Source organism: Megascapheus bottae, chromosome 1 (genome assembly GCF_031878675.1).
Source record: "Megascapheus bottae isolate mThoBot1 chromosome 1, mThoBot2.hap1, whole genome shotgun sequence".
Lineage (NCBI taxonomy): Eukaryota > Metazoa > Chordata > Mammalia > Rodentia > Geomyidae > Megascapheus > Megascapheus bottae.
In genome coordinates, this window is record NC_143509.1 from 7,163,421 (window position 1) to 7,307,599 (window position 144,179).

The following is a 144,179-nucleotide window of genomic DNA, read 5'->3' on the forward strand; positions in this document are numbered from 1 at the left end:
CTGACCCACAGCAGAGCAGTGTGATCCTTGTTTGGAGAGATAAGGAAGGGCACACTGGTCATTTTCAGCCATTTGTCTTGGATCATCTGCCAATTAATTTATGGGGTGGTGATACCATGGAAAAAATGGGAGTGTATATGTTTAGTCCTAGTGCTGCGGTCACTAAGCAGTTACTTGATCAAGGCCTCCTCCCCTTTAGGGGACTAGGCCGAGCAGCACAGGGGGAGCTAGAGCCACTCCAACCCCAGTCTCACCCTACGAGACAAGGATTAGGGTATTCCTTAACGGGGGCTGTAGTTTGTCCTGCCCCTCATGCTGATCCCATAAATTGGCTCTCTGAAGAACCGGTGTGGGTCGAACAGTGGCCTCTTTCTCTAGAAAAGATCATTGCAGTTCAGCAGTTGGTACAGGAACAGCTGGACTTGGGACATGTGGCCCCTTCTAACTCTCCATGGAATTCTCCAATTTTTGTTATAAAGAAAAAGTCAGGTAAATGGAGGGTGTTACAGGATTTGAGAAAAGTGAACGCCACAATGGAACTGATGGGGGCCCTACAGCCTGGCTTGCCTTCACCCATGGCAATCCCAAAGGATACTTACAAGATTATTATAGATTTGAAGGATTGTTTCTATACTATACCTCTGGCGCCTCAAGACTGTAAGCGCTTTGCCTTCAGCGTCCCCTCTGTTAATTTTAAAGAACCCATGAAACGATATCACTGGCTTGTGCTTCCACAGGGCATGGCAAATAGCCCAACTTTATGTCAAAGTTTTGTAGCTAGAGCCATTTCTTCCACTCGTGAAAAATTTTCTTCTGTTTATATTGTTCATTATATGGATGACATCTTGTTGGCTTGTTCTGACCCTATCGTCATACGACAAGCCTATGGACAACTAAAGCAAGATCTGAGCCTCTTTGGCCTTATAATAGCAGCTGAAAATGTTCAGGAACACCCCCCTTCTACATATCTAGGCCATATATTAGGCCCAAAGTATTTTAAAAGCCAAAAAATACAATTAAAAACTTCACACTTAAGAACTCTTCATGATTTTCAGCAATTCTTAGGAGATATAAATTAGCTTCTGCCTTATCTAAAGCTCTCCACAGGAGAGTTAAAACCCCTCTTTGATCTCTTAAAAGGAGATACCAACCCTACATCCTTGCGCGAATTAAATCCTGTCGCCAGGAGGGCCATCCAAATTGTAGAAAAGGCAATTTCCCAGCAACAAGTGACCTATTGTGACTATTCTAAACCATGGGGAGTTTACATTTTAGCTACTTCTCACTCCCCAACTGCTGTATTGTGGCAGGATGGCCCACTTTTATGGCTTTATCTACCATCAACACCCGGCAAAGTGCTGACCCCCTACTACGAATTGGTAGCTAATCTGATACATATGTGCCGAGTGGATTCCCGTAAATATTTAGGTCAGGAACCTCATTTTATATGTGTCACATATAATCTACAACAACAAGATTGGCTATTCGCCCATTGCGATCCTTGGGCCATTGCTTGGGCCAATTATGTGGGAAAAATTTTGCATCACTACCCGTCTAACAAACTTCTCCAATTTGCTGCGTGTCATACGTTTCTATTTCCTTCCATAGTACAGGCCTCGCCTTTATCTTCTGCCGCTTTGGTATTTACAGATGGATCCTCTAATGGAACGGCTGCTTTGACCATTAATGGGAAAACTCAATCTTGGGTTACAGGTTTTTCCTCCGCCCAAGAGGTGGAATTAGAGGCTGTTTTACAAGCACTCATCCTGTTACAAGACGAGCCCTTTAACTTACACTCAGACAGTCAATATGTAATTCGTGCTCTTCAAGTCATAGAAACTGTTCCCTTTATTGGAACTACTAACTCCAATATTCAGATCCAATTTCACCAAGTACAAACTTTGCTTTGTTCTCGCAACCACCCTTGTTTTTTTGGCTTTGTTCGAGCTCACACTAATCTTCCTGGCCATTTAAGTGAGGGCAATGCAGTTACTGACTCTGCCACCAGAGTTTACTTAACTCAGGTTGAACTTGCTAAGCAGTCACATGCCATCCACCATCAAAACAGTCGAGCCTTGCGCCGACAGTTTAAATTATCTAGAGAAGCAGCACGACAAATAGTTAAGAATTGCTCCAACTGTGTCCCTTTTTCACCAGTCCCCCATTTAGGTGAAAATCCACGAGGACTGCTTTCTAATCACATTTGGCAGATGGATGTCACACATGTTTCATCATTTGGCCGATTAAAATATGTTCATGTTACTGTAGATACTTATTCTAATTTTATCTTGGCCACCCCCCTTGCTGGGGAAGCCACTAAACATTGTATTTCTCACTGCATTCGATGCTTTGCTGTGATGGGGATTCCCTCACAAATAAAAACAGATAATGGCCTTGGCTATGCAGGCCGAACATTTCAATCCTTCTGCCATTCCTATAATATCACTCATATTACAGGCATTCCTTACAATCCTCAAGGTCAAGGCATCGTGGAGAGAGCTAATGGATTATTAAAACATCAAGTTGCTAAAATACAGAGAGGGGAGTCATATACCGCTACCCCTGTGAATATACTTAATCATGCTTTATTTGTTTTAAATTTTTTGAATTTGGATTCAAATAATTTATCTGCTGCTCAGCGATTCTGGGAAAAAAGAGAGCAGCGTGCTTTTGCCTTAGTAAAGTGGAAGGATCCCCTAACTGGTGCTTGGCATGGACCCGATCCTGTTCTAACCTGGGGTCGAGGGCATGTATGTGTTTTTTCACAAGGAGAAAATGACGCCCGCTGGCTGCCTGAACGCTGCGTTCGGATTGTGGAGAGTGACAGTGGCCATCCAAGCAGCGACTCACTGGGCCTACACCCCCAACCCTCCAGTGGTGCATCCTGCGACGTGCGAAGGACCTGAGTTATTTGTGCATGTCAATTGGGACTGCTACTGATCCACTTCTTCCACACATTCATATGAGCTGTGTTTCTCCTCCTTTTACTATTATGTAGGGACCTTTTAACATATTCATTGACTCTACACAATTTAATATGTGACATTATTTTGTCTTTACTATCCCTCTTCTTAATACCCTTTTTTGTAAAAGATTCCCAGGTGAAAAGCAAAGGCCTCCAGAGGTAAGTAGAAGTCGGCCGACCCCCTGTATGTCTGCGTTTTATTTTATTTTATTTTATTTTTGTTTGTTTGCTTGAAAAGGTGCACTGTGGGCCTAAAACAGAGGCCTGGGTGGTCAAGGGACGCCTTGACCCCCCCTCCCCTTCTGAGTTTCTTGTCGATAACAAGGCATACCTGAGAGTCCCACCAGCAAGACATGTCTAAATCTAAAAATAACTGGTGAAAACATTCATTTGAGCTCATGTTTTTTTGTGTTAAGTGTATCTGATTGAGTCCAATTTTCTTGTTATATGTCAATGTCTGATTATTCAAAAGTCTCCGTTTCTCTGTCTTGTTCGTGTTACATATTTTTCCTTGTCCAGTTTTGTCTTTAAAATTGGTACCATTTCTAAGTATGGATCCTTATGGTTTTTCTGTGTGTACTCAAGCACACATCCTTGTTATTTATTTGAACATTTCTGGGCCTAGCATGGCCACTCCCCCATGTCTGCAGTTGTAACAAGCCCTGGAAAAAATAAATTCCAGCTAAGTTGCCTTGCAAAAAGTTTTGTTTTGAACCTAGTTCTCACCTGTAAGAGTAAAATTGGCAAAGCTCTCTTGAAACAAACTTCCGGAAATTGAACGGCCGATATTAATTTTGCGCGCTTTATGATCTTTGAGTATGAATGTGTGTGAATGAGTGAGTGAACATGTTCAAGGTTAAATTGTCAGCATGCTGTATAAAACAATGGATAAATTTATACTTAAACACAAAGACAATTGGGTAAATCTAAGCTTAAAACTTCAACAAAAATATTAGGTTTGAATGTTTTACAATGTCTCAAAAAATTATTGTGTTGTCTTAAAGAAAAACTGGTAAATATTTTTCTAGATCCTGAAATCTGCATTTTATTGCAGGGCATACAGCTGTTTATATTGTAAACATTGTATCCTGTTCAGCACAGAGGTGTTAGGGAATTTGGGATTTATTACTTTAAGTTAAAGTTTGGAAACATGTATTAGAGATTTAAATGTAAAATTGTTCATTAACGTCAGAAACTTTGCCTGTCCTTTCTTGCAAACTGACACTAGAAATCTGATGGTAAAATGTGGATAATGTGATTAGTATTTTAAGGGAATGTTTAAAGGTTTATCTCCATGCTATTGGATGTATTTTAAAAAGGAGAGGAAACTAAGTCCAGACTTAGGCTTTTGGTGCACTGATGTCTATAGTTCTTGAATTAGGGAAAAACTGTTATTTGAGTTTAAACTGTTGCTGGAGTTCTAGACAGTAATCTAAACTGCAAAAGAGCCCTTTTTTCTAAAAGGCAAGCGGAGTGCCTTGGGCCTTAGGGGGCCTGAAGGCAGAAGGAGTTCTTTGTGCCCTTAAAGGTTTTTCAATTGCAAATAAAGGCTAAGGTGTTAATTGTTTAAGCCAGTATCAGTAAAAGTTATTAAGAACATTGGAAATGGGTTTCTAAACAATATTTGAAAGTGAAGTTGTCTTAAATGTTTAAAGAAAGAGAAAAAAGGAAAATTAGGACTACCAAAGTAATTGCTTAATTGCTATTTCAGCTTGCTCTTGTAAGTTACCTTATAGCAACTTCCAGCTAGCCCATGGAGAAGGACAGCAATCCTTATTCAGATGTAACTTTGGCTTTTACCAGGTTCTAGGTAAGCTCATGCTTAGAGACTATTTCTGTGTTGACCACCTTGTTGCTTTAATTGGAGTAACGTGGCCTTTTGTAGGACTCATTGATCTGAAAGCCACAGCTTTGAGCCTGCCCGGGCAAAGCAAAGTCCCTGTGAGACTATGGTGTCTAATCTGCCAGCAGGATGCTGGGACAGAGTTGCTTTGGAGCTTGAAGTGGCAGAATGCTAGCTTTGAGCTGAAAAGCTGGGGGGAAGCACTCAAGCACCAAGCTCGGGACTCATAGTGATAGGGTGCTAGCCTTGAGCTGGAGAGCTGAGAGACAGTACCCAGGCCCCGAGTTCAAGTACAGCAACCAATAAAGTGAAATGCCAATGGCATGTTTATCCCTGTGTGGAGAGACACTACTGGGACACGAAAGCCTCTGCTTGGATGGCAGAGATGGTGTCAGATCTTAGTCACTTGTGCTTGGCCACGCAAATTAATCAGAGCCGGGAGGTCATAGAATAGTTTGTAAGCATGCCTTACTAATGCCCGTGCCTTTCATAACTGGGCAGGAACTTGTCAATCTTCTGTGATAGTGAGTAGTTTAAAGTCCTAATTGAGCGAAATTTTTATTTATTTATTTATTTATTTATTTTTGACACCAGCCACAAATTCAGGTAAAGTTTGTGGATCTGAGGCTTGTGTCTCTATTAATCTGTTTAGATCTGACAACTGAAGCATTGTTAAGGTTGCAGAAATTTAGTTCCCCAGACAATCAAGAGAAAGCCTTTGCAAATGGGTGCTATGTAAGCTACACTATTGTAGCCAAAGATGGTTTGTGCAGTTGTTAAATGTCAAATATGATCTCTAGTTTGGAGTAAATTATTGTTCCTAATATCTAATCCTTGCAACCCCTTGATAAAACAGGCTAGGCTTCTTAAGGTCCCTGGTCAAGCACAGAGAGAACACCCCTGAGTCAGCTTGAAGAAGTCACAGAAGTTGAATCTCCGCCCATCAATCCCCGTTAGACCAAGGGACCAAAGTCATTTTTGGAAAATGTGACAGGATAAATTAGGGGTATAGAAAAGAGTAAAAATTGCACTTGTGTTTCTTTTAAAATAAAAAACGGGGGATATGTTGGAGCCAGAGTGGAATCAAACTGTACCTTGACTTGCATCAGACAATGGCTTTATTGTCTTATTGTTTTCTGGCCCTATTCTATGTAAATGACCTGAGATTTACCATATGAATGTAACACATGGAGGTTCCCTGGGTCTGGAGGAGGGAAGAAGCGGGAGTGAAAAATAAACGCGGCAGGCTTTACCTGGACTGCGGACATCCCGGACCCGGTGTGTCTGTCTCTCTTCTATTTCTTCCTAGTCCTTGCCCCCTATTTCAGGAACCCCAATCTGCGAACCCTGGTTTGCTGCCGGTTGGGCCCAACATGTAGGAAAGGCTGAAGAGAATGAGAGAAGTGTGTTGGGTATTCACTTACAAAGAGCCCCTGTCCCAGGAGGTAGAAGGAAAGCCTCTCAGATACTCAACACCAAAAATTAATTGTCCACAATTAAGTTGATTTCACAATGAGGAAAAATATTGACAAAATAATGTTGATTTATTTACACATTCATTTTTTTTGGTTACTGATAGGGCTTCATCTCTGGGCCTGGTTGCTGTTCTTGAGCTCTTCAGTTCAAGGCTACTGCTCTATCCCTTGAGTCACAGAACCACTTCTGGATTTCTAGCAGTCAATTGTAGATAAATGCCCAGGCTGGCTTTCCATTGTGATCCTCAAATTTGAAGCTCCTGAGTAGCTAGGATTATAGATTTGAGCCACTGGTACCAGCCAAGGCAATCTTTAAGAGAGATAAAATGGCCATAAAGAAATCCACAGATAAATATTCAACCTTTTCACTACATAGGACATGCAAATCAATAAAACACTGTGATTCTGTATTATGTCAATCGTGAAGAAAATCTACAACAACAATTCTGCTGAGTATGAGAAGAAACAGGCATCCTCAGACTCTTGTCTGTTGTCTGAGGATGTCTCTTAGTATAGCTATCATGGATACACGTTCATATCTGAGTGGGAAAGAGAAATTAGTAAAGAAAAAAAAGAATTGCCCTCAAATTTAAAACAAAATCTCGCATGTAAGGACACAATTGCTGTTCTGAATGTGTTGGGATTTCATTTGGATTCTTCGAGGAGGAGGTGGAGGAGGAAGAAGGGGAGGAGGTAAAGAAGGATGAGAAGGAGGAGAAGAAGAAGTAGTTTTGTGTTTGAGGAGGAATAATTAATATAGAAGAGGATAACTTACAGGGATACTGTGTAAACTTGGATTGTGATAGGTTCTTTCTATGTTCAATTGGAAATGCCCATGAAAGTTGTGCAACAGTAACCCAAATAGGACTATTAAGAAAAATTCACACTGAAAACAGAAGTTGTTCTTCTGATGGATAGCAAGTAAATTTCCTTGAAAGATAGATGTCTAAACATGGACAGACAAAGCCATAGGGGCTTTGGTGGCACATGTGAATAAGTACGTCTTTTCTAGATGGAAGAGTCTATATATACATATACACTGAATCCTATAATGGAGGAAAAGTATCACTGATCTGATATTTAACCAATTTGTCTTCCCACTTCCAATGGACTACTTTGTTCTGTGCTTCACAATCCATCAAGACAGGAGACCACTCTGCCTGGCAGTCTCTCCAGGGCCCCCATCACGTCCTGGTTCCTCAGGCTGTAGATGAAGGGGTTCAGCATGGGAGTGACCACTGTGTACATCACCGAGGCCACCTTGCTTCTGTGGGCAGAGGAGGACACTGCAGAGCTGAGGTACACCCCAAGTCCTGTCCCGTAGAACAAGGAGACCACGAAGAGGTGAGAGCCACAGGTGGAGAAGGCTTTGTGCATGGTAGCTGTGTTGGGCATCTTCATTAAATAGGAGAGTATCTGATGGTAAGAGAAGAAGATTCCTAAGGCAGGAAACACACCGAAGAGCACAATAGCCAGGTACATCCAGATGTCATTGATGAGGGTGTCAGAGCTGGCCACCTGGAGAACCTGAGCTAGATCACAGAAGAAATGGGGGATGGTGGTTCCTGGGGAGAAGGTTAATTTCCTCATCAGTACAACATGGCTTAGTGAAATGCAGAAAATGAGAAGCCAAGACACGAGCACCAGGAGGCCACAGAAGTGAGGGTTCATGATTAGTGGGTAGTTCAGTGGGTGACAGATGGCCACAAAGCGATCATAAGCCATCACGGTCAATAGGAAATTGTCCATTCCAACAAAAATCATGAAGAAATACACCTGAGTGAGGCACTCTGGGTAGGAGATGTCTTTCCTCTGGGTCTGGATGTTCACCAGCATCTTGGGGATTGTGGTGGAGGTGAAGCAGATGTCCACAAAGGACAGGTTGGAGAGGAAGAAGAACATGGGCGTGTGGAGGTGGGGGTCAGAGGTGACTGCCAGGATGATGAGCAGATTTCCGAGTATGGTGATCAGGTACAAGGACAGGAAGAGCCCAAAGAGGATGGGCTGGAGTTGAGGGTCATCTGAGAGGCCCAGCAGGAGGAATGGTGATTCCCCTGTGTGGTTTTGTGCTGTCATAGCCCTAGGTGTTTTCCTTGGGGCAAGTAAGGAAAAGTTCAATCAATGCCCACTGCCAGCTCAAGTGGTCATGCCCTTCCCCTGCCAGCTGCCTTTTTTGTTTCCTAATGGCTCCCCGGGGTTTACCTGCACAGCCAAATTTGCCTCCACTCACTTTCGTATTGTAATATGTGGGTAAATATCCCTGGCTTGTATTCATTTACTCAGAGATTTTGTGTTTTGCGGCTTGATCCCAAGGCCTGGGCACTGTCCATGGGCCTGTCAAAGTTAGAGCACTAGTACTTGAGCCACGGCACCACTTCAGCTTTTTCTATATATGTGGTACTGAGGAATCAAACTCGGTTATTCTTGCATGCTAGACAAGCACTCTACCACTAGGCTTTGCTCTAGCCCCTATTAAATGTATTTTCCTAAATCTTGCTTTTAAGCAGTGGCACTATGGGGCTATAATTCAATGATCAGTTTGTGAGTACAAGGCCATTTCATCCATGTCACTCCTTCCATGCTCTCCCCGACCCCTCCCAGACAAACCCCTCCCTCAGTTCTCCCAGTTCCAGCTTCACATTTGTACACTGAATATTACGAATGATTTTGCCCACCTTTCCTCTCTCCATTTCTCTGTCCACCTTCTCCACTGCCTTCACCTTTCAGGAAGCGCTTTCAACTCTCAGGCACAGTTAATTCTTTTACCTATTTTCCTGGTGGAGGTAATGTTCACCATATAATAGGATCGAGTTGTCCTCCCGTTTTGTGAAGTCCATGGCGCGAGTATGTATCTCAGGAATGGGAGTATTTGTGGGGAATTTCTCAGTACATGGAGTTCCTGGATGTGGATGGAATATAGCATGGCTGGTCAACATGGCTGTGGATGCCTCCCGACAGAGAATTCCTTCTATGTGATTTCTTCTAAAATATGAGAGAGGGTAAAAATGAGACTACCAGCTACATAGAATTGAGGAGAAAGGAACACAGTATCATTAAAATAACATAATGTGCTTAGCGCATTTAGTTCATGCCTGTAATCCCAGCTACTCAGGAAGTGCAGAGCTAAGGCTTGGGGTTCTAAGTCATTCTGGGCAAGTAAATTTGGTCAGACTCTTATCTATAATTTTAGCACTAAAAAGATGACAGTGGGTCTAGCAATGGCCTTGAGTAAGAAGTCTCAGAAACTCTGAGTTTAAACCTGAGGACTGGCACGCACACACACTCACACACAATGTACAATCCATGTGTGAGATTTCATGCTCTGGAGCAGGAACCTATTGTATGGAAATCAGCAGAATTAATGGATCATGCAATAATAAACTGAATGAATTTGATTCATATGCTCAGTGCTCTATCTATCTATCTATCTATCTATCTATCTATCTATCTCTCAATATATATATATATATATATATAATGAATGTAAATGGTTATGGGGACAAGCCTGAAGGACAGGGAAGGAATGGTGGGGTTGAATAATGCAGAATATATGTGAAGATGAAGATGAAAATCCACTAAACCTTGAAATCGGGCAGGACTATGTGCCAAAGAAGAGTTACAGAGGAGTTTATTTTGATCAAACCACAATATATGCCCGTGTGGAAATACCACAGCAAAACCCCTTTTTCCAGTTGGTATACAGAGAAATCCATTCTGTGCACACAGAAGCCAGTGTGCACGTGCAAAACTAAATTTGGGAAGGTGGCCTACAGCTGGCATTCTAGCTACTAAGAGGCTGCAATTGACTTATCATGGTGTGAAGCCAGGTCATGCAGGGAAATCCGTGACATTTCATTCCTGATTAATTACTAAAAACCCACATGTGAGCTCTAGTTCAGTTGGTATGGCTCAGAAACTCAGGGACAGTGCCCAGGTGCACAGTTCAAGACCCATGACTGGCACATGTACATGCTGGCACACACATGCAGACACAGACACACAAACACACACCCACACACAGCCACACATGCACACACAGACACACACGCACACACAGACACACACACGAAGGGGAATTCTTCCTTACTAATAATTCTTTTGTTGGCTAGATTTTGTTATGGACACTAATGGGAAACAAACCATACATTGTCAGTCAAATATGCCAGCAAAATATTGGAGAGGATAAGAAAAAAATTCCAATCAAAGCTGGCACTGGTGTTTCATCTCTGTAATCATCATTGCTCAGGAGTCTTAGATCTGACAATGGCAGTTCAAAGCCAGCCTCGGCAGGAAAGTCTATGAGACCCTTATTTCCAAATAATGACAGAAAAAGCTGGAAGTGAAGTTGCAACTCCAATAGTGGAGTGCTAGCCTTGAGCAAAAGGAGCTGAGGGACAGTGCCATGGTTAGAGTTCAAGGCCCAGGTCTAGACACACACACACACACACACACACACACACACACACACACACACACACACATGTCCCTGGCCTGGAACCCAAAAGACAATACCTGGTGCACATTGGAGCTTTAGCGGGTGATAAACAAATACATATTTGGATGTAGCAAAGCTGACAGATGACGCTGATTATTGGGAAAGAGTGAAGAAAAGCGAGAGACCTTTCAGAAGGGAGCTTCATGAAGAATGCGCTCTAGGTTGCAGAAAGTGAGAGAAAGAAGGGAAATCAGAGTTCACAAAGCCTGAACTCCAAGTGCCTTAGAGTTCTGGGACCACATCTGCAGATGACGAGCTCCCTTCGGGCCCTTCCCAGCCTCACTATTCCAGAGGATTGCCTGCTACACACACCATTTTCTTTTTCTCTTGTTTTCCCTCACTGATCATAAATTTACATTTCCTGGCTTTACCAGGCTAACATGGTTCTGTATTGGTTATCACTGAAGATTTCTTATTTCCCCAACTCCTCCTTAGAAGTTTGTTGGCTGGGGTTTTGATGGAGACTGGATTCAGAGAAGGGAGTCAGAAGCTTGTGCAGTTTCTTGCAACTCAATCGATGTATCTACTAAGAACTCTTCAGGAAATGAACTGCCTTTCATGAAATAATTGTCTTTATGAAAGGAAATGTCTTTCCTGTCTCCAAACCATTTTGTTCCCATGAGTTAAAGTGAAGGTGATATCATGGATAAACAAATTTAGGTTAATTTCTTGCATTATTGTAGACTGTAAAAGGGTGAGAGGAATTAATTTATTCCAAGGGGAACACAGTTTCTTTTGTTTTGATAAAAAGGATACCAATGAATTCTCAAAGGACCTATTAATTTCTATAGGCACGAAATCTCTGGAACCATGTCGATTTGGCATCTGCCTTGGAGAATCTTTGGACATGTAATAGATCACTTGATCTCTAGAGGGAAAAACAATTTCTTGATTTTTTTCACTGTTAAAGGTTTATTTGGTGTTTTCCTATGACATTTGGATAGTTTTTGCACTGTTCATCTGTAGCTTTTTACATAACATGCAATGCACACTATTGATATATACCACATAAAACATCTTTTAAAACAGTGATGCATGTGACATGCAAAAATGGATTTATACAACCCATCCCAGGAAGTGTGATAGGGAAAAGAAGTTGGAACTAGGTGTTTTGTTGATTTACAAAGCACACAGTAACATATCTGGTTCGAAGTGTAATTAGGGACTATGCACCATTCATTGGCAGTGGTGTCTCAGAGAGGGTAAAATTGTTTACACTTACCAGTTTTTACAGTTACACAGGACCCATCCACCATCAGAATACAGCTGCATGTTTTCCTGAACCAGTCCTAGTCCTAATTTCAGGAAATGGATATTTTTCCCAGGTCTTTTTATAATGCTACTGCTTTAGTCACAGATCAGTATGGGACAACATGCATAATCCCCAACTAAAATTCTCTTATAGCCTCGACAGTGAAGTGGTACATAGAAGACTTCAAAACTGTAGCTCCTTTGGGATTCCCCAAAGCGTATCTGCACTTTTCCTCAAGTGAGCCTCTTCCTCGGGAGTCAGAGTGACCTTCACCACATGTGAAATTCCATTCTGTCCCAGAATGCAAAGAACACTAAGGAAGACATCTTCCTTTATTCCATAGATACCTATAATCATGGTTGAAATTGGATGAACTCTTCGAAGATTCTTCATAATACTTTCTGCTAAATCTGCCACAGACAGTCCAATGGCCTAGGATGTATAGCCTTTCAGTTTGATCACCTCATAGGCACTGTAAACAACTTGTTTATGAACCTCTTTCCACTGTTCCTTGTCTGCATCAGTGCCTAAATCAGGATTCAGATTCCTGAAGGAGACACCAGCAACATGCACTCCACTCCACACTGGCACACTAGAGTCTCCATGAGAACCCATCCATGACAGCTTAAGGGGTGAATTCCCAGTCTCTCTCCCATCAGGTAATGGAACCGAGCTGAATCCAGATTGCAGCCACTTCCAATGACAAAGTTTTTGGGGAAGCCACTTATCTTCCAAACCACCTAGGTCAGAATATCCACTGGATTGGAAATAGTAAGCAACTTGCAGTTTGGGCTGTCCATCACTACATTAGGAATGATGAACTTAAAGATGTTTACATTGAGCTGGACCAAATTAAGATGGCTTTCACACTCTTGCTGATGGGCCCCAGCTGTGACAATAACCAGGTTGGAATTTGCAGTCACAGAGTAGTCTTTTCCAGAGACAATTTTTGGTACTTTGCGGAAAAGGCTGCTGAGCTGGAGGTCCATCTTTTCTCCCTTCAGTTTGTCTTCCATGACATCAACATGAGCAAGCTCGTCTGCCAAGTCCTGATGGCACAGGCCATGCCAACAGCACCAACCGCAACAACTGTAATCTTGTTCTGGTGGACATGATCCTCCTTAAGAAGATTCACAATAAGCTGATCCTTGAGACCTTCCATTCTGTTCTTGGAAGGACTGGAACTCCAGGGTGCATGATGGGCAGGAGTCGGAGGTGCACGGCAGGCAGGTCTGGACTCAGCAAGAGTCGCTCCATCCAATTTCTTGATTTTCATTCACTATTTAATAGTGTCTTATACTTGGAAGTTATAGATAAAAATACCATGTTTTATTTGGTCAGCAGTACACTGAGACACCCAGAACCCTATAAAATTATATTTGGTACCTCATATATGTTACCCTTACTATCCATTCAGAATATCACAAGAATAGCTCAGTGCCCTGTTCAGTAGATTTAATCAATCTATGATCATTTAATTATTATTTAATGCATGTATCCTCCCTGGTTAACTGGACATTTGTATTTTCTGATCTTCATTTCTCTCATATCAGCCCCTAATTCCTTACCTTCTGTTACTGCTCCCCTTGGCCCAATTGCTGGATTTCGATGAAGTCAGCTTAGAAAACACCCACCAGGCATGGTGGCTCACTCCTGTCATGCTAGCTACTCAGGAGGCTGAGATCTGAGGATCTTGGTTCAAAACCAGCCCAGGCATTAAAATCCATGAGACTCTTATCTCCGGTTAACCACCAGAAAAGCAGAAGTGTGGCGGTGGCTCAAGGAGTAGGGAGGTAGTGTTGAGCTGAAGAGCTCAGGGACAGCATCCAGGCTCAGAGTTCAAGTCCAAGAACGGACAAAAAAAACTAAAGAAAGAGAAAAAGGAAAAAGAAAACAATCTCAGCTAGGTGCTGCTGGCTCAGGCCTGTAATTTGAAATACTTAGGAGGCTGAGATGTGAGGATTTACAGTTAGAGGCCAGTGGGGCAGAAAATTCTGTAGAGTCTTCTCTTCAATGACCACTAAAAAGGCAGAATGGAGCTGTGGCTCAAGCAGAAGAGCAGAATCCTTGAGCAAAAAGAGTCATGGACAATGCCCAGGCTCTGAGTTCAAGCTCCAAGAGCAACACAGACACAGACACAGACACACAGACACACAGACACACACACACACACACACACACACACACACACAGGAAAGAAATGAAACCCCCTAAATAAAAGCAGGAATATATGATCACATCCTGATCCTATTGAAAGATGGATTGTGTGTGTGTGTGTGGTAGTGGTGAGCTGAAGATCTCAGGGACAGCACCCACACTCAGAGTTCAAGTCCAAGAATGAACCAAAAAAAAAAACTAAAGAAAGAGAAAAGGGAAAGAAAACAATCTCAGCTAGGTGCTGCTGGCTGAGGTCTGTAATTTGAAATACTTAGGAGGCTGAGATGTGAGGATTTAGAGTTAGAAGCCAGTGGGGCAGAAAAGTCCGTAGTCTCCTCTTCAATGAACCACTAAAAAAGCAGAATGGAGCTGTGGCTCAAGCAGAAGAGCAGACTCCTTGAGCAAAAAGAGTCATGGACAATGCCCAGGCTCTGAGTTCAAGCTCCAAGAGCAACACACACACACATATCTACACACACACACACACACACACACACAGACAGACACACAGGAAAAGAAATGACACCCCCTAAATAAAACTGGAAACATATGATTTCCTCCTGATCCTGTTGAAAGATGGATGGTGTGTGTGTGTGTGTGTGTGTGTGTGTGTGTGTGTGTGTGTGTGTGTCTTTGTGTGTGTGTTTGTGTTGATTCTCGGCCCGGTGTTCTGGATTGGAGAATTCTCCCTAACCTTTTGTGCTGAAGGGTGGTGCTCTATCACTTCTGCCACAACTGCACTTCTGTCTTGTTCCTACTGAACTGGAAAAAAGGTCCTGGAGGACTTCAGGCCTATTATGACTGTGAGTTTCCATCCTCAGATCTCAGCCTGTGCAGTAGCTGGGGGTTTGGGCATGAGCGACCTGCACCAGAACTGATTTTTGGAGTTACTTTAGTGGAGGTCATATCTTGTACACACAGTGACACTCTGGGATGTATTATGTTTTCAAATGTGAGTGCATGTTTTTCTTTCTCTTGATGGATTGCTCTGGCTGGACACAGTGCTGAGTGATAGGGGGGAATGCAGGCTCCTGTGTAACCTAGATCTTTGAGAGAACCTTCCAGGATTCTCCATTCAATACATTGTGTGTTGTTCCCTTACCAGAGAGAGAGAGAGCTCACCCCTCTCTCCTCCACCCCACTGCCTCTCTCTCTCTCTCTCTCTCTCTCTGTCTCTCTGTCTCTCTCTCTCTCTCTCTCTCTCTCTCTCTCTCTCTCTCTCTCTCTCTCTGTCTCTCTCTCTCTCTTCCTCTCTGTCTCTCTTTGTTGTGGGGCTTGAACTGTAGGCCTGGGCACTATCTCTGAGCTCTCAAGGCTAACACTCTCCTTGTTTGAGCCACAGCACCACTTTCAGTTTTCTGGTGGTTAATTGGAGGTAAGAGTCTGATGGACTTTCATGTCCAGGCTGGGTTTGATCTGTGATCCTCAGATCTCAGGCTCCCGAATAGCTAGGATCCAGGTGTGAGCACAGGCTGCCCCGTTTACTTCCAGCAGTTTTGTGGGTAGAGATAAGAGTGTCACAGACTTTCCTCTCCAACCTGGCTTGGAGGCACCATCCTACATCTCAGCCTGTAAGACCTGAAGCTGAAATTACAACAGGAAACTATAGAGAACATAACTGGAGATATAGCGAAGACTAGTACTTTCTGGAAAGTTCTGTAGTATTTCATTAAATAGGAGGAAAAATTGATAAAAGAGATTGCAGAAATCAAATCTTTATTCAGAGCATGGGAAAGGCTGATAAGAATGAGAGATGTGTGTGGGGTATTCACTTATAAAGAGTCCCAGTCCCAGGAGTTAGAAGGAAAGCCTCTCAGATACTCAACACCAAAAATTAAGGATTTACAATTAAGTTGACTTCACAATGAGGAAAAAGATGGATAAGATAATGTTTATTTCTATATTTATTCATGTATTTTTTTTGTTTGGTCATGGGGCTTGATCTTAGGGCTTGATTGCTATTCTTGAGCTCTTCAGCTCAAGGCTACTGCCCTATCCCTTGAGTCACAGCACCACTTTTGGTATTCTAGTGGTTAATTGCCGATAAGAGTCTCACAGACTTTAGTGCCTAAGCTGACTTTGAACTATGATCCTCAGATCTCATCTTCCTGAGTAGCTAGGATTACAGGTGTGAGCCAATGCTCACAACCAAGACAATCATTAAAGGAGGTAAAAATGGCCATGAGGAAACCCACAAAGAAATATTCAACCTGTTAACTGCATAGGATATGCAATTGAATAAAACAGTGTGATTCTGTATTATGTCAATGCTGAAGAAAATCTACAACACCAATTCTGGTGAGGTTGAGAAGAAACAGGAGTGTTCAGACACTGTTGTCTGAGGATGCCACTTAATATAGCTATCATGGAAACAAGTTCATACGTGAGTGGAAAGAGAAATTAGTAAAAAAATATTCCCTCAAACTTAAACAAAATCTCACATGTAAGGCCATAACTGCTGTTCTGAAAGTGTTGAGATTTTATTTGGATTCTTGTATGTGTTTATTCTGTTTCTGCTAAGTAAAAAATGAAGTTATTTTGTCTTGCCAAATGGCGGAGACTGACATCTGTTATCCCAGCTACACAAGAGACTGGGATCTGAGGATTGGCGTTTAAAGCCAGCACAGGCAAAAGTCTATGAGGGTCTTATCTTTGAATAGCTCCCTGATATGGGGATTGTGTAGATGTGTCTCAAATAGCAGAGGAATAACCCTGATCAAAAATGCTCACAAACAGCACCAGACACTGAATTCAGTCCCAGGGATGTAGAAGAGGAAGAGGAAGAAGAAGAAGCAGCAGCAGAAGTAGCAGCAGAAGCAGAAGGAGAAGTACAAGAGGAGCAGGAGGAGGAGGAGGAAAAAGGCGGAGGAAGAAGCAGTTTTTGGTTTAGGAGGAAGATTTAATATAGAAGGGGATAACTTAAGGGGATACTGTGTAACCTCGGACTGTGATAAGTGGTTTCTATGCTCAATTAGAAATGACCAGAAGAATTTGTATAACACCTCGCCAAATGGGAATATTAAGGAAAATTCACACTGACAAGAAAGTTGTTTTTCTGAAGTATAGCAAGTAAATTTCTTTCAAAGGCAAATGTCCACATATAGACAGACAAAGCCATAGGGGCTTTGCAGGGTATTCTTGAATTCATATGTGTTTTCTAGATGGATATATATATATATATATATATATAAATACCGAGTCCTATAATGAAGAAAAAAAATCAGTGATGCTGATATTCAGCCAATTAGTCTTCCCTCTTGCAGTGGACTACTTTGTTCTGTGCTTCACAATCCATCAAGACAGGAGACCACTCTGCCAGGCAGTCTCCCCAGAGCCCCCATCACGTCCTGGTTCCTCAGGCTGTAGATGAAGGGGTTCAGCATGGGAGTGACCACTGTGTACATCACCGAGGCCACCTTGCTTCTGTGGGCAGAGGCAGACACCGCAGAGCTGAGGTACACCCCAAGTCCTGTCCCGTAGAACAAGGAGACCACGCAGAGGTGAGAGCCACAGGTGGAGAAGACTTTGTGCTTGCTAGCCGTGTTGGGCAGCTTCATTAAAGAGGAGAGTATCTGATGGTAAGAGAAGAAGATTCCTAAGGCAGGAAACACACAGAACAGTACAAAATCCAGGTACATCCAGATGTCATTGATGAGGGTGTCAGAACTGGCCACCTGGAGAACCTGAGCTAGTTCACAGAAGAAATGGGGGATGGTGGTTCCCGGGGAGAAGGTTAATTTCCTCATCAGTAGAATATGATGTAGTGAGATGCAGAATATGAGAAACCAAGAGACGAGGAGAAGGAGGCCACAGAAGTGAGGGTTCATGATAAGTGGGTAGTTCAGTGGGTGACAGATGGCCACAAAGCGGTCATAAGCCATCACGGTCAATAGGAAATTTTCCATTCCAACAAAAATCATGAAGAAATACACTTGAGTGAGGCACTCTGGGTAGGAGATGTCTTTCCTCTGGGTCTGAATGGCCCCCAGCATCTTGGGGACTGTGGTGGAGGTGAAGCAGATGTCTACAAAGGACAGGTTGGAGAGGAAGAAGTACATAGGGCTGTGGAGGTGGGGGTCAGAGGTGACTGCCAGGATGATGAGCAGATTTCCGAGTACGGTGATCAGGTACATGGACAGGAAGATCCCAAAGAGCAGGGGCTGGAGTTGAGGGTCATCTGAGAGGCCCAGGAGGAGGAATTGTGATTCTCCTGTGTGATTGTGTGCTGCCATAACCCTGGCTGTTTTCCTTGGGACAAGTAAGGAAAAATTCAATCAATGCCCACTGCCAACTGAAGTGGTCATGCCCTTCCCGTGCCAGATGCCTTTTTTGCTTCCGAATGGCTTCCCGGGGTTGACCTGCACAGCCAAGTTTGCCTCCAGTTAATTTCATATTGTAATGTGTGTGTAAATATCCCTGTCTTGTATTCATTTACTCAGAGATTTTGTGTTTCGCTCGTCCTGAGGCTTGAACTCAAGGCTTGGGCACTGTCCATGGGCCTGTCAAAGTTAGAGCACTAGTACTTGAGCCACGGCACCACTTCGGCTTTTTCTATATATGTGGTACTGCGGAATCAAACTAGGGTATTCTTGCTTGCTAGGCAAGCACTCTACCACTAGGCTTTGCTCTACTCCCTATTAAATGTATTTTTCTAAACCTTGCTTTTAAGTAGTGGCATATGGGGCTATAATTCAATGATCAATTTGTGAGTACAAGGCCATTTCATCCATGTCACTCTTCCATGATCTCCCCGACCCCTCCCAGTTCAACCCCTCCCACAGTTCTCCCAGTTCCAGCTTCACATTTGTACACTGAATATTACGAATGATTTTGCCCACCTTTCCTCTCTCCATTTCTCTGTCCACCTTTTCCACTGCCTTAACATTTTAGGAAGCGCTTTCAACTCTCAGGCACAATTAATTCTTTTACCTATTTTCCTGGTGCAGGGAATGTTCACCATGTAATAGGATCGAGTTGTCCTCCTGTTGTGTGCAGTCCACGGAGTGAGCATCTATCTCAGGAATGGGAGCATTTATGGGGAAGATCTCAGTACATGGAGTTCCTGGATGTGGATGGAATATAGCATGGCTGGTCAACATGGCTGTGGATGCCTCCCGACAGAGAATTCCTTCTATGTGATTTCTTCTAAAATATGAGAGAGGGTAAAAAAGAGACTACCAGCTACATAGAATTGAGAAGAAAGGAACACAATATCATTAAAATAACAGTGTGCTTAGTGCATTTACTTCATGCTTATAATCCCAGCTACTCAAGAAATGCAGAGTTAAGATTTGGGGTTCTAAGTCATTCTGGGCAAGAAAAGTCTGTCAGATTCTTATCTGTATTTTTAGCACTAAAAAGATGACAGTGGGTCTAGCAATGGCCTTGAGTAAGAAGTCTCAGAAACTCTGAGTTTAAATCTGAGGACTGGCACACACACACACACACTTACACACACACACTCACACACACACACACACACAATATACAACACATGTGTGAAATTTCATGCTCTGGAGCAGGAACATATTGTATGGAAATCAGCAGAATTAATGGATCATGCAATAATAAACTGAATGAATTTGATTCATATGCTCAATGCTCTGTCTGTCTGTCTATCTATCTATCTATCTATCTATCTATCTATCTATCTATCTATCTATCTCTATATAGAATGAATGTAAATGTTTATGGGGACAAGCCTGAGGGACAGGGAAGAAATGGTGGGGTTGAATAATGTAGAATATATGTGAAGATGAAGATGAAAATCCACTAAACCTTGAAATCGGGGCTAGACTATGTGCCAAAAAGAGTTACATAGGGGTTTATTTTGATTAAACCACAATATATGCCCGTGATGAAATACCACAGGAAAACCCCTTTTCCAGTTGGTATACATAGAAATCCATTCTGTGCACACAGAAGCCAGTGTACATGTGCAAAACTAAGGAAGGGAAGGTGGTCACAGCTGGCATTCTAGCTACTAAGAGGCTGCAATTGACATATCAGGGTGTGAAGCCAGCTCACGCAGGGAAATCCATGACATTCTCATTCCTGATTAATTACTAAAAAGCCACATGTGAGCTCTAGTTCACTTGGTATGGCTCAGAAGCTCAGGGACAGTGCCCAGGTGCACAGTTCAAGACCCATGACTGGCACATGTACATGCAGGCACACACACACAGACACAGACACACAAACACACACCCACACACAGACACACACAGACACACACGCACACACAGACACACACACGAAGGGGAATTCTTCCTTATTAATAATTCTTTTGTTGGCTAGATTTTGTTATGGACACTAATGGGAAACAAACCATACATTGTCAGTCAAATATGCAAGCAAAATATTGGAGACGATAAGAAAAAAATTCCAATCAAAGCTGGCACTGGTGTTTCATCTCTGTAATCATCATTGCTCAGGAGTCTTAGATCTGACAAGGGCAGTTCAAAGCCAGCCTTGGCAGGAAAGTCTATGAGACCCTTATTTCCAAATAATGACAGAAAAATCTGGAAGTGGAGATGCAGCTCCAATAGTGGAGTGCTAGCCTTGAGCAAAAGGAGCTGAGGGACAGTGCCATGGTTAGAGTTCAAGGCCCAGGTCTAGGCACACACACACACACACACACACACACACACACACACACACATGTCCCTGGCCTGGAACCCAAGGACAATACCTGGTGCACATTGGAGCGTTAGCGGGTGATTAACAAATACATAGCTGGATGTAGCAAAGCTGACAGATGACGCTGATTATTGGGAAAGAGTGAAGAAAAGCGAGAGACCTTTCAGAAGGGAACTTCATGAAGAATGCGCTCTAGGTTGCAGAAAGTGAGAGAAAGAAGGGAAATCAGAGTTCACAAAGCCTGAACTCCAAGTGCCTTAGAGTTTTGGGACCTCATCTGCAGATGACGAGCTCCCTTCTGGCCCTTCCCAGCCTCACTATTCCAGAGGATTGCCTGCTACACACACCATTTTCTTTTTCTCTTGTTTTCCCTCACTGATCATAAATTTATATTTCCCATCTTTACCAAGCTAACATGGTTCTGTATTTTGCTTATCACTGAAGATTTCTTATTTCCCCAACTCCTCCTTAGAAGTTTGTTGGCTGGGGTTTTGATGGAGACTGGATTCAGAGAAGGGAGTCAGAAGCTTGTGCAGTTTCTTGCAACTCAATCGATGTATCTACTAAGATCTCTTCAGGAAATGAACTGCCTTTCATGAAATAATTGTCTTTATGAAATTAAATGAGTTTCCTGTCTCCAAACCATTTTGTTCCCATGAGTTAAAGTGAAGATGACATCATGGATAAACAGATTTAGGTTAATTTCTTGCATTATTGTAGACTGTAAAAGGGTGAGAGGAATTAATATATTCCAAGGGGAACACAGTTTCTTTTGTTTTGAAAAAAAGGATACCAATGGATTCTCAAAGGACCTATTAATTTCTATGGGCATGAAATCTCTGGAGCCATGTCAATTTGGCATCTGCCTTGGAGAATCTTTGGACATGTAATAGATCACTTGATGTCTAGAGGAAAGAACAATTTCTTGATTTTTTTCACTGTTCAAGGTTTATTTGGTGTTTTCCTATGACATTTGGATAGTTTTTGCACTGTTCATCTGTAGATTTTTACATAACATGCAATGCACACTATTGATATATAATATATAAAATATCCTTTAAAACAGTGATGCATGTGACATGCGAAAATGGACTTATACAACCCATCCCAGGAAGTGTGATTGGGAAAAGAATTTGGAACTAGGTATTTTGGTGATTTACAAAGCACACAGTAACATATCTGGTTCGAGTGTAATTAGGGGCTATGTACCATGCATTGGCAGTGGTGTCTCAGAGAGAGTGAAATTGTTTACACTTACCAGTTTTTACAGTTACACAGGACCCATCCACCATCCGAATACAGCTGCATGTTTTCCTGAACCAGTCCTAGTCCTAATTTCAGGAAATGGATATTTTTCCCAGGTCTTTTTTGTAATGCTACTGCTTTAGTCACAGATCATTATGGGACAACATGCATAATCCCCGACTAAAATTCTCTTATAGCCTCGACAGTGAAGTGGTACATAGAAGACTTCAAAACTGCAGCTCCTTTTGGATTCCCCAAAGCGTATCTGCACTTTTCTTCAAGTGAGCCTCTTCCTCGGGAGTCAGAGTGACCTTCACCACATCTGAAATTCCATTCTGTCCCAGAATGCAAAGAACACTAAGGAAGACATCTTCCTTTATTCCATAGATACCTATAATCATGGTTGAAATTGGATGAACTCTTCGAAGATTCTTCATAATACTTTCTGCTAAATCTGCCACAGACAGTCCAATGGCCTAGGATGTATAGCCTTCAGTTTGATCACCTCATAGTCACTGTCAACAACTTGTTTATGAACCTCTTTCCACTGTTCCTTGTCTGCATCAGTGCCTAAATCAGGATTCAGATTCTTGAAGGAGACACCAGCAACATTTACTCCACTCCACACTGGCACACTAGAGTCTCCATGAGAACCCATCCATGACAGCTTAAGGGGTGAATTCCCAGCCTCTCTCCCATCAGGTAATGGAACCGGGCTGAACCCAGCTTACAGCCACTTCCAATTACACAGTTTTTGGGGAAGCCATTTATCTTCCAAGGGACCTAGGTCAGAATATCCACTGAATTGGAAACAGTAAGCAACTTGCAATTTAGGCTGTACTTTACTACATTTGGAATGATGAACTTAAAGATGTTTACATTAAGCTGGACAAAATTAAGACAGTTTTCACCCTCTTGCTGACGGGCCCCAGCTGTGACAATAACCAGGTTGGAATTTGCAGTCACAGAGTAATCTTTTCCAGAGACAATTTTTGATGTTTTTCGGAAAAGGCTGCTGAGCTGGAGGTCCATCATTTCTCCCTTCAGTTTGTCTTCCATGACATCAACACGAGCAGGCTCATCTGCCAATTCCTGATGGCACAGACCATGCCAACAGCACCATCCCCAACAACTGTAAACTGTGCTGGGGGACATGATCCTCCTTAACAGATTCACAATCAGCTGATCCTTGAGACCTTCCCTTCTGGACTGGGAAGGACTGGAACTCCAGGGTGCACGATGGGCGGGAGTCAGAGGTGCAAGGTGGGCAGATCTGGCAGTGTCTTATACTTTGAAGTTATAGATAAAAATACCACGTTTTATTTGGCCAGCAGCACACTGAGACACCCAGAACCCTATAAAATTATATTTGGTACCTCATATATGTTACCCTTAGTATCCATTCAGAATATCACAAGAATAGCTCAGTGCCCCGTTCAGTGGATTTAATCAATGTATGATCATTTAATTATTATTTAATGAATGTATCCTCCTTGGTTAACTGGACATTTGATTTTCTGATCTTCATATCTCTCATATCAGCCCCTAATTCCTTACCTTCTGTTACTGCTCCCCTTGGCCCAATTGCTGGATTTCGATGAAGTCAGCTTAGAAAACACCCACCAGGCATGGTGGCTCACTCCTGTCATGCTAGCTACTCAGGAGGCTGAGATCTGAGGATCTTGGTTCAAAACCAGCCCAGGCATTAAAATCCATGAGACTCTTATCTCCAGGTAACCACCAGAAAAGCAGAAGTGTGGCGGTAGCTCAAGGAGTAGGGAGGTAGTGTTGAGCTGAAGAGCTCAGGGACAGCATCCAGGCTCAGAGTTCAAGTCCAAGAACGGACAAAAAAAAACTAAAGAAAGAGAAAAAGGAAAAAGAAAACAATCTCAGCTAGGTGCTGCTGGCTCAGACCTGTAATTTGAAATACTTAGGAGGCTGAGATGTGAGGATTTAGAGTTAGAATCCAGTGGGGCAGAAAAGTCTGTAGAATCTTCTCTTCAATGAACCACTAAAAAGGCAGAATGGAGCTGTGGCTCAAGCAGAAGAGCAGAATCCTTGAGCAAAAAGAGTCATGGACAATGCCCAGGCTCTGAGTTCAAGCTCCAAGAGCAACACACGCACACACATATGCACACACACACACATACAGACACACAGGAAAAGAAACGACACCCCCTAAATAAAACTGGAAACATATGATTTCCTCCTGATCCTGTTGAAAGATGGATGGTGTGTGTGTGTGTGTGTGTGTGTGTGTGTGTGTGTGTGTGTGTGTGTGTGTGTGTGTGTGTTTGTTCTACGCCTGGAGTTCTGGATTGGAGAATTCTCCCTAACCTTTTGTGCTGAAGGTTGGTGCTCTATCACTTCTGCCACAACTGCACTTCTGTCTTGTTCCTACTGAACTGGATAAAAGGTCCTGGAGGACTTCAGGCCTATTATGACTGTGAGTTTCCATCCTCAGATCTCAGCCTGTGCAGTAGCTGGGGGTTCAGGCATGAGCGACCAGCACCAGAACTGATTTTTGGAGTTTCTTTAGTGGAGGTCATATCTTGTACACACAGTGACACTCTGGGCTGTATTATTTTTTCAAATTTGAGTGCATGTTTTTCTTTCTCTTGAAGGGTTGCTCTGGCTGGGACATAGTGCTGAGTGACAGGGGTGAATGCAGGCTCCTGTGTAATTTAGATCTGTGAGAGAACCTCCCAGGTTTCTCCATTCAGTACATTGTGCGTTGTTCTCTTACCAGAGAGAGAGAGCGATCTCACTCCTCTCTCTCCCCCACCCCCCCCCGCCTCTCTCTCTCTCCCTCTCTCTCTCTCTCTCTCTCTCTCTCTCTCTCTCTCTCTCTCTCTCTCTCTCTCTTTCTTGTGGGGCTTGAACTGTAGGCCTGGGCACTATCTCTGACCTCTCAAGGCTAACACTCTCCTTGTTTGAGCCACAGCACCACTTTCAGTTTTCTGGTGGTTAATTGGAGGTAAGAGTCTGATGGACTTTCATGTCCAGGCTGGGTTTGATCTGTGATCCTCAGATCTCAGGCTCCCGAATAGCTAGGATTCAGGTGTGAGCACCGGTTGCCCCGTTTACTTCCAGCAGTTTTATGGGTAGAGATGATTGTCACAGACTTTCCTGCCCAACCTGGCTTGGAGGCACCATCCTACATCTCAGCCTGTAAGACCTGAAGCTGAAATTACAACAGGAAACCATAGAGAACATAACTGGGGATACAGCCTAGACAAGTACTTTCTGGAAAGTTCTGTAGTATTTCATTAAATAGGAGGAAAAATTGACAAAAGGGATTGCAGAAAACAAATCTTTATTCATAGCATGGGAAAGGCTGATAAGAATGAGAGATGTGTGTGGGGTATTCACTTATAAAGAGCCCCAGTCCCAGGAGATAGAAGGAAAGCCTCTCAGCTACTCAACACCAAATATTAAGGGTTTACAATTACGTTGACTTCACAATGAGGAAAAAGATGGATAAGATAATGTTTATTTCTTTATTTATTCATGTATTTTTTTGTTTGGTCATGGGCTTGCTCTCAGGGCTTGATTGCTGTTCTTGAGCTCTTCAGCTCAAGGCTACTGCCCTATCCCTTGAGTCACAGCACCACTTTTGGTATTCTAGTGGTTAATTGCCGATAAGAGTCTCACAGACTTTAGTGCCTAAGCTGACTTTGAACTATGATCCTCAGATCTCATCTTCCTGAGTAGCTAGGATTACAGGTGTGAGCCAATGCTCACAACCAAGACAATCATTAAAGGAGGTAAAAATGGCCATGAAGAAATCCACAAAGAAATATTCAACCTCTTGAGTACATAGGATATGCAAATCAAGAAAACAGTGTGATTCTGTATTATGTCAATGCTGAAGGAAATCTACAACACCAATTCTGGTGAGATTGAGAAGAAACAGGCGTGCTCAGACACTGTTGTCTGAGGATGCCACTTAATATAGCTATCATGGAAACAAGTTCATACGTGAGTGGAAAGAGAAATTAGTAAAAAAATATTCCCTCAAAATTAAACAAAATCTCACATGTAAGGCCATAACTGCTGTTCTGAAAGTGTTGAGATTTTATTTGGATTCTTGTATGTGTTTATTCTGTTTCTGCTAAGTAAAAAATGAAGTTATTTTGTCTTGCCAAATGGCGGAGACTGACATCTGTTATCCCAGCTACACAAGAGACTGGGATCTGAGGATTGGCGTTTAAAGCCAGCACAGGCAAAAGTCTATGAGGGTCTTATCTTTGAATAGCTCCCTGATATGGGGATTGTGTAGATGTGTCTCAAATAGCAGAGGAATAACCCTGATCAAAAATGCTCACAAACAGCACCAGACACTGAATTCAGTCCCAGGGATGTAGAAGAGGAAGAGGAAGAGGAAGAAGCAGCAGCAGAAGTAGCAGCAGAAGCAGAAGCAGAAGTACAAGAGGAGCAGGAGGAGGAGGAGGAAAAAGGGGGCGGAGGAGGAATAAGAAGATTTTTTTTTTAGGAGGAAGATTTAATATAGAAGGGGATAACTTAAGGGGATGCTCTGTAACCTCAGACTGTGATAGGTGGTTTCTATGCTCAATTAGAAATGACCAGAAGAATTTGTAAAACACCTCGCCAAATGGGAATATTAAGGAAAATTCACACTGACAAGAAAGTTGTTTTTCTGAAGTATAGCAGGTAAATTTCTTTCAAAGACAGATGTCCACATATAGACAGACAAAGCCATAGGGGCTTTGCAGGGTATTCTTGAATTCATATATATTTTCTAGATGGATATATATATATAAATACTGAGTCCTATAATGAAGAAAAAGAATCAATGATGCTGATATTCAGCCAATTAGTCTTCCCTCTTGCAGTGGACTACTTTGTTCTGTGCGTCACAATCCATCAAGACAGGAGACCACTCTGCCTGGCAGTCTCCCCAGAGCCCCCATCACGTCCTGGTTCCTCAGGCTGTAGATGAAGGGGTTCAGCATGGGAGTGACCACTGTGTACATCACCGAGGCCACCTTGCTTCTGTGGGCGGAGGAGGACACCGCAGAGCTGAGGTACACCCCAAGTCCTGTCCCGTAGAACAAGGAGACCACGCAGAGGTGAGAGCCAAAGTTGGAGAAGACTTTGTGCTTGCTAGCCTTGTTGGGAAGCTTCATTAAAGAGGAGAGGATCTGAGAGTAAGAGAAGAAGATTCCTAAGGCAGCAAACAAACCAAACAACACAAAAGCCAGGTACACACAGATGTCATTGATGAGGGTGTCAGATATGGCCACTTTGAGAATTTGAGCTAGTTCACAGAAGAAATGGGGGATTGTGGATCCTGGGGAGAAGGTTAATTTCCTCATTAGTAGAACATGGAGTAGTGAGATGCAGAAAATGAGAAACCAGGACACCAGAACCAGCAGACTACAGAAGTGAGGGTCCATGATAACTGGGTAGTTCAGTGGGTGATAGATGGCCACAAAGCGGTCATAAGCCATCACAGTCAATAGGAAATTTCCCATTCCACCAAAAATCATGAAGAAATACACTTGAGTGAGGCACTCTGGGTAGGAGATGTCTTTCCTCTGGGTCTGGATGTTCACCAGCATCTTGGGGATGGTAGTAGTAGTAAAACAGATGTCCACAAAAGACAGGTTGGAGAGGAAGAAGTACATGGGCGTGTGGAGGTGGGGGTCAGAGATGACTGCCAGGATGATGAGCAGATTTCCAAGCACGGTGATCAGGCACATGGACAGGAAGAGCCCTAAGAGGATGGGCTGGAGTTGAGGGTCATCTGGGAGGCCCAGCAGGAGGAATGGTGATTCCCCTGTGTGGTTTTGTGCTGTTATCTCCCTGGCTGCTTTCCTCGGGGCAAGTAAGGAAAAGTTCAATCAGTGCCCACTGCCAGCTCAGATGGTCATGCCCTTCCCCTGCCAGATGCCTTTTTTGTTTCCTAGGTTGACCTGCACAGCCAAGATGGCTCCACTCACTTTCATATTGTAATATGTGGGTAAATATCCCTGTCTTGTATTCACTGACTGTGAAGTTTTGTGTTTTGCTAGTCCTGAGGCTTGAACTCAAGGCCTGGGCACTGTCCTTGGCTTTGTCTAAGTTAGAGTACTATTAAGTGAGCCACAGAAGCACTTCCAGTTTTTTCTATGTGTGTGGTACTGAGGATTCAACCTCGGGTGTTCTTGCATGCTAGGCAAGCACTCTATCAGTAGCCCGTGCTGCAATCCCTATGAAATGTATTTTTCTAAACCTTATTCTTACCTACTTGTACAATGGGGCTGCAATTCAATGATCAGTTTTTGAGTAAAAGACCATTTCATCCATGTCACCCAACTCCCCCCACTCCAACTCCTCCCTCAGTTCACTCAGTTCCAGCTTCACATTTGTATACTGAATATTACGAATGATTTTGCCCACCTTTCTTCTCTCCATTTCTCTGTCCACCTTTTCCACTGCCTTCACCTTTCAGGAAGCGCTTTCAACTCTCAGGTACAATTAACTCTTTTACCTATTTTCCGGGTGGAGGGAATGTTCACCATGTAATAGGATTGAGTTGTCCTCCCGTTGTGTGCAGGCCATGGAGCAAGCATCAATCACAGGAATGGGAGCATTTGTGGGGAAGATCTCAGTACATGGAATTCCCGGATGTCATTCAGCCTCATTGCCTGGAGTCCAGGCCGCGTTCGTGGGCTGAGCTGTTCTCAACACAACACATCTGTTACCTGTGTGGATGGAATATACCATGGCTGGTCAACATGGCTGTGGATGCCTCCCGACAGAGAATTCCTTCTAGGTGATTTATTCCAAAATATGAGAGAGGGTAAAAAAGAGACTACCAGCTGCACAGAAATGAGGACAAAGGAGCACGACATCGTTAAAATAACCTACGATATGCTTAGTACATTTAATTCATGCCTGTAATCCTAGCTACTCAGGAAGTGGAGAGCTAAGGCTTGGGGTTGTAAGTCAGTCTGGGTAAGAACAGTCTGTCAGAGTATTATATCCTTTTTGTAGCACTAAAAGGATGACAGTGGATCTCGTAGTAGCCTTGAGTAAGTAGTCTCACACACACACCATCCATCACTTGCATGGGATTTCATGCTCTGGAGCAGGAACATATTGTGTGGAAATCAGCAGAATTAATGGATCATGCAATAGTAAACTGGATGAAGATGATTCATATGCTGAAGGCTCTGAAAGAGCAGTTTGTCTGGAATATTTACAAAGAAATCTTAAGGTTTGAACACTAGTGTTTGTCTTCTCCAGAACAATTACAAGTGTCAACATCTCTTATGCTCATGCAATGGAAGCTGTGTAAATCAGAATGACAGCATTCGGGAGGAAAATCTTCTTGGAAATGGAAATCATTTGTGCTGGGGGAAAGATGGAGTAGGAAAGGAAGGCACAGGCCTTTTAGGCTGAGACAACGAATGAAATCAGCCCCGCTGTCCTGTGGATGAAAGGAGAACAGAAACAGACATATAATGGAATAGTATTCAGCCATTAAGAACACTGGATTCCATCCTGTGGAGGAAAATGACTGGAAGCAAAATAATCCAGGTTCAGAAAGACAAATGGTACATGTGTTCTCTTCTTCACAGTTTTGTATCTTTGTATCTATTTGTCTGCCTACTCAGCTAGCTATCTTCTTACCCACCTTCCAACCCACTGTATGTCTATTATTTATGTATGTATGTGTCTGTCTATCATGTACGTACCAGGCTACTGTGATATCTCATTTTCTGTGTATGTGTGTACTGTTATCTATGTATGTATGCCTGTGTATATCTATCTGTGTAGTATCTATCTACCTTTGTACTTACCTGTCTGTCTCTTGGTTAGTTATGTATCTATCTGTGTGTTTTGTATTACCTTCTGATATATCTATGTAATTGCCCATCTATTATCTGTGTATCTATCTGTCTGTCTGTTGGTCCATTACCTACTGAACTGTATCTTTGTTAGTTTTTATCTTTGTTTTTTTCTTTTTCATTTATCTTTAATGCTATCTTCTCTTACAAAGTTTTATGAATTACAATGAAATCTTAAATTTTATGTCTAACTCAATGGGCATACTGACAGTTAACTGTGAAATATGTGTAGTTTTAAGTTGTCGTTTCCTACCTAGACACTTGATATTTATACAGTGAGATGTAAAAATAAATAGGGAAGGGGGGATAACAAGATGAGGGGCAGGGGTGAGGCAAATGTAATGGGGATCAAAACATGAGAAAGGGTATTAGTGTTTGTGAAGTAATGCACCTTCTATCTGGTGAATATAATGTAACCCTTCTAGTAATTAGAATGAAATATCAAAAAAGATAATAAATAGGCTTATCTCAATCTTGTTTACCCATTAAAGAAATCTAATCTTTTCAGGACTCTATACAGGGAGACAATTGTTACTCTATTGGAATCATTAAAGTTAAGGAAAATGTCACTCTTAGAATTATAATTTTTCTTAGCATCTAATTTCTATTATCTATGATCAATCTACATATTATCTATCTATCTGTAAATATATCAGGAATGTAGTTGTTTGTGGGGACAAGCCAGAGAGAGAGGGAAGTAATGGTGGGATTAATACAGAATATGTGTGAAGATGAAGATAAAATCCACTAAACCGTGTTGAAATCAGAAGAAGGGACTATGGACCAAAGAAAGAGCTACAGAGGGGTTTAGTGTGATCAAAACATAATATATGCCTTTGTGGAAATACCCCCTTTTCCAGTTGGAATACATAGAAAACCATTCTGTGCACACTGAAGCCAGTGTGCATGTGCAAAACTAAGTGAGGGAAGTTAGGTGCCAGTGGCTCAAGCTGGCATTCTAGCTACTATGAGGCTGCACTTGAAGGATCAGGGTGTGAAGCCAGCTCAGACAGGGAAATCATGAGATTATCATTCCTGATTAATTACCAAAAAGCCACAAGTGAGCTGTAGTTCACTTGGTATGGCTCAGGGACAGTGCCAAGACCCACAGTTCAAGCCCCATGGCTGGCAATGCACATGCAAGCACACACACACACACAACACATACACATACAACACACACACAGACACACATGAAAGGGAATTCTTCTTTATCAATAATTCCATTGTTGGCTAGATTTTGTTATGGACACTAGTGGGAGAGGAAAGTCCATGAGACCCTTATTTCCAAATAATGACAGAAAAAGCTGGAAGTGGACCTGTAGCTCAAGTACTAGAGTGCTAGCCTTGAGTAAAAGGAGATTAGGACAGTGCCAAGTTCAAGGCTCAGGCCTAGAGAACAAAGAAGCCCAGTGGCATGGAACCCAACAGACAATACCTGGTGCACATGGGTCTTTAAGCAGGTGATTAATAAATACATAATTGGATAAAGCAAAGCTGACAGATAACTCTGATTCTTGGAGAAGAGCAAGAGACTTTCCAGAAAGGAACTTCATGAGAAAGGTGCTGTAGGCTGGAGAAAGAAGGGAAATCAGAGTTTCCAAAGCATGAGCTCCATGAGGATGATAAGTTACCTGGAGATCTGGGACCTCACCTGCAGACGTGAGCCCACTTCTGGTCCTTTTTCTCTGGTTTCTCCTTACTGGACATAAATTTACATTTCGCCTATCTTTATCAGGCTACCGTGGCTCTGTCTTCTTCTTTTTTTTTACCACTGAAGATTTCTTATTCCCCAACTCCTTCTTAGAACTTTTTCAGCTAGAGTTTTCACGGAGACTGGATTCAGAGAAGGGCATCAGAAGCTTGTGCAGTTTCTTGCAAGACAATCGAGGAATCTACTAAGATCTCATCAAATGAATTGTATTTCATGAAATAATTTTCTTCATGGAATAAAATATCTTTCTAGTCTCCAAACCATTTTGTTCCCATGAGTTAAATTGAAGATGACATCATAGATAAACAGATTTAGGTTAATTTCTTGCAATATTGTAGCTGTTACAGGGAGAGAGGAATTAATTTATTCCAAGGGGAACATAGTTCTTTTTGTTTTTTTCCCTTTTGTTTTGATTAAAGAAAATAAGAAGGAATCCTTAAAGGAACTGTTAATTTAAATAGGGACTAAATCTCTGGAGACAGGTCTCTTCACTGTCTTGAAGAATATTTGGACATGTAATAGATCACTTGATCTCTACAGGGAAAAACAATTTCTTGGTTTTTATTCATTATTTTAAAAGTATGTCATGTTTTAAAGTTATAGAAATCACATGTTTAATATGGACACAGCGAAACTGAGCACACTACCAAATGTTTCCATCTATAAAATTATATTTGTTACCTCATATGTGTTACCCTTAGTATCCATTCAGAATATCACAAGAATAGCTCAGTGCCCCGTTCAGTGCATTTCATAAATGTATGATCATTTAATTATTATTTTTAATGAATGTATCCTCCCTGGCTAACTGGAAATTTGTATTTTCTGATCCTCATTTTTCCCATATCAGCCCCAAGTTCCTTACCTTCTGTTATCATCCCGCTCAGCCCAATTGATGGATTTCTTTTTTTATATTTTTTATTGTAATTAATAAAAGGGTTACATGATATTTGCCAGATAGAAGGTGCATTAATTCACATATATTGATACCCTTTCACATGTCTTGGTACCCATTACCCTCCCCCCCACCGCCCCGTCTTGGTTTTCCCCCCTTCCCTATCAAATTTCAAATAACCCAATACAAATAAATTCAATATATCAGATAACAAAGTGAGATACTGTAACAATATGAGATAACCAAGGGACAGCAAAGGAGATGAGAGATAACATAGTATATTGAGGACAACAATCATTCGTTATATGGCTTTTGTTTCAATATCGTGGTGGTCCTTTCAATTAGCTTCATACTATATGGCCTTATGTATCAAGTTTTTGCTCTATCGCAGATCTCTGCTAGTATTATTCGTTTTCCTGATCCTGGCCATTGTAACTAGAGTGAGTTGGAATCTTAGAGTTGTTTTGATTTGCATTTCTTTTATGACCAGAGATGTTGAGCATTTCTTCATGTGTCTATAGGCCATTTTTGTTTCTTCTTCAGAAAAGATTCTCTTTAAGTTTTTCGCCCATTTTTAATGGGATGGTTGTTACTGTGGAGATTGGTTTTGGAGTGATTCAATTTTTTGAGTTGTTGATATATTTTAGATATGAGGCCTTTGTCCGTTGTTTGGTTGGTGAAGATCTTCTCCCACTCTGTAGGCTTCCTGATTAGTTGTATGTCCTTTGCCATACAAAAGCTCTGCAGTTTAATGCAGTCCCACTTATCTAGCCTTTGTCTGATTTGTTGTGATTCTTGGTCCTTATTAAGAAAGTTTCGACCTGTGCCAAGGAGGCCTAGTGTATCTCCTATTCCTTCTTGTAAAGTTTTCAGTGTGTCAGCTTTTACCTCCAGGTCTTTGATCCATTTGGAGTTAATCGTAGTGCAGGGTGACAAAGAAGGATCCAACTTAATTTTCTGCAGGTGCTTAACCAGTTCTGCCAGCACAACTTGTTGAAGAGGCTGTCTTACTTCCATTCTATTTTTTTGTCCCCCTTGTCAAAGATTAGGTGGCCATAAGTCTGTGGTTTAATATCTGGGTCCTCAGTTCTATTCCATTGGTCTTCAGGCCTGTTCTTGTGCTAACCAACCTGTTTTGATAATTATAGTTCTGTAATAGAGTCTAAAGTTTGGAATTGAAATTCCTCCAGCGCTGTTCTTTCTGCTAAGAAGTGTTTTTGCTATACGGGGGTCTTTTATTATTCCATATGAAATTTTGGATTGCCTCTTCTATTTCTTTAAAGAATGCCATTGGGATATTTATGGGTATTGCATTGAATTTGTAGATAGCCCTTGACAAGATTGTCATTTTCACAATGTTGATTCTTCCAATCCAGGAGCATGGGAGGTTTTTCCATTTCCTTAGTTCTGCTTTAATTTTCTTTTTCAGGGTTTTAAAGTTTTCATCAAAAGCAAACCAGAAGATCAGTGGAACAGAATAGAAGACCCAGAAATAGAACCATATACCTATAGGCAACTTGTATTTGACAAAGGAGCAAAAGATGTACAATGGAACAAACACAGTCTATTCAATTATTGGTGCTGGCAAAACTGGGCAGCCACATGTAGAAAACTGAAAATTGACACTAGCCTTTCGCCACGCCCAAGCATTAACTCAAAGTGGATCAAAGACCTCAACGTCAGACCGGAAACCGTGAAATTACTACATGATAATGTAGGAGAGACACTGGAACTCATAGGCACAGGCAACAGATTCCTGAACAGAATCCCAGGGTCACAACTGATCGGAGAGAGACTCGATAAATGGGACTACCTAAAAGTAAAAAGTTTCTGTACAGATAAAAACATAGTTGCAAAAGTAGAGAGACAGCCATCCAACTGGGAAAAGATATTCACCAACAACACATCTGACATATGCTTAATATCCAGTATCTACAGGGAACTCAAGAAACCAATCCCCCCAAAAACCCAATAAACCGTTCACTAAATGGGCAAGGGAACTAAAGAGAGACCTATCAGAAGAAGAGATTAAAATGGCAGAAAAACATATGAGAAAATGTTCATCATCTATGGTCATAAAGGAAATGCAAATAAGAACAACCTTAAGATACCACCTTACCCCAACAAGAATGGCCAACATTTCGAACTCAGACAATGACAGTTGCTGGCGGGGTTGTGGAGAAAAAGGAACCCTACTGCACTGCTGGTGGGATTGTAAACTAGTTCAGCCACTCGGGAAAGCAGTGTGGAGTTTCCTTAAAGAACTGAAAATAGACCTTCCCTATGATCCCGCCATACCACTTCTGGGCATCTATCCTGAACAGCATGACCCAGGATATTATAATGACACCTGCTCAGCTATGTGCCGGGGCCTCCCGGCAGCAAATTGGGGTTCCTGAAATAAGGGGCAGGGACTGGAAAAATTAGAAGAGAGACAAACACATCGGGTCCAGGAGGTCTGCAGCCCAAGCAAAAACTGCCGCGCCATTTATTCTTAACTCAAAGTTTTTTCCCTTCTCGAGACCAGGGCACTGCCAGGTGTTACATCCAGATGGTTAATCAGGGAAATGTTGGGGGTTACATTCATATGGTAAATCTCAGATCAATTGAACAGGAGAAGGCCAAAAAGCAATAAGACAATCAAGCAATTATCTGATGCAAATCAAAGTACAGTTTGATTCCACTCTTGCTCCCGACATATCCCCCATCTTTATTTTAAAAGAAACACAAGTGTAATTTCTATTCTTTCCACTATCTCTAATTATCTCATTATCGTGTCTCACTTTCCAAAAATGACTGGTCCCTTCATCTAAAGGGGATAGATGGGCGGAGATTCAGCTTCTGTGACTTCTTCAAGCTGACTCAGGGGCGTTGTCTCTGTGCTTGACCAGGGACCTTAAGAAGTCTAGCCTGTTTTATTAGGGATTGCAAGGATTAGATATCAGGAATGATAATTTGCTCCAAACTGGAGATCATATTTTAACATTTAACAACTGCACGAACCATTTTTGCCTGCAATAGTGTAGTTACATAGCACCCATTTGCAAAGGCCTTTTCTTGATTGTCTGGGGAACTAAATTTCTGCAACCTTAACAATGCTTCAGTTGTCAGATCTAAACAGATTAATAGAGACACAAGTCTCAGATCCACAAACTTTTCCCGAATTTGTGGCTGGTGTCAAAAATAAATAAATAAATAAATAAATAAATAAATAAATAAAAATTTCGCTCAATTAGGGCTTTAAACTACCCACTATCACAGAAGATTGACAAGTTCCTGCCCAGTTATGAAAGGCACGGGCATTAGTAAGGCATGCTTACAAACTATTCTATGACCTCCCGGCTCTGATTAATTTGATCGGCCAAGCACAAGTGACTAAGATCTGACACCATCTCTGCCATCCAAGCAGAGGCTTTCTGCATCGTGTCCCAGTAGAGTTTCTCCACACAGGGATAAATGTCCCATTGGCAATTCACTTGTTTAGTTGCTGGACTTGAACTCAGGGCCTGGGCACTGTCCCTCAGCTCTCCAGCTCAAGGCTAGCACCCTGCCACTTTTGAGTCCCAAACTCAGGGCCTGAGTGCCGCACCTCAGCTCTGCAGCTCAAGGCTTGCACTCTGCGGCTTCGAGCTCCAAAGCAACTCTGCTGCCAGATTAGACACCACAAACTCACAGGGACTTTGCTTCGCCCGGGGTTGGCTCAAAACTGCAGTTTTCAGATCAGTGAGTCCTACAAAAGGCCACGTTTCTCAAATTAGAGCAACAAGGTGGTCGACACAGAAATAGTCTCTAAGCATGAGCTTACCTAGAACCTGGAAAAGGCCAAAGTTACATCTGAATAAGGATTGCTGTTCTTCTCCAATGGGCTAGCTGGAAGTTACAAGAGCAAGCTGAAATAGTAATTAAGCAATTACTTTGGTAGTCCTGATTTTCCTTTTCTCTCTTTCTTTAAACATTTAAGACAACTTCACTTTCAAATATTGTTTAGAAACCCATTTCCAATGTTCTTAATAACTTTTACTGATACTGGCTTAAGCAATTAACACCTTAGCCTTTATTTGCAATTGAAAAACCTTTAAGGGTACAAAGAACTCCTGCCCTCAGGCCCCCTAGGGCCCAAGGCACTCCTCTTGCCTTTTAGAAAAAAGGGGGTCTTATGCAGTTTAGATTACTGTCTAAAACTCCAACAACAGTTTAAACTCAAATAACAGTTTTTCCCTAATGCAAGAACTATAGACATCAGTGCACCAAAAGTCTAAGTCTGGACTTAGTTTCCTTCCCTTTTTTTAAACATTCCTTTAAAATACTAATCACATTGTCCACATTTTACCATCAGATTTCTAGTATCAGTTTGCAAGAAAGGACAGGCAAAGTTTCTGACGTTAATGAACAATTTTACATTTAAATCTCTAATACATGTTTCCAAACTTTAACTTAAAGTAATAAATCCCAAATTCCCTAACACCTCTGTGCTGAACAGGATACATTGTTTACAATGTAAACAGCTGTATGCCCTGCAATAAAATGCAGATTTCAGGATCTAGAAAAATATTTACCAGTTTTTCTTTAAGACAACACAATAATTCTATGAGACATTGTAAAACATTCAAACCTAATATTTTTCTTGAAGTTTTAAGCTTAGATTTACCCAATTGTCTTTGTGTTTAAGTATAAATTTATCCATTGTTTTATACAGCATGCTGACAATTTAACCTTGAACATGTTCACTCACTCATTCACACACATTCATACTCAAAGATCATAAAGCGCGCAAAATTAATATCGGCCGTTCAATTTCCGGAAGTTTGTGTCAAGAGAGTTTTGCCAATTTTACTCTTACAGGTGAGAACCAGGTTCGAAACAAAACTTTTTGCAAGGCAACTTAGCTGGAATTTATTTTTCCAGGGCTTGTTACAACTGCAGACATGGGGGAGCGGCCATGCTAGGCCCAGAAATGTTCAAATAAATAACAAGGATGTGTGCTTGAGTACGCACAGAAAAACCATAAGGATCCATACTTGGAAATGGTACCAATTTTAAAGACAAAAACTGGACAAAGAAAAATATGTAACACGAACAAGACAGAGAAGCGGAGACTTTTAAATAATCAGACATTGACATATAACAAGAAAATTGGACTCAATCAGATACACTTAACAGCTATTTTTAGATTTAGACATGTCTTGCTGGTGGGACTCTCAGGTATGCCTTGATATTGACAAGAAACTCAGAAGGGGAGGGGGGTCAAGGCGTCCCTTGACCACCCAGGCCTCTATTTTAGGCCCACAGTGCATCCCTTTTTTTTTTCAAAAAAATAAAAATAAAATAAAATAAAATAAAAAAAATAAAACAAAACACAGACATACAGGGGGTCGGCCGACTTCTACTTACCTCTGGAGGCCTTTGCTTTTCACCTTGGCATCTTTTACAAAAAAGGTTATTAAGAAGAGGGATGGTAAAGACAAAATAATGTCACATATTAAATTGTGTAGAGTCAATGAATATGTTAAAAGGTCCCTACATAATAGTAAAAGGAGGAGAAACACAGCTCATATGAATGTGTGGAACAAGTGGATCAGTAGCAGTCCCAATTGACATGCACAAATAACTCAGGTCCTTCCCACGTCGCAGGATGCACCACTGGAGGGTTGGGGGTGTAGGCCCAGTGAGTCGCTGCTTGGATGGCCACTGTCACTCTCCACGATCCGAACGCAGCGTTCAGGCAGCCAGCGGGCGTCATTTTCTCCTTGTGAAAAAACACATACATGCCCTCGACCCCAGGTTAGAACAGGATCGGGTCCATGCCAAGTACCAGTTAGGGGATCCTTCCACTTCACTAAGGCAAAAGCACACTGCTCTCTTTTTTCCCAGAATCGCTGAGCAGCAGATAAATTATTTGAATCCAAATTCAAAAAATTTAAAACAAATAAAGCATGATTAAGTATATTCACAGGGGTAGCGGGATACGACTCTCCTTTCTGTATTTTAGCAATTTGATGTTTTAATAATCCATTAGCCCTCTCCACGATGCCTTGAGCTTGAGGATTGTAAGGAATGCCTGTAATATGAGTGATATTATAGGAACGGCAGAAGGATTGAAATGCTCGGCTTGCATAGCCAGGGCTATGCAAGCTGGAAGTAGAGCTGTGGCTCAAGTAGTAGAGTACTAGCCTTGGGGAGTGGGGAAGACAACCCTCTGAGACAGTGTCCAGGCCCTGAAATACCTTCCCTCTCTCTAGCAGCCTGAGTCAGGTTTAATTGCGATGCACTGTGCCTGGTTGTAGTGCCTGTTAAAAGGGACTTGTTGCTAGGGCCTTTAGGCTTGCCTAAAGGTTGAGAAAGGGATTGAGGCCGTAAGGCTGCAGCCGGAGGCGGTGGGTGTGAGGGGTAAGGTTTAGAATCAGACACCATAGTGGCCTGAGGGTCATCTTTCTTTCCTACTTCTGGGGGGGCTCTCTGCTCTGTCCCCATTTTCGATAGAAGATGTAGCATTTCTTCTAACTTCTTCTCTATCGTAGCCACCCGGCCCTCCAATGACTCACCATAACTTTCCTCCTTGGTATTCAAACCTGAATTCTGATACTCAATATCTACTGGTTGTTGTTCCCTTTTCAAGATCTCACTTGGACTCTCTTGGGCTGCGGCATATGGCTCAGCCTCAGGTTCTTCAGAAGGGTCCTTTAACTCATAAAGTTCCCTTAATTCAAGATTAAGTTCAGCATCTTCATGTAGAGGATCTATGTATTCACTTACTAAATTCCATACAGTAGCAGCCTCTACTGGGGTCTTTTCGGGGCCATATACATCATAATAATCTAGAATTCTTTTTCCTATCCGCTGCCAGGCTTTTTGGAATTCCTCCTCTATAGACCTCGGGTATGCCTCCTCGAGAAACTGTAGGAAGCTCTGAAGCACCCCTTTTTCCACCCACGTTCCGTGGGCTTCAAATAGGCCTGTTAAGATCGGTAGAAATAACCCATGGCTATTAGCTTGACCCATAATTTTTACTCCTGACTATACTCTCTTAATAGTCCTACGATGTGTTACTCACCACAGGGAGGGGTCCTTCACCTTCGTCCCAGATTTTCAAGTCCCTGTTCGGGCGCCAGATGCCGGGGCCTCCCGGCAGCAAATTGGGGTTCCTGAAATAAGGGGCAGGGACTGGAAAAATTAGAAGAGAGACAAACACATCGGGTCCAGGAGGTCTGCAGCCCAAGCAAAAACTGCCGCGCCATTTATTCTTAACTCAAAGTTTTTTCCCTTCTCGAGACCAGGGCACTGCCAGGTGTTACATCCAGATGGTTAATCAGGGAACTGTTGGGGGTTACATTCATATGGTAAATCTCAGATCAATTGAACAGGAGAAGGCCAAAAAGCAATAAGACAATCAAGCAATTATCTGATGCAAATCAAAGTACAGTTTGATTCCACTCTTGCTCCCGACAGCTATGTTCATCTCTGCACTATTCACAATAGCCAGGCGATGAAAACAACCCAGATGCCCTACTGCAGATGAATGGATACAGAAAATGTGGTATATATACACAATGGAATTCTACATAGCCAACAGACAAGATAAAATAATGGCATTCACAGGGAAGTGGATGAACCTAGAGTGAATCATGCTGAGTGAGACAAGTCAAGACCTAAGGAACAAAAGGTGCATGGTATCCTTAATATGCAGTTATTAAATCCAAAGTGTACAAGAAAGAGGACTCAATAACTGCATACACAAAGCAATGGACATGGTAATGGAAATACAAACACAACTATATAGACAAAAAACCTATGACTCTATAATTAATATTTTATTTCATAAACTGATATGTTCCTATGACATACAAACCGTTAGCCTAATTTGGATTAAGTTCTAAAGACTAAGTCCCAGAGAATGTAATTAGAGATTTCCTCCTTGAACATTGTTTGTTAAAATTGTCATTTAAAATATGATGTAAACATAAGCCATATAATTTATCATTGTTGTTCTTAAGGTACTATGTTATCTCTCATCACTTCTACTGTCCCTTGGTTATCTCATATTGTTACATTATCTCACTTTGTTATCTGATATATTGGATATATTTGTATTTGGTTATTTGAAATTGGATAGGGAATGGGGGAAAACAAGATGAGGGGTGGAGGAGGGAGGAAGGGAAATGGGGACCATGACGTGTGAAAGGGTTTCAATGTGTGGGAATTAAGGCACCATTTATCTGGCAAATATCGTGTAACCCTTCTATTAATTACAATATATATATATATATATTAAAAAAAGGTCCTTTACATTCTTAGTTAAGCTAATTCCTAGTTACTTTATTTTCTTTGAGGCTATTGTGAAAGGAGTTGCTTTCCGGATTATTTTTTTATTGTAATTAGTAAAAGGGTTACATGATATTTGCCAGATAGAAGGTGCATTAATTCACATAAATTGATACCCTTTCACATGTCTTGGTACCCATTTCCCTCCCCCCCACACCCCCCACCCGTCTTGGTTTTCCCCCCTTCCCTACTAAATGTCTTTTTTTTCTGTTTAGTGTATTTTTTATTGTAATTAGTAAAAGGGTTACATGATATTTGCCAGATAGAAGGTGCATTAATTCACATACATTGATACCCTTTCACATGTCTTGGTACCCGTTTCCCTCCCCCCCACACCCCCCACCCGTCTTGGTTTTCCCCCCTTCCCTATTAAATTTCAACTGTCCAAATACAAATAAATTCAATATATCAGATAACAAAGTGAGATACTATACCAATATGAGATAACCAAGGGACAGCAAAGGAGATGAGAGACAAAAGTACATTAAGGACAACAATCATTCATTATATGGCTTTTTTTTCACTATCCTGGAGGTCCTTTCAATTAGCTTCACATTATATGTCCTTATGTATCAAGATTTTGCTCTATTGCAGATCTATGCTAGTAGAGCCCAAGGTTTCTACTGATTATGTAAAATGAGGGAAACCATTGTGCCTAAGTTCCTTTGAGTCTGGTATACTTCACTTAATATGATTTTTTCTAAGTCTTTCCATTTCCTAACAAATGGGGTGATGTCATTCTTTCTCACAGCAGCATAGAATTTCATTGTGTACAAATACCACAACTTGTTGATCCACTCATCAACTGAGGGACATCTAGGTTGGATCCATATCTTTGCTATGGTGAATAGTGCTGCAATGAATATTGTTGTGGTAGTGGATTTAGTATGTTCTTGTTTCTGGGTGGTTGGGTAAATGCCAAGTAGTAGAATTGCTGGGTCATAGGGGAGTTCTGTGTTTAGCCTTTTGAGGCACTGCCACACTGCTTTCATAGTGGTTGAACGAGTTTGCACTCCCACCAACAGTGTAGAAAAAAATCATATTAAGTAAAGTAAGCCAGACTCAAAGGAAATTAGGCTCAATGGTTTCCCTCATTCGTCATAATCAGTAGAAACCTTGGGCTCTACTAGCAGAGATTTGCAATAGAGCAAAATCTTGATACATAAGGACATATAATGTGAAGCTAATTGAAAGGACCTCCAGCATAGTGAAACAAAAGCCATACAATGAATGACTGTTGTCCTTAATGTACTATGTTGTCTCTCATCTCCTTTGCTGTCCCTTGGTTATCTCATATTGGTATAGTATCTCACTTTGTTATCTGATATATTGAATTTATTTGTATTTGGATATTTGAAATTTGATAGGGAAGGGGGGAAAACCAAGACGGGTGGGGGGTGTGGGGGGGGGAGGGAAACGGGTACCAAGACATGTGAAAGGGTATCAATGTATGTGAATTAATGCACCTTCTATCTGGCAAATATCATGTAACCCTTTTACTAATTACAATAAAAAAACTCTTTATGTAACAAAAAAAAGACAGGTTGGAGAGGAAGAAGTACATGGGGGTGTGGAGGTGGGGGTCAGAGGTGACTGCCAGGATGATGAGCAGATTTCCGAGCATGGTGATCAGGTACATGGACAGGAAGATCCCAAAGAGGATGGGCTGGAGTTGAGGGTCGTCTGAGAGGCCCAAGAGGAGGAATCGTGATTCCCCTGTGTGGTTTTGTGCAGTCATAGCCCTGGCTGTTCACCTTGGGGCAAGAAAGCAAAAGTTCAATCAATACCCACTGCTAGCTCAGGTGCTCATGCCCACCCAGGGATGCCTTTTTCTTTCTCTGATTGCTTCGCACGGGAGTGCTGTGCAAATCCAATCACTTTAACATTATAGTATTTGGGTAAATATCCTTTGTTTTATATTCCCTGAGTTTGTGATGTCTTTATTTCCTGGTGGTATTCCTGAGGCTTTTAACTCAGGGCCTGGCTTCTGCCCATAAGTTTTTTTTGCTTAAGGCATTTTGCTAATTCAGATCCACTTCCAGCTCCTTGGTGGCTCATGGAAGATAAGAATCTCACAGTCTTCTCTTGACCGGGGTGGCTTTGAACCATGGTCTTCAGTTTTCAGTCTGTTGAGTAGCTTGGATGACATGTGTATCACCAGTATTTTCTTTGATTTCCCTTTTGAAATTTAAAGATATTGATTTTGTTACAACCTTGTAGAATATTGGAAAGTGATTTCATGTGCCCCTTTTGATAACCTCCATATTTTTTAATCCTATCAACTGTGTAATAGTGATGTATTATTTATTTACAATGGCAACAATATTTATTTTCTGATATGACACTTGTCATGGAAGTATTTTTTTAATATAAATACAGTTCTTGTAGAAGCCACTTTTAGATTTCAAATCATCCCTATCTATCTGTCTATTTGTTTGCCTATATAGCTATCTCCTAAGTGACATAAAGGACATTGATTTATTCGGCTGTATTAATTAGTAGCCCTCAGAAAGTTATTCTTTTAATATTAAATATACTTTTAACTTGTCCTTAAGTAGTTGTACTAAGGGGTTTCAATTCACCCTATCAGTTTGTGAGCACAATGTCTGTTCATCAAAGTCACTCCTTCCTTGCTCTGCCCATCTCTCCCAGCTCTCCCAATCCCAAAGTTTATCTGGTTCTAGCTTTCTACTTGTTCATTGAACATTAGTAGTGTTTTTCCCCACCCTTCCTCCCCCCCATCCATCCTCCCTCCCCTGCCCCAGGACCTCATCTCTCAGAAAGGTCTTTCAACAATTATTTTACCACTTGTGTACGTAGCGCGAATATTCACAACCTAATAGGCCTGAATAGGGAAATGCAATGGTGTCCTCATGGAACAGTCTTGTGGGGTTTATTTCCTAACAAGTGGGGGTCCTAGCTGTCATGAGCCATATCGTCTTAAACCCAGGCAGTCTTGATGGACAGAACAGTTTTCATGACACAACATGGTTAGACTGTTACCTGTGTGGCTCGAATGCAATATGTAGTCTGGCTGGCTGTGGATGGCTCCTCCCAGACAATGCTTTCCAAGTGACCTCTTTCAAGATGAGGGAGTGAGAAAAAAAGCATATGAGCAACATAGAAAAGAGGAGAAAGCAGTATTATGCCAATAAAACAACCCACAATGAGCTTAGTGCCTGTTGTCTGTATGCCTAGCTACTCAGGAGGCTGAGAGCTGAGGTTTGAAGTTCCAAAACGTCCTGGACTAGAAAAGTCTGTGTGATTCTTACCTCCAGTTTGAAGCACCACCCTAAAACAGACTGAAGTGGAGGAGCTGTGGCCTTAGTGTAAGAGCTGTAGCCTTGAGTAACAAAGCTCCGAGACAGTATCCAGGCCCTGAGCTCAAGCTTCATGACTGGTGCATATGAGCATTCGTGAACATATACACACACACACACACATACACACACACACACACACACACACACACACACACACACACACACACACACTACAATGCGCACGTGAGGTTTCCGAGTACAATAAAAGCTGTTGAAGTACCAAAGCAAAACCCCTTTGTACAACCCACACATATGGATTAAAAACATTCTTTTTCTCCTTATTCACACTAGTTTATTGGTATTAGTACAATTAACTTACAACATATGTTATAATGGCAATTTAAAACCCAATTAGAAGAATATGCACATAGTTTATGACATAAACAATAGTGTACATTTACATTCTGATAAGTGGTAATTTCTAGTGGTCTCAAAAGCATAAAATACTGGTAGATTGATATTCTAGAAATTACCTGTTAATATCTGTGGATTCAAAAACCTTCTATGCACAGAGAAGAGAATGTGCATGTGCTCTGTATTCAGTGGGCTGGTAGAGGAGGGGAATTGAGAAGTTGCTGTGATGATCAGAGAATGAGGGTGAAGAAGGCCCATTGTAAAGATTTCTTTTTCCATATCCTTAATGTTTCCTTTACATGGGTAAATTCTGTCCATTTGTGGGTTGTGGGGGATTTCTTGTGCCACTATTTATGATTGTGTGGATATCACTTGGGTCCTGTGACAATCTAAGTGTAGAAGAAATGAAAATGTCGGCTATGTAATAAGAAGTTAAGATCATGGTAGGCATGGTGACAGAACCCTATCATCCTAGATACTCAAAAGTTAGAGGATAGTCGCTCAAAGTTAGCCTAGAAGCATAAGACTCTACCTGGAAAAAGAAGAAGGTGGAGGGGCCTTGGCTTAGTTTGTAGACCACTTTTTCTATCAAGTGTAAGATATTGATATGAGCCTGAGTGCCACCTTTTCCAGGATAACTCAGACAAGCTTGTCAACCATATAACAATCCTAACATATAGATCTAGAAAAAACCAAATAGAAACAAACAAGACATTCAAAACTGTTGAAGAACAATAAGAGAGTGTGTTGGCTACAACTTCAGGAATGGAAGCCCACGGAACATAAGGATGTTGGTTAACACCAAAATTCACTGCAAAAATAAGTCTGAAGTTGGGTGTCAGCGGCTCACATCTGCCATCTTAGTTACCCAGGAGGCTGAGATCTGAGAATCAGGGTCAAAGCCAGCCCCAGCTGGAGTCTGTGAGACTCATTCCTAATTAAGTAGCCAAAAGCTGGAAATACAGCTGAGGTTCCAGAGATAGAATACTAGAGCACAAAAGTTCAGGAACAGGGCACAGCCACTGAATTCAAGGCCCTTCACACACACACACACACACACTCACACACACACACACACACACACACACACACACACACACACACTTAGAATTCCTCTAAGTACTAGCCTTATGAATAATGGGCTAGGCATTTGGCCTAGTGGTAGAGTGCTTGTCTAGCACGTACAAGATCTGGGTTTGATTCCTCTGTACCACATGTATAGAAAAGCCACAAATGGGGCTGTGGCTCATGTGGTAGAGCACTAGTGTTGAGGAAAATGCCCACGGACAGTGCTCAGGTCCTGACTTCAAGCCCCAGGACTGGCAAAGAAAGAAAGAAAGAAAGAGAGAGAGAGAGAGAGAGAGAGAGAGAGAGAGAGAGAGAGAGAGAGAGAGAGAGAGAGAGAGAGAGAGAGAGAGAGAAAGAAAGAAAGAAAGAAAGAAAGAAAGAAAGAAAGAAAGAAAGAAAGAAAGAACCATTGGGGGTAGATTTTCTTATGGACACTAAGTGGAAACAAACAATACATCTTTTTTTGCCCCTTCCCCCAGCCCCGCCCGGTCAAACAATACATCTTAAATCATATATGCCAGCAAAGTATTTAGTGAACATACCTGAAAAATAAAGTCTAATCAATACCTGGTGTCCAATATATCTTTTGTGGGTGGTTAATGATTGCATAGTTGGACACAGAGAAGCTGACCCACAGGCTGATTCTTGGGAAAGAGTGGGGGAAAGCTAGAGACTTTCCAGAAATGAACTTTATGGGGAAAGATGTTCTGCGCTTTAGAAAATGAGAGAAAGAAAATAAATCAGAGCTTGGCAAAGCATAAGCTTAGTAAGGATGAGAAGTTCCTTGAAGTCCTGGGACCTCACTGGCAGATGTGGGCATCTGCCCTTTCCAATCTGATCATTCCAAGGGTTTGCCTGGTACTTACTCAGTTTTCTTCTTACCTCACTCTTGTCATGAATTTATATTCCATCTTTCTTTACCAGGACACCCCCGTTCTGTCTTTTGGTTATCACCAAACCTTTCCCTTGTCCCCAATTTCTCCTCAGAAGATCGGCTACAGTTTTCATGAAGACTGGAATCAGAGAAGGGAGTCAGAAATGCATGTAAATTTTCTTGCATCTCCATAGGTGAATTATAATCAGATCTCTTCATTAACTAAATTGTCCTGTTGTCTTTCTGTTAGTCTCCAAACGGTTTTGTTCCCATGAGGAAACATGTAGATTACAGAATGGAAAAGGAATGGTAGGCCCAAATACCACAGAGGCCTTCTCCTGTCTAATAAGAAATTCTCTCCTCCCCACCCCCATGCCCCCACCCAGATTCCAGTTGTCTTACAAGGACAGCCAATCACAGCACAAAAGCAGAGACTACAGTAAGCGATTTTATATCTGATATTGGGAGAAACAACATGCCCCACACCCGTGAAAAAAAGTTGGAGAACCTATATTTTTTGTTCTTCTTAGTTTGTTTTTCTTTTTGCTATTGTGTTCAGTCTTAGATATATAGTCTAAAGTGAGCCCTAGGCCCGTTTTAGTTGTGTGCATACTTAATTCTGGTTATATATATATATATATATATATATATATATATATATATATATATATATATATATTACCAGTTCTGGGCCTTGAACTCAGGGCCTGAGCACTTTCCTTGGGCTTTCTCAAGGACAGAGCTCCACCACTTGAGTCACAGTACCACTTCCAGCTTTTTTCTATGTATGTGGTACTGAGGAATCTAACCTGGGTCTTAGTGCATGCTAGGAAAGCACTCCACAACTAGGCCAAACTCCTGGCCTCTGGTTATATTTTTATTGCTCAATTTTCTATTATCATTATTATTATTATTATTATTATTATTATTATTATTATTAGTCCTGGGGCATGAACTCAGGGCCTGAGTGTTGTCCTTGGGCTTTCTCAAGGCTAGAGCTCTACCACTTGAATCACAGCCCCACTTCCAGCTTTTACTATGTATGTGATATTGAGGAATTGAACCTGGGTCTTTGTGCATGCTAGGCAAACACTCCACCACTAGGCCAAAATCCCAGCACTTATTATTATTTTTTCTTGTTGGGGTAATATATAGAGGTGTTATAGTTACATTTGCCAGATAGTAGGTGCATTACTTCTCACACAGTGATATCCCTTCTCATGTTTTTGTCCCCATTTTCCTCCCCCACCCCTGTCCAATCACTTATTTCCCCCTTCCCTTTCCTATTTCAAATAAACTAATAAACATATATACAATATCTCAGGTAACAAAGTCAGATACAGTAATAACATGACATTAACCAAATGGCAACGAAAGAGAAGAGAATAACAGTACATTAAGAATAACAATCACATAAGATAAAGCTCTTGTTTCCATATCCTAGAGTTCCTTTCATTTAGACTCATCCTATATGACATTATATACCTAGGTTTTGAACTTTTGTAATTCTCTGCTAGGAAAGTCAAAGGTGTGTGTTGATTATTACAAATGAGGGAAACCATTGAGCCTATGTTCCTTTGGGTCTAACTTACTTCACTTAAAATGATTTTTTTCCAAGTCTTTCCATTTCCTTGTGAATGGGGAGATGTCATTCTTTCTGATGGCAGCATAGAATTCCATTGTGTAGAAGTACCACATGTTCTTAATCATCTACTGAGAGACATCTGGTTTGGTTCCATGTCTTTGCTATGGTAAATAGTGCTGCAAAATATTGCCTTTAATATGTCCTTGTTTCTGGATGAGTGGGTAAATGCTAAGAAGTTGAATTGCTAGGTCACATGGGAGCTCTATGTTTAGTCTTTTAAGGAACCACCATATTGTTTCCACGGTGGTTGAATGAGCTTACACTCCCACCAGAAGTGTAGTTATTGCTCAATTTTCTATCTACTTTTCTTTATTTTCTTCTATTTTCTTACATATGTCTTTTTTTTAGAATTTATTTATTTATTTATTTTTATTGTAATTAGTAAAAGGGTTACATGATATTTGCCAGATAGAAGCTGCATTAATTCACATACATTGACACCCTTTCACATGTCTTGGTACCAGTTTCCCTCCCCCCCACACACCCCACCCGTCCTGGTTTTCCCCCCTTCCCTATCAAATTTCAAATATCCAAATACCAATAAATTCGATATATGAGATAACAAAGTGAGATTCTATAGCAATATGAGATAACCAAGGGACAGCAAAGGAGATGAGAGACAACAGTACATTAAGGACAACAATCATTCCTTATATGGCTTTTGTTTCACTATCCTGGAGGTCCTTTCAATTAGCTTCACATTATATGTCCTTATGTATCAAGATTTTGTTCTATTGCATATCTCTGCTAGTAGAGCCCAAGGTTTCTACTGATTATGACGAATGAGGGGAACCATTGAGCCTAAGTTCCTTTGAGTCTGGTTTACTTCACTTAATATGATTTTTTCTAAGTCTTTCCATTTCCTAACAAATGGGGCAATGTCATTCTTTCTGACAGCAGCATAGAATTCCATTGTGTACAAATACCACAACTTGTTGATCCACTCATCAACTGAGGGACATCTAGGTTTGTTTCCATATCTTTGCTATGGTGAATAGTGCTGCAATGAACATTGTTGTGCTAGTGGGTTTAGTATGTCCTTGTTTCTGGGTGGTTGGGAAAATGCCGAGTAGTGGAATTGCTGGGTCATAGGGGAGTTCTATGTTTAGCCTTTTGAGGCACTGCCACACTGCTTTTCATAGTGGTTGAATGAGTTTGCACTCCCACCCACAGTGTAGTAGTGATCCCTCCTGGCCACATCCCCTCCAGCATCTGTTGTCATTCGTTTTCCTGATCCTGGCCATTCTAGCTGGAGTGAGGTGGAATCTTAGAGTTGTTTTGATTTGCATTTCTTTTATGACCAGAGATGTTGAGCATTTCTTCATGTGTCTATAGGCCATTTTTGTTTCTTCTTCAGAGAAGACTCTCTTTAAGTCTTTGGCGCATTTGTTAATGGGATGGTTGTTACTTTGGAGGTTAGTTTTGGAGTGATTCAATTTTTTGAGTTGTTGATATATTTTAGATATGAGGCCTTTGTCTGTTGTTTGGTTGGTGAAGATCTTCTCCCACTCTGTAGGCTTCCTGATTAGTTTAGTAGCTATGTCTTTTGCCATGCAAAAGCTCTGCAGTTTAATGCTGTCCCACTTATCCAGCCTTTCTCTGATTTGTTGTGATTCTTGGTCCTTATTAAGAAAGTTTCGACCTGTGCCAAGGAGGCCTAGTGTATCTCCTATTCCTTCCTGTAGAGTTTTCAGTGTCAGCTTTTATCTCCAGGTCTTTGATCCATTTGGAGTTAATTCTAGTGCAAGGTGACAAAGAAGGATCCAGCTTTAGTTTTCTGCAGGTGCTTAACCAGTTCTGCCAGCACAACTTGTTAAAGAGGCTGTCTTTCTTCCATTCTATTTTTTTGGATCCCTTGTCAAAGATTAGGTGGCCATAGGTCTGTGGTTTAATATCTGGATCCTCAGTTCTGTTCCATTGGTCTTCAAGCCTGTTCCTGTGCCAGTACCAAGCTGTTTTGAGAATTATAGCTCTGTAATAGAGTGTAAAGTTTGGAATTGAAATTCCTCCAGCGCTGTTCTTTCTGCTAAGAAGTGTTTTTGCTATACGGGTTCTTTTATTATTCCATATGAAATTTTGGATTGCCTCTTCTATTTCTTTAAAGAATGACATTGGGATGTTGATGGGTATTGCATTGAATTTGTAGATAGCTCTTGGCAAGATTGTCATTTTCACAATGTTGTTTCTTCCAATCCATGAGCATGGGAGGTTTTTCCATTTCCTTAGTTCTGCTTTAATTTCCTTTTTTAGGGTTATGATGTTTTCGTCAAAAGGTCCTTTACATTCTTAGTTAAGCTAATTCCTAGGTACTTTATTTTCTTTGAGGCTATTGTGAAAGGAGTTTCTTTCCTGATTATTGCCTCATTCCTCTCACTGTTGGCGTAAAGGTAGGCAGTTGATTTTTGAGGGTTGATTTTATAGCCTGCTACTCTTCCAAAGTTTTGAATCAGCTCAAGTAGCTTGGGAGTAGAGTCTATAGGATTCTATAAATACAGAATCATGTCATCTGCAAAGAGGGATAGTTTTATTTCCTCTTTCCCTACTTGGATCCCCTTTATGCTTGCTTCTTGCCTTATTGCACTGGGTAGGAATTCTAGTACTATGTTAAAGAGTAGTGGAGAGAGTGGGCATCCTTGTCTCATTCCTGATTTTAGAGGGAATGGCTTTAGATTTTCACCATTAAGTGTGATACTAGCAATAGGTTTCTCATACACAGCCTTTACTACATTGAGGAATGTTCCATGGATTCCTAGTTTCTCCAGAGCTTTTAACATAAATGGGTGTTGGATCTTGTCAAGTGCCTTTTCCGCGCCTATTGAGACAATCATGTGATTTTTGTCCTTGCTCCTCTTGATGTGTTGAATTATATTAGTTGATTTGCGTATGTTGAACCAGCTTTGCCTTCCTGTGATGAATCCAGTTTGATCATAGTGTATAATTTTTTTGATGAGTTGTTATAAACGGTTGGCCAGTATTTTGTTGAGAAGTTTTGCATCTATGTTCATCAAAGATATAGGTCTATTCCCCCGTCCCGCGGGTTCAGCTATTCATGAGGCTTGAGGAGGCACCTCCTAAAAGAAGAAAACCAATGGGGGAAAGAGAGGAAGGAGACCAGGCGCATAAAGAAAGACAGAGACAATCTGCGTCGGGTCAAGGTCTCATTTATTAAAAGTAAAGCAGGGTTTATATACCCTGAGTGTAAGGAAGGGAGTATAGAGAGGGGGGATGGAGAGTTTTTGTGATAACAAAAACGGGAAATCTCAAGGTTAGGGCTGGGTCAGGCTGTTCTTTTGGCCATTGTGCTAACCCAAGCAACAACCTGCGGTTATTCCAAGAAGTATTTTGTGCAGATGACTCAACCAGATGCGATTTGCTCAAGGCTAAAGGATGATTGCTTTGTTCTGTTTAACTCCTTGGTCTCTGCCAGTCTATAGTTCTCTTTCTTTGATGAATCTCTGTCTGGTTTGGGGATGAGGGTTATACTGGCTTCATAGAATGAGTTTGGTAAGGAACCTTCATTTTCAATTTCGTTGAAGAGCTTGAGGAGTATTGGTGTGAGCTCTGCATTCAAGACCTTATAGAATTCAGCTGTGAATTCATCTGGCCCTGGGCTTTTCTTAGGTGGAAGTTCTCTAATTGCCATTTCTATTTCAGAGCTTGAAATAGGCCTGTTGAGTTGGCTTATTTCTTCTTGGTTCAGTGTGGGTATGTTAATATTGGCTAGGAATTCATCCATTTCATCTAGATACTCAAATTTGTTGGCAGAAAGGTTTGAGAAGTATTCTCTCATGATATTCTGGATCTTGGTAATTACTGTCATGATATTACCATTTTCATGTGGATTTTGTTTATTTCGATATGCTCTCTTCTTTTTTTGGTAAGATTTGCTAAGGGCTTGTAAATTTTGTTAAATCTTTCCAGTTTGATGCCTTTGTGGTCTGAGAGTATGAATGGAATAATTTCTGTGTTTCTGAATCTCTCCAGGTTTCTTTTATGGCCTAAGATGTGATCTATTTTGGAAAATGTTCCATGTGCTGCTGAGAAAAACGTATATTGTGTTGTTGCTGGGTGGTATATTCTGCAGATGTCTGTTAGATCTAGTTGGTCTATATAGCTGTTCAGTTCTAAGGTTTCTCTGTTGAGTTTTTGCCTTGTTGATCTGTCCATAGGTGAGAGTGGTGTGTTAAAGTCACCGACAATCACTGTATTTCGATCTATGTATGGTTTCAGTGTAAGTAAAGTTTGCTTGATGAAGTTTGGAGCTCCGGGATCAGGTGTGTAAATATTTAGGATCGTTATGTCTTCCTGGAGGAAAGATCCCTTTAGTAGTATGTAGTAACCTTCTTTGTCTTTTCTTACTAATTTTGGTTTGAAGTCTATTTTATCTGATATGAGGATGGCAACTCCAGCCTGTTTATGGGGGCCGTTAGCTTGATAGAGTTTATTCCAACCTATCACTTTCAAAAGATGCTTGTCTTTTTGGGTAAGATGTGTCTCTTGGAGACAGCAGAACGATGGCTCTTGCTTTTTGATCCAACTAGACAGCCTATGCCGTTTAATTGGAGAGTTGAGTCCATTGATATGGAGAGTTAGGATTGAGAGATATTTATTAGGTCCTACCATTTTTAAAAGCTTTTATTTGGGCCTGTGTCTTGACAGTTCTTGTGGTCCTTAGGTGGTATGCTGTTTAGGTGCCATTTCTTTCCCTATATTGCCTTTATTTTGGTTTTCTATGTATAGAACATCTTTCAGAATTCTCTGTAGTGTTGGTTTTGTTGCGACATATTGTTGCAGCTTTTCCCTGGAATGGAATGTTTTTATTGTTCCCTCAGTTATGAATGAGAGCTTAGCTGGGTACAGGATTCTTGGTTGGTAGTTATTTGACTTAAGGGCATGACATATATGCTTCCAGTCACTTCTTGCTTGCATGGTCTCTGCTGAGTAAGCTGGGGTGATTCTGATTGGTTTTCCTTTATAGATTACTGAACCCTTTTCCCTGGCTGCTTTCAGGATCCTTTTTTTGGTTTCTACTGATCCAGTTCGGATTACGATGTGGCGGTGGGATGTTCTTTTCTGGTCAGGTCTGTTTGGGGTTCTAAAAGCTTCTTGTATCTGGATGGGTCTGCCCTTCTGGATATTTGGGAAATTCTCTGAGATGATTCCCTGAAGTATATTTCCAATACAATTGACCTCTTTCTCCAGACCCTCCTCAATACCAATTAGCCTTAAATTAGGCTTCCTAATTGTATCTTGGACCTCCTGAAGCGCTCTCTCATTTTTCCTAGATTTGGATTGACTCATTTTCTGTTCTTTCTCTATAATAACTAAATTATCTTCAGCCCCGGAAATTCTGTCCTCTGCATTGTCTAACCTGCTATCAAAGCTATCTACTTTATTTTTCATCTCCCTTGCTACTAATTGCTCATTTTTGATGCATTGCATCTCTTCTTTTAGATCATGTATGGAGTTGTTTAGCTCCTTGATTTCCATTTGAGTGGTTAGCTCAGTAGCTTTATTTTCTTTGAACATTTGCTGGAGTTCGGTCACCTTTTTATTTGTGGATTCTATGAATTCATCCTTCTTTCTTTGAACAGCCTTTATTATGGCCTCCTTTATGGCTTCTTCTTTTTTACTTATCACCTTGTTTATGGTTTCCTCTTGTCCAGCTATGGCTTCTCCCTTATCCCTTTCTTTATATTTTCACATTTTTCATTAATGATGTTTATCAATTGCATTTGTACAGCACTTGGAAGACTCTCCTCTAGGTTTGCCAGCGACTGTTCCATTGGCTGCTTACATTGGGTGAGGGAGGTGGAGGTGTTGTTTCTTGATTTGACATTTTTCTTGAGTTTCTTGACTTTCAGGAGCTCTCAGGAGGACCAGCAGGAGGCCCCTCTGTTCCCAGGGGCGGTGCCCAGCTGGGGGCGTGGGCTCCAAGCCCGGAGCTGCGCCTTTTTGGTTCTCAGAAGGGGAGCTTGGCTGCTGGTCAGCCCTTCAGATCCCTGCTGTGTTTCCACTGCTTTGTCAGAGTCTGTGACTGTGGGGGGGGCCCTCGGTGGTTTCTTGCTCAGGATTCCCAGCTGGAGGATGCCCCGCTCGAGAATTGATGGGGGGCAGATGCAGGCTCCTATTTACCCGCAACCCCTATCCACTGTTGTAAGGCAGGGTGCCACAGCCCTCCACTCTCCAGATCCAGTGGCCTGGGTGAGGAGCCTGGTGGGCGGGTGGGAGCTGGGACAGCTCCGCCTCCCCTGGTGGGGTGCTGAGTCTTAGGGCCCGCCCGCTTGTCAGTCTCCAGTCAGAGGGCTGGGGGTTGAGCCCTTTGGGCAGTTGCGAGTTGGGACAGCCCCGCCTCCCTTGGTGGGGTGCTGGGTCTTATGGGTAGCCCGCCTGTCAATCTCCAGTCAATGGCCTGAGGGAGGTGGCTGTTGAGGTGAGGAACCGGATTCTAAATTCCTTGCCCCCCTGCTCCTGCCAGTCTTTCTCGGGCGGGGTGTTGGGGTCTGAGTTAAGTTCAATTGCTTGGCACCCGCTCCGCTTTCCCGATGTGTTTGGGGATGCGCTGTATTACTCACGCCTCTGCGTCCGTCTGCGGGTGCTCCACGGTGGTGGGGAGTCTTTCACTCCCCTCGGGTCTCCGCTGCCGCCTGTGTTCTGCGTCTGGGTTCCACTGCTTGCTGTTCTGGTTCCGCGTCTGGGTTCCACTGCTTCCACCGTTCGCTAGCCCGATTCTGTGCTGGTTTCTGCAGCCGTTGGGCTCACAGCCTGGTGCCCTCAACTGCCGCCGCTTTTCGTGGATTAGAGCCGGTGCCCGCACCCGCTTTTCCTACGTGGAACCGGCACCAGCTCAAGCCACTTTTCGCAGCTTGGTCTGGTGCGGCTTTCCGAGGCTTTGGGCGAGAGGTGGGGGAGGGGTCCTCGCATTCCGAATTCTTTGAGAAAGTTGGATGTGAGCTTTATCTGGATTTCTTTTCCGGTTTAAGTCCTTCTCCATTGCTTTTTGAGTTTTTTGTTGTGGATTTCTTTAGATAGTTGGCTCGTGGAACTCCCTGTTTCTCTCTTTTTGTCAGAGAAAGCTAGGCTCGTCCCTATTGTCTCGGCGGCATCTTCCTTCTTTTTTCTATTATATATTTCATTTATGGCCAGAGATGTTGAGCATTTTTTTAAATTTTTTATTGTAATTAGTAAAAGGGTTACATGATATTTGCCAGATAGAAGGTGCGTTAATTCTCATACATTGATACCCTTTCACATGTCTTGGTGCCAATTTCCCTCCCCCCCCACACCCCCCACCCGTCTTGGTTTTCCCCCCTTCCTTATCAAATTTCAAATACCCAAATACCAATAAATTCAATATATTAGATAACAAAGTGAGATACTATACCAATATGAGATAACAAGGGACAGCAAAGGAGATGAGAGACAACACAGTACATTAAGGACAAAAATCATTCATTATATGGCTTTTGTTTCACTATCCTGGAGGTCCTTTTAATTAGCTTCACATTATATGTCCTTATGTATCAAGATTTTGCTCTATTGCAAATCTCTACTAGTAGAGTCCAAGGTTTCTACTGATTATGACGAATGAGGGGAACCATTGAGCCTAAGTTCCTTTGAGTCTGGCTTACTTCACCTAATATGATTTTTTCTAAGTCTTTCCATTTCCTAACAAATGGGGCGATGTCTTTCTTTCTGACAGCAGCATAGAATTCCATTGTGTAAAAATACCACAACTTGTTGATCCACTCATCAACTGAGGGACATCTGGGTTGCTTCCATATCTTTGCTATGGTGAATAGTGCTGCAATGAACATTGTTGTGCTAGTGGCTTTAGTATGTCCTTGTTTCTGGATGGTTGGGTAAATGCCAAGTAGTGGAATTGCTGGGTCATAGGGGAGTTCTATGTTTAGCCTTTTGAGGCACTGCCACACTGCTTTCCATAGTGGTTGGACGAGTTTGCACTCCCACCAACAGTGTAGTATTGATCCCTCCTGGCCACATCCCCTCCAGCATCTGTTGTCATTCGTTTTCCTGATCCTGGCCATTCTAGCTGGAGTGAGGTAGAATCTTAGAGTTGTTTTGATTTGCATTTCTTTTATGACCAGAGATGTTGAGCATTTCTTCATGTGTCTATAGGCCATTTTTGTTTCTTCTTCAGAGAAGATTCTCTTTAAGTCTTTGGCCCATTTTTTAATGGGATGGTTGTAACTTTGGAGGTTAGTTTTGGAGTGATTCAATTTTTTGAGTTGTTGATATATTTTAGATATGAGGCTTTTATCCGTTGTTTGGTTGGTGAAGATCTTCTCCCACTCTGTAGGCTTCCTGATTAGTTTACTAGCTATGTCGTTTGCCATACAAAAGCTCTGCAATTTAATGCAGTCCCATTTATCCAGCCTTTCTCTGATTTGTTGTGATTCTTGGTCCTTATTAAGAAAGTTTTGACCTGTGCCAAGGAGGCCTAATGTATCTCCTATTCCTTCCTGTACAGTTTTCAGTGTGTCAGCTTTTACCTCCAGGTCTTTGATCCATTTGGAGTTAATTCTAGTGCAAGGTGACAAAGAAGGATCCAGCTTTAGTTTTCTGCAGGTGCTTAACCAGTTCTGCCAGCACAACTTGTTGAAGAGGCTGTCTTTCTTCCATTCTATTTTTTTGGCTCCCTTGTCAAAGATTAGGTGGCCATAGGTCTGTGGTTTAATATCTGGGTCCTCAGTTCTATTCATTGGTCTTCAGGCCTGGTCCTGTGCCAGTACCAAGCTGTTTTGAGAATTATAGCTCTGTAATAGAGTCTAAAGTTTGGAATTGAAATTCCTCCAGCGCTGTTCTTTCTGCTAAGAAGTGTTTATGCTAAACGGGGTCTTTTATTATTCCATATGAAATTTTATTGCCTCTTCTATTTCTTTAAAGAATGACATTGGGATGTTGATGGGTATTGCATTGAATTTGTAGATAGCTCTTGGTAAGATTGTCATTTTCACAATGTTGATTCTTCCAATCTAGGAGCATGGGAGGTTTTTCCATTTCCTTAGTTCTGCTTTAATTTCCTTTTTTAGGGTTATGATGTTTTCGTCAAAAGGTCCTTTACATTCTTAGTTAAGCTAATTCCTAGGTACTTTATTTTCTTTGAGGCTATTGTGAAAGGAGTTTCTTTCCTGATTATTGCCCCGTTCCTCTCACTGTTGGCATAAAGGAAGGCAGTTGATTTTTGAGGGTTGATTTTATAGCCTGCTACTCTTCCAAAGCTTTGGATCAGCTCAAGTAGCTTGGGAGTAGAGTCTATAGGATTCTTTAAATACAGAATCATGTCATCTGCAAAGAGGGATAGTTTTATTTCCTATTTCCCTACTTGGATCCCCTTTATGCTTGCTTCTTGCCTTATTGCACTGGCTAGGAATTCTAGTGCTATGTTAAAGAGTAGTGGAGAGAGTGGGCATCCTTGTCTCGTTCCTGATTTTAGAGGGAATGGCTTTAGATTTTCACCATTAAGTGGCATACTAGCAGTAGGTTTCTCATACACAGCCTTTATTACATTAAGGAATGTTCCATGGATTCCTAGTTTCTCCAGAGCTTTTAACATGAAGGGGTGTTCGATCTTGTCAAATGCCTTTTCCGCGTCTATTGAGACAATCATGTGATTTTTGTCTTTGCTCCTGTTGATGTGTTGAATTATATTAATTGATTTGCGTATGTTGAACCAGCTTTGCCTCCCTGTGATGAATCCAGCTTTTTATCATAGTGTATAATTTTTTTGATGAGTTTTTGTAGACGGTTGGCCAGTATTTTGTTGAGAAGTTTTGCGTCGATGTTTATCAAAGATATAGGTCTATAGTTCTCTTTCTTTGATGAATCTCTGTCTGGTTTGGGGATGAGGGTTATACTGGCTTCATAGAATGAGTTTGGTAAGGAACCTTCATTTTCAATTTCGTTGAAGAGCTTGAGGAGAATTGGTGAGAGGTCTGCTTTGAAGACCTTATAGAATTCAGCTGTGAACCTGCCTGGCCCTGGGCTTTTCTTAGGTGGAAGTTCTCTAATTGCCATTTCTATTTCAGAGCTTGAAATAGGCCTGTTGAGTTGGCTTATTTCTTCTTGGTTCAGTGTGGGTATGTTAATATTGGCTAGGAATTCATCCATTTCATCTAGGTTCTCAAATTTGTTGGCATAAAGGTTTGAGAAGTATTCCCTCATGATATTCTGGATCTTGGTAATTTTTGTCGTGATATTACCATTTTCATCTGCGATTTTGTTTATTTCGATATGCTCTCTTCTTTTTTTGGTAAGATTTGCTAAGGGCTTGTCAATTTTGTTAATTCTTTCAAAGAACCAACTCCTTGTTTTGTTGATTCTTTCTATAGTTTTTTTGGATTCCAAATCATTTAATTCTGCTTTGATTTTAATTATTTGCTTTCTTCTACTGGGATTAGGGTTGGTTTGTTGCTCTTTTTCCAGGAGCTTAAGGTGGGACATTAACTTGTTGGTTTGCAATTTTTCCAACTTGTTGTTGTAGGCACTCAGCGCTATAAAATTTCCTCTGAGTACTGCCTTTGCTGTGTCCCAAAGGAATTGGTATTTTGTGTGCTCCTTACTGTTAAATTTCATAAACTGTTGGATTTCTGTTCTGATCTCTTCGATGTCCCATTGGTGATTCAACAATGTGTTGTTCATTCTCCATGAGTTACAGGGTTTTCGTTGGTGGATATGTGTGTTCAGTTCCAATTTGATGCCTTTGTGGTCTGAGAATGTGCATGGAATAATTTCAGTGTTTCTGAATCTGTCCAGGTTTGTTTTATGGCCCTGGAGGTGATCTATTTTGGAAAATGTTCCATGTGCTGTTGAGAAAAACGTATATGGTGTTGTTGCTGAGTGGAATATTCTGCAGATGTCTGTTAGATCTAGTTGGTCTATATAGTTGTTCAGTTCTAAGGTTTCTCTGTTGAATTTTTGCCTTGTTGCTCTATCCATAGGTGAGAGTGGTGTGTTGAAGTCACCAACAATCACTGTATTTCGATCTATGTATGGTTTCAGTGTAAGTAAAGTTTGCTTGATGAAGTTCGGAGCTCCGGGATTGGGTGTGTAAATATTTAGGATCGTTTTGTCTTCCTGGAGGAAAGATCCCTTTAGAAGTATGTATTAACCTTCTTCGTATTTTCTTACTAATTTTAGTTTGAAGTCTTTTTTTATCTGATATGAGGATGGCAACTCTAGCCTGTTTATGGGGGCCGTTAGCTTGATAGAGTTTATTCCCACCTCTCACTTTCAAATGATGATTGTTTTTTTGGGTAAGATGTGTCTCTTGAAGACAGCAGAACGATGGCTCTTGCTTTTTGATCCAACTAGACAGCCTATGCCGTTTAATTGGAGAGTTGAGTCCATTGATATTGAGAGTTACGATTGAGAGATATTTATTAGTTCCGACCATTTTTAAAAGCTTTTATTAGGGCCTGTGTCTTGACAGTTCTTGTGGTCCTTAGATGGTGTGCTGTTTAGGTGCATATCAACTGATCAGCATATGGGACTGCTCCTGATCCATTTATTCAACACATTCAAAAGGGTGGATTCTCTGCTTCTGGGATCGGAAACCCACTGTCCTTTAAACTTCGGGACAATGACTCCATCCCATGATGTACTGAGTTGCAGTCTATCAATCACTGGATATGGGTGCCAGATCAAAAGCAACCTTTTCACCAGTATTACTGGGACTTCATCACAGCTACTAGACTGTTCCGGGGCCAATTCTACCCAGCTCCTCCTATCAAAAGAACATCATGAACTGTGTTTCTCCTCCTTTTGCTATTATGTATGGACCTTTTAACATATTCATTGATTCTACACAATTTAAGATAACATGCGATAATTGTTCTTTTACAAATTGTATGTATAATGGATTTGCTACCTCTGTTATTATTGTTAAACAACCACCTTATATTATGTTACCTGTGAATATGTCTGTACCCTGCTATGAAGATTCTGGTTTCTTGGCTTTACAACTATTGAAAGACCTAATGTGCCCTAGGAGGTTTATTGGATTAATAGTAGCAGGTATTCTAGCTTTTATTTCCTTAGCAGCTATTGCTGCAGCTGCCACTGTTGCTTTGTCACAGGGCCTTCGTAACCTAAAAGGCTTGCTAATGACCTTTGTTGGTCCAGGAATGTTGCCAGCCTTGTGTGGTAAAGATCTTGCAAAATTCATTGCTAAACCTTGCAGGACAACTCCACAGATCAAAGCCCCAGATGGTTGAGATCCCCCACGAGAGGAATAGCAGTCAAGGACGGGTAAGAGGGGATGCGCTCTGACCAACCTAAGACAGGGCCTTCAGCTTAATCTGAAGAAGTTCCCCATGACGGGTAAGGCAGAGTTAGCAATCCACCCAACCTAAGACAGGCGGGTTCGCATGTTTTAAAATAAAGATGGGGGAGATGTTGGGGACTGACTGTGGGATCAGTGACCATGACTGTGGGGTCAGTGACCTTGGACCCGCAGAATTGAGTACACAAGGAAGTAAGCTCTTATCATGATTTTGGGCTGTCAGTAGCTTCTCATTTAACCTGTTTGGTACTTGATAGCTTCTCATTCAACCTATTTGAGACTTGATACTGTTTGTACGAATGTAGCCCCTGGCAGTTCCCTAGTTTAAAGAAATGTATTTAAGGTCAGAACTGGAAATAAACTGGGCTACAGGCTTCTTAAGCTGTGGCTCCTGATTTGGGCTGTAGCCTCCTTAACCCCATCTGTTTGTCTGTCTTCTATTTTTTCCTAGTCCTTGCCCCCTATTTCAGGAATCCCAATCTGCGAACCCTGGTTTGCTGCCGGCTGGTCCCGGCAACTGTTTAGGTGCCATTTCTTTCCCTATATTGCATTTATTTGGTTTTCTATGTATAGATCATCTTTGAGAATTCTCTGTAGTGTTGGTTTTGTTGCTACATATTGTTGCAGCTTTTCCCTGGAATGGAATGTTTTATTTTTCCCTCAGTTATGAATGAGAGCTTAGCTGGGTACAGTATTCTTGGTTGGAGTTATTTGACTTCAGGGCATCATTTTCTTGATGTTTGTGTGTACTTGTATTCAGCCCCTCGGTGGGTCTTTTTTTTTCCAGTCGTGAGGGTTGAACTCAGGGCCTGAGCACTGTCCTTGAGCCTCTTCCTCAAGACTAGAGCTCTACCACTTGAGACTCAGGACCACTTCTGGAATTTTTCAATGCATGTGGTACCAAGGAATCAAACCTGGGTCTTTGTGCATGGTAGACAAGCATGCTACCACTGGGCCAAACTCCTGATCTCACCTAGGAAGTCTTTCAGATGGTTATTTTGAACTTGCTGTCAGATAAATTAGAGATCTCTATTTCTTTAAGGAAGACTTGATACTTTTTATGTACATGTGTGAAAATGGGACAATGAAGCTTGTTGAGATTGATTTCAGAAGAGGAACAGATGAGAGAGTTCTTGTGGGGCTGATTTTGATCATGCTACGTCATCTTCACATGTGGACATGTTAAATGGAACCTTCTTGTATAACTGATGGATGCTTTTTATTAAAATAGGTGGGAAGAACATAAATATTTTTCAACGATTTAATGTATTTCGTGACGTGGTTGGGTGTTTGCCCCCACCCTTTCATTTTGCAAGATTGTTCTTTTTTGATGGGTAATGGGGCTTGAACTCATCCTGGGCGTTGTAATCCTGAGCTCTTCAGCTCAAGGCTACCTCTCTACCCTTCAGCCAAGCCCCACTTTCCATTTTCTAGAGGTTAATTGGAGATAAGAGACTCTGGTTCTTTTGTGCCTGGGCTGAATTTTAACCTTGATCCTCAGATTTCAGTCTCCTGAGTAGCCAGGATTACAGGTGTGGGCCACCGCACCCAGCTTATTTGGGTAATTTTTTTGTGCCAGTCCTGGGGCTTGAACTCATGGTCTGAATGCTATCCCTGAGTTTCTTTTTTTTAATTTTTTTATTGTAATTAGTAAAAGGGTTACATGATATTTGCCAGATAGAAGGTGCATTAATTCACATACATTGATACCCTTTCACATGTCTTGGTACCCATTTCCCTCCCCCCCCACACCCCCCACCCGTCTTGGTTTTCCCCCCTTCCCTATCAAATTTCAAATATCCAAACACAAATAAATTCAATATATCAGATAACAAAGTGAGATACTATACCAATATGGGATAACCAAGGGACAGCAAAGGAGATGAGAGACAACATAGTACATTAAGGACAACAATTATTCATTATATGACTTTTGTTTCACTATCCTGGAGGTCCTTTCAATTAGCTTCACATTATATGGCCTTATATATGGCCTTCTGCTCTATTGCAAATCTCTGCTAGTAGAGCCCAAGGTTTCTACTGATTATGACGAATGAGGGAAACCACGGAGCCTAAGTTCCTTTGAGTCTGGCTTACTTCACTTAATATGATTTTTTACTAAGTCTTTCCATTTCCTAATAAATGGGGCAATGTCATTCTTTCTGACAGCAGCATAGAATTCCATTGTGTACAAATACCACAACTTGTTGATCCACTCATCAACTGAGGGACATCTAGGTTGGTTCCATATCTTTGCTATGGTGAAAAATGCTGCAATGAACATTGTTGTGCTAGTGGATTTAGTATGTCCTTGTTTCTGGATGGTTGGGTAAATGCCAAGTAGTGGAATTGCTCCGTCATAGGGGAGTTCTATGTTTAGCCTTTTGAGGCACTGCCACACTGCTTTCCATAGTGGTTGAACGAGTTTGCACTCCCACCCACAGTGTAGTATTGATCCCTCCTGGCCACATCTCCTCCAGCATCTGTTGTCATTCGTTTTCCTGATCCTGGCCATTCTAACCGGAGTGAGGTGGAATCTTAGAGTTGTTTTGATTTGCATTTCTTTTATGACCAGAGATGTTGAGCATTTCTTCATGTGTCTATAGGCCATTTTTGTTTCTTCTTCAGAGAAGACTCCCTTTAAGTCTTTGGCCCATTTTTTAATGGGATGGTTGTTACTTTGGAGGTTAGTTTTGGAGTGATTCAATTTTTTGAGTTGTTGACATATTTTAGATATGAGGCCTTTGTCGGTTGTTTGGTTGGTGAAGATCTTCTCCCACTCTGTAGGCTTCCTGATTAGTTTACTAGCTATGTCCTTTGCCATACAAAAGCTCTGCAGTACAATGCAGTCCACATATCCAGCCTTTCTCTAATTTGTTGTGGTTCTTGGTGTTTATTAAGAAAGTTTCAACCTGTGCCAAGGAGGCCTAGTGTATCTCCTATTCCTTCCTGTAGAGTTTTCAGTGTGTCAGCTTTTACCTCCAGGTCTTTGATCCATTTGGAGTTAATTCTAGTGCAAGGTGACAAAGAGGGATCAACCTTTAGTTTTCTGCAGGCACAACTTGTTGAAGAGGCTGTCTTTCTTCCATTGTATATTTTGGCTCCCTTGTCAAAGATTAGGTGGCCATAGGTCTGTGGTTTAATATCTGGGTCCTCAGTTCTATTCCATTGGTCCTCAGAATTGTTCTTGTGCCACTACCAAGCTGTTTCGAGAATTATAGCTCTGTAATAGAGTCTAAAGTTTGGAATTGAAATTTCTCCAGCGCTGTTCTTTCTGCTAAGAAGTGTTTTTGCTAAACGGGGTCTTTTATTATTTCATATGAAATTTTGGATTGCCTCTTCTATTTCTTTAAAGAATGACATTGGGATGTTGATGGGTATTGCATTGAATTTGTAGATAGCTCTTGGCAAGACTGTCATTTTCACAATGTTGATTCTTCCAATCCAGGAGCATGGGAGGTTTTTCCATTTCCTTAGTTCTGCTTTAATTTCCTTTTTTAGGGTTTTAAAGTTTTCATCAAAAAGGTCCTTTACATTCTTAGTTAAGCTAATTCCTAGGTACTTTATTTTCTTTGAGGCTATTGTGAAAGGACTTTCTTTCTTGATTATTGCCTCGTTCCTCTCACTGTTGGCATAAAAGAAGGCAGTTGATTTTTGAGGGTTGATTTTATAGCTTGCTACTCTTCCAAAGCTTTGAATCAGCTCAAGGTGCTTGGGAGTAGAGTCTATAGGATTCTTTAAATACAGAATCATGTCATCTGCAAAGAGGGATAGTTTTATTTCCTCTTTCCCTACTTGGATAACTTTTATGCTTGCTTCTTGCCTTATTGCTCGGGCTAGGAATTCTAGTACTATGTTAAAGAGTAGTGGAGAGAGTAGGCATCCTTGTCTCGTTCCTGATTTTAGAGGGAATGGCTTTAGATTTTCACCATTAAGTGGCATACTAGTAGTAGGTTTCTCATACACAGCCTTTATTACATTGAGGAATGTTCCATGGATTCCTAGTTTCTCCAGAGCTTTTAACATAAAGGGGTGTTGGATCTTGTCAAATGCCTTTTCCGCGTCTATTGAAACAATCATGTGATTTTTGTCCTTGCTCCTGTTGATGTGTTGAAGTATATTAATTGATTTGCATATGTTGAACCAGCTTTGCCTCCCTGTGATGAATCCAGTTTGATCATAGTGTATAATTTTTTTGATGAGTTGTTGTAGACGGTTGGCCAGTATTTTGTTGAGAAGTTTTGCATCGATGTTCATCAAAGAAATAGGTCTATAGTTCTCTTTCTTTGATGAATCTCTGTCTGGTTTGGGGATGAGGGTTATACTGGCTTCATACAATGAGTTTGGTTAGGAACCTTCATTTTCAATTTCGTTGAAGAGCTTGAGGAGTATTGGTGTGAGCTCTGCTTTGAAGACCTTATAGAATTCAGCTGTGAACCCTCCTGGCCTTGGGATTTTCTTAGGTGGAAGTTCTCTAATTGCAATTTCTATTTCAGAGCTTGAAATAGGTCTGTTGAGTTGGCTTAGTTCTTCCTGGTTCGGTGTGGGTATGTTAATATTGGCTAGTCATTCATCCATTTCATCTAGATTCTCAAATATGTTGGCATAAAGGTTTGAGAAGTATTCCCTCATGATATTCCGGATCTTGGTAATTTCTGTCGTGATATTACCATTTTCATCTGCGATTTTGTTTATTTCGATATGCTCTCTTCTTTTTTTGGTAAGATTTGCTAATGGCTTGCCAATTTTGTTAATTCTTTCAAAGAACCAACTCCTTGTTTTGTTGATTCTTTCTATAGTTTTTTTTTGGATTCCAAATCATTTAATTTTGCTTTGATTTCAATTATTTGCTTTCTTCTACTGGGATTAGGGTTGGTTTGTTGCTCTTTTTCCAGGAGCTTAAGGTGAGACATTAACTTGTTGGTTTGCAATTTTTCCAACTTGTTGTTGTAGGCACTCAGCGCTATAAATTTTCCTCTGAGTACTGCCTTTGCTGTGTCCCAAAGGAGTTGGTATTTTGTGTGCTCCTTAGTGTTAAATTTCATAAACTGTTGGATTTCTGTTCTGATCTCTTCAATGACCCATTGGTGATTCAACAATGTGTTGTTCAGTCTCCTTGAGTTACAGGGTTTTCGTTGGTGGATATGTGTGTTCAGTTCCAATTTGATGCCTTTGTGGTCTGAGAGTGTGCATGGAATAATTTCTGTGTATCTGAATCTGTCCAGGTTTGTTTTATGGCCCTGGAGGTGATCTGTTTTGGAAAATGTTCCATGTGCTGCTGAGAAAAACGTATATTGTGTTGTTGCTGGGTGGAATATTCTGCAGATGTCTGTTAGATCTTGTTGGTCTATATAGTTGTTCAGTTCTAAGGTTTCTCTGTTGAGTTTTTGCCTTGTTGATCTGTCCATAGGTGAAAGTGGTGTGTTAAAGTCAGCGACAATCACTGTATTTCGATCTATGTATGGTTTCAGTGTAAGTAAAGTTTGCTTGATGAAGTTTGGAGCTCCGGGATTGGGTGTGTAAATATTTAGGATCGTTATGTCTTCCTGGAGGAAAGATTCCTTTAGTAGTATGTAATAACCTTCTTTGTCTTTTCTTACTAATTTTGGTTTTAATTCTATTTTATCTGATATGAGGATGGCAACTCCAGCCTGTTTATGGGGGCCGTTAGCTTGATAGAGTTTATTCCAACCTCTCACTTTCAAAAGATGCTTGTTTTTTGGGGTAAGATGTGTGTCTTGAAGACAGCAGAATGATGGCTCTTGCTTTCTGATCCAACTAGACAGCCTATGCCGTTTAATTGGAGAGTTGAATCCATTGATATTGAGAGTTAGGATTGAGAGATATTTATTAGGGCCTACCATTTTTGAAAGCATTTATTTGGGCCTGTGTCCTGAGAGTTCTTGTGATCCTTAGGTGGTATGCTGTTTACGAGCCATTTCTTTCCCTATATTGCATTTATCTTGGTTTTCTATGTATAGAACATCTTTCAGAATTCTCTGTAGTGTTGGTTTTTTCGCGACATATTGTTGCAGCTTTTCCCTGGAATGGAATGTTTTTATTGTTCCCTCAGTTATGAATGAGAGCTTAGCTGGGTACAGGATTCTTGGTTGGTAGTTATTTGACTTAAGGGCATGACATATATACTTCCAGTCACTTCTTGCTTGCATGGTCTCTGCTGAGAAATCTGGGGTTATTCTGATTGGTTTTCCTTCATAGGTTACTGAACCCTTTTCCCTGGCTGCCTTTAGGATCCTTTGTTTGGTTTCTACTGATCCAGTTCGGATTACGATGTGGCGGTGAGATGTTCTTTTCTGGTCAGGTCTGTTTGGGGTTCTAAAAGCTTCTTGTATCTGGATGGGTCTGCCCTTCTGGATATTTGGGAAATTCTCTGAGATGATTCCTTGAAGTATATTTCCAATACCATTGACCTCTTTCTCCAGACCCTCCTCAATACCAATTAGCCCTAAATTAGGCTTCCTAATTGTATCTTGGACCTCCTGAAGCTCTCTCTCATTTTTCCTAGATTTGGATTGACTCATTTTCTGTTCTTTCTCTATAATAACTAAATTGTCTTCAGCCCCGGAGATTCTCTCCTCTGCATTGTCTAACCTGCTATCAAAGCTATCTACTTTATTTTTCATGTCCCTTGCTACTAATTGCTCATTTTTGATGTCTTGCATCTCTTCTTTTAGATCATGTATGGATTTCCTTAGCTCCTTGATTTCCATTTGAGTGGTTAGCTCAGTAGCTTTATTTTCTTTGAACATTTGATGGAGTTCGGTCACCTTTTTATTTGTGGATTCTATGAATTCATCCATCTTTCTTTGAACAGCCTTTATTATGGCCTCCTTCATGGCTTGTTCTTTTTTACTTATCACCTTGTTTATGGTTTCCTCTTGTTCAGCTATGGCTTCCTCCCTTATCTCTTTCTTTATATTTTCACATTTTTCATTAATGATGTTTATCAATTGCATTTGTACAGCACTTGGAAGACTCTCATCTAGGTTTGCCAGTGACTGTTCCATTGGCAGTTTACATTGGGTGAGGAGGTGGGAGGTGTTGTTTCTTGATTTGTCATTTTTCTTGAGTTTCTTCTTCTGCCCATTTGAAAATGGGAGCAAGATTAATACTAAACACGATTATAGTTTTTCAGGTATGTCCAACCTAGACCTCTGTAGCTGGCAGACCCTAGATGTTCACAAGTTTTGATTGGTGTTATCACTCTTTCTTTTTGTGCAGTTATGGACTAGTGTAATTATTCACTGATAAGCGATTTATATCCAAAACAATGAGCCTCTCAATCCAATCTCTATTGTCTTTAAGTCCCTCTGAGCCTAGAGAATGATTAAACACCTTGATATACAATGTTGCTCAACAGCCATCAAGTGTAGATCCATGCAGTATAAGGGTTGAAAGAGGAGCAGAGGTCCAGAGATAGAGAAATAGAATGAGAGAGGTCAAGGGGTAAGTAGGTAGAGTATTTGAGTACAATGTTTGGAAAGTATTAGAATAAAACTTATGTGTTGCTGCGCGACTAGCTCTTAGCCCAACCGGTGGCCTCACAGGGGACCATGGGATGGATCTGCGAGCTTCCGTCTGAGCGTGGTTCGCCGATGTTTTCCTGTGCTGCTTCCAGGGGCGGCCCCAAGCCAAGGGTGTGGGGATTTAGAGTTTCAGGAGCTCTCAGTAGTACCAGAAGTAGGCCCCTCTGTCCAGTGGCAGGGCCCAGCTGCGGACGTGGGCTCCAAGGGCGGAGCTGTGCCTTTTTGGTTCTCAGAAGGGGAGCTTGGCTGCTGGTCGGCCCTTCAGATCCCTGCTGTGTTTCCACTGCTTTGTCAGAGTCTGTGACTGTGGGGGGGGCCCTCGGTGGTGTCTTGCTCAGGATTCCCAGCTGGAGGATGCCCCGCTCGAGAATTGAGGGGGGGCAGATATTGGCTCCTATTTACCCGCACCCCCTACCCACTGTTGTAAGGCAGGGTCCCAAAACGCTCCACTCTCCAGATCCAGTGGCCTGGGTGAGGACCATGGTGGGCGGGTGGGAGCTGGGACAGCTCCGCCTCCTCTGGTGGGGTGCTGAGTCTGAGGGTCCACCTGCTCCCCAGTCTCCACTCAGAGGGCTGGGGGTTGAGCCCGTTGGGCTGGTGGGAGTTGGGGCAGCCCTGCCTCCCTTGGTGGGGTGCTGGGACTTATGGGTAGCCCGCCTGTCAATCTCCAGTCAATGGCCTGAGGGAGGGGGCTGTTGAGGGGAGGGACAGGATTCTAAATTCCTTGCCCCCCTGCTCCCGCCAGTCTTTCTCGGGCAGGGTGTTGGGGTCTGAGTTAAGTTCTATTGCTTGGCACCCGCTTTGCTTTCCTGATGTGTTTGGGGATGCGCTGTATTACTCACGCCTCTGCGTCCGTCTTCGGGAGCTCCTTGTTGGTGGGGAGTCTTTCACTCCCCTCGGGTCTCCGCCGCCGCGTGTGTTCTGGGTCTGGGTTCCGCTGCTTGCTGTTCTGGTTCCGCATCTGTGTTCCACTGCTTCCGCTGTTCGCTGGCCTGGTTCTGTGCTGGTTTCTGCAGCCGTTGGGCTCCCGGCCTTGCGCCCTCCACTGCCGCCGCTTTTCGTGGGTTAGAGCCGGTGCCCGCGCCTGCTTTCCCCGCCTGGAGCCGGTGCCCTCTAAAGCTGCTGTTCGAGGCTTGGTCCTGCGTGGCTTTCTGCGGCTTTGGGCGAGAGGTGGGGGAGGGGTCCTCGAGTTCCGAATTCTTTGAGAAAGTTGGATGTGAGCTTTATCTGGATTTCTTTTCCGGTTTGAGTCCTTCTCCGTTGCTTTTTGAGTTTGTTGTTGTGGATTTCTTTAGATAGTTGGCTCGTGGCACTCCCTGGTTCTCTCTTTTTGTCATAGAAAGCTAGGTAGCGTCCCTATTGTCTCGGTGCCATCTTCCTCCTCTTGTGATGCAATTTAAAAACTTCAAGCATGTGGAAATTTCAAATTTCTCTTGTGACCCTTCTTGAATTCTTCATCTCAGGTGTGTTGACACTTTTCTTTAGTCACCTTGTCAATGATTTTCTAGTTGTTCTCTGTGGTTTTTGCCCCATGTCAGGAATCTTCTTCTCCGATTATAGAATTATTTCATCCATCATGAGGCTTTTTCTCAGGTGGGAAATACAAAGCCTTCTTCACCTCTCATCTCTCTGTGGTGTGCTTATTTTATGGAAGCGCCACTGGTGTGGGTCAACAGTATCAAAGTCTACTAAAGACTTGGTGCTGTATGATGTGGTCACCCTATTTGAAGCCCTTCATCTACAGCCTGAGGAACAGGGACATCAAGTGTGCTTTATTTAAGCTGGGGGTCAGACTACTCCAATGACATTCACTACCTTTGGTGCACTGTCCAAGGTATTTATTTTTGGCTTCTTATGCTTATCATCCTATGCCAAACCTGTGCTTCTCCAGGCCTGCATCCTCATATCTATGACTACTGAGTAGCTAGGATTACAGGTGTGAACCCTCGTTCCTTGCAAGATAGGGGTTTGTTCACTCATCTAAGATTCAGTGCTCTCCTGAAGTCACAAACCTCTTGTACCACAACACCACTTCTGGCTTTTGGCTGCCTAGTTGGAAATAAGAGTCTCTTCTTGCCCAGGCTAGCTTTGAACCTTGATCTTCATATCTCAGCCTTCTGAGTAGCTGAGATTACAGGTGTTAAACCACTGGTACTCATTTCTACTTAGTGTTAAATTTGACCTGCCCAGTTCTTCATCACCGCTACCTCTACCATCATTCTTCACATCTTGACTATTCCCCCCAGAAAAGATTAATTTGAGGTTTCCCACTTCTGTTATCACAGATACACATTGTCTGTTGTTCTTTTTTGCCAGCCTTGGGGCTTGAACTCAGGGTCTGAGTACTGTCCCCTTGGGCTTTTTCCTCAAGGCTAGAGCTCTACCACTTGAGCCACAGCACCATTTCTGGCTTTTCTATGTATGTTGTGTTGAGGAGTCAAACTTGGGTCTTCATGCATGCTAGCACTCTACCACTAAAACAAACTCCCAGCCCCTTTGTTCTTTTTTGATTCATCCACCTGCCCTCGCCCCAACTAGCAACCTTCCCATTAAACTTATTTTTGCTAAAATCTGTTTTCCTACTTAGTGTTTAGCTCACCCTTCTTGACATTCATGGAACTTTATCAATTGTTTATTTGTTCCTTATCATCTATATTTGCCTATAAAGTGGTCAAATGTAATTGAAGGATTTTGTATTTTGTGCAGGCCTTGGGGCTTGGACTCAGGGAATGGGCACTATTCCTGAGGGTTTTTTTTCTCAAGGCTAGCACTCTGTCACGTGAACCATAGCCCTACTTTCAGACTTATGGTAGTTAATTGGAGATAAGAATCTCACAGACTTTTCTGCCTGGGCTGACATTAAAACATGATCTTCAGATCTCAGCTTCCTGGATAGCTAGCATTACAGGTGTGAATACTGGTGTCTGACTAAGTCATTTTTGATGCTATTAAATGCATTCCCACTTGGGTCTGAAGTGGGAACTCAAAGCGATCTTGACTACCCATTCTGTATGGATCTTCTGTCCAAGGCTCAGTGAACAGTTGTGCTTGCTGTTGTCAAGGGCCTCTGTAATAATTTTGAACCAGGTCAAGAAATATTACTTTGCAACAGTGGCTCATGACTGCAATTCTACCTACTCAGGAGGCTGAGATCTGGGGATAATGGTTCAAAGCCAGCCCAAGCAGGAAAGTCTGTGAGTCTCTTATGCCCAATTAACCACTAGAAAACTGGAAGTGGCACTGTGGCTCAAATGGAAAGTGATATCCTTGAGCAAAACGAGCACAGGGACAGAGCCTAGGCTCCATGACCCACACAAAAAAGAAAGAGAGATAGATAGAGAGAGAGAGAGAGAGAGAGAGAGAGAGAGAGAGAGAGAGAGAGAAATTTAAGAACTTGATCCTTACATTCACTATTCATCCATTCAAAAAGAAGCCAAGACTTTAGAGAATGTCTAGCCCTCAAGGATTGATCGATAGCAGAAGTATAATAGCCTCAAATTGGAAATAATCCAAAATGTCCATTAACTGATGACTAGATAGGCAAAACAAGAAATATTTATACAATAGGGTATTATTCAAAGGGGTGAATTACTTGAGAGATGAATCATACATTGATAAATTATGTCCATAAACAATAAAAAAGCGTCCTGGAGTTTGGCCTAGTGGTAGAGTGCCTGCCTAGCATGCACAAAGACCCAGGTTTGATTCTCTGTACCAGATACATAGAAAAAGCCAGAAGTGGTGCTTTGGGTCAAGTGGTAGAGCTTTAGCCTTGAGAAAGCTCAAGATAAGCTCTGAGTTCAAGCGCCAGGACTGGTAAAATAAAACAATAAAAAGTATTCCTTTATCTAAGCACGAGTGGTGGTTTATGTCTGTAACCTGCTACTCAAAAATGCTGAGATCTGAGCTTCACAGATGGAAGCCAGCCCAGGAGAGGAGAGTCCATACGACTCTCATCTCCAGTTAGCCAGCAAAAGAAAGAGAGACATGTCTCAAGTTTTAGAGCTCTAGCCTTGAGCAAAAATGTTCAAGGACAGCACACAGGTCCTGAGTTCAAGCTTCAGGATTGGAACACACACACAAACACACACACACACCCACACACACACACACACACTGCACCCCCATAATGTGCATAACATGAAACACATGCATTGCTGTATGGTTGCTTTGGGGGTATTGCCTCATTTTTGGCACGGGGGGGGATTTGCTTTTACTTTATATTCTACTTTCTGCACGGATTCTTCATTCCTCAAATTCATTCACATTTTGTCTTTCTGCTTCCAGGATGCTAGCACCTGTGTAAGCTGCACCGCCAAAGTCTTTAAAGACATTTCTAGTCCTCAATATGCTTGATGGCTCAGTAGCAGAGCCAGAGGAACTGTGGTTGCTCATTGTAAGATGGTGATGATGGGTTATTTTTCATACAGTTCATTTTTGGTACAAATGGGATCCTGAAAGTCAAGGCTGTTGAGACTTCCTGTAACACTAATATGTCACTCAGGGAGAAACTTCTATTTTGAAATTAATTTTTTTTGCCAGTCCTGGGCTTGAGCTCAGGGCCTGAGCACTGTCCTTGGACTTTCTCAAGGCTAGAGCTCTACCACTTGAGCCTCAGCACCACTTCCGGCTTTTATCTATATGTGGTACTGAGGAATCGAACCTGGGTCTTCATGCTTGCTAGGCAAGCACTTTAACAACTAGGCCAATCTCCCGGCCCCTGAAATTGAAATCTTTAAAAAAAATTTTGTGCCAGTCCTGAGGCTTGAACTCAGGGATTGGGCACCTTGAGCTATTTTGCTCTGCCAGTTGTGCTAGATCTCCATTTTCAGTTTTTGTTTTGTTTGTTTGTTTTTTGGTGGCTAAATTGGAGAAAAGAGTCTCATGGGATTTCCTTCCTGGGCTGGCTTTGAACTGCCATCCTCAGATCTTAGCTTCCTCAGTAGCTAGGATGACAGGCGTGAGCCATTGGCACTCAGCCTGAAATTAAAATCTTTTAATGGGAGACAGCAATTAGTGAAGTTTGATAAACAGTCATGGGAAACTTCTTGTTTAGAATGAGAAAGGCGATTAAAAATCTCCAGGGCACTGATCATATTAACTAAAAATGATCAAATATAGTATATAAAGAAAAAAATAGAGAAAACAAATGTATCTGTCTTTAGAGATAGGTGGCTGGCAAGACATTTATTCTGTCTCCCCGTTAAAGTAAAGAACAATTAAATGAAGGAGTTGCTCTGAAAATTCTTTTCTCAAGGTCTTGGAAATATCCCCAAAGAAAACATGGGGACTCTTACCGCTTAGGGATTACCTAAGGGGGATATCTCCTTGAGCTTTCTTGTTTTTTTTCTTGGAAAAAGTTACCGGGGGAAAGGAGACGTGTCAGACAGGGTTCTATGATGCAGTCCGAAGGTGATGTGTCTTATAATTGCAAGAGCTTATTTAGAAGTAAATGAAAATTAAATGGAAGCAATAGGGACCCAATAAAGGTCCAAAGTTTCTAAAGTATCTTCTCCAAATTAGCAAAACCAGCCTCCCTGGGTGCTTATTAAACACGAGAATTCCTGGCTCCTTTCACAGATCTTTTAAGTCTGAAACTCCTGGAGTCAGACTCAGATTTTTAATGAGCTCTTAAAGTCATTTCTGCATGGTTGAATTTCGGAACGTGTGGCTCTAAGGGGTTTGTTAGCATGAATAACTTTAATGAACAATGGGAGACCCACAGAGGACTGCCCTTTTCAGATTTCAGGGCTCTCTAGCTCCTTCCAAATGCTCATGTGTACATCTGAAGAAAGAATGATGTGTTCATTTTGGAATTCATTAAAAATAGTCTGCATTTTTTTCTTTTGGGAACACTGCACTTTTTCCGTATATTTTTTATTGTAATTAATAGAAGGGTTACATTGTATTCATCAAACAGAAGGTGCATTACTTCACAAATATTGATACCCTTTCTCATGTCCTGTTTCCCATTTCCCTCCCCTCTCCCCACTCACAACTTGATTTCCCCCCTTCCCTCTCCTATTTCACATAAGCAATTAAGCATATATAAGATATATCAGATAACAAGGTGAAGTATTGTAACAATATGAGATAACCAAGGGACAGTAAAAGAGATGAGAGATAACATAGTACATCAAGGACAACAATCACTCATTATATTGCTTTTGTTTCCTTATCTTGGAGGTCCTTACATTTAGTGTTGTACTATTTGGCCTAATGTCTCTAGATTTTGTTCTATTTTAAATCCCTGCTAAGAGAGCCCTAGGCTCCTACTGATTATGACAAATGAGGGAGACTTTTGGGCCTATGTTCCTTTGAGTCTGGCTTACTTCACTTAATATGATTTTTTCTAAGTCTTTCCATTTCCTTACAAATGGGGTGATGTCATTCTTTCTGACAGCAGCATAGTATTCAATTAACACTGCATTTTTTTAAAACCACCATTTCTTAATGTTTCTATGTTCAGTGGAATGTTATTCCTCATATGAAAATCTAATTATTTATCTTATTTTTTATTAGAGTTTATTAACATTGATTTTTACATCATATTTCAAATGACATATTTAACAAATAAATATTCAAGAAGTGAATCTCTATTAATCACTGGCACATTTTAGAACATAATTAAAATTAGGCTGAGGGGTTGTATGTCATAGATACATATTTGCCAATCCTGGGACTTGAACTCAGGGCTTTGTCACAGTCTTTGGACATTCAAGGCTAATGGTCTGCCACTTGAGCCACAGCGCTATTTCCAGCTTTTTCTGTGTATTTGGTACTGAGGAATTGAACCCAGGTCTCCATGTATGCTAGGTGAGTACTCTACCATTAGTCTGTGCCCTGGCCCCAATTATTTATCATTTTAAAGGGGCATCTTGATCTTTTCCATTTGAGTGTCTGCATGCATGCTTCTCCCTTCTCATGCACATTGGCAACTGCTGGTGACATTAAAAATTACAGACAATAGCTGGGAGTTTGGCCTAGTGATAGAGTGCTTGCCTAGCATGCACAAAGACCCAGAATTGATTCCCGGTACCACATCCATAGAAAAAATTCAGAAGTGGTACTGAGGCTCAGGTGGTAGAGCTCTAGCATTGAGAAAGTCCAATGACAGGGTTCAGGCCTTGAGTTCAAGCTGAGGACTGGCAAAAAAATGAGATGTAAATTTTGATTTCTATTGTACTGAAGTAGATATATTTACCTGAACACTTAATGCATATTTATTTATTTTTTGTTTGTTAATGCATATTTATATCTTAAGAGTGATGCACATTTAAATTGCTGGGAGAAATTGGTCAGTTGTGGGGCTTGAACTCACAGCCTGGGTACTGTTCCTGAGCTTTTTTGTGCAAGGCTAGCACTCTACCACTTTGAGTCACAGCACTGCTTCCAGTTTTCTGGTGGTTATTTGGGGATAAGCCTCATGGACTTTTCTTCCCGGGCTCATGATTTTTTTTCTTATATTTTCTTTAATAATATAAGATGGGGCCAGGAGTATGGCCAAGTGGTAGAGTGCTGGCCTAGCATGCACAAAGCCCTGGGTTCGATTCCTTGGTTCACATACACAGATAAAAACTGGAAGTGGTGCTGTGGCACAAGTGGTACAGTGCTAGCCTTGAGAAAGCTCAAGGAGGATACCCGTGCCCTGAATTCAAGACCCAGGACTGACAAAAAACAAAACAGAACAAAACAATACAACAAAAAAAACAGAACAAAACAATACAACAACCCCAAATCCCCAATATAAGGTGGTCTTACCATTCTACTCAGCTTTATTTTCTTTTTTTTTCCTAATTTTTTATTGTAATTAGTAAAAGGGTTACATGATATTTGCCAGATAGAAGGTGCATTATTTCACATACATTGATACCCTTTCATATATCTTGGTACCCGTATCCCTCCCCACCCACACTCCCCACCGGTCATGGTTTTCCCCCCTTCCCTATCAAATTCCAAATATCCAAATACACATAAATTCAATAAATCAGATAACAAAGTAAGATACTATAACAATACGAGATAACCAATGGACAGCAAAGGAGATGAGAGACAACATAGTACATTAAGGGCAACAATCATTCATTATATGGCTTTTGTTTCACTATCCTGGAGGTCCTTTCAATTAGCTTCACATTATATGTCCTTATGTATCAAGATTTTGCTCTATTGCAAATCTCTGCTAGTAGAGCCTAAGGTTTCTACTGGTTATGACGAATGAGGGAAACCATTGAGCCTAAGTTCCTTTGAGTCTGGCTTACTTCACTTAATATGATTTTTTCTAAGTCTTTCCATTTCCTAACAAATGGGGCGATGTCATTCTTTCTGACAGCAGCATAGAATTCCATTGTGTACAAATGCCACAACTTGTTGATCCACTCCTCAACTGAGGGACATGTAGGTTGGTTCCATATCTTTGCTATGGTGAATAGTGCTGCAATGAACATTGTTGTGCTAGTGGGTTTAGTATGTCCTTGTTTCTGGGTGGTTGGGTAAATGCCAAGTAGTGGAATTGCTGGGTAATAGAGGAGTTCTATGTTTAGCCTTTTGAGGCACTGCCACACTGCTTTCCGTAGTGGTTGAACGAGTTTGCACTCCCACCAACAGTGTAGTAGTGATTCCTCCTGGCCACATCCCCTCCAGCATCTGTTGTCATTCGTTTTCCTGATCCTGGCCATTCTATCTGGAGTAAGGTGGAATCTTAGAGTTGTTTCGATTTGCATTTCTTTTATGACCAGAGATGTTGAGCATTTCTTCATGGGTCTACAGGCCATTTTTGTTTCTTCTTCAGAGAAGACTCTCTTTAAGTCTTTGGCCCATTTTTTAATGGGATGGTTGTTACTTTGGAGGTTAGTGTTGGAGTGATTCAATTTTTTGAGTTGTTGATATATTTTAGATATGAGGCCTTTGTCGATTGTTTGGTTGGTGAAGATCTTCTCCCACTCTGTAGGCTGCCTGATTAGTTTACAAGCTATGTCGTTTGCCATACAAAAGCTCTGCAGTTTAATGCAGTCCCACTTATCCAGCCTTTCTCTGATTTGTTGTGATTCTTGGTCCTTATTAAGAAAGTTTCAACATGTGCCAAGGAGGCCTAGTGTTTCTCCTATTCCTTCCTGTAGAGTTTTCCGTGTGTCAGCTTTTACCTCCAGGTCTTTGATCCATTTGGAGTTAATTCTAGTGCAAGGTGACAAAGAAGGATCCAACTTTAGTTTTCTGCAGGTGCTTAACCAGTTCTGCCAGCACAACTTGTTGAAGAGGCTGTCTTTCTTCCATTCTATTTTTTTGGCTCCCTTGTCAAAGATTAGGTGGCCATAGGTCTGTGGTTTAATATCTGGGTCCTCAGTTCTATTCCATTGGTCTTCAGGCCTGTTGCTGTGCCAGTACCAAGCTGTTTTGAGAATTATAGTTCTGTAATAGAGTCTAAAGTTTGGAATTGAAATTCCTCCAGCGCTGTTCTTTCTGCTAAGAAGTGTTTTTGCTAAACGGGGTCTTTTATTATTCCATATGAAATTTTGGATTGCCTCTTCTATTTCATTAAAGAATGACATTGGGATGTTGATGGGTATTGCATTGAATTTGTAGACAGGTAGTTGATTTTTGAGGGTTGATTTTATAGCCTGCTACTCTTCCAAAGTTTGAATCAGCTCAAGGAGCTTGGGAGTAGAGTCTATAGGATTCTTTAAATACAGAATCATGTCATCTGCAAAGAGGGATAGTTTTATTTCCTCTTTCCCTACTTGGATCCCCTTTATGCTTGCTTCTTGCCTTATTGCACTGGCTAGGAATTCTAGTACTGTGTTAAAGAGTAGTGGAGAGAGTGGGCATCCTTGTCTCATTCCTGATTTTAGAGGGAATGGCTTTAGATTTTCAACATTAAATGTAATACTAGCAGTAGGTTTCTCATACACAGCCTTAATTACATTGAGGAATGTTCCATGGATTCCTAGTTTCTCCAGAGCTTTTAACATAAAGGGGTGTTGGATCTTGTCAAATGCCTTTTCCGCGTCTATTGAGACAATCTTGTGATTTTTGTCCTTGCTCCTGTTGATGTGTTGAATTATATTAATTGATTTGCGTATGTTGAACCAGCTTTGCCTCCCTGTGATGAATCCAGTTTGATCATAGTGTATAATTTTTTTGATGAGTTGTTGTAGACGGTTGGCCAGTATTTTGTTGAGAAGTTTTGCATCGTTGTTCATCAAAGATATAGGTCTATAGTTCTCTTTCTTTGATGAATCTCTGTCTGGTTTGGGGATGAGGGTTATACTGGCTTCATAGAATGAGTTTAGTAAGGAACCTTCATTTTCAATTTCGTTGAAGAGCTTGAGGATTATTGGTGTGAGCTCTGCTTTGAAGACCTTATAGAATTCAGCTGTGAACCCGCCTGGCCCTGGGCTTTTCTTAGGTGGAAGTTCTCTAATTGCCATTTGTATTTCAGAGCTTGAAATAGGCCTACTGAGTTGGCTTAGCTCTTCTTGGTTCAGTGTGGTTATGTTAATATGGGCTAGGAATTCATCCATTTCATTTAGGTTCTCGAATTTGTTGGCATAAAGGTTTGAGAAGTATTCCCTCATGATATTCTGTATCTTGGTAATTTCTGTCGTGATATTACCATTTTCATCTGCGATTTTGTTTATTTCGATATGCTCTCTTCTTTTTTTGGTAAGATTTGCTAATGGCTTGCCAATTTTGTTAATTCTTTCAAAGAACCAACTCCTTGTTTTGTTGATTATTTCTATAGTTTTTTTGGATTCCAAATCATTTAATTCTGCTTTGATTTTAATTATTTGCTTTCTTCTACTGGGATTAGGGTTGGTTTGTTGCTCTTTTTCCAGGAGCTTAAGGTGAGACATTAACTTGTTGGTTTGCAATTTTTCCAACTTGTTGTTGTAGGCACTCAGCGCTATAAATTTTCCTCTGAGTACTGCCTTTGCTGTGTCCCAAAGGAGTTGGTATTTTGTGTGCTCCTTACTGTTAAATTTCATAAACTGTTGGATTTCTGTTCTGATCTCTTCAATGACCCGTTGGTGATTCAACAATGTGTTGTTCAGTCTCCATGAGTTACCGGGTTTTCGTTGGTGGAGATGTGTGTTCAGTTCTAATTTGATGCCTTTGTGGTTTGAGAGTGTGAATGGAATAATTTCTGTGTTTCTGAATCTGTCCAGGTTTGTTTTATGGCCTAAGATGTGATCTATTTTGGAAAATGTTCCATGTGCTGCTGAGAAAAACGTATATTGTGTTGTTGCTGAGTGGAATATTCTGCAGATGTCTGTTAATCTAGTTGGTCTATATAGTTGTTCAGTTCTAAGGTTTTTCTGTTGAGTTTTTGCCTTGTTGATCTGTACATAGGTGAAAGTGGTGTGTTAAAGTCAGCGACAATCACTGTATTTCGATCTATGTATGGTTTCAGTGTAAGTAAAGTTTGCTTGATGAACTTTGGAGCTCCGGGATTGGGTGTGTAAATATTTAGGATCGTTATGTCTTCCTGGAGGAAAGATCCCTTTAGTAATATGTAGTAACCTTCTTTGTCTTTTCTTACTAATTTTGGTTTGAAGTCTATTTTCTCTGATATGAGGATGGCAACTCCAGCCTGTTTATGGGGGCCGTTAGCTTGATGAGTTTATTCCAACCTCTCACTTTCAAAAGATGCTTGTGTTTTTGGGTAAGATGTGTCTCTTGAAGACTGCAGAACGATGGCTCTTGCTTTTTGATCCAACTAGACAGCCTATGCCGTTTAATTGGAGAGTTGAGTCCATTGATATTGAGAGTTAGGATTGAGAGATATTTATTAGGGCCTACCATTTTTAAAAGCTTTTATTTGGGCCTGTGTCTTGACAGTTCTTGTGGTCCTTAGGTGGTATGCTGTTTAGGTGCCATTTCTTTCCCTATATTGCCTTTATTTTGGTTTTCTATGTATAGAACATCTTTCAGAATTCTCTGTAGTGTTGGTTTTGTTGCGACATTTTGTTGCAGCTTTTCCCTGGAATGGAATGTTTTTATTGTTCCCTCAGTTATGAATGAGAGCTTAGCTGGGTACAGGATTCTTGGTTGGTAGTTATTTGACTTAAGGGCATGACATATATACTTCCAGTCACTTCTTGCTTGCATGGTCTTTGCTGAGTAATCTGGGGTTATTCTGTTTGGTTTTCCTTCATAGGTTACTGAACCCTTTTCCCTGGCTGCCTTTAGGATCCTTTGTTTGTTTTCTACTGATCCAGTTCGCATTACGATGTGGCGGTGAGATGTTCTTTTCTGGTCAGGTCTTTTTGGGGTTCTAAAAGCTTCTTGTATCTGGATGGGTCTGCCCTTCTGGATATTTGGGAAATTCTCTGAGATGATTCCCTGAAGTATATTTCCAATACCATTGACCTCTTTCTCCAGACCCTCCTCAATACCAGTTAGCCTTAAATTAGGCTTACTAATTGTATCTTGGATCTCCTGAAGCGCTCTCTCATTTTTCCTAGATTTGGATTGACTCATTTTCTGTTCTTTCTCTATAATAACTAAATTATCTTCAGCCCCGGAAATTCTCTCCTCTGCATTGTCTAACCTGCTATCAAAGCTATCTACTTTATTTTTCATCTCCCTTGCTACCAATTGCTCATTTTTGATGCCTTGCATCTCTTCTTTTAGATCATGTATGGATTTCTTTAGCTCCTTGATTTCCATTTGAGTGGTTAGCTCAGTAGGTTTATTTTCTTTGAACATTTGATGGAGTTCGGTCACCTTTTTATTTGTGGATTCTATGAATTCATCCATCTTTCTTTGAACAGCCTTTATTATGGCTTCCTTTATGGCTTCTTCTTTTTTACTTATCACCTTGTTTATGGTTTCCTCTTGTTCAGCTATGGCTTCCTCCCTTATCTCTTTATTTATATTTTCACATTTTTCATTAATGATGTTTATTAATTGCATTTGTACAGCACTTGGAAGACTCTCCTCTAGGTTTGCCAATGAATGTTCCACTGGCTGTTTACATTGGGTGGGGGAGGTGGGAGATGTTGTTTCTTGATTTGACATTTTTCTTGAGTTTCTTGTTCTGCCCATTTGAAAATGGGAGCAAGATTAATACTAAACACGATTATAGTTTTTCAGATATAACCAACCAAGCCTCTGTAGCTGGCAGACTCTAGATGTTCACAAGTTTTGATTGGTGTTATCACTCTTTCTTTTTGTGCAGTTACCGACTAGTCTAATTATTCACTGATAAGTGATTTATATCCAAAACAATGAGCCTCTCAATCCAATCTCTATTGTCTTTAAGTCCCTCTGAGCCTAGAGAATGATTAAACACCTAGATATACAATGTTGCTCAACAGCCATCAAGTGTAGATCCATGCAGTATAAGGGTTGAAAGAGGAGCAGAGGTCCAGAGATAGAAAAATAGAATGAGAGAGGTCAGGGGGTAAGTAGGTAGAGTATTTGAGTACAATGTTTGGAAAGTGTTAGAATAAAACTTATGTGTTGCTGCGCGACTACCTCTTAGCCCAGCCAGTGGCCTCACAGGGGACCATGCGTTTGATCTGCAAGCTTCTGACTTAGCGTGGTTGGCGGACGTTTTCCTGTGCTGCTTCCAGGGGCGGCCCCAAGCCAAGGGTCTGGGGATTGAGAGTTTCAGGAGCTCTCTGCAGGACCAGAAGGAGGCCCCTCTGTTCCCAGGGGCGGGGCCCAGCTGGGGACATGGGCTCCAAGGGTGGAGCCGCGCCTTTTTGGTTCTCAGAAGGGGAGCTTGGCTGCTGGTTGGCCCTTCAGATTCCTGCTGTGTTTCCACTGCTTTGTCAGAGTCTGTGACTGTGGGGGGGGGGCCTCGGTGGTGTCTTGCTCAGGATTCCCAGCTGGAGGATGCCCCGCTCGAGAATTGAGGGGGGGCAGATGCTGGCTCCTATTTACCCACACCCCCTACCCACTTTTGTAAGGTAGGGTCCCAAAGTACTCCACTCTCCAGATCCAGTGGCCTGGGAGAGGAGCCTGGTGGTTGGGTGGGAGCTGGGACAGCTCTGCCTCCCCTGGTGGGGTGCTGAGTCTTAGGGTCTGCCCGCTTGTCATTCTCCAGTCAGAGGGCTGGGGGTTGAGCCCGTTGGGCGGGTGGGAGTTGGGGCAGCCCTGCCTCCCTTGGTGGGGTGCTGGCTCTTATGAGTAGCCCACCTGTCAATCTCCAGTCAATGGCCTGAGGGAGGGGGCTGTTGAGGGGAGGGACAGGATTCTAAATTCCTTGCCCCCCTGCTCCCGCCAGTCTTTCTCGGGCAGGGTGTTGGGGTCTGAGTTAAGTTCTATTGCTTGGCACCCGCTCCGCTTTCCCGATGTGTTTGGGGACGCGCTGTATTACTCACGCCTCTGCGTTCGTCTGCGGGTGCTCCATGGTGGTGGGGAGTCTTTCACTCCCCTCGGGTCTCCGCCGCCACCTGTGTTCTACGTCTGGGTTCCCCTGCTTGCTGTTCTGGTTCCGCGTCTGGGTTCCGCTGCTTCCGCCGTTCGCTGGCGTGGTTCTGTTCAGCTTTATTTTCTTTATATTTATTTTAGCATTTAAAGCACTATGTTATGTATGGAATATATAGTGCATGTTATAATTAGATCATATACTTTTTTATATTTATATTATAAAACATAAATTATATAACAGAATCATTTGTATGTGATAAATGCAATTTTATTAACATTTTATATTAAAATAATTTCATTACTTTTAATACAGATATGATATAGAACATTATACATTATATCTATAGACTATAAATTTCTATGTAATGCATACCATAGATCATATAATATACACTCTGTGTTATACTGCATATATTATATACATTATACATTATATTCTATAAATCATGCATGATGTATTATATGTTATTTACCAGGTATGAATATAAATGTGAGCCATTGGGGCTTAGCATGTTGTCTTTTCAAGGAAGAGTCAGGACAAGATGTCTCTATGAACGAGAAGAATCAGTAAAGACAGGAAAGAAAATGGATCTCCTTTTCACCAAGGTGGCACTGAACATGAAGAAGGGAGCTCCTGCCCTTTCTAAAGCTGAAGCCAAGGAAGGAAAAGGCATTGAAGGCAAGAAGGCAGTGCTGAAAGGTGTCCAAGCCACAAAAAAAGAAGGTACACACTTAACCCACTTTCAGGCTGCTGGGGAGACCGCACAAATATCCCTGGAAGAGTGCTCTGAGGAAAATAATTGTATGCAACTATCAGGTGTCCTTGACCACTGAGTCATCCGTGAAGACGATAGAAAACAATAACACATTTGTGTTCACTGTGGGTGTCAAGGCCAACAAGCATCAAATCAAGCAGACTGCGAGAAGCTCTGTGACTTTGATGTGGCTAAGGTCAATACCCTGATCAGATCTGACAGAGAGAAGACATATGTGCGACTGGTTCCTGATTATGATGCTTTAGATGTTGCCAACAAAATTGAAATCATCTAAACTGCATCCAGCTGGCTAATTATAAATGTACAACTTTTTCCCACTTAAAAAGGAAAGAAAGAAAGAAAAGAAAATGGAGGTGTGGTTCAAGTGCTAAACACTAGCCTTGAGCAGAAAAGCTCAGGGACACAGCACAGGCTCTGAGTTTAAGCCCAGGGCCCGCTCAAAAACAAAAATAAATAAACAAACAAACCAAAAGAAAACAGGAAAGTCTATTCTGTGGGGAAAGAAAGAGAGGAAAACCAGTGGGAAGCACAAAAGAGGAAGACAGCAGAAAAGCCTATATAGAGAGAATTAAAAAATATACAGATACCCTGCTTTCATCAAAAGAAATGTAATCAATTATATTAGATATAGATATAGGATATAGATTAATCAATAACAAATATATACAATCCTCTATTATTATGTAGCATTACATATCATGCATTGTATATTATTAGTAGTAGTATTTTTAGCCTTAAGAGGATGTCCAAAGATCTTGACTTCAACAAGTCAGTGTATGAGAACAAAGCATCTCTTCCCATGCCACCACTTCCAGTTTTTTCTTCCATCTCTGCCAACTCTATGGCATCCCCTCAGGTTACCTGGTTCCATTTTCACATCTGTACCTTGCAATTATGACTGCTTCCATTTATTTGCCTAACCTTGACCTCCCCCACCCTGACAAAACATGTTTCAGCTTCTTGCTATTCCTTTTGTCAGGAGGCTACTCAGGAAATCTGTGGATCATGTTTTGAAGGCAGCTGGGGCAAAAAAGTTTGTAAGATTCTTATAGCCAAAGAACTACCAAAAGCAGGAAGTGGAGGTGTGGCTCAATTGGTATCCTTGAGTGAAAAAGCTCAGGGATAGCACCCAGACCCCAAGTTCAAGCTCCAGGACTGGCATATGGAAAATGAAGCTTGTTTTAGCTTTACACCTGCATTCAGGTATCTAAATGAGTGCTATCTGGGGCTAATTACCAACAATTTCAGTGTGTATTAACTAAAGTTTTGCTTCTTTTTACTTCTGTTTTCCACTTAATATGTAGGGAAACGTCATGTTAAATAGGAAAATGGTATTGTTCCCATCTAAACAAAAAGTGGAGTGAACTCTGTACATACGATAGTTTTTACAGGTGATAGAATGAATGTAAGATTCATGAACAGAATTTTACTCATATATACCTTTTTTTCTTTTTTGCTGGACCTGGGGCTTGCTTTCAGGACCGCAATGCTCTCCTTGTGTTATTTTACTCAAGCCTAGAGACCTACCACTTGAGACACAGCTCTGTTTTCAGAGCTTTGGTGGTTAATTGGAGAGAAGAGTCTCATAGATTTTCTTGTTTGGGCTAGGTTTGAATTTCAGTCCTTAGATCTCAGCCTCTGGAGAAGCTAGGATTACAGCATGAGCTCCTGGCACTCAGCTTAGATTGGTTCTAAAGTTTGAGAATTTGAGCCACTCAGTTCCTCTGTGAGCTTCAGATATCTCAAGGCCAAACTGAGTGCAATATATTTATAACTCCAATGTCATTCAATGATTATATAAAATTGTATCACAAACAATTCCCGTAATAGTTCACTCTCAATGGTCCATCCTATTGCTGTAGACAACTAGCTTCTTTTTTTTTATTTGTGCCAGCACTCAGGGGCTGGGCTTTGTCCAAGTGGGCATTCTACCACTTGTGCCACAGCTCCAATTCCATTTCTCAGTGGTTATTTGGAGATAAGAATATCATGGAATTTCCTGTCCAGGCTGGGTTTGAACTGCAGTCCTCAAATCTCACCCTTCTGAATAACTAGAATTATAGATGTGAGCCACTAGTGCCTGGCAATAACTAGCTTTTCCATGTGCATTCATTCCAGGTGCTGGTGGTTTACACCTGTAATCCTAGCTACTCCGGAGGCTGAGATTTGAGTATCTTGATTTAAGGTCAGCTTGGGCAGAAAAATCCATGAGACTTTTATCTTTAATTAATGAGTAAAAAACCAGAAGTGGAGTTGTGGCTGAAGTGATAAAGTCCTTGCTTTGAGCAAGAAAGACAAGTGAGAGCACGAGGCTCTAAATTTAAGCTCTAGTGCAGGAATACATAAAAGGTGTTCATTGGCTGGAAGTTTTGCCTAGTGGTAGAGTGCTTCCCAGCATGCATGAAGACCTGGGTTCAATTCCTCGGTACCACATACATAGAAAAAAAGCTGGAAGTGGTGTTGTGGCTCAAGTGGTATTGCTCTAGCTTTGAGAATAGTCCAAGGACAGTGCCCAGGCCCTGAGTTCAAGCCCCACGACTAGCAAAAAATAAATGTTTTCCTAGAATTCACTAATTAAACTTGTGTGATCTTCAGTATGCCAGCAAATGTGTTGTATTTAGATTGCTTCTCAGAAGTATGTGGTACCCAGAGCATTTGACTGAAATCCTGTACCACACAGAGTCGAATGTTCTAAATCAGAATTTAGTTCATAGTAACATATAGTAGGGAAATCTGTCATTATTAAAAAATGATAACTAGGAGCCAGGTACCCTTGTCAGTAGTCATAGCTACTCAGGAGGCTGAGATGTGAGAATCAACATTCAAAGTTCAGGCAGAAAAGTATATGAGATTCTTTTTTTTCGTATATTTTTATTGTAATTAATAGAAGGGTTACATTATATTCACCAGATAGAAAGTGCATTACTTCACATACATTGATACTCTTTCTCATGTCTTGGTCCCCATTTCCCTTCCCCCAGCCCCGCCCCCATCTTGGTTTCCCCCCTTCCCTATCTGACTTCAAATAACCAAATACACATATGTACAATATATCAGACAACCAGGTGAAATACTGTAACAATATGAGATAGCTAAGGGACAGCAAAAGAGATGAGAGATAACAGTACATTCAGGACAACAATCACTCATTATGTGGCTTTTGTTTCTGTATCCTGGAGGTCTTTCATTTAGTGTCATGGCCTTACATATCTAGGTTTTGTTCTCTTGTAGATCTCTGCTAGGAGAGTCCAAGGTTTCTACTGATTATGACAAATGAGGGAAACCATTGAGCCTATGTTTCTTTGAGTCTGGATTACTTCAATTAATATGATTTTTTCTAAGTCTTTCCATTTCCTTACAAATGGGGCGATGTAATTCTTTCTGACAGCAGCATAGAATTCCATTGTGTATAAATACCACATCTTGTTGATCCACTCATCAACTGAGGAGTCCATGAGATTCTTCTCTCCAATGTATTACCAAAGTAGTTAGAAGCAGAGCTGTGGCTCAAATGTTAAAGTACTAGAGTTGAATAAAAGAAGCTCAGGGACAGTGTCCATGCCCTGAGTTCAAGCTCTAGGACAAGGCAATATATATATATGTATATATATACATATATATATATAATTCATGGAGAACTCAATATATAGGCTTGTAGTTCAAAGCTATTTTTCATCATCAGCTCAGAGTTATAAACTGAGCAGACTGGATTTCTAATGGTGCTCAGTTTTTAGTGTACTCAGCTGGGGGAAAATAGCAGAATGGATAATACCCACATTGTGTAGGAATTTATTAAATAAAAATATAGTTATCACCATCATTATCATCATCTGTTGAACTATTTAGTAAGGCATTTCATTTAGCTACCTGAACCCTAGTCGTGCTTAACCTCAAGGGTTGAGAGACCATCATATTTTTTTGCCTGTCCTGGGCTTGAGCTCCTGGCCTGAGACTGTCCTTGGACTTACTCAAGGCTAGAGCTCTACCACTTGAGTCTCAGCACCACTTCTGGCTTTTTTCTATGTATGTGGTACCAAGGAATTGAACCCAGGTCTTCGTGCATACACTCTACCACTAGGCCAAACTCCTGGCCCAAGGACAATACACTTTTGAATAGTTAGTGAGTCAATGAAGAAATCACAGACGCAATTAAGGAAATCATAGAACCAAGCCAGGCAGGTGGCTCATGTCTGTAATCCTAGCTAAGATCTGAGGATCAAGGTTCAAAGCCCACCCAGGCACAAAAGGACCTGAGATTCTTATCTCCAATTAACCTCTAGAAAATGGGAAGTGGTGATTTGCTCAACGGTAGGTGGGTAGCCTTAAGCTGAAGAACTCAGGGACTGTGCCCAGGCTGAGTTCAAGCCCCATGATCCACCAAAAAATCATAGAACCAAATAAAACACTAGGACTATTGGAATACAGGAAAGAGAAATATTTACAGCTGAGTGCTTACATTAAAAATAGAAATATTTCAAATCAACAGGTAAAGACACATCTTAATCCCTGAAACAAGCATAAGCACAACCATATCTTCAAATTGAGAAGTAGATTGAAGTAATAAAGTTCAGAGTGAAAATTAATAAAAAAGAATAATACAAAGGAGGACACCCAAAGTTGGCCATTGGAAAATATACAGAAGGTTAATAAACATATTTCCAAACTAACCGAAAGGAAGAAAAAACAAAGAAGAGATGAAATGAATAAAACTATGTATGAAAATTAGATATTGGCATTACCAAAATGCCAATGACATTCAGCCAATGATGAAGGATTAGATGAGGGAATAGACTGACAATATAAAGTAAACTGGAATAAAGAAAGTCTTAAAAAGTGACTGCCCTTTCAGTGTGCAAAACAGAAAAGCTTGTGGAGATACATTTTACTGGTAGTAATTAATGTCAAAGGCATGTATACTTGACACAGCCATATTTTCTTGAATGTATTTGCTAAAATGTAAATGGGTATGAAAGAATGTGGGCTATTAAAATAAATACAGAAATGAAAGATGCAAATGTCATATACAAACTGTGCCTACAGCAGAGCTCAAATCCTTTGGTGGATATTTATTCCCCCCCCCCCATCTCTTGTTGTTCCTAAGACTTTAATTCAGGGCCTGGGCATTGTTTGCTGAGTTTTGTCATTAAGGGATAGCACTCTACCACTTGAGCCATGGCTCTCCTGCTTTTAAGTAGTTAATTGGAGATAGGATAATCATGGTTTCAAATGATGATCCTCACATCGCAGCCTTCTGAGTAACTAGGATTATATTCAAAATCTATCCAGGCTTGGGGATTAGTTTCTTGAGTTCCCTGTAGATACTGGATATTATGCATTTGTCAGATATATTGTTGGTGAATATCTTTTCCCAGTTGGTTGGCTGTCTCTCTACTTTTGCAACTATGTTTTTATCTGTACAGAAACTTTTTATTTTTAGGTAGTCCCATTTATCGAGTCTCTCTCCACTCTGTTGTGACCCTGGGATTCTGTTCAGGAATCTGTTGCCTGTGCCTATTAGTTCCAGTGTCTCTCCTACATTATCATGTAGCAATTTCATGGTTTCCAGTCTGACATAGAGGTCTTTGATCCACTTTGATTTAATGCTTGTGCATGGCGAAAGGCTAGGGTCAATTTTTAGTTTTCTGCATGTGGCTGCCCAGTTTTTCCAGCACCAGTAATTGAATAAACTGTGTTTGTTCCATTGTATATCTTTGGCTCCTTTGTCAAATACAAGTTGCCTATAGGGATATGGTTCTATTTCTGGGTCTTCTATTCTGTTCCACTGATCTTCTGGTCTGTTTTTTGCCAGTACCAAGCAGTTTTTGTTACTATGGCTCTATAGTAGAGTTTGAAATCTGGTATTGTAATACCACCAGCTTTGCTCTTTTTGCCTAGAATTTTTTGGCTATTCTAGGTCTTTTCTTGTTCCATATGAATCTTTGCATTATAACTTCAATTTCCATAAAGAATGTCTTTGTTATTTTGATGGGGATTGCATTGAATTTGCGTGTCAGTTTTGGCAGTATAGCCATTTTCACTATGTTGATTCTCCCTAGCCATGAGCATGGGATGTCTTTCCGTTTCCTAGTGTCCTCTTTAATTTCTTTCATTAGGCTTTTATAATTTTCATTGAATAATTCCTTTACTTCTTTGGTTAAGTATATTCCTAAGTATTTTATTCTTTTGGGGGCTATTGTGAATGGGATCATTTTCTTGATTTGGCCTTCTGTTTGTGTATTGTTGGTGTACAAGAAGGCTACTGACTTCTGAAAGTTGATTTTGTATCCTGCCACTTTGCTAAAGTGGTTTATTAATTCTAGTAGTTTGGGAGTGGAGTTTGTTGGGTCACTCAAGTAGAGGATCATGTCGTCTGTGAATAAGGATAGTTTAATTTCTTCTTTCCCTATGTGGATCCCTTTGATGTCCTTTTCTTGTCTTATTGCTCTGGCTAAGCGTTCCAGCACTATATTGAAGAGAAATGGAGAGAGTGTACATCCCTGTCTAGTTCCTGATTTTAAGGTGAATGGTTCCAGTCTTTCACCATTTAGTATAATACTGGCTGTAGGTTTTTCATATATGGGTTTCACTATTTTGAGGAATGTACCTCTTATTCCTATTTTTTCTAGAGCTTTCAATATGAATGGATGTTGTATTTTGTCAAATGTCTTCTCCGCATGCAGAGAAATTATCGTATGATTCTTACCCTTAAATTTTATTGAGGAGTTTTGCATCTGTGTTCATTAGAGAGATAGGTCTGTAGTTTTCTTGTTTTTGTTGGGTCTTTCCCTGGTTTGGGGATGAGAGTAATATTAGTTTCATAAAATGAATTTGGTATTGCTCCTTCTGTTTCTATTTCTCGGAAGAGCTTCAAAAGTATAGGTGATATTTCATCTTTAAATGTCTTGTAGAATTCCACAGTGAAACCATCTAGACCTGGGCTTTTTTGGTTGGCATTTCCCTGATTGCTTCCACAATTTCCTTGTAAGAAATTGGTCTGTTCAATTTGTTTACCTCATTGTTGTTCAGTGTGGGTAGCCTATATTTATTTAAGAAGTTATTCATTTCTACTAGTTTTTCTTGTTTCTTTCAATATAGGCCCTAGTAGTACCTATTCATTATGGACTGGATTTCTTGGGAATCAGTTGTGATTGTTCCCTTGGGGTCTTTAATCTTGTTTATTTGAGTCACCCCTTTCCTTTTTTTGATTAATCTTGCCAAGGGTCTGTCAATTTTGTTGAATCTTTCAAAGAACCAACTTTTTGATTTATCAATTTTTTTGTATAATAGATCTTATTATACACAGATGTGTCTTGTTATCATTTTTGACTGCATGGATGACATGCTTCTGACAGTGATGGCCTACAACAGGTACGTGGCCATCTGTCACCCCTTATATTACTCTGTCCTCATGAACCCCCCCTCGGTTCTGTATCTTTCTGGTTCTGGCCTCATTTTGTGTTAGTCTCTTGGACTCCCAGTTGCATAATTTGTTCGTGTTCCAGTTTACTTACATCAAACAAGTAGAAATTTCAGGCTTCTGTTGTGAGCCTGCACAGATCCTTCATCTGGACTGTTCTGACACTGTTGCCAAAAGCCTACTCACCTATTTGGTTGCTGCCCTATTTGGCTTTCTACCCATTTCAGGAAGCCTACTTTCTTACTGTAAGATAACATCCTCTATTTTGCAAATCACATCATCTGGGGGGAAGTCCAAAGCTTCCTCTACATGTGGGGCTCACCTGTCAGTCGTCTGTCTATTTTATGGAAGAGCTGTTGGTATGTATCTGGAGTCAGTTGTATTCCATTTTTTCAAAGAGGGGAAAGTGGCCTCGGTGATGTACACTGTGGTCACCCCTATGTTGAACCCCTTCATCTACAACCTGAGGAACAAAGATATTAAAGCCACCATAAGGAAACTCTACAGTGGAAGACTCTAGAAAAGTAATTCCTACGCAGGTAGGAAAATATCCCAGCAGTCAATACAGAAGGCTATATATAATACACCTCGAATGCTGGGACAGTCTTGGGAAGGAGAGTGGAATGGAGGACAAGACAGAAAGTTGTCTGCCTCTTGGGAGGAAAACATGTCATCAGAAAAACCTGAAATAAAAGGAGAGCTGTTGTGGTAAATGCAGTGTAAGAAGATCCAGAGAACATCCAAACTCTCCTGTCCTCTTATTGATAACCAAATAGATAATGATAAAAAGAAACCATGAAATCACTTACAGGAGGGCCTTGTTGATTCAGGGAAGAGTCATTCTTGTCTCATTCGAATTCCAAAGTATAAAGGGGTAGGGGTTGGGATGGGGAGAGCCAGCAATCGACTATATCTCCCTTGGTTTGTGCCAACATTTGTCTGGATCAAACTATCTGTCATCTTCAGAGGAACTGACACAGAGCAGAAGCTGGAGGAGAAGCAGCATCAGAGCCACAGGGGACATTTCTGCAGCATTCACAGAGCTGTCAATTTAGCTGGAGACTGAGCCTGCCGTGTCAGGCAGGTGTATAAATGGATCTTCAGTTTCTGTGGATTCTTGTTACCTGGATGGCACCGGGATGCATCACCAGCCTCCTCCCCTGTCCTTGAGAGAGCCTGCTCTGCCCTCTAGCTCTGCATCTGCAGTATGGCATCAAGGTAAATAACACAAGTGGTAAAACATGTGTCGGATCTTCTTCTCCATGCCTTCAGGGCTGTGATTTCATCTAGGACTCTAGATTATAAAATGCCATGGAAGTGGTGCTGTGTCTTAAGTGGTAGAGCACTAATTTTGAGCTGAAGAGCTCAGGGACAGTGCCCAGGCCCAGAGTTTAAGACTCATGACCACCACCACCACCAAAATAATGAAATATAAATCCCAGGGATGGAGTCATTTTCTGTTGAGTTGTTTGCAAACTTATGTGCAGAAAAGGAGTTTAAAAGAAAATGAAGCACAAAAATAAGTTACAAAGATCCGTACAATTGTCACTAAGGATGATATAAATGGATGGCACCAGAGGTTGCCATGTGAAGGTCACAAGATGAAACAGGGCTCTGACAACCCTGCCAAAGGCTATCTACAAATTAAATGCAATGCCACCGGTATCCCAATGTCATTCTTTAATGAAGGAGAGGAAGCAATCACAAATTCATATGGAATAATAAAAGATCTAGATTAGCAAAAACAATCCTTAGTAGAAAGAATAGCATTGGGAGAATATCAGTACAAAACTTCAGACTTTATTACAGAGCTATAGCAATAAAAACCCGCTTGGTACTGGCACAAGAACAAGCCTGAGTGAGGACCAGTGGAATAGAACTACCCAGAAATTAACCCACAGGCTTATAGCCACATGCTGTTCAATAACGGAACCAAAAAAAATAGAATGGAAGAAAGACAGCCTCTTCAACAAATGGCACTAGCAGAATTGATTAGACACTTGTAGGAAACTAAAGTTAGATTCTTATATGTAACCCTACACCAGAATTATTTCCACATAGATCAAAGACCTGGTGGTATAAGCAGATACCCTGAAAATTTTACAAGAAGGATAGGAGAAACTCTAGGGCTCCTTAGCACAGGTGGAAACTTTCTTCATAAAGACCCAGAATCACAACAACTTAAAGAAAGTTTGGACAAATGACACTGAATTAAACTGCAGAGCTTCTGTATGGCCAAGGACATAGCTAGTAAGTTAAATAGAAAGCTCACAGAATGGGAGAAGATCTACACTAGCCATACAACAGAGAAGGGACTCATATCTAAAATGTATCTACAGGGGCTGGGAGTTTGGCCTAGTGGTAGAGTGCTTGCCTAGCATGCATGAAGACCCGCGTTCGATTCGTCGGTACCACATACATAGAAAAAAGCCAGAAATGGTGCTGAGGCTCAAGTGGTAGAGCTCTAACCTTGAGAAAGTCCAAGGACAGTGCTCATGCCTTGAGCTCAAGCCCACGACTAGCAAAAAAAAATACATAGGAATGAATGAATAAATAATAAAAAATATTTATTTAAAAAATAAAATATATCTACAGCTGAAAAAATTGAATCTCTCAAAGAAACAAACTTCCCATTAAAATGTGGGCTAAAGACTTAAAGAGAGTCTTCCCTGAAGAAGAAATAAAAATGGCCTATAGACACATGAAGAAGTGCTCAACATCTCTGGTCATAAAAGAAATGCAAATCAAAACAACTCTAAGATTCCACCTCACTCCAGTCAGAATGGCCATGATCAAGAAATCTACTAACAAAAGATTCTGGCGGGAATGTGGCCAAGAGGGATCACTACTACACTGTTGGTGGGAGTGCAAACTCGTTTAACCACTATGGAAAGCAGTATGGCAGTTCCTCAAAAGACTAAACATAGGTCTCCCTTATAACCCAGCAATCTAACTCCTGGGCATTAACACAAATGTCCATAAACAAGGGCATACCAAAGCTACCAGCACAAAATGTTCATTGCAGCACTATTTACCATAGCAAAGATATGGAACCAACCCAGATGTCCCTCAGCAGATGAACGTATTTATACACAATGGAATTTTTTGCTGCCATCAGAAAGAATGACAGCATCCCATTTGTAAGGAAATAGAAAGACTTGGGAAAAAAATCATAGTAAGTGAAGTAAGCCAGATCCACAGAAACAGACTCCATGGCTTCCGTCATTTGTAATAATTAGTATATATGTAGGGGATTTTTCCTAGCAGAGGATCACAGTAGCTCAAAAGCTGTGTTCATATGGCCATATGGGATGAGACTAAGTGAACTCTAAGATAGGGAAACATGAGGTTTATCTTTGTGGTTGTTTTTAATGTACTATATGAAGTTATTTATTTTCTTTCTTTTTACCCCCTCCTTATGATTTCTCCCCTGCTGTTTCTGTATCTGACTTTGTTACCTGGTATATTGTATATACGTTTATTTGTTTGTTTGAATCAGGGAAAGGAAGGGGAAAAACAAGATGATGAGACAAAGGATAGTCATCCTTTGTGACCTAGTGTAATGGCAATATTCATAGACAATATTCTGGAAATGAACTTTACAACTTGGGAGGGTGTGGGGGGAGTGAAAGTGGGAGAAAAACATGGGAAGAGGTAACAATGTTTGAGAAGTACTGTACCCACTACCTTGTGCATGTAGCTGCAACGCCTCTATACATTACCCTGACAATAAAATAGAATTAAACAAAACAAAGCTAAATCTTGCCCTATTTGAAGTTGTGGCTCCTGAGTTCTAAGATATGGTAGACCAGGACAGGCAGTCTCCTTCTCTCTACTCTCTCCTCCTCCCGTTCCCCTGGTCCCTTGATCTCCAAGCTGGAAGCCCTCTGCCAATTGACTAACTCCATCCACCATTCCGAAGCCTTCAGGAAAAGTTAACCAGCTGTAGTTTGTGGTGGAGGCATACTGACAAGGACTGGGGACTCCCTTCCTGTCTGTGGGGTCCCTAGAGACTTCAGAGGTCTCTTGTGAAACTTTTCACATTTTTTCTTATTTTTTATAACAATAAAAATGGAATATTCATCATTAACTCTGGCAGTAATGATACAGTTCACAGACATTTGTCATTGTTCCCTGCTTCTCAATCAAAGGACTTACAGCCATCAACCATTACAACTCAACTACAACCAGGATAGGATATTTTAGCTCCATTTGGAGCTAGAGGAACTGTCACTTAGATGTGGGCCAAGGGAAGTTTGGGAATCTTTGGTTAGATAAGATAGAAATAGAGCTATCTTGCATGCCAATCTCAGTGTGAAATAGAGAATCCACTAAAGTATTGGTGATAGAACATTCAGTCACCAGGATGCTCTGAATTTTGCATTCAAATTTAGTTATATAGTAAAAAATAGGATTGTTAGTCAGGTGCTGGAGGCTGTAATCCTAGCTACTTAGGAGGCTGAGACCTCAGGATCACGGTTCAAAGCCAGCCCAGGCAGGAAGGTCCATGAGACTCTTACATCCAACAAACTATTCAGAAAAAGCCAGAAGTGTTGCTGTGGCTCACTTGGTAGAGTGCTAGCCTTGACCAAAAGCAGCTCAGAGACTGTGCCCATGCCCTGAGTTCAAGTCTTAGGACTGGCAAAAAGTATAGTTGTTATGAACTAGAAAGAAATGTTTTCAGAGGTTGCAGACAACCACGGTGGAAATGAACAGTTCTACACAGAAAGAAAGTCCAGAAACTGTGAAAACCAGACACTAGGATCTTTTCCATCATAAATTTAATTGGAGATGACATACAAGACATGACATAAGACAGCAGTTTATGAGAATTAGTATAATTTGACACCTATGAAATGGTTTAGAAAATGAAAAAAACATCATGCTTGCTGACAGTAGATATGTCAGAAATGTCAGTGTCAAGTAAGACAGATTTTTTTGGCTCCTCTGCTGTTGTCATCCCTTGATACCAAATCGACTTGAGGCAACCATTGGATATCAAACGATTAGCAAACTATCTAGGGTTCCTGCTAATGCCTGAAAAAAAAAGCTAATTCCTGAAAAAGCTACAAATGATTCTTTATTGATGTATTGATACTGTGATATTTTAGATATAAAAGGTCATTTCTCTTAATAGCTGGGAATGTAGCTTTGAAATAGTTTATGGAATAGTCAGAGGATTGCCTAAGAATGATGGATTTGTCATGATTATTGTCTCATTCAGTGACAAATGTGCATTTACACATCAGAAGTTAGACTTTTAGAGATTAATTCTGATGAATTACTTGGAAAAATATTAATTTCCAACTGAATATATGGAAATAAGTATATTTGTATATACATATATATACATATGAAAACAAGTATATGTAAGTAACTATACACACACACACACATACACACAAATATGGATACAGCTTCTTGACAAAGCCATTTTTTTGCCAATCCCAGGCTTTAACTTAGGGCTTGAGAACTGTCCTTGGACTTTCTCCAGGCTAGAGCTCTACCACTTGAACCACAGCACCACTTCCGGCTTTTTCTATGTATGTGGTACTGTGGAATCGAATCTAGGTCTTCATGCATGCCAGGCAAGCACTCTACCACTAGGCCAAACTCCTGACCAATTATGACCTTCTTGAACGTTGCAATATTATTAATATACAGATTCTGTTTATTCCTATCACAGAGATCTTTCAGTAAAGCCTCCAGTTCATTTTCATCTGTGTATTCATTGTGATCCTGCTTAGAGAATTGGTTATAGAAGTCAAAAGCCTTGTTGCTCTGTCTCACACATATTTTGACTCCCTGAAATTTAAGAAAATCCACTTATAATGGTAGAAACCTGGCCATGTCAGTCAGTTCTATCTTACCATCATCATTTGAACCACTTCTAGCATTAGCTCTGTGTACTCAGCTAGTTCTGTGTCAGCAACTGTTTCCTTTTTGTAGCAGGTTCTTTGGAAAGCTCTTCATCTCCTCAGTTTCTATGAAGAATCCAAGTCTTCATTAATTTCTCATAGGACTTCAGTTGCTGGCACTGGAAGAGCAACAGGAAATTCTCTTCTGTGGGTAACACATGAACCCACTCCACAATTCCTGTTTTATCAAATTGATCCACACAAGTTTTCACCTCCATAGCCATTCAGAAAAGTTTTCTCCTCAGGTGATAATTCCAATCCAGCCTTCTTCAGTGCCTGCAAGAGCTCCTGGATCAAGTTGTGTAGTTGTTTTCTTTCCGGGAAAACACTTCTGTCAGCATCAAAGTGGAGTCAGATGTTGAAAAACTGTGAGGTTGTGATGAGGGATTATGGCAAGGGAGGTTTTGATGAATATTGCATTGAATTTGTAGATAGCTCTTGGCAAGATTGTCATTTTCACAATGTTGATTCTTCCAATCCAGGAGCACGGGAGGTTTTCCATTTCCTTAGTTCTGCTTTAATTTCCTTTTTTAGGGTTTTAAAGTTTTCATCAAAAAGGTCCTTTACATTCTTAGTTAAGCTAATTCCTAGGTACTTTATTTTCTTTGAGGCTATTGTGAAAGGAGTTTCTTTCCTGATTATTGCCTCGTTCCTCTCACTGTTGGCATAAAGGCAGGCAGTTGATTTTTGAGGGTTGATTTTATAGCCTGCTACACTTCCAAAGCTTTGAATCAGCTCAAGGAGCTTGGGAGTAGAGTCTATAGGATTCTTTAAATACAGAATCATGTCATCTGCAAAGAGGGATAGTTTTATTTCCTCTTTCCCTACTTGGATCCCCTTTATGCTTGCTTCTTGCCTTATTGCACTGGCTAGGAATTCTACTACTTTGTTAAAGAGTAGTGGAGAGAGGGGGCATCCTTGTCTCGTTCCTGATTTTAGAGGGAATGGCTTTAGATTTTCAACATTAAGTGTAATACTAGCAGTAGATTTCTCATACACAGCCTTTATTACATTGAGGAATGTTCCATGGATTCCTAGTTTCTCCAGAGCTTTTAACATGAAGGGGTGTTGGATCTTGTCAAATGCCTTTTCCGCGTCTATTGAGACAATCATGTGATTTTTGTCCTTGCTCCTGTTGATGTGTTGAATTATATTAATTGATTTGCGTATGTTGCTCCACCTTTGCCTCCCTGTGATGAATCCAGTTTGATCATAGTGTATAATTTTTTTGATGAGTTGTTGTAGACGGTTGGCCAGTATTTTGTTGAGAAGTTTTGCATCGATGTTCATCAAAGATATAGGTCTATAGTTCTCTTTCTTTGATGAATCTCTGTCTGGTTTGGGGATGAGGGTTATACTGGCTTCATAGAATGAGTTTGGTAAGGAACCTTCATTTTCAATTTCGTTGAAGAGCTTGAGGAGTATTGGTGTGAGCTCTGCTTTGAAGACCTTATAGAATTCAGCTGTGAACCCTCCTGGCCCTGGCCTTTTCTTAGGTGGAAGTTCTCTAATTGCCATTTTTAATTCAGAGCTTGAAATAGGCCTGTTGAGTTGGCTTAGTTCTTCTTGTTTCAGTGTGGGTATGTTAATATTGGATAGGAATTCATCCATTTCATCTAGGTTCTCAAATTTGTTGGCATAAAGGTTTGAGAAGTATTCCCTCATGATATTCTGGATCTTGGTAATTTCTGTCGTGATATTACCATTTTCATGTGTGATTTTGTTTATTTCGATATGCTCTCTTCTTTTTTTGGTAAGATTTGCTAAGGGCTTGTCAATTTTGTTAATTCTTTCAAAGAACCAACTCCTTGTTTTGTTGATTCTTTCTATAGTTTTTTTGGATTCCAAATCATTTAATTCGGCTTTGATTTTAATTATTTGCTTTCTGCTACTGGGATTAGGGTTGGTTTGTTGCTCTTTTTCCAGGAGCTTAAGGTGGGACATTAACTTGTTGGTTTGCAATTTTTCCAACTTGTTGTTGTAGGCACTCAGCGCTATAAATTTTCCTCTGAGTACTGCCTTTGCTGTGTCCCAAAGGAGTTGGTATTTTGTGTGCTCCTTACTGTTAAATTTCATAAACTGTTGGATTTCGGTTCTGATCTCTTCGATGACCCATTGATGGTTCAACAATGTGTTGTTCAGTCTCCATGAGTTACAGGGTTTTCGTTGGTGGAGGTGTGTGTTCCGTTCAAGTTTGATGCCTTTGTGGTCTGAGAGTGTGCATGGAATAATTTCTGTGTTTCTGAATCTGTCCAGGTTTGTTTTATGGCCTAAGATGTGATCTATTTTGGAAAATGTTCCATGTGCTGCTGAGAAAAACGTATATTGTGTTGTTGCTGGGTGGAATATTCTGCAGATGTCTTTTAGATCTAGTTGGTCTATATAGCTGTTCAGTTCTAAGGTTTCTCTGTTGAGTTTTTGCCTTGTTGATCTGTCCATAGGTGAGAGTGGTGTGTTAAAGTCACCGACAATTACTGTATTCCGATCTATGTATGGTTTCACTGTAAGTAAAGTTTGCTTGATGAAGTTTGGAGCTCCGGGATTGGGTGTGTAAATATTTAGGATCGTTATGTCTTCCTGGAGGAAAGATCCCTTTTGTAGTATGTAGTAACCTTCTTCGTCTTTTCTTACTAATTTTGGTTTGAAGTCTATTTTATCTGATATGAGGATGGCAACTCCAGCCTGTTTATGGGGGCCGTTAGCTTGATAGAGTTTATTCCAACCTCTCACTTTCAAAAGATGCTTGTTTTTTTGGGTAAGATGTGTCTCTTGAAGACAGCAGAATGATGGCTCTTGCTTTTTGATCCAACTAGACAGCCTATGCCGTTTAATTGGAGAGTTGAGTCCATTGATATTGAGAGTTAGGATTGAGAGATATTTATTAGGTCCTACCATTTTTAAAAGCTTTTATTTGGGCCTGTGTCTTGAAATTTCTTGTGGTCCTTAGGTGGTATGCTGTTTAGGTGCCATTTCTTTCCCTATATTGCCTTTATTTTGGTTTTCTATGTATAGAACATCTTTCAGAATTCTCTGTAGTGTTGGTTTTGTTGCGACATTTTGTTGCAGCTTTTCCCTGGAATGGAATGATTTTATTGTTCCCTCAGTTATGAATGAGAGCTTAGCTGGGTACAGTATTCTTGGTTGGTAGTTGTTTGACTTAAGGGCATGACATATATGCTTCCAGTCACTTCTTGCTTGCATGGTCTCTGCTGAGTAATCTGGGGTGATTCTGATTGGTTTTCCTTTATAGGTTACTGAACCCTTTTCCCTGGCTGCCTTAGGTTCCTTTTTTTGGTTTCTACTGATCCAGTTCGGATTACGATGTGGCGGTGAGATGTTCTTTTCTGGTCAGGTCTGTTTGGGGTTCTAAAAGCTTCTTGTATCTGGATGGGTCTGCCCTTCTGGATATTTGGGAAATTCTCTGAGATGATTCCCTGAAGTATATTTCCAATACCATTGACCTCTTTCTCCAGACCCTCCTCAATACCAATTAGCCCTAAATTAGGCTTCCTAATTGTATCTTGGACCTCCTGAAGCGCTCTCTCATTTTTCCTAGATTTGGATTGACTCATTTTCTGTTCTTTCTCTATAATAACTAAATTATCTTCAGCCCCGGAAATTCTCTCCTCTGCATTGTCTAACCTGCTATCAAAGCTATCTACTTTATTTTTCATCTCCCTTGCTACTAATTGCTCATTTTTGATGCCTTGCATCTCTTCTTTTAGATCATGTATGGATTTCTTTAGCTCCTTGATTTCCATTTGAGTGGTTAGCTCAGTAGCTTTATTTTCTTTGAACATTTGCTGGAGTTCGGTCACCTTTTTATTTGTGGATTCTATGAATTCATCCATCTTTCTTTGAACAGCCTTTATTATGGCTTCCTTTATGGCTCCTTCTTTTTTACTTATCACCCTGTTTATGGTTTCCTCTTGTTCAGCTATGGCTTCCTCCCTTATCTCTTTCTTTATATTTTCACATTTTTCATTAATGATGTTTATCAATTGCATTTGTACAGCACTTGGAAGACTCTCCTCTAGGCTTGCCAGTGACTGTTCCATTGGCTGTTTACATTGGGTGGGGGAGGTGGGAGGTGTTGTTTCTTGATTTGACATTTTTCTTGAGTTTCTTGTTCTGCCCATTTGAAAATGGGAGCAAGATTAATACTAAACTCAATTATAGTTTTTCAGATATAACCAACCTAGACCTCTGTAGCTGGAGGACTCTAGATGTTCACGAGTTTTGATTGGTGTTATCACTCTTTCTTTTCGTGCAGTTACCAACTAGTCTAATTTTTCACTGATAAGCAATTTATATTCAAAACAATAAGCCTCTCAATCCAATCTCTATTGTCTTTAAGTCCCTCTGAGCCTAGAGGATATTCAAACACCTAGATATACAATGTTGCTCAACAGCCATCAACTGTAGATCCATGCAGTATAAGGGTTGAAAGAGGAGCAGAGGTCCAGAGATAGAAAAATAGAATGAGAGAGGTCAGGGGGTAAGTAGGTAGAGTATTTGGAAAGTATTAGAATAAAACTTATGTGTTGCTGCGCGACTAGCTCTTAGCCCAACCAGTGGCCTCACTGTGGACCATGGGATGGATCTGCGAGCTTCTGTCTGAGCGCGGTTGGCAGACGTTTTCCTGTGCTGCTTCCAGGGGCGGCCCCAAGCCAAGGGTCTGGGGATTGAGAGTTTCAGGACCTCTCAGCAGGACCAGCAGGAGACCCCTCTGTTCCCAGGGGCGGGGCCCAGCTGGGGGCGTGGGCTCCAAGGGCGGAGCTGTGCCTTTTTGGTTCTCAGAAGGGGAGCTTGGCTGCTGGTCGGCCCTTCAAGTCCCTGCTGTGTTTCCACTGCTTTGTCAGAGTCTGTGACTGTGGGGGCGGCCCTCAGTGGTGTCTTGCTCAGGATTCCCAGCTGGAGTATGCCCCGCTCGAGAATTGAGGTGGGGCAGATGCTGGCTCCTATTTACCCGCACCCCCTACCCACATTTGTAAGGCAGGGTGTCAAAGCCCTCCACTCTCCAGATCCAGTGGCCTGGCTGAGGAGCCTGGTGGGCGGGTGGGAGCTGGGACAGCTCCGCCTCCCCTGGTGGGGTGCTGAGTCTTAGGGCCTGCCTGCTTGTCAGTCTCCAGTCAGAGGGCTGGGGGTTGAGCCTGTTGGGCGGGTGGGAGTTGGGACAGCCCTGCCTCACTTGATGGGGTGCTGGGTCTTATGGGTAGCCCGCCTGTCAATCTCCAGTCAATGGCCTGAGGGAGGGGGCTGTTGAGGGGAGGGACAGGATTCTAAATTCCTTGCCCCCCTGCTCCCACCAGTCTTTCTCGGGGCGGGGTGTTGGGGTCTGAGGTAAGTTCTATTGGTTGGCACCCGCTCCGCTTTCCCGATGTGTTTGGGGACGCGCTGTATTACTCATGCCTCTGCGTCCATCTGTGGGTGTTCCACGGTGGTGGGGAGTCTTTCACTCCCCTCGTGTCTCCGCCGCCCCCTGTGTTCTGCGTCTGGGTCCCGCTGCTTGCTGTCTGGTTCCGCGTCTGGGTTCCGCTGCTTCCGCCTTTCGCTGGCCCGGTTCTGTGCTGGTTTCTGCAGCCGTTGGCCTCCCAGCCTGGTGCCCTCCACTGCCGCCGCTTTTCGTGGATTAGAGCCCGTGCCTGCCCCTGCTTTCCCCGCGTGGAGCCGGTGCCAGCTCAAGCCGCTTTTCGCAGCTTTGTCTGGTGCGGCTTTCTGCGGCTTTGGGTGAGAGGTGGGGGAGGGGTCATCGCGTTCCGAATTCTTTGAGAAACTTGGATGTGAGCTTTATCTGGATTTCTTTTCCGGTTTGCGTCCTTCTCCGTTGCTTTTTGAGTTTGTTGTCGTGGATTTCTTTCAAAACTTGGCTCGTGGGACTCCCTGGTTCTTTCTTTTTGTCAGAGAAAGCTAAGCAGCATCCCTATTGACTCGGCGCCATCTTCCTTCCACCAATAACAACTTCTATCCTAATTGCCCACCTATCTCTTCATTCTTCTCTACCTAATGATCTGTAGTTAATTTCACAAGATCATTTACTTTATTTTAATACTAGATTTTTTTTGATTTTTAAGTTTAATAATTTATATTTAATAATTGGCATGTTTATTTATTTTAATGTTAATTTATGACAAGTAATGACAACAACAGCAGTAATGTTACAAGTAACTTCAAACATATACTCCGGAAACATCGTATGCAGATCATGTGACAGAAATTACATGCAATACATAACTCATATCCTTGCATTGCAGAACTCCTCCTCCCTCATCCAGGATATTGTGGTAACTTTCTTCCCCATATGCATCCTTACGAACCCCATCCTCTTCCCACTGGAGTTCATAGGAAGCAATGTATGTAACCATTTTAGGCCATGATAGATGCTATTGTCTATGATTTCACAAAGGAGTATGAAAGACAAGGAGAGTACAGAATGACACTCTGTGGTGACCATGGACAACAAATCATGGTTTTTGTTGTTGTTTTACCAGTAGTGGAGCTTGAGTTTAGGGTCTGGCACTGTGCATGAGATACTTTGCTCAAGGCTGGCACTCTACCAGTTGAGTCTACAGCGTCATTTCTGACTTTGTGGGGTTGGTTGGCGATTAGACTCTGGACTGTCCTGCCCAGGCTGCAGCCACCTGTGTCCAGCGTAATCATGATTATCACAGCTTAAGTGTTGCATGCTGGTATTCTTACAGCTTACAACAGAAACTATTAAACTGGTTTTCCTCATGAAGAACCACTTTTGCCAATAACCAGTCCTCCCCCTGTTCTTCAGGATTATGCTTTGTCTCTACTGGATCACAATCAGTGTATTCAGCTCCTATTCCTTTCTCCATTCAACATAAATCAATAGCCTTGGCTCCAGGGAGGCTTAATATGGATACTGGCAATGGAGAAAGCAATGTCATATAGGAGCTTCCTAATTCACACATCCCTGACAGAAAGAGAACACAGTATGGTTCATACAGCCTGGAAGAATCAGACTATACTGGAAGAATCAGACTAAAGGGCTGGAGGGAGACAGCATCTGCGGTTCCATCCTGGAACACTAGATACTCAGAAAACTGAAATCTGAGGATTGTGGCTTGAATCCAGCCGAGGCAGGAAAGTCATGTGAGACTTTTATTTTCAAGAAACTACTCAGAGAAATCCAGAAGGGAGGCTGTGGCTCAAGCCTGAGTGATTTCGTCTTGAGTAAAAGCTCAGGGACAACACCCAGAGCCAGATTTTAAGGACTGCTAAAAACAACAAACAAAAAATAAGAAAGAATGGGAAAGAAAAGGCGATATTTTCCTTTTTTATTTTTGTGTGCCAGTTCTGCAGCTTGAATTCAGGGCCTGAGCACTGTCCTTAAGCTTCCTCAAGGTTAGAGCTCTGCCACTTATGCCACAGCACCCCTTCTGGCTTTTTCCTATTTTATTTTATTTATTTATTTTTTTTGCCAGTCCTGGGCTTGAGCTCAGGGCCTGAGCACTGTCCTTGGACTTTCTCAAGGCTAGAGCTCTACCACTTGAGCCTCAGCACCACTTCCGGCTTTTTCTATGTATGTGGTACCGAGGAATCGAACCTGGGTCTTCATGCATGCTAGGCAAGCACTTTAACCACTAGGCCAAACTCCCGGTCCCTTTTTCTTATTTTAACGTATGTGGTTTTCTAACTTTTCCAATTAATTTCCTACCTGGAAGCTGCAGGAGCAAACACGGAGAATGCCCGGGTGTCCAATCTCTCCAGGGCTCTGCTAATGTCCCTGTTCCTCAGGCTGTAGATGAAGGGGTTCAGCAGGGGAGTGACCACAGCATACATCACTGAGGCCACCACATGGTTTCTGGGGGATGTTGACAGAGCTGAACCAAAGTACTCCCCCACTCCTGTGCCATAAAACAAGCTCACTATGGACAAGTGAGAGCCACAGGTGGAGAAGGCTTTGTACTTCCCCCCTGCAGATGGGATTTTCAAAACGGAGGACAGAATTTAACAGTAGGAGAAGAGAATGCCTGAGGCAGGGAGAACACCAAGCAGGATGCCAATAACACACATGACTATCTCATTGCTAAAGCTGTCAGTACAGGCCAGGTGAAGCAGCTGGGAAGGGTGGCAGAAGAAAGTAGCAATGTCCACAGTCCTGAAGCAGGTAAGCTGTAAGACAATCAGATTGTGTAGCAGGGATTCCAAAAGACCAAGTGTGAAAAACACCCAAAGTAAGGAGACACAGAGACGAGGGTTCATGATGCATGAATAATGCAGGGGGTGACAGATGGCCACAAAGCTGTCATAGGCCATAGCAGTCAGAAGCATAGAATCTGTACATGCAAAAGTGATGAAAAAAGACATCTGGGTGAGGCAGCCCCCATAGGAGATGGATCTGCTGTGACTCTGGAGGTTCATCAGCAACTTAGGGATGGTGGTGGAGGTGAAGCCGATGTCAATCAAGGACAGATTGGAGAGGAAGAAGTACATGGGGATGTGGAGGTTGGGGTCAGAGGTGACGGCCAGGATGATGAGCAGATTTCCAAGCACTGTGAACAGGTACATGGACAGGAAGAGTGCAAAGAGGACACGCTGGAGTTCAGGATCCTCTGAGAGCCCCAGGAGGAAGAATTCTGTGGCAGTGGTTACATTTTTTGTGTGAGTATGTCTCCAAACACTTAAAAAGAAAAACCAATAAAATACACTGAAATACAAAAAGAAATAAAATATCCCTGGCTCTTTATGCTTTGAATGGGAATAGTGACATGCGAATAATTTACACTTAGTACTCCGATCTTTTTCTTAACTGGGGCAAAACCAGTTTACATGAAAGTCATTAATGGTTTTCCTGCTCTCCTTCTTGTAATCATACATCAGATATATGAAGACAACTTAAGTATAAAACAGATCTTAAGTCACTTTAAAAAGGGAATGGAATATCCTTTCAATATTACAATAGTTGAACTGGACTGGCATTAACTAATACTGAGATTAAATGGACAGTTTAGAATGAAAACAGTGTGCCTCTTACCGTGTGTGTGTGTGTGTGTGTGTGTGTGTGTGTGTGTGTGTGTGGCCTGGTGATTGGACCACTTCATGGTTTTCCTGTAACGCCTTCCTACAAAAGGAGATGCATTCAGTGGTCATGATGTGAAGTACCTACAGTTTATCATTCCAGCAATTTGGAAGCAGAAGCAGGAGGAACACAAGTCTAAGGCCAGCCTAGGCTACATGGTAAGGTCTTGTCAAAAGAAACACACACACACACACACACACACACACACACACACACACACATTCTTGGGTTTGGAAATGTAGCTCATTAGAAGTATGTGCTCGTCATGGACAAGGCCCAGTGAAAACAACTAAAAGGGCATTTCCATGATATATATGCTATAGACATGGCCAAGGTTTTTGCATCAACGTCTCCACTGTGATGAGCAGAACTGAGGCTCTAATGGAAGAAGCCATTGCCTCTGCTCCAACGTGGCCTCTGCAGTGTCAGTCAAGACATTTGAAGTGAAGATCTCTGAACTGGAGCTGGGCACCAGTGACTCACGATGATAATCCTAGCTACGCAGGAGGTTGAGATCTGAGGATTGCAATGGGAAGCCAACCATGAGACTCTTATCTCTAATGAACCTGCAAAAAACCAGTTTTGGTGGTGTAGCTCAAGTGGTATAGCACCAGCCTGAGAGAAAACGTGACAGGACTTCACCCAGGTCCCAAGCACACACAAAAGAAATATGTATGTATATCTATGTGCATATACACACATATAGTCATGTATGTATCTATACTTCTGTATATTATGTATTCATGATGGTCTTCCTGAGATATTGCAATCCTACCACCTGAATGATGATAAAGAAAATTTTAAGATTTTCTTTCCACTTTCCTTCCTAACTCTCCTATGCCTCAGAACTTACAGAATTTCAAAGCTGCTTTGTAGGGTCTGGGCCAACACATCTAGCTCTGAATGATCTCCCATGCCTGCTGTACCTAATACAATTAAAACCAAATTCACTAAGACGCTTCTGAATGGAGAGATCCAGCCAAGGAGGAGAAGAACAAATGTAGACTGGACTACAAAAATCACAGACTAAAAAGACAGGCTATTTAGTAACTGTTTTTTTCTCCTCAGTGGATCAAGGCAAAATGCACATAATTACACAAATCAGTCTGTGCTATCTCAGTCTCTGTGGATTTTCCAGTATTAGAGATGGAAAATGAGTAATAGAAAAATGGATGTTCAGGGCTGGGAGTTTGGCCTAGTGATAAGAGTGCTGCCTAAGACGCATGAAGACCGGGTTTGATTCCTCGGTAGCACCCACACAGAAAAAACCTCGAAGTGCTGCTGTGGCTCAAGTGGTAGAGCTCTAACCTTGAGAAAAGCCCAAAGATAGTGCTCAGGACCAGAGGTCAAGCCCCACAACTGGCAAAAAAGAAAGAAAATGAATAAATGGGTGTCCAAAGTCCAGCATATCTTTCTCTACTAGTCACCAATAAAAAATACCTACCTACACACACACACACACACACACACACACACACACACACACACGCAATGTGAAAGGCAAAAAGTTAATCAAACAATAAAGTTATCAGACAGATGTTGTAGCTCACACCTGTAATCTTAGCTAATACTTCTGAGAACTGAGATTTAACATCAGCCTGGATGGCAAAGTCAATGAGACTGTTACCTCCAATGAGCCACGGAAAAGCCAGGAGTGCAGTTGCCTTTGAGCAAACAGTAAGGCATAGTACAGCCAGGAGTCAATAAGACTGAGGGAAAATACATCAAATTAAGGAGCCACAGAGATGAGTGTTGCAGGTCACTTGGTAATGTGGAGTGTGACAAATGGCCACAACCCTGACAAAAGCCATGGCAGTCAGAAGCATATTACCACCACACATAAAAAGGATGAACAGAGACCTTGGTGTGAGGCAGCCCCCATAGGAGATGGTTCTGCTGTGACTCTGGAGGTCCGCCAGCAACTTGGTAGTGGAGGTGAAGCAGATGTCATGCAAGGAGAGGATGGAGAGGAAGAACTACATGGGAGTGTGGAGGTGGGGATCAGAGATGTCAGCCAGGATGATGAGCAGATTTTCTGAGCACAGTGATCAGGTACATGGACAGGAAGAGCCTAACCATGAAGGGCTGTAGTTCAGGGTCATCTTAGAATTTCAGGAGATGGAACTGTGTGACGGTTTTGAGTAGGCCATCTTCTCTGCTGCTTGGACAACTGTTGAAAAAAAAACTTTTGAGAAAAAAATTAAACAGACAACAAAGGCTATGTGCCTACTGAGTTGGAATATTTGTAAGCTGAATTTACCACCTGAGGCCAAAGCTTCTGAAATCATTCTCCATGGGATATTTCCTGAACCTCTAGAATTTTCTTTTGGTTGCTCAGCTCTTGAAGCCCTTCTATTTGCTTCTACTTTAAAGATACACAAGACTAGAAAGAAACAGGCATAGAAATTACCATGTCCATGGTAACACTGCAATGCAATTTACTCTTTGAAAATAGAGACTAAAAATCTGGTTGTTGGTGGCTCACACCTGTACTACTAGCTACTCAGGAGACTATGATATGGAGAGCAGAGTTTGAAGCCAGCCAGCCAGGACAATCTGTGAGACTCTTTCCTCCAACTAAAGGCACAAAAAGCATAAGAGGAGCTGGGGCTCAAGCAGCAGAACACCAATCTTGAGCAAACAAAGCACAGAGCCTAACTTCAAGTCCAAGAACTTGCACACACACACACACGCACACATGCGCGCACGCATGCATGCACACACACATGCACACACACATACACACATGCACACACATGCATGCACACACAAATTCATGGCCATAGCTCTTTTCTTTTTTATTGTAAAGGTGATGTACAGAGAGGTGAAGGTTATGTAACTCAGGAATTTTGTGCATTCCTTCTTGAGCAGTATTATCTCCTCCCTCATTTTCTCCCAGTCTTTTCCCTCCTGGAATCGAGTCTTCTCAAATTGTATAGTTCATTTTCAAAATTTTCCATACTGAATTTCACTGCTGAATTGGTTCATGTTTTCTTCATGGACACAGTTCTGTCCTATAAAATATTTCATGAGGAATCTACAGAAATATTTTATACAACAGATGCAATATCTTCAGAATTGATGCCTGTTCTTCGTTAAGTATTGCCCCTTCTGTCTGGCAAATATTATGTAACCCTTCTATTAATTACAATAAAAAGATATTAAAAAAGAATTGATGTCTGTTCTATTACTGTTTTCTATTTTTTATAAGTTGGACTTTTCATTATTTATTGAAACTGGAATAAACAAAATAAAATGTGCTCAGAATGGTTAATTCATCAGGAAACTCTAAAGTTGAATAAAGCTGTGTGCTGGTGGCTTATGCCTGTCATCCTAGCTTCTCAGGAGGCTGAGATCTGAGGATTATGGTTCAAAGCCAGCTCATCAGGAAGGATCGAGGGACTCTTGTTTTCAATGAACTCCCAGAAAACTTGAAGTTGCCTCCTGTCTCAAAGTGGGAGAGATTTAGTCTTGAGCAATAAATCCCAAGGACAGCACCCAGAGCCTGAGTTCAAGTCCTATGATGATCAAAATAAAAAGTTAGTAAAATATTAAGTTAAAGACAAAAACCCACAAACTGTTCAAGAGGAGACAAAGAGAATATCCACAATAGTTTTCAGACACTGTAAGAATTCAGGGGAAATTTTTGTTTTTCTGCTTCTCTCTCTCTCTCTCTCTCTCTCTCTCTCTCTCTCTCTCTCTCTCTCTCTCTCTCTCTCTTTCTCTCTCTCTTTGTTTCTGTCTTTCTTGGCTTATGCTCATTTGATTTACCACTTAAGTCACAGGTCCATTTCTAGCTTTTCTATGTATGTGGTTGCAAGGAATCAAAACGGTGTTTGTGCATTCTAGGCAAGTACTCTACCAGTAGGGCCCCTGAGGGGAGCTAAGTTCTGTGGAGATAACAGGCCCCTGTACTTTTTGCCCAGTTTGACTGGAACCTTGGTTTTCAGATCCTTATGAATCTGTCCTGGCTGTCCCTTCCCTTCTAACAGCTCCACCTGTAAGCTCCTCCCTCTCTCATGGCAGCCACGCCTTGGCGTCCCAGCTAGGAGTCTTGCAACATGCACCTCTCCTGGCCTTCCATCCATGCCTTCCCCATAACCCCCCAGGCACCACTTTCTTCTCCTCTTGGCCCCCTGTGTCAAAGACATGCACCAAGATTCCCTTGCCCCATGATGTGCTGTCCTGGGGCCTGGTTGCTTCTGGTGGGGTAGAAAGCCAGCTGAGTAGGTGGGAGGGAGCTCCTTCTGTGCTAGTTTACACAACCTATCTGGCTTGGTTTCCTGGGTCCAGTTGGATATTCTGCAGAATGAAGTAGAGGGAGCTGGGAATGTCTCACACAACCACCCACCCACTATCCAGGGCTCTAGGACACAGCAAAGAGAAGCTGGGGTTAGTAGAGTCTCTGCTGAACTGATCACTATTAGCATAGAATGGTTAGTTTGGCACCTCATGCCGAGCGCAATTCTTCTTGAATTTGAAGTTTTCTTGTTCTCATTGCTGTGTGGGACAATTGGTCATAGCCTTCAGAAACTTTGAGGCAGGTATTTGATGTGGTAGTGTAATACTTGTTAGTTTTCATTTCTTTTGTTGTTTTGGCTCAAGTTAAAGCTTTATTATAGGCAAAACCCATCAATGTTCCTGTCTTGTAAACATACTGTCCTACCATAAGACTCAGTACCATAGCACCTATAAAGAATAGTAAGCAGTCTCTGCGGTTTATGAATGTATTTCGATCAATGTCACCCCTCCAATATTGTCACCGTCCCCTACTTACACCTTCACTCACTCTTCATAATTTTGTAGGATATACATTGGATGCTTGTTTGCATTCTCCCCATCTTCTCCTCTTCATCTACCCCTTGATGCCACTCCAATCCTGTCCAGTCCCCACTTCCTGGTGTTTATTTCTCAGAACATTGATTTTGCCTTTCTATGGAATTACACCATTTCAGATCTTCTGGAATCTACCATATATCAGTGAATACATTTGTATACAAGATCATACAGCCCAATGGATTTACTAAGGAGTTTGTGAGCTAAATAAACCTTGCGCATACAAAGGAAAACATAGACCCTAATTTACTCTCTTTAACATAATTTTTTTCCAGATCTTTCCAAATAATACAATGTTGTCCTCACTAATGGATGACTATGTATAGATACCACATTTCCTGGCTCCATTGGCCCACCGAGGGTGCTCTGGGATGATTCCATCCATGTCTAACAGCAGAATCCTCACATCCTTCATACTGTTTTATCTTTTTTTTTCCCAGGCCGCTCTCCTTCCATATGGCTGCCCAATTCCTCATCATAATGGGGAATCTGTGCCACTGGGGGGTGTGGGGGGGAGGGAAACGGGTACCAAGACATGTGAAAGGGTATCAATGTATGTGAATTAATGCACCTTCTATCTGGCAAATATCATGTAACCCTTTTACTAATTACAATAAAAAAAAGAATCCTTCTAACATCTGTAGGACCTCTGTGCACTTATTGCTTTATGTTTTTGATCCTCTGGATCATTCCAAGCGGTGCAAGTTCAATTCATTCCCCATACTTGTGCTACAGTGAATCCTGGGACTCTGATCCATCATATGGGAACATCAAAGAAATGTTGCATGGGGACTCCGCTGGTGTTTGCAGGTATTTCGTCCTGGGAAGTTAAGGATATGTTTGTATAAATAAAATATTTATAAAATAAATAAAACTCGCAGGGTAGAACAATGATATTCTTGGTGATGTTTTGTGTGGATCAATTGTAGAACAACACAAATATTATAAACGTTACTCTAGTTTGTCCATAATATGTAAGGCTTTGGTAAAGCATATTTTAATGCTAATGAAAATGAAAATGGAATGGTTCTGCCCTTCATCAAATAAGTATAAATGACCAAAGTTTAAATCTATAAATCTTCTTGCTAGACAAAGCAATTTTCAACCAGGAATGCATTTTTTTCTTATGATTCTGTCAGCCCTGTGTGTCAAATGTCCAAAACTTGGCCTGTTAATACACGCAGGTTGGTTAATTGTGACCTGTGGGTATTAATCCTCCAAGGCCATATAGAAGTCAAGGATGAGCCTTCCCTCCCTTGTCACCAGCACAATGGTCCTATATCTGTCTCCTCATCACCACCATCTCTGCCCTTCTGTGTCTTCATCTCTCTCCTGAGGACAGAGGCTGTACTTGTGCTGAGCACCAGATCTGGGGTCCTCAGATCTGTCAACCTGAGTCTTAGCTGAGCAGTTTAAGCAATTGAGTGGGGCAGGATGGGCAGTGAAGGACTCTCTGGAATGTCTTCTCTGCAGCATGAGGACAGGTAGGATGGTTTGGGCATCACAGGGGGTGAGGATGCCCATGTAAATCCCTGCACATGAGGGGACTGGAAAGGGTATGTCCTCAGTGAACTTGCAGGTAGGGTTTGAAGGTTAGGGATACCAGTATATGTAATGGAGAATTATTTACCTACTGTGCTTTTCATTCTCATTTGTGGCTCACCAAATGCAGCAGGATATAAATGATTCAAACCAGTTTCCTAAGTTTTCATAGAGGCTGACTGAAAAGAGGAGGAGTATGAGAAGTACAAGGAGTAGTAGAAATAGTAGGGAGAGGAGGATGACGAGGAGGAGAAGGAGGAGGAGGAGGAGGAAGATTGTGATGATGATGAAAATGACAAGAGGATGTTACATCAATGAAACTACTGGCAGATATGCCTTGTGTCCCTCTCGGAGATCTGGTTCTTAGGCCATTCTTTCTCTTTTCATATGCTTAACCTTCTGTGGTGTGTGTTTATGTGTGTGTGTGTGTGTGTGTGTGTGTGTGTGTGTGTGTGTGTGTGTGCGCGCGCGCGTGTGTGGGTGTGTGTTTATGTGCAAGTACATATGTAAGTTGGGTGGCTTGAACTCAGGGCCTGGGTGCTGTCCCTGAGGTTTCTGCTGAAAGATACAGCTCCACTTCCTGCTTTTTCTATTTAATTGAAGACAAGTATTTCTCAGACATCCCTGCCCCAGAATGGCTTCCACCTTTGAATCTCAGGCCTCAGCCCCTAGAATAGTTAGGATGAGAATTATGAGCCAACTGCCTCTGAAACAATGTATATTTTTAAAGAGCAGGCTGTTTATCTTCCTCTTATTCATTTGGTTAAACAACAGATGAGTTGATGAAAGGAGTTATTCCATCAGAATCCTTTCCTACCATACTTTACTTAATTGGCTTGTGAATTGATACATAAGACCCTGTATGTATTCATACACCTTGATAATTGAGATCTAATTTCCATGTTTAAGAGAATGTTCAGCGTTCTTTGTTTCTATGAGCCTGACTTATTTCACTCAATATCACATTTCCGGACTCACCCATTTCCCCACAAATACCATAATACCAGAAAAGGCAAGTGCCGAGGAACCAGAAGTAGATTTGTGCCTGCTTGATATCAGAGATGAATAAGAATCGGATGGGATTGGGTTTTTTCATTGGGATAAAAAATATTCACTGCACTAATGGCTGGGAATCTGCTTTGTTCTCCTAACCCAATATTGCTCTAGTGGCTTGACCTACTGCTGGCCCTTCCCCCAGTCGATGGTCCACAAATCCTCCAGCCTAGTTTACCACCCAGAATCTCAATCTCTACAGGAAACCCTACTCTCCCAACCTCTCAGTGGAAAGGCTTCCTAGACCTAGGTCTGGGCACTGGCTCCAAAAATAGGCTCCTAGACAGAGACATGCATCATAAGTGTGTAAAACGCTTAGATTCCCCCCTGCTGCCCTGGAACCTGCTCCCCCCACTATACAAGTGTGTGCTGTACTGTCAGGTGATCTTGCTCTAGCCAGCCCAGTTGTTCTTTGCTTTTCAACACAGCTGTGTGTCACACGTAGAAACTTCACATGTAGAAAAAGCCCGAGGAACAAGGCATCCCAGAGTGAGAAGATTCTAGAAGTAAGGGAATGCAACACTTCACCATCATTCACGAGTATATTGTATTGCATGGGTGGTGCAAAATTCAAATTTGTATGTACTTGAATTTCACATGTATACAGTTGACAATTTCTGGATATGTGTTTCATTCTCCTAGCAAGATGTTTTTTGTTTATGAGCAGTTGCCCAAGTGATATAGAGGCACAAAATCTAACCCAGGTTACAGATTTCCTTCTGAGAATCTCAGAGGATCCAAAATTACAACCCATGCTGTTTGCGCTCTTCCTGTCCATGTACCTGATCACTGTGCTGGGAAATCTGCTCATCATCCTGGCCGTCAGCTCTGACCCCCAGCTCCACACCCCCATGTACTTCTTCCTCTCCATCCTCTCTTTGGATGACATCTGCTTCATCTCCACCACTGTGCCCAAGATGCTGGTGAACCTGCAGACTCACAGCAGAGCCATCTCCTGTGCAGGCTGCCTCGCACAGATGTGCTTCTACATCATTTTTGGCTGTATGGATGTTATGCTTCTTACTGTGATGGCCTATGACCGCTTTGTGGCCATCTGTCACCCCCTGAATTACCCTGTCATCATGAACCCTCATCTCTGTATCTCCTTGGTTCTGCTGTCGTTTTTTGTCAGCTTCTTGGAAGGACAGCTGCATGTGTGGATTGCATTGCGGATGACCGATTTCAAGGAACTGGAAATCCCAAATTTCTTCTGTGACCCTTCTCAAATTCTAGATCTTTCCTGTAGAGACACACTCTCAAATGATGTCTTCAAATATGTTGTTGCTATCATTTATGGATTTCCTACAATCTTTGGAATCCTTCTCTCTTACTATAAAATTATTTGTTCAGTGCTGAGAATTCCATCATCAGAAGGGAAGTACAAAGCCTTCTCCACCTGTGGCTCTCACCTGTCAGTGGTGTGTTTATTCTTTGGGACAGCATTCGGTGTTTATGTTGAATCAGCTGTGTCACATTCTTCAAGGGGCAGTGCTGTGTCCTCAGTGATGTACACAGTGGTCACTCCTTTCCTGAACCCCTTCATCTACAGCCTGAGGAACAGGGACCTCAAAAGTGTCCTGATCAGGCTGTTGAAACGAGGAGCTGACATCAGGAGGTAGAAAATCCATCAGTAATATGGTTTTGCAGAGGAAAAAAAATAACCCTCATTCCTGTAAATCCTACCTGACTGTACACATTCTTAGTATTTTTCTGGCTTCATTAGTGTAATTGATGACACAGGAGCACTGTGTCAAGGATATTCATGTGGAAGGATTCATTTGTTTTTAATGTATAACATTTTAGTTTGTAAAGATCATGCATGTCTAGAGATGGTCACTCCACAAGCTGAATTTTACAAGGGTTGGATGTGAATTTTCTATCATGGATATTTTACTGTTGCTCCTCTCTGGAGCAGCAACACGGGAACAGTGAGGGACACACAGGGCCAGCCTGTAGTCCCCTGGGAGCTGAGCGAGATGGTAAGTGTTGATGACCCAGCCCTCCCCCAATTACTGGGGAAGAAATAATCACACTGAGTCAGAAGCAGTGTTAACCATGAAAGCGCATCAGATCTCTCTGCTGATCTCTGCTGATCTGATCTGCTGTTCTCTCATGTTCTCTGATGCTCTCATGCCTTTATTGCATCAGACAATTAGTTATATACTGTTGGGGTAAGAGAAGGTGGGAACTGGGAAGCTAGCCAATAGAAAGAGGGCCTCTGTGCTACCACTAAGGGTCTGGGTGGGGCTGTCAGATACTGGGCAGGACAGGGAAAAGGTGTCTATTGTTAAAAATGTATTTAAGTTATCCAAAAAAGGGAAAATGAGGTCTTTGAACTGGTATAATGAAGACTGTTTCTGTGCGTTGTACTTCCTCCTGCATTGATGTATCTGCTAAGTATTATTCTGTCAAAGCAGGTTCTTTTATTCTTCCATATGCAACTTCAGGGTATCTGGTTTACTTCTTTGAGGTCTTTTATCCAGTATAATGTAGACTGAATTTTTGCATTGATCTTTGGGGAGCAAGGAATTTAGAAACCTGTCCCTTCCCTCAACAGCCCCCTCCCCCAGACCACTGACTGGCAACTGACAGGCAGGCGGCGCTAAGACCCAGTACCCCACCAAGGGAGGCGGAGGTGTCCAAGTCCCCACCCACCCACCAGGTTCCTCTCCTAGGCCTCTGACTGGAGACTGACAGGCGGGCTAGGCCAAGACCCAGCATCCCACCAAGGGAGGCGGAGGTGTCCCAGCTCCCACCCGTCTACCAGGTTCCTCTCCCAGGCCACTGGGTCTGGAGAGTGGGGGGCATTGAGACCCTGCCTTAAACAGAGGGTGGGGTGTGTGGGAAAATAGGAGCCAGCATCTGTCCCCCCAAATCTTGAGCCGGGCATCCTCCAGCTGGGAATCCTGAGCAAGACAGAACCGAGGGGCCCCACCACAGTCACAGACTCTCTGACAAACAGCAGGGAACTGAAGGGCCGACCAGCAGCCAAGCTCCCTTCTGAGAATCCGAAAGGCTAGGCTCAGTCCTTGGAGCCCATGTCCTCAGCTGGGCCCCGCCCCTGGGAAGAGAGCAGACAGCTGCAGACCCTGCTGAGAGCCCCTGGAAACTCCCAAACCCCAGATCATTGGCCGGGGGCCCGCCCCTAGAAGCAGCACAGGAAAAACAACCACCCGCCAGCACACTGAGACTGAAGCTCGCAGATCCATCCCACAGCCCACTGTGAGGCTATTGGTTGGGCTGAGAGCTAGTCGTGTAGCAGCACACAGCCTCTGGGAATGGACCGAATACCTGCAAGAACTGCAAACTCTGACCTAGTCAGTAGAGGAATCAATTTGGCCGAGAATCACAGGCATTCACATATTCCCAGAACCGCGGTCCCAATCCAAGTAAACACCACCGCTACCTACTGACCACAGAGTGAACTAAACAACAGTTCTCATTGCTGAGGAGAGTGCAAAGAAGAATTATGACATACATAAATAATCAAAGTCCCACGCAAAGCCCAAAAGGTAACAAGAGCGAAGGGACAAGAGAGATCTCACCATCCCAAGAAATGACACCTGAAGAGACACGAAACAGGATCCTATTCAAGGAGATGATTGTGAACATGACTAAGAGATTAAAACAGAACTCCAAAAACAATTCCAGGAACATAAGCAGGAAATCTCCAAAGAGCTCCTCAAATTCAAAAGAGAAATGGAAGAAAAGATTAATACCCTCAGAGCAGACATGATCAGCTCAGTGTCCACACTTCAAGCAAAAATGGAGGCATTAAGCAGCAGATTGACTGAGATGGAGAATAGAGCATCAGAAACAGAAGACAAAACACAAGAGCTGGAACAGAGAATCGCCACCTTGGAAAAATCAGTCAGAATCTACCAGAGAGAGCTCCAGGAACTGGCAGATGCAGCAAAGAAGTCTAATCTTCATATAATAGGGATTATTAGGAGGGGGCCGAATTCCAGGACAAAGGTATGCAACCTTTATTCACCAAAATCATAGCAGAGAACTTCCCCAACTTCAAAAGGGAAAATACTCACATTATTGAAGGTTTCAGGACCCCAAGCAGGCAAGATCCTAGAAGGAACTCACGTAGACATATCATAGTAAAGACATTAGACCCAAATACTAAGAAATTGATCTTAAATGCTGCAAAAACAAAGAAGGAGCTATATTATAATGGGAAGAACATTTGAATTACAGCAGATCTCTCCACACAAAACCTAAATGCAAGAAAAGCTTGGGAAAACATCATTGATGTCCTGAAGACCAACAACTGCCAACCCAGAGTGATATATCCAGCAAAACAAGCATTTACATTGGAGGGAGAAACAAGAATATTTCACTCCAAAGAGAAGCTTTATGAATACGTGCACACTAAACCAGCATTACAAAGAATACTAACTAATCGAGAACAGATAGTAGAACATCAAGAACCCCCATCAAGATCAAGAAGCAAACATCTATAATTCACTAAACACAAAAGGGGAAAAAAGAGAGAGAAAGAAACCTAGAAGTAAAAATAAATTACGACAATGTACACTGACCACTTCTCCATAATCTCCCTAAATGTGAATGGGCTGAACAATCAAATCAAAAGACACAGAGCAGCAGACTGGATTAAGAAACACCACCCATCCATATGTTGCCTCCAAGAGACCCACCTCACTGCCAAAGACAGAAACAAATTCCAAGTGAAAGGATGGAAATGAATTTCCCACACCAATGCACCATGCAAAAAAGCAGGAGTAGCAATCTAAATCTCCGACAAAATTAACTTCTCAGTAAAATCAATACATAAAGATAGAGATGGCCATTATATATTAGTAAAGGATACAATCCATGCCCATAATATTACAGCTATAAACATCTACTCCCCCAACACGGGAGCACCCAAATTCGTCAAACAAACTCTTTTAGAGTTACAGAATAAGATAGACTCAGACACAATCATTGTGCATGACCTCAATATACCACTCTCAACAAATGACAGGTCAACTCAACAAAAGTTAAGCAAAGACACCATCGACTTAAATGACACCATAGCCCAACTGGGCTTAACAGATGTACACAGAATCTTCCACCCAACGGCGAAACTTTTTACATTTTTCTCAGCAGCACATGGAACACACTCCAAAATAGATCATATAATAGTTCATACAGAAAACTTAAGCAGATATGAGAGGTCTGATATAATCCCATGCATCCTATCAGACCACAGTGGAGTCAGACTAATTCTGAACAATGCAGTCAAAGTAAAAAAACATTCAATCACATGGAAACTGAACAACACACTTCTGAATATCCCCCGGGTAACAAATCAGATCAGAAATGAAATTAAAAACTTCCTTGAATGTAATGACAGTCAAGAAACATCACAAAGGAAAGTATGGTACACAGCAAAGGCAGTTCTAAGAGGCAAATTTATCGCACTACGAGCGCATATTAAAAAGACAGAAGAAGAGCATGTAAATAACCTTAAAATAAAACTGAAACACCTAGAGGAGCAAGAAAAAGTTAATTCTAAAACAGCTAGAAGGACAGAAATAACAAAAATAAAATCAGAAATTTCAGAGATTGAAATAAGATCTACTATACACAAAATTGATAAAGCAAAAGTTGGTTGTTTGAAAGTGTCAACAAAATACAGACCCTTAGCAAGATTAATCAAAAAAAGGAAAGGGGAGACTCAAATAAACAAGATTAGAAACCCCATGGGAACAATCACAACTGATTTCCAAGAAATCCAGTCCATAATGAATAGGTATTACCAGGGCCTATATTCAAAGAAACAAGAAAATCTAGTAGAAATGGATGATTTCTTAAATTAATATAGGCTACCCACACTGAACAACAATGAGGTAAACAAATGGAACAGGCCAATTTCTTACAATGAAATTGTGGAAGCCATCAGGGAAATGCCAACCAAAAAAAGCCCAGGTCCAGATGGATTCACTGCAGAATTCTACAAGACGTTTAAAGATGAAATAACACCTATACTCTTGAAACTCTTCCGAGAAACAGAAACAGAAGGAGAAATACCAAACTCATTTTATGAAGCTAATATTACTCTCATCCCCAAACCAGGGAAAGACCCAACAAAAAAGAAAACTACAGACCTATCTTCTCTTATGAACACAGATGCAAAACTCCTCAATAAAATATTAGCCAACATGTGGTACTTGTACACAATGGAATTCTATGCTGGTGTCAGAAAGAATGACATCGCCCCATTTGTTAGGAAATGGAAAGACTTAGAAAAAATCATATTAAGTGAAGTAAGCCAGACTCAAAGGAACTTAGGCTCAATGGTTTCCCTCATTCGTCATAATAAGTAGAAACCCTGGGCTCTACTAGCAGAGATTTGCAATAAAGCAAAATCTTGATACATAAGGACATATAATGTGAAGCTAAATGAAAGGACCTCCAGGATAGTGAAACAAAAGCCATATAATGAATGATTGTTGTCCTTAATGTACTATGTTGTCTCTCATCTCCTTTGCTGTCCCTTGGTTATCTCATATTGGTATAGTATCTCACTTTGTTATCTGATATATTGAATTTATTTGTATTTGGATATTTGAAATTTGATAGGGAAGGGGGGAAAATCAAGATGGGTGGGGGGTGTGGGGGGGGGAGGGAAATGGGTACCAAGACATGTGAAAGGGTATCAATGTATGTGTATTAATGCACCTTCTATCTGGCAAATATCATGTAACCCTTTTACTAATTATAATAAAAAAGAAAAAAAATATTAGCGAACAGAATCCAGAAACAAATTTAAAAAATCATACACTATCATCAAGTGGGCTTCATCCCACATATGCAAGGCTGGTTTAACATTCGCAAATCAATCAATGTAATACATCATATCAATAGAGTTAAGGATAAGAATCATATGATAATTTCTCTGGATGCAAAGAAGGCATTTGACAAAATACAACATCCATTCATGTTGAAAGCACTGGAAAAAGTAGGAATAAGAGGTACATTCCTCAAAATAGTGAAACCCATATATGAAAAACCTACAGCCAGTATTAAACTAAATGGTGAAAGACTGGAACCATTCACCTTAAAATCAGGAACTAGACAGGGATGCCCACTCTCTCCACTTCTCTTCAATATAGTACTGGAACCCTTAGCCAGAGCAATAAGGCAAGAAAAGGACATCAAAGGGATCCACATAGGGAAAGAAGAAATTAAACTATCCTTATTTGCAGTGACTTGAGTGACCCAACAAACTCCACTCCCAAATTTCTAGAATTAATAAACCACTTTAGCAAAGTGGCAGGATACAAAATCAATCTTCAGAAGTCAGTAGCCTTCTTGTACACCAACAATACACAAACAGAAGGCCAAATCAAGAAAATGATCCCATTCGCAATAGCCCCCAAAAGAATGAAATACTTACGAATATACTTAACCAAAGATGGAAAGGAATTATTCAATGAAAAATATAAAAGCCTAATGGAAGAAATTAAAGAGGACAGTAGGAAATGAAAGACATCCCATGCACATGGCTAGGGAGAATCGACACAGTGAATATGCAAACCCCATCAAAATCCCAAAGACATTGTTTACAGAAATTGAAGGTATAATCCAAGGGTTCATATGGAATAAGAAAAGACCTAGAATAGCCAAAACAATTCTAGGCAAAAAAAGCAATGCTGGCGGTATTACAATACCAAACTTCAAACTCTGCTATAGAGCCATAATAACAAAAACTGCTTGGTACTGGCACAAAATCAGACCAGAAGATCAGGGAACAGAATAGAAGACCCAGAAATAGAACCACATAAGTATAGGCAACTTGTATTTGACAAAGGAGCCAAAGATATATACAACGGAGCAAACACAGCCTATTCAGTTATTGGTGCTGGCAAAACTGGGCAGCCACATGCAGAAAACTAAAAATTAACCCTAGCCTTTCGCCATGCATAAGCATTAACTCAAAGTGGATCAAAGACCTCAACGTCAGACTGGAAACCGTGAAACTGCTACATGATAAAGTGGGAGAGACACTGGAACTCATAGGCACAGGCAACAGATTCCTGAACAGAATCCCAGGGTCACAACAGAGTGGAGAGAGACTCGATAAATGGGACTACCTAAAAGTAAAAAGTTTCTGTACAGATAAAAACATAGTTGCAAAAGTAGAGAGACAGCCATCCAACTGGGACAACTGACAAATGCTTAATATCCAGTATCTACAGGGAACGCAAGAAACTAATCCCCCCCAAAACCCAATAAACCATTCACTAAATGGGCAAGGGAACTAAAGAGAGACCTATCAGAAGAAGAGATTAAAATGGCAGAAAAACATATGAGAAAATGTTCATCATCTATGGTCATAAAGGAAATGCAAATAAAAACAACCCTAAGATACCACGTTACCCCAACAAGAATGGCCAAGATTTCGAACTCAGACAATGACAGTTGCTGGCGGGGTTGTGGAGAAAAAGGAACCCTACTGCACTGCTGATGGGATTGTAAACTAGTTCAGCCACTCTGGAAAGCAGTGTAGATGTTTCTTAAAGAACTGAAAATAGACCTTCCCTATGATCCCGCCATACCACTTCTGGGCATCTATCCTGAACATCATGACCCAGGATATTATTTATAATGTCTTTAGACACCTGCTCAGCTATGTTCAGCTCTGTACTATTCACAATAGCCAGGCGATGGAAACAATCCAGACGTCCTACTGCAGATGAATGGATACAGAAAATGTGGTATATATACAATGGAATTCTACATAGCCAACAGACAAGATAAAATAATGGCATTCACAGGGATGTGGATGAATCTAGAGCGAATCATGTTGAGTGAGACAAGTCAAGGCCTAAGGAACAAAAGGCGCATGGTATTCTTAATATGCGGTTATCAAATCCAAAGAGTACAAGAGCGAGGACTCAGTAACTGCATACCCAAAGCTATGGACATGGTAATGGAAATACAAACATAACTATATAGACATAAATTCTTCCACTGGGCTTTTCAAACCATAGTGTGTCTGGTTTTATTTCTCAACGTTTTTGATCCAATAAAATGGAGTCTGAATTTTTGTATTGAACATCCTCCTGCATTGTTCTATCTGCAAAGGATTGTTCTGTCTTAAGAGTCTTTTATTCATCCATATGCAGCTTCAAGTATCTGATTTTATTTCGTTGCAGTCTTGGATCCACTATAGTGGAGACTGAATTTTTGCGTTGTACTTCCTTCTGCTTTGATGACCTGCTAAGAATTGTTCTGTCTGAACTGCATATGTTATTCTTCCCTATACAACTTCAGTGCATCTGCTTTCTCTTATTCAAAGTCTTTGATCCAGTACAATGGAGACTGGATATTTGCGTTGAATTTGGTCCGAATGGATCTATCTGCTAAGAATTTTTCGGTCTAAACGTTATCTTTTATTCTTGCATATACCACTTCGGTGAATCTGGTTTTATTACGAGTTCTTTGATCCAGTGTAATGGAGATGTGATTTTTCAGTTGAGCTTGGTGCTGTAGGGTTCTATATCTTAAGAATTATTCTGTCTAAATGGAGTTTTTTATTCTTCCATATGCAACTTGAGTGTATCTCATCTTATTTCTTCATGGTCTTTGATCCAGTAAAATGGACATGGGATTTTCAGTTGCACTTCATTCTGCATTTTTCTGTCTACTAAGAATTCTGTCTAAATGGGGTCTTTAGTTTTCCAAATTCAACTTTATTGTATCTGCTTTTACCTCTTCGAGGTATTTGATCCAGTATAATTTAGACTGGATTATTGCCTTGAACTTTCACATGAATTGTCCTATCTGCTAAATATTGTTCATTCTATACCTGGTCTTTTATTCCCCCATATGCAACTTCAGTGTGTCTGGTTTTACTTTTTCAAGGTCTTTGATCCAGTAAATGGGAGACTGGATTTTTGCCTTGAACTACCTCCTGCATTGTTCTACCTGCTAGGATTTGGTCTGTCTGAACGGAGTCTTTTATTCCGCCCGGTGCAACTTCAGTGTGTGTGCTTTTACTTCTTCCAGCTCTTTGATCCAGTATAATGGAAACTGGATTTTTGCGTCGAACTTCCTCTGGCATTGTTCTTTCTGCTAAGAATTGTTCGGTCTCAACTCGGTCATTTATTTATCCATGTGCAACTTCAGTGTTTCTGCTTTTACTTCTTCAACGTCCTTGATCTAGTATTATGGAGACCTGATTTTTGTATTGAACTTCGTGTTGCATTGTTCTATCTGCCAAGAATTGCACTGTCTAAACCGGGTCGTTTATTCTTCCCTCTCAACTTTAGTGTATCTGCTTTCACTCATTCGAGATCTTTGATCTGGTATAATGAAGACTGTTTTTGTGCATTGAACTTCCTCCTGCATTGTTCTATCTTCTAAGTATTTTTCTGTCTAAACAGGGTCTTTTATTCATCTATATGCAGCTTCAAGTATCTGATTTTATTTCCTTGCAGTCTTTGATCCACTATAGTGGAGACTGAATTTTTGCCTTGAACTTACTTCTGCACTGATGATCTGCTAAGAATTGTTCTGTCTAAACTGCATCTGTCTAAAACTGTCTAAAATTGTTCTGCCTAAACTGTTCTGTCTAAAACTTCTGGGAATTCACGAAAAACAATATTTTCAGATTGTGACTTGTGTTCAGAAATGCTGTCCTGACTTACGTGGTGTTTACTCAAAAACAAAACCCAATTCCAGGAAAGTTTTATAATTTTTTTAAGAAAATAAGATAAACTTGATGGATGCTGAATTCATTTCCATTGGGATAATACTTTTCTACAAAGGGGTGGGATTGAACTAGTTTCTCTCTTTGTCCCCTTTTTCCTTGGGCCAGAGCTTGGACTTGAACTGAGGTCCAGAGTGCTGTCCTTGAGCTTCCTTTTGCTAAAAATTGCTGCTCTACCACTCAAACCAAAGCTAAACCCGTTTTTTATGGTTAATTGTAAATAAGGGTCAATGGACTTTTCTGCCCTGGTTGGCTTTGAACCACAACCCTCAGATCTCATCCTCCTGGGTAGCTAGAATTACAGCTGTGCGCCATCAGTGCCCAGCTTCTCATTCTGTATTTTTGAAGACTAGATTGCAACTCAGTGTTATTGTACACTCTTAGACCTTTGCCATCACACTAAGAAGCAAAACTTCCATACAACCAAAAGTAAGAAAAACAAACACCTGGATGAGTCAGCCTGCATAGGAGATGGCTCTCCTGTGAGTTTGGATGTCCACCTCCATCTTGGGGAGGGTGGTGAAGGTGAAGCCAATGTCGGCTAAGGAGAGGATGGAGAAGAAGAAGTACATGGGAGTGTGGAGGTGGGGATCAGAGGTGATGGCCAGGATGATGAGCAGATTTCTGAGCACAGTGATCAGGTGCATGGACAGAAAGAGTCCAAATAACATGGGTTGTAGCTCGGGGTCAACTGAGAACTCCAGGAGATAAAATTCGGAGATGTGTGTGTTAGATTGCACAGCTCTGCATTAATTGGAAACCTTCAATGAATAGAGAGAGCAATACAAAATGAAGAAGTCAGAATTCCAGAATTATTTTGAACTCAAATATGCATAGTTGATATTGACATTCTGTTCCACACTTTTCAGTTGTGACAAACACAATCATCCTAGATATTTTATGTCTCATATATTCCTATTTATATATTCATTGCAGCTACTCAATCATGTTAGAACATTATAGGCAGTGTTTTCTGATCAGAGAAAATACATATTATTCTTCATTACAGGGTAATTCACAGCAGTAATTTTTTTTAATCTGTGAAATTCATTTTCATGCAATGTGCGTGCAAGCTCCCAGAAAATTTCTGAATCCTTGTTTTTTCTCTCTCCCTCCTTCCCTCCCATCCCTCCATCTCCCCCCCTCCCTCCCCATATGGATCCTAGTATTTTGACTCTGGGCTTGGGTACAGGCCTTGAGGTTTTCCTGCACAAAGGAAAGCTCAAATTTTTGATTAAGAAACTCAACTTTTGGCTTCCTGGTAGCAAATTGGAGATGAGAGCTCACAGGTTTTGCTGCCTATGCTGGCTTTGAACTTCTACCTACAGAGCTCAGCCTGTTAAGTAGCTAGGATTCCAGGTATGAAGCCCCAGGACTGGGACTGAAATATACTTAAAAAAACACAAATTCTTAAGTCTCCATCATATAAATAAATCAAGATCTCCGATATGATATATGTTTCTTCCTGAAGTATTTTCAGGAATTGAGGAATTTGCTGACAATGTAGCAAGGGATTCCTGAGATTTAGGCAATGTTGGTTGACATTTAGTAATTGGATTTCTTCCTTTACAATCATCTTCTGATTATTGCACTTCCTATACTCGTTTCTAGCTTTGACCCCTGCAGCTCTGTTTTGTGTTCAGTCAGTAATCCCCTCAACAAGAAACTGGTATTCTCTTCCTCAAAGTCAGAGAGAAATGAGACACATACCCAGGATCTCACTTGGGGCCTAACAAAATCTTTCACAAATCACTTTCCAGTTTTTAATATTCAATATATTCAGTGACAATAGACAAATAGAAAGTTAGATTCACGCTGTTTTTTTATCTAGCCATCTACCACCACTTACATATGAATAGTTTGTTCAGTCATATTCTATTAGATAACAAGGCAGACTATAGGGAAACAGTAAGAAATTTTAGGTACGACTCCTGTGAGCTTCAGCAGAACAATGAAATAATTTACATTCTTCACTACTGCTATTCCTTGGTCTCCTCTTACAGAATACCAAGCTGCTGGCTTGTCTTCATTATGCAAAAACAGTACTTGCAGTTGTTTGGCTCTTTAATTAAGACATTAGACTGTGTATCAAGACAAGAAGGAAAACTAAATCACCAGGAAGCTTGCAGAAAGCATGCTTGTATGAATAGTGTGGTACACTCTACACACTTGATGGCGTTGCTTCTCTGTTGGGTCATGTCCATGAAGTACAGATGAAAAGATTGTGCCATGTCTGAAGTGTATGAAAACCTCAGGCTCAATCCTCACAGTTGACCATAAATAGAACAACACAGGAGAATTGCATTGAATATATTTAGGGAGATGTCAGGAGACTGGCTGTTAATAGGCTCTTCTATGATTGTGGATGCACAATTCGCAGAGCTCACAATTTGCCAAACTGGTGCCTAACGCATCATCTCTAGGGAACCACTAACTTGGATGGCAGGTGAGGAAGAACAACGGCCTAAAAGAATAGTTTTGAAGCATGTCCTTTGGTTAACAAAGCTGGTCTAGTCTATGCATAGATGAAAGATGAAAAGTATGACTAATTATAGCCTATTCAGGAAGGGCATTCTGCCTTGCAAACCCTTTGGATTGTTCCCAGACAATTCAGAAAAGAAATACCTAGGATATCACTGTCTTGTATAGGGGACTACCAAGAAGGAATGGATCACATGGAATCAGTGAACACAGAGGGAAGAATTTTGTCACAATACTCAATGTTCATGTATAAAAGGAAGTGTGGCTATTAATGTGGCAGTTGGGGGAGGGAAGAGGAAGTATTTTGGAAGGTGTGTTTGGGTTTAAGATGCATTGTATATGTACATGAATATCTTAAATGGAAAGTTCTGTCCACAAACAAGTGAAGAATTAATATCTCAAAAACGAGGCTTCACTGGTGGCTCAAATCTGAGATCCTAGCTACACAGGATGCTGTGAGTGGAAGATCAGGTTTTAAGCCAGCATGGGCAGGGAAGTCTGTGAGACTCTGATCTCCAATAGACTACTCAGCAATGGCTGGAAGTGGCACTGTGGCTCATTGAGTGGAGCACTGGACATGAGCCAAAAAGCTCATGGGCCATGTCTAATCCCTGCGTTCAACCACAAGGACTGGCACAAAAATGTTAAAAACAGAATGTAACTTATATTTAACTCTCGTCAACGACTCATGTGAAATGCAATTTTTAAAGAAAAGTCAGTTAAATACACGTGGTGGTATGCTATAGCAGATTACAGAAGTGACATCAGGGTTCACAGAGCCTCCCCGTAATTAAAACAATAAACGATGAGACACAGTTTCCATATGATTTATCTTAGACTGTTTCATTTGTTTCAACCATATTCTACATGCCAATGAATCTTTGTTATGTGAGAGAGTGTAAAATTGCAAGGAAAGTTCGTTTATTATTTTTTTTCCTGACCCAAAACACTAACAGCCAGGCACTGTTGGTCCACGGGTGCTATCCTAGCTACTGTAAGGGGTCAGCCACAGTTGGAAATCCCATAAAACTGTTATTTGCAACTAAACACACACACAATCGATGAAAGCCCAAGACAGAGCCAAGGCACCAAGTTCAAGCTTTCATCTAACAATAATATTTGCAACACAACATTTCTAAATTTGTTCCTATTCTTCCTATTTGAAGTACTGATGGATACAACCTAGAAATGTATTTTGGAGGTGAACAGTGATTTTTTTCCTTCTGCTCAAGGCTAGCATTCTACAGCTTGAGTCACGGGCAACTTCAGGACTTTTCTGTTTATGTGGTACTGAGGAATTGAACCCTAGGCCACGTTCCCTGCCTGTCAGAAGAAATTTTTAAGAGTTGTGACATGAAACACATATGTTTATGTTGACATATATACCTAATTTCTTTGCCCTTCCATCTTCTTTTGTGGCCGTTCTAGGGCTTGACTCAGGGTCTGGGCACTGTGCCAGAGCTTTCTTTTCGCCAGAGCTAGTGCTGTACTACATCTGCACTTCCAGCCTCTTTGGTACTTTAGTGGAGATGGGAGTTTCATAGATTTCCCTGCCCAGGTTTGCTTCCAAACACACTCCTTAGATCTCAGCCTCCTGAGTATATAGGAATACAGGCGAGAGCCACCAGTGCTGGCTTACCAACTTTTTTTCCATATATTTTTATAGTAATTAATAGAATGGTTACATTATATTTGCCAGATAGGAGGTGCATTAATTCACATACATTGATACCTTTCTCATGTCCTCGTCCCCATTTCCCTCCCCACCACCCCCATGCCTCATCTTGTTTTCCCCCTTTCCCTATCCAGTTTCAAATAACCAAATACAAATATATCCAATATATCAGATAACAAGGTGAGATACTGTAACAATATGAGATACCCAAGGGACAGTAAAAGAGATGAGAGATAACATAGTACATTAAGGACAACAATCACCCATTATATGGCTTTTGTTTCTATATCCTAGAGGTCCTTTCATTGACACTATCCATTTCTTAAAATCTGATAATGGCCTATACAGCCTGCAAGCACCAACTCAAAAAATGATCTCTTCTACGAGGTCTTTCTCCTCCTCCCAGCCAGAAAACTCCATGATTCCTTTTGAGCTTCATTTTTATACCTATTGTGTGTAGCAACAGAGACAGAGATGACTGTGTTTCACATGTCTTCTCTTATTTCATCTTGAAGCAATGCTAACAGATTGGATAATTATGTTCTTGGAGTTTGTGGGAAATTAAAGCAAAATTTCCTTTTTTATTCATATAAAAAGGGGAATTTATTGGGGAAGTAGATGATGAACTGAACGCCCAGGGACATAGTGTAGATTCAGGAGCTGACACTGTGACTCCGAGTGGCTCTCATGCTGGGTTTTTAAATATATTTTCATTGTAATTAATAAAAGGGTTACATGATATTTGCCAGATAGAAGGTGCATTAATTCACATACATTGGTACCCTTTCACATGTCTTGGTACCCATTACCCTCTCCTCACCCCCCACCCATCTTGGTTTTACCCCTTTCCTATCCAATTTCAAATAACCAAATACAAATAAATTCAATATATCAGATAACAAAGTGAGATACTGTAAAAATATGAGATACCCAAGGGACAGCAAAGGAGATGAGAGATAACATAATACATTAAGGACAACAATCATTCGTTATATGGCTTTTGTTTCTATATCCTAGAGGTCCTTTCATTGACACTATCCATTTCTAAAAATCTGATAATGGTCTATACAGCCTGGAAGCACCAACTCAAAAATGATCTCTTCTACAAGGTCTTTCTCCTCCTCCCAGCCAGAAAACTCCACGATTCCTTTTGAGCTTCATTTTTATACCTATTGTGTGTAGCAACAGAGACAGAGAAGACTGTGTTTCACATGTCTTCTCTTATTTCATCTTGAAGCAATGCTAACAGATTGGATAATTATGTTCTTGGTGTTTGTGGGAAATTAAAGCAAAATTTCCTTTTTTATTCATATAAAAAAGGGAATTTATTGGGGAAGTAGCTGGTGAACTGACCGCCCAGGGTCATAGTGTAGACTCAGGAGCTGACACTGTTACCCTGAATGGCTCTCATGCAGGGTTTTCTATATAATTAATAAAAGGGTTACATGAGATTTTCCAGATAGAAGGTGCATTGGTTCACATACATTGGTACCTTTTCACATGTCTAGGTACCCATTACCCTCCCCCCACCCCCACCCCTCTAGGTTTTCCCCCTTCCCTATCCAATTTCAAATAACCAAATACAAATAAATTCAATATATCAGATAACAAAGTGAGATACTCTAACAATATGAGATACCCAAGGGACAGCAAAGGAGATGAGAGATAACATAGTACATTAAGGACAACAATCATTCCTTATATGGCTTTTGTTTCAATATCCTGGAGGTCCTTTCAATTAGCTTCATACTATAAGGCCTTACGTATCAAGGTTTTGCTCTATTGCAGATATCTGCTAGTAGAGCCCAAGGTTTCTATTGATTATGACAAATGAGGAAAACCATTGAGCCTAAGTTCCTTTGAGTCTGGCTTACTTCATTTAATATGTTTTTGTAAGTCTTTCCATTTCCTAACAAATGGGTCGATGTCATTCATTCTGGTATCAGCATAGAATTCCATTGTGTATAAATACCACATCTTGTTGATCCACTCATCAACTGAAGGGCATCTGGGTTGGTTCCATAACTTTGCCAGGGTGAATAATGCTGCAATGAACATTGTTCTGCCAGTGGATTTCATATGCCCTAGATTCTGGATGGTTGGGTAAATGCCAAGTAGTGGAATTGCTGGGTCATAGGGGAGTTCTATGTTTAGCCTTTTGAGACAATGCCATACTGCTATCTATAGTGGTTGAATGAGTTTGCCCTCCCACCAACAGTGTAATAGTGATACCTCCTGGACACATCCCCTCCAGCATCTGTTATTATTCGTTTTCCTGATCCTGGCCATTCTAACTGGAGTGAGGTGGAATCTTAGAGTTGTTTTGATTTGCATTTCTTTTATGACCAGAGATGTTGAGCATTTCTTCATGTGTCTATAGGCCATTTTTGTTTCTTCTTCAGAGAAGACTCTCTTTAAGTCTTTGGCCCATTTTTTAATGGGATGGTTGTTACTTTGGAGATTAGTTTTGGAGTGATTCAATTTTTGAGCTGTTGATATATTTTAGATATGAGGCCTTTGTCCGTTGTTTGGTTGGTGAAGATCTTTTCCCACTCTGGAGGCTTCCTAATTAATTTACTAGCTATGTCCTTTGCCGTACAAAAGCTCTGCAGTTTAATGCAGTCTTAATTATCCAGCCTTTCCCTGATTTGTTGTGATTTTTGGTCCTTATTACGAAAGTTTCAACCTGTGCCAAGGAGGCCTAGTGTATCTCCTATTCCTTCCTGTAAAGTTTTCAGTGTGTCAGCTTTTACCTCCATGTCTTTGTTCCATTTGGAGTTAATTCTACTGCAGAGTGACGAAGAAGGGTTCAACTTTAGTTTCTGCAGGTCCTTAATCAGTTCTGCCAGCACCACTTGTTGAAGAGGCTGTCTTTCTTCCATTCTATTTTTTTGGCTCCCTTGTCCAAAATTAGATGGCCATAGGTCTGTGGTTTAATATCTGGGTCCTCAATTCTAGTCCATTGGTCTTCATGCCTGTTCTTGTGCCAGTATCAAACTGTTTTGATAATTATAGCCCTGTAATAGAGTCTAAAGTTTGGAATTGAAATTCCTCCAGCGCTGATCTTTCTGCTAAGAAGTGTTTTTGCTATACGGGGTCTTTCATTTTTCCATATGAAATTTTGAATTGCCTCTTCTATTTCTTTAAAGAATTCCATTGGGATATTGATGGGTATTGCTTTGAATTTGTAGATAGCCCTTGGCAAGATTGTCATTTTCACAATGTCGATTCTTCCACTCCAGGAGCATGGGAGGTTTTTCCATTTTCTGAATTCTGCTTTAATTTCCTTTTTTAGTTTTTTAACATTTTCATCAAAACGGTCCTTCACATTCTTAGTTAAGCTAATTCCTAGGTACTTTATTTTCTTCAAGGCTATTGTGAAAGGAGTTGCTTTCCTGATTATTGCCTGGTTCCTCTCACTGTTGGCGTAAAGGAAGGCAGTTGATTTTTGAGGGTTAATTTTATAGCCTGCTACCCTTCCAAAGTTTTGAATCAGCTCAAGGAGCTTGGGAGTAGAGTCTATAGGATTTTTAAATACAGAATCATGTCATCTGCAAAGAGGGATAGTTTTATTTCCTCATTCCCTACTTGGATCCCCTTTATGCTTGCTTCTTGCCTTATTGCACTGGCTAGGAATTCTAATACCATGTTAAAGAGGAGTGGAGAGAGTGGGCATCCTTGTCTCGTTCCTGATTTGAGAGGGAATGACTGTAGATTTTCACCATTAAGTGTAATACTAGCAGTAGGTTTGTCATACACAGACTTTATTATATTGCGGAATGTTCCATGGATTTTAACATAAAGGGTTGTTGGATCTTGTCAAATGCCTATTCCGCGTCTACTGAGACAATCATGTGATTTTTGTCCTTGCTCCTGTTGATGTGTTGAATTATATTAATTGGTTTGCGTATGTTGAACCAGCTTTGCCTCTTTGTGATGAATCCAGTTTGATCATAGTGTGTAATTTTTTTGATGAGTTGTTGTAGACGGTTGGCCAGTATTTTGTTGAGAAGTTTTGCATCGATGTTCATCAAAGAAATAGGTCTATAGTTCTCTTTCTTAGATGAATATCTGTCTGGTTTGGGGATGAGGGTTTTACTGCCTTCATAGAATAAGTTTCCTAAAGAACCTTCATTTTCAATTTCGTTGAAGAGCTTGAGGAGTATTGGTGTGAACTCTGCTTTGAAGACTTTATAGAATTCATCTGTGAATCCATCTGGCCCTGGGCTTTTCTTAGATGTAAGTTCTCTAATTGCCATTTCTATTTCAGAGCTTGAAATAGACCTGTTCACTTGGGTTAGTTCTTCTTGGTTCAGGGTGGGTATGTTAATATTGGCTAGGAATTCATCCATTTCTTCTAGATTCTCAAATTTGTTGGAATAAAGGTTAGAGAAGTATTCCCTCATAACATTCTGGATCTTGGTAATTTTTGTCATGATATTACCATTTTTCTCTGCGATTTTATTTCGATATGCTCTCTCCTTTTTTTGGTAAGATTTCCTACGGGTTTGTCAATTTTGTTAATTCTTTCAAAGAACCAAATCTTTGTTTTGTTGATTCATTGTATAGTTTTTTTGGATTCCAAATCATTTAATTCTGCTTTGATTTTGATAGTTTGCTTTCTTCTACTGGGAGTAGGGTTGGTTTGTTGCTGTTTTTCCAGGAGCTTAAGATGAGACATTATCTTGTTGGTTTGTGATTTTTCCAAGTTGTTGTTGTAGGCACTTGCCGGGGCCTACCGGCAGCAAATTGGGGTTCCTGAAATAGGGGGCAGGGACTGGAAAAATTAGAAGAGAGACAAACACATCGGGTCCGGGAGGTCTGCAGCCCAGGCAAAAACTGCAGCGCCCCGTTTATTCTCAACTCAAAGTTTATATCCCTTCTTGAGACCAGGGCACTGCCAGGTGTTACATCCAGATGGTTAATCAGGGAACTGTTGGGGGTTACATTTATATGGTAAATCTCAGATCAATTGAACAGGAGAAGGCCAAAAAACAAGACAATCAAGCAATTATCTGATGCAAATCAAAGTACAGTTTGATTCCACTCTTGCTCCCGACATATCCCCCATCTTTATTTTAAAAGAAACACAAGTGCAATTTCTATTCTTTCCACTATCTCTAATTATCTCTAATTATCCTGTCTCACTTTCCAAAAATGACTGGTCCCTTCATCTAAAGGGGATTGATGGGCGGAGATTCAGCTTCTGTGACTTCTTCAAGCTGACTCAAGGGCGTTGTCTCTGTGCTTGACCAGGGACCTTAAGAAGCCTAGCCTGTTTTATCAGGGATTGCAAGGATTAGATATCAGGAATAATAATTTGCTCCAAACTGGAGATCATATTTAACATTTAACAACTGTACAAACCATCTTTGGCTACGATAGTGTAGCTTACATAGCACCCATTTGCAAAGGCTTTTTCTTGATTGTCTGGGGAACTAAATTTCTGCAACCTTAACAATGGTTCAGTTGTCAGATCTAAACAGATTAATAGAGACACAAGCCTCAGATCCACAAACTTTTCCTGAATTTGTGGCTGGTGTCAAAAATAAATAAATAAATAAATAAAAATTTCGCTCAATTAGGACTTTAAACTACCCACTATCACAGAAGATTGACAAGTTCCTGCCCAGTTATGAAAGGCACGGGCATTAGTAAGGCATGCTTACAAACTATTCTATGACCTCCCGGCTCTGATTAATTTGCGTGGCCAAGCACAAGTGACTAAGATGTGACACCATCTCTGCCATCCAAGCAGAGTCTTTTGTGTCCCAGTAGTGTCTCTCCACACAGGGATAAACATGCCATTGGCATTTCTCTTTGTTGGTTGCTGTACTTGAACTCGGGGCCTGGGCCCTGTCTCTCAGCTCTCCACCTCAAGACTAGCACCCTACCACTATGAGTCCCGAGCTTGGTGCTTGAGTGCTTCCCCCCAACTTTTCAGCTCAGAGCTAGAATTCTGCCACTTCAAGCTCCAAAGCAACTCTGTCCCAGCATTCTGCTGGCAGATTAGACACCACAGTCTCACAGGGACTTTGCTTTGCCCAGGCAGGCTCAAAGCTGCGGCTTTCAGATCAATGAGTCCTACGAAAGGCCACGTTCCTCCAATTAAAGCAACAAGGTGATCAATACAGAAATAGTCTCTAAGCATGAGCTTACCTAGAACCTGGTAAAAGCCAAAGTTACATCTGAATAAGGATTGCTGTCCTTCTCCATGGGCTAGCTGGAAGTTGCTATAAGGTAACTTACAAGAGCAAGCTGAAATAGCAATTAAGCAATTACTTTGGTAGTCCTAATTTTCCTTTTTTCTCTTTCTTTAAACATTTAAGACAACTTCACTTTCAAATATTGTTTAGAAACCCATTTCCAATGTTCTTAATAACTTTTACTGATACTGGCTTAAACAATTAACATCTTAGCCTTTATTTGCAATTGAAAAAATTTAAGGGCACAAAGAACTCCTTCTGCCCTCAGGCCCCCTAGGGTCCAAGGCACTCCTCTTGCCTTTTAGAAAAAAGGGGCTCTTTTGCAGTTTAGATTACTGTCTAAAACTCCAACAACATTTAAACTCAAATAACAGTTTTTCCCTAATGCAAGAACTATAGACATCAGTGCACCAAAAGCCTAAGTCTGGACTTAGTTTCCTTCCTTTTTTAAAATACACCCAATTGCATGGAGATAAACTTTAAACATTCCTTTAAAATACTAATCACATTATCCACATTTTACCATCAGATTTCTAGTGTCAGTTTGCAAGAAAAGACAGACAGGCAAAGTTTCTGACGTTAATGAACAATTTTGCATTGAAATCTCTAATACATGTTTCCAAACTTTAACTTAAAGTAATAAATCCCAAATTCCCTAACACCTCTGTGCTAAACAGGATACAATGTTTACAATGTAAACAGCTATATGCCTTGCAATAAAATGCAGATTTCAGGATCTAGAAAAATATTTACCAGCTTTTCTTTAAGACAATGCAATAAACCTTTGAAATATAGGAAACATTTAAACCTACTAATTTTTTTGAAGTTCAGACTTAGATTTACCCAATTCCCTTTGTGTTTCAAATGAGCTCAACCATTGTTTTATACAGCATGCTGACAATTTAACCTTGAACATGTTCACTCACACCCATTCGCACACACATTCATACTCAAAGATCTTAAAGCGTGCAAAATTAATATCGGCCGATCATTTTCCGGAAAATTTTAGTATCATGAAGGGTTTTTGCTAATCTTATTCTTGTGGGTGACAACCAAGTTTTAAAACAAAGCCTTTTTTAACAAAGCGACTAGCTAAAAATTAAAGACTGAAGTTTGTGTCCTGCCACCAACTGTCTCTAGACTGTCACTTCAGCAGGTTGTAGGAAAAAGGAAACTAGATGAAGACTGCAGCTGCTTTGTCTGGCCTCTGCTCACCTCAGCTGCAGCCAATTGGGAGGGGCCATACCAGGCCCGAGTGGAGCGAAAAACTTTTTACTTCCCAGAAATATTCAAAAAGATAACAAGGATGTGCTTGTGTACATGCAGAAAAACCATAAGGATCCATATTTAGAACTGGTACCAATTTTAAAGACAAAACTGGACAAAACAAAACAAAACAAAATACCCAAGGAAAACTATGTAACACGAACAAGACAGAGAAGCAGAGATTTTTAAACAGAATCAGACATTGACATATAACAAGAAATTTGGACTCAATCAGATACACTTAACATAAAAAACATGAGCTCAAATGAATGTTTTCACCAAACAGTTATTTTTAGATTTAGACATGTCTTGCTGGTGGGACTCTCAGGTATGCCTTGTTATCGACAAGAAACTCAGAAGGGGAGGGGGGGTCAAGGCATCCCTTGACCACCCAGGCCTCTGTTTTAGGCCCACAGTGCACCTTTTCAAACAAACAAACAAAAATAAAATAAAATAAAATAAAATAAAACACAGACATACAGGGGGTCGGCCGACTTCTACTTACCTCTGGAGGCCTTTGCTTTTCACCTGGGCATCTTTTACAAAAAAGGTTATTAAGAAGAGGGATGGTAAAGACAAAATAATGTCACATATTAAATTGTGTAGAGTCAATGAATATGTTAAAAGGTCCCTACATAATAGTAAAAGGAGGAGAAACACAGCTCATATGAATGTGTGGAACAAGTGGATCAGTAGCAGTCCCAATTGACATGCACAAATAACTCAGGTCCTTCCCACGTCGCAGGATGCACCACTGGAGGGTTGGGGGTGTAGGCCCAGTGAGTCGCTGCTTGGATGGCCACTGTCACTCTCCACAATCCGAACGCAGCGTTCAGGCAGCCAGCGGGCGTCATTTTCTCCTTGTGAAAAAACACATACATGCCCTCGACCCCAGGTTAGAACAGGATCGGGTCCTTCCACTTTACTAAGGCAAAAGCACGCTGCTCTCTTTTTTCCCAGAATCGCTGAGCAGCAGATAAATTATTTGAATCCAAATTCAAAAAATTTAAAACAAATAAAGCATGATTAAGTATATTCACAGGGGTAGTGGGATACGACTCTCCTTTCTGTATTTTGGCAATTTGATGTTTTAATAATCCATTAGCTCTCTCCACGATGCCTTGACCTTGAGGATTGTAAGGAATGCCTGTAATATGAGTGATATTATAGGAACGGCAGAAGGATTGAAATGCACGGCCTGCATAGCCAGGGCCATTATCTGTTTTTATTTGTGAGGGAATCCCAATCACAGCAAAACATCGAATGCAGTGAGAAATACAATGTTTAGTGGCTTCCCCAGCAAGGGGGGTGGCCAAGATAAAATTAGAATAAGTATCTACAGTAACATGAACATATTTTAATCGGCCAAATGATGGAACACGCGTGACATCCATCTGCCAAATGTGATTAGAAAGCAGTCCTCGTGGATTTATACCTAAATGGGGGGCTGGTGAAAAAGGGACACAGTTGGAGCAAGTCAAATATTTGTCGTGCTGCTTCTCTAGATAATTTAAACTGTCAGCGCAAGGCTCGACTGTTTTGATGGTGGATGTCATGTGACTGCTCAGCAAGTTCAACCTGAGTTAAGTAAACTCTGGTGGCAGAGCCAGTGACCGCATTGCACTCACTTAAAGGGCCAGGAAGATTAGTGTGAGCTCGAACAAAGCCAAAAAAACAGGGGTGGTTGCGAGAACAAAGCAAAGTTTGTACTTGGCGAAATTGGGTCTGGATATTGGAGTTAGTAGTTCCAATAAAGGGAACAGTTTCTATGGCTTGAAGAGCACGAATTACATATTGACTGTCTGAGTATAAGTTAAAGGGCTCGCCTTGTAACAGGACGAGTGCTTGTAAAACAGCCTCTAATTCTACCTCTTGGGCGGAGGAAAAACCTGTAACCCAAGATTGAGTTTTCCCATTAATGGTCAAAGCAGCCGTTCCATTTGAGGATCCATCTGTAAATACCAAAGCAGCAGAAGATAAAGGCGAGGCCTGTACTATGGAAGGAAATAGAAACGTATGACACGCAGCAAATTGGAGAAGTTTGTTAGATGGGTAGTGATGCAAAATTTTTCCCACATAATTGGCCCAAGCAATGGCCCAAGGATCGCAATGGGCGAATAGCCAATCTTGTTGTTGTAAATTATATGGGACACAGATAAAATGAGGTTCCTGACCTAAATATTTACGGGAATCCACTCGGCACATATGTGTCAGATTAGCTACCAATTCGTAGTAGGGGGTCAGCACTTTGCCGGGTGTTGATGGTAGATAAAGCCATAAAAGTGGGCCATTCTGCCACAATACAGCAGTTGGGGAGTGAGAAGTAGCTAAAATGTAAACTCCCCATGGTTTAGAATAGTCACAATAGGTCACTTGTTGCTGGGAACTTGCCTTTTCTACAATTTGGATGGCCCTCCTGGCGTCAGGATTTAATTCATGTAAGGATGTAGGGTTGGTATCTCCTTTTAAGAGATCAAAGAGGGGTTTTAACTCTCCTGTGGAGAGCTTTAGATAAGGCCGAAGCCAATTTATATCTCCTAAGAATTGCTTAAAATCATGAAGAGTTCTTAAGTGTGAAGTTTTTAATTGTATTTTTTGGCTTTTAAAATAGTGTGGGCCTAATATATGGCCTAAAGACGTAAAAGGGGGGTGTTCCTGAACCTTTTCAGCTGCTATTATAAGGCCAAAGAGGCTCAGATCTTGCTTTAGTTGTCCAAAGGCTTGTCGTACGACGATAGGGTCAGAACAAGCCAACAAGATGTCATCCATATAATGAACAATATAAACAGAAGAAAATTTTTCACGAGTGGAAGAAATGGCTCTAGCTACAAAACTTTGACATAAAGTTGGGCTATTTGCCATGCCCTGTGGAAGCACAAGCCAGTGATATCGCTTCATGGGTTCTTTAAAATTAACAGAGGGGATGCTGAAGGCAAAGCGCTTACAGTCTTGAGGCGCCAGAGGTATAGTATAGAAACAATCCTTCAAATCTATAATAATCTTGTAAGTATCCTTTGGGATTGCCATGGGTGAAGGCAAGCCAGGCTGTAGGGCCCCCATCAGTTCCATTGTGGCGTTCACTTTTCTCAAATCCTGTAACAGCCTCCATTTACCTGACTTTTTCTTTATAACAAAAATTGGAGAATTCCATGGAGAGTTAGAAGGGGCCACATGTCCCAAGTCCAGCTGTTCCTGTACCAGCTGCTGTACTGCAATGATCTTTTCTAGTGAAAGAGGCCACTGTTCGACCCATACCGGTTCTCCAGAGAGCCAATTTATGGGATCAGCATGAGGGGCAGGACAAACGACAGCTCCCGTTAAGGAATACCCTAATCCTTGTCTCGTAGGGTGAGACTGGGGTTGGAGTGGCTCTAGCTCCCCCTGTGCTGCTCGGCCTAGTCCCCTAAAGGGGAGGAGGCCTTGATCAAGTAACTGCTTAGTGACCGCAGCACTAGGACTAAACATATACACTCCCATTTTTTCCATGATGTCACGACCCCATAAATTAATTGGCAGATGATCCAGGACAAATGGCTGAAAATGACCAGAGTGCCCCTCCTCATCTCTCCAAACAAGGATCGCACTGCTCTGCTTGCCCAACCCCCTGTAGGGAAGTCATAGAGGTTGTCAGGGGCCATTGGGCTGGCCAATGTTTTTTAGATATCACAGACACATCTGCTCCAGTGTCTAATATTCCTTTAAAGGGCTTTTCTTGTATAAATATAGTCATCTCAGGCCTCTCTTGTTTTATGCTTTGTACCCAATAGATATCAGAAGATCTAAATCCTCTCTGTCCACATGGGGAATTAGCAGTCTCCCCGGGAGGTAAAGGCACAAGTATTAGTTGTGCTAATTTTTGACCGGCTGGGATCGATACCACGTGTTTTGGGGCAGAGGCCATAACTTTGATTTCTCCAGTAAAATCCTGGTCAATTTTGCCAGGTGTAATCTGTATCCCTTTAAGGGCTGAGCTACTTCGCCCTAACAGCAATCCAGCCACTCCTGGGAGAAGGGGGCCGAAGACCCCCATGGGGAGAGCTTGTGTCCCCATCTCTGTGGTCAATACTGAGCAGGTGGAGGAACAGAGGTCCAATCCTGCACTGCCTGGGGTGGCACGGAGGAGGCTGGAGATTGATCTTGGGGGGTTGTTAGAAGATGCACTTGTGGCCGAGAAGAGGGAGGGACTGCCCCATGGTTTTGCGGGGCCAGGGGCCGGCCCCTTCTCCAGTTTCCCGAAAACGGGCGGCCATTGCGATTTGTTGCTGACTTGCAATCTTTAGCCCAGTGCTTCCCTTTACCACAGCGTGGACATGTGCCAGGTGATTTTTCTCTCTTTAACCTGGCCTGGCGTGGGCATTGCGTCATCCAATGTCCTATTTGTCCACAAGAAAAGCAACGCCCTGGGGGTCTAGCATCCCGAGAATGCCGCTGACCTCTATATTTTAGAAACTCAGTAACAGTCTTTCCTTGAGGAGCGGCGGCTAAAGTAAGGCCTTGTACATGGGAGGGTCCAATATCAGCACACAGTGAAATAAAGTCCGTGATTCCTCCCTTATTCCTATGGGGTCTGATAGCCGCCTGACAGGCGGAGTTGGCATTTTCATAGGCTATGTGTCTAACTATAATCTTCCTTGCATTCTCATCTTGTACTAGGCGGTCTGCAGTTTCCATTAATCGAGAGAAAAATTCTAGATAAGGTTCATTCGGTCCCTGTTTAACTTCTAGTAGATTTTTTGTACGATTGGAATTGCGTAACCTTTTCCAAGCTCTGGCCGCAGCATTTATTTGTAAATAGGCCTCCTTTGCATAACCCAATTGATCTTCGGTGTTTTTATAGGTTCCCTCTCCTAACAACTGATCAACAGTGTAAGGCAGGTTCTTAGACCCATCTGTTTCAATTTTAGCCCGACACTGTGTAGTGAACTCTGTCTCCCATAATAAGTACTCTCCTGCACTAAGGCATGCTCTGGCAAGCTGCTTCCAGTCATTTGGGCATGCAATACCAGCACACGCGGCCTCCAATATTACTTGAGTAAAAGGGGCAGTTGGCCCATATTGGGAGCAGGCACTTTTTAAATCCTGTAATAGTTTAACAGGAACAGGTTGATGGTATACTTGTTCATCATGATCAACTAAACTAGGGAAGCATCTAGGCCCTGAAATATCTTCCCTCTCTCTAGCAGTCTGAGTCGGGTTTAATTGCGATGCACTGTGCCTGGTTGTGGTGCCTGTTAAAAGGGACTTGTTGCTAGGGCCTTTAGGCTTGCCTAAGGGTTGAAAAAGGGATTGAGGCCGTAAGGCTGCAGCCGGTGGCGGTGGGTGTGAGGGGTAAGGTTTAGAATCAGACACCATAGTGGCCTGAGGGTCATTTTTCTTTCCTACTTCTGGGGGGGCTCTCTGCTCCATCCCCATTTTCGATAGAAAATGAGCTCAGCCTCAGGTTTTTCAGAAGGGTCCTTTAACTCATAAATTTCCCTTAATTCAAGATTAAGTTTAGCATTCTCATGTTGAGGATCTATGCATTCATTTACTAGATTCCATACATCAATAGCCTCTACTGGGTTCTTTTCGGGGCCATATACATTATAATATTCTTGAATTCTTTTTCCTACCCGCTGCCAGGTTTTTTGGAATTTCTCCTCTAAAAACCTCGGGCATGCCTCCTCGACAAACTGTAGGAAGCTCTGAAGCACACCTTTTTCCACGCACGTTCCGTGGGCTTCAAGTAGGTCTGTTAAGATCGGTACAAATGACCTATGGCTATTAACTTGACCCATAATTTTTACTCCTGACTATACACTCTCTTAAGATCCTCTCTTAATAGTCCTAGGATGTGTTACTCACCAGAGCGGGGTCCTCCACCGTCGTCCCAGATTTTCAGGGTCCCTGTTCGGGCGCCAGATGCCGGGGCCTACCGGCAGCAAATTGGGATTCCTGAAATAGGGGGCAGGGACTGGAAAAATTAGAAGAGAGACAAACACATCGGGTCCGGGAGGTCTGCAGCCCAGGCAAAAACTGCAGCGCCCCCTTTATTCTCAACTCAAAGTTTATATCCCTTCTTGAGACCAGGGCACTGCCAGGTGTTACATCCAGATGGTTAATCAGGGAACTGTTGGGGGTTACATTTATATGGTAAATCTCAGATCAATTGAACAGGAGAAGGCCAAAAAACAATAAGACAATCAAGCAATTATCTGATGCAAATCAAAGTACAGTTTGATTCCACTCTTGCTCCCGACAGGCACTCAGCAATGTAAATTTTCCTCTGAGTACTGCCTTTGCTCTGTCCCAAAGGAGTTGGTATTTTGTGTGCTCCTTATTGTTAAATTTCATAAACTGTTGGATTTCTGTTCTGATCTCTTCGAGGACCCATTGGTGATTCCACAATGTGTTGTTCAGTCTCCATGAGTTACAGGGTTTTCGTTGGTGAGGATGTGTGTTCGGTTCCAATTTGATGCCTTTGTTGTCTGAGAGTGTGCATGGAATAATTTTAGTGTTTCTGAATCTGTCCAGGTTTGTTTTATGACCTAAGATGTGGTCTATTTTGGAAAATGTTCCATGTGCTGCTGAGAAAAACGTATATTGTGTTGTTGCTGGGTGGAATATTCTGCAGATGTCTGTTAGATCTAGGTGGTCTATAGGTGTCCTGATCTAAGGTTTCTCTGTTGAGTTTTTGCCTTGTTAATCTGTCCATAGGATTGAGTTGTGCGTTAAAGTCACCGACAATCACTGCATTTCGATCTATGTATGGTTTCAGTGTAAGTAAAGTTCGCTTGATGAAGTTTGGAGCTCTGGGATTGGGTGTGTAAATATTTAGGATCATTATGTCTTCCTGGAGGAAAGATCCCTTTAGTAGTGTATAGTAACCTTCTTTGTCTTTTCTTAATAATTTTAGTTTGAAGTCCATTTTATCTGATATGAGGATGGCAACTCCAGCCTTTTAATGGGGACCGTTAGCTTGATAGAGTTTATTTCAACCTCTCACTTTTAAAAAAATGTTTTTTTGGGTAAGATGTGTCTCTTGAAGATAGCAGAATGATGGATCTTGCTTTTTGATCCAACAAGACAGTCTATGGTGTTTAATTGGAGAGTTAAGTCAACTGATATTGAGAGTTAGGATTGAGGGATATTTATTATGTTCCTACCATTTTAAAAAGCTTTTATTAGGGCCTGTGTCTTGACAGTTCTCGTGGTCCTTCGATGGTATGCTGTTTAGGTGCCATTTCTTTCCCTATATTGCATTTATTTTGGTTTTCTATGTATAGAACATCTTTGAGAATTCTCTGTAGTGTTGGTTTTGTTGCGACATATTGTTGCAGCTTTTCCCTGGAATGGAACGTTTTTATTGTTCCCTCAGTTATGAATGAGAGCTTAGCTGGGTACAGTATTCTTGGTTGGCAGTTATTTGCCTTCAGGGCATGACATATATGCTTCCAGTCACTTCTTGCTTGCATGGTCTCTGCTGAGAAATCTGGGGTTATTCTTATTGGTTTGCCTTTATAGGTGATTGATCCCTATTCCCTGACTGCCTTTAGGATCCTTACTTTGGTTTCTATTGATCCAGTTCGGATTACGATGTGGCCGTGGTATGTTCTTTTCTGGTCAAGTGTGTTTGGGGTTCTAAAAGCTTCTTGTATCTGGATGAGCCAGCCCTTCTGGATATTTGGGAAATTCTCTGAGATGATTCCCTGAAGTATATTTCCAATACCATTGACCTCTCTCTCCAGACCCTCCTCAATACCAATTAGCCTTAAATTAGGCTTCCTAATTTTATCTTGGACCTCCTGAAGCGCTCTGTCATATTTCCCAGGTTTGGACTGACTCATTTTCTGTTCTTTCTCTATAACAACTAAATTATCTTCAGCCCCAGAAATTCTCTCTTCTGCATTGTCTAAGCTGTTATCAAAACTATCTACTTTATTTTTCATCTCCCTTTCTTCTAATTGGTCTTCTTTGATGCCTTGCATCCCTTCTTTTAGGTCATGTATGGATGTCTTCAGCTTCTTGATTTCCATTTGAGTGGTCATCTCAGTAGCTTTATTTTCTTTGGACATTTGCTGGAGTTCAGTCACATTTTGATTTGTGGATTCTATGAATTCATCCATTTTTCTCTGAAAAACCTTTATTATGGCCTCCTTTATGGCTCCTCCTTTTTCACTTATCACCTTGTTTATGGTTTCCTCTTGTTTAGCTATGGCTTCCTCCCTTATCTCTTTCTTTATATTTTCACATTTTTCATTAATGATGTTTATCATTGCATTTGTATAGCACTTGGAAGACTCTCCTCTAGCTTTGACAGTGACTGTTCCATTGTCTCTTTATATTGGGTGGGGGATGTGGTTCCTTGATTTGACATTTTTCTTGAGTTTCTTGTTCTGCCCATTTGAAAATGGGAGCAAGATTAATACTAAACACGATTATAGTTTTTCAGATATAACCAACCTAGACCTCTGTAGCTGGCAGACACTAGATGTTCACAATTTTTGATTGGTGTTATCACTCTTTTTGTGCACTTACAGACCAGTCTAATACAACCACTGATAAGCGATTTATACCCAAAACAATAAGCCTCTCAATCCAATTCCTATTGTCTTTAAGTCCCTGTGAGCCTAGAGTATGATTGAACACCTCGATATACAGTATTGCTCAACATCCATCAAGTGTAAGTCCATGCATTATAAGGGTTTAAAAACGAACAGAGGTCCAGAGATAGAAAAATAGAATGAGAGAGGTTAGGGGAGTTACAAGAGGATTAACGTAGGAGTGTAAGATTATCATAGTAATGACGAACAGGTATAGTGTAATGATAACTGACCTAAGTTGGTAAGTAGGTAGCGTATTTGAGTACAAAGTTTGGAAAGGATTAGAATAAAACT

General features: G+C 41.3%; 3 protein-coding genes and 6 pseudogenes across 3 annotated transcripts; 2 read left to right on the plus strand and 7 right to left on the minus strand.

Moving 5' to 3' along the window:
• Positions 1-7,411: 7,411 nt before the first annotated feature.
• LOC150068224 (olfactory receptor 7D4-like) lies at positions 7,412-8,359 on the minus strand. The gene has a single exon (XM_090352843.1). It carries the CDS (start codon positions 8,357-8,359, stop codon positions 7,412-7,414), a length of 948 nt encoding a protein of 315 aa, XP_090208969.1.
• Positions 8,360-12,213: 3,854 nt separating this feature from the next.
• On the minus strand, positions 12,214-13,213 carry LOC150068225 (L-lactate dehydrogenase A chain pseudogene; annotated as a pseudogene).
• A 4,241-nt stretch (positions 13,214-17,454) lies between these two features.
• Positions 17,455-18,419, minus strand: LOC150068226 (olfactory receptor 7D4-like; annotated as a pseudogene).
• Positions 18,420-22,278: 3,859 nt separating this feature from the next.
• Positions 22,279-23,121, minus strand: LOC150068227 (L-lactate dehydrogenase A chain pseudogene; annotated as a pseudogene).
• A 3,827-nt stretch (positions 23,122-26,948) lies between these two features.
• On the minus strand, positions 26,949-28,931 carry LOC150068228 (olfactory receptor 7D4-like). The gene is made up of 3 exons (XM_090352919.1): positions 28,782-28,931; positions 28,403-28,521; positions 26,949-27,912 (listed from the first exon to the last, which is right to left on the minus strand). The coding sequence occupies exons 1-3, from the start codon at positions 28,929-28,931 to the stop codon at positions 26,949-26,951; spliced, it is 1,233 nt and encodes a 410-aa protein (XP_090209045.1).
• A 216-nt stretch (positions 28,932-29,147) lies between these two features.
• Positions 29,148-91,065, plus strand: LOC150068229 (olfactory receptor 7E24-like; annotated as a pseudogene).
• An 11-nt stretch (positions 91,066-91,076) lies between these two features.
• On the minus strand, positions 91,077-96,847 carry LOC150068230 (calbindin pseudogene; annotated as a pseudogene).
• A 7,296-nt stretch (positions 96,848-104,143) lies between these two features.
• LOC150068231 (olfactory receptor 7E24-like) lies at positions 104,144-105,085 on the minus strand (annotated as a pseudogene).
• Positions 105,086-113,668: 8,583 nt separating this feature from the next.
• LOC150068232 (olfactory receptor 7E24-like) lies at positions 113,669-114,562 on the plus strand. Its single transcript, XM_090353358.1, has one exon. The coding sequence runs from the start codon at positions 113,696-113,698 to the stop codon at positions 114,560-114,562; it is 867 nt and encodes a 288-aa protein (XP_090209484.1). The 5' UTR covers positions 113,669-113,695.
• The last annotated feature ends 29,617 nt before the right edge of the window (positions 114,563-144,179 follow it).

Coding starts and splice junctions, on each gene's coding strand:
- LOC150068228 (XM_090352919.1), bottom strand. CDS start 28,931: ATGTCGTGCTCCTTTGTCCTCATTTCTGTGCAGCTGGTAGTCTCTTTT. Junction 28,522..28,781: donor GGTATATTCCATCCACACAG/GTAACAGATGTG, acceptor GCTTCCTGAAAG/GTGAAGGCAGTGGAAAAGGT. Junction 27,913..28,402: donor GAACTGAGGGAGGAGTTGGA/GTGGGGGGAGTT, acceptor ACTTGCCCCGAG/GAAAGCAGCCAGGGAGATAA.
- LOC150068224 (XM_090352843.1), bottom strand. CDS start 8,359: ATGACAGCACAAAACCACACAGGGGAATCACCATTCCTCCTGCTGGGC.
- LOC150068232 (XM_090353358.1), top strand. CDS start 113,696: ATGCTGTTTGCGCTCTTCCTGTCCATGTACCTGATCACTGTGCTGGGA.